The 144,179-nt window shown below is 39.6% G+C and overlaps 1 protein-coding gene across 1 annotated transcript; it reads left to right on the top strand.

Moving 5' to 3' along the window:
• The first annotated feature begins 50,659 nt into the window (after positions 1–50,659).
• LOC122816766 (forkhead box protein J1-B-like) lies at positions 50,660–91,879 on the top strand. Its single transcript, XM_044089783.1, has 3 exons — positions 50,660–50,889; positions 51,682–52,262; positions 89,740–91,879. Exons 2-3 carry the CDS (start codon positions 51,732–51,734, stop codon positions 90,529–90,531), a joined length of 1,323 nt encoding a protein of 440 aa, XP_043945718.1. The 5' UTR covers positions 50,660–50,889; positions 51,682–51,731; the 3' UTR covers positions 90,532–91,879.
• The last annotated feature ends 52,300 nt before the right edge of the window (positions 91,880–144,179 follow it).

The following is a 144,179-nucleotide window of genomic DNA, read 5'->3' as shown; positions in this document are numbered from 1 at the left end:
GAAGTGAAGGATTCAGTGTAGAAAGATGAACATAGGTTATATCACAGCGTGATGGAACAACTAGTCCTCAAAATAAGGAGAAACAAGAGGAGCAGGAGACATCTGAAGAGGATATATGGACATGGAAAATAAAAAGAGATTTAATATGGTGCAGAATTTACGCAAAGGAGAAAGCAAAACTAACCAATGCAAAAAGAGCAGCACCACTGATATTTGAAGATAAATACAGACAAAGACATCCAGATATGGACATTTTTACAATACAAAAAATAAGAAAACAAAGAGGAAAAGAGGAGTAGTAATGGGAAGTTAAAGAAACAGAAGTGCAGAAATTTTAATTCAGATAACACAGCAGGATTGAGCTATGGACTCTCAAATTAAATAGAAATTATTGGAGGGGGAAGCATCTAATCAGTTGACATATGGAGATACTTTGGAGCCTCACACAGGAGCAGCAAGGAAAGACAGGAAACGGTAGCAACTCTGAAACAGTCAATGTCATGGAGTGATAGCCCAGTGAGGTTCCATATAGGTTCCTAGGTGTGTACTGAAAGAATAATGGATGACACAGGGTGAAACTGATGAGTACGTGGTACAAAAGATGTTCTGGAACTTTCTATGGAATGTCTACAGGAAATGGTGAACAATGGATGCACCCTCAGTTTAGAAGAAAATGATCTAAGAGAAGAGTTGTTTGATTTAATAGAGATGGATAGACATATCTAGATCAATGAAGGAAATAGCCAGCAGAAGGTCAATAAAACCCCAAAACTTAGAAGTTTGATAAAACAAATGAACACAGTAACTAGGACTGTCCCTAGAGATTCATGTGATATAACAGAAGTAAATAGAATATATTACTGTGCTGTCAAATTAATAACAGATAAAGTCCTACCACAAGAACACAGGGTAGTAAGGGGAAGGATGAGGAGAAATTGAATGCCATCATGGAAGTATCGAATAGAGAAAACTATAAAGCAATTAAGACAAGAACTGTCACTGCTAGAAGAGTATAGAAGAGGGTACAGGTCAACAAAAATACACAGAAAGATAGACGTGATAAAAGCAATGTGTGATATTATAATGGATCAGAATTTATCATGCACTATTGCAAACAATAAACTAAAAATATCAGCACAGGCAAAAAAACTTAGAAGATACATAGATAAATATAAAGGAAAAGTACAAAATAAGCAGTTTGGGACAAGAATGTGATAAGAAAGGACTTGAGCAAGAGGGAGTGTATAGATATTTGGGAATTGATGAAGGATCAACAATAAAACATGAACAAATGCAAATAAAACTCAGTAAGGAATAGTTTAGAAGGCTTAAATTAATCCTGAAAACAACATTGACATCTAGGGACAAAATTCAAGATATAAACCAATTTGCTATTACTGTCCTAACTTACAGTTTTGGAGTGACTGACTGGCCCCAAAAGGTGTTGGATAGATTAAACAGGGAAACAAGAAGGATGCTTCATGCTCATCAAATGATTTATAAAAATCATTGCATACCAAGATTATATAGTCCACGTTCCAAAGGAGGTATGGGGCTCCTTGAAACTGATTACATGTATATATCTGCAATTGTGGGACTGCATACATATCTGCTGACCTCACAACAAACATAGCAAAAGTTTTGAAACATAAGGAGAATAAATCTAAGATGACTTCCCTGCTTAGTCTAGCAGAAGCATATCAGCATCAAGTGGGAATGGGAATCAAACCAGAAGTAGATAAAAATCAGGCAGCAACTGAATGTGCCAAAAAACAAAAGAAAGAATATAAGGTGAAGGACCATATGAGAAGGCAAGAAATGTGGAAAATGCATAACTATTGTTACAAGTATAGAAAACTCCTGGAAGAACCTCATGTTCATCAGGATCAAATGCAGGAATGGTTAAGGAGAGGCGAATTCAAACCAAAAGATGAAAGGTTAATATTGGCAGCCCAAGACAGTGGGCTATGTACATGTTGGTTTACAAAGTCCATTCAACATGTATGAGAAACAGACAAATGTAGGTTTTGTAAAACAGAATTGGAAACAGTCGCACACCTTGTTGCTGTTTGTGAAATACTAATGGGAGAATATACTGAAAGGCATAGTAATGTGGTAAGACTGTTGCACTGGAGATTGTGCAAACATTATAATATGAAAGTAGCTGAAAAGCACTTGAAACATGAGCCACAAAGCATCATAGAAAATGATGAAGTCTACACCACGTGGGATCACCCATTATCAACAGTTCAAAGGATAGATGCGAGAAAACCAAATATAGTGGCCCATGAAAAGATGACAAAAGTAGCATTGATCATTGAAATCGCTACACCTTCTGGCTGGCATCAAAGATTGAAACAATACTAATTTCATGAACTTTAATCATACTTTGACTTAGAAATGGGGTCCATTTCCATCATGGTATTAGAAACCCAAAAGATTTGGAGAAATTAAAAACTAGATATCTCACACATCCAGTTCATCATATTTATAAAACAACATGTTACCTTTCTGAGTTTAATCCAGAAATGTTCATTACTACACTTTCACCTATTAATTGGAACTTCGTAAAAATTCTTTCCTTAGACAATGCTCTGACTGAATTCAATACAACTTTTATAAATATCCTAACTAGCCTTGCACCTTCTGCAAAGAAGGGACTGAAAACAAATAATACAATTTGGCTATCCAAAAAGAGTAGAATGCTAAAGCAGGATAGAGAAAAACCATGGAAAGAATGGCAACAATATAAAGCACCTGAAATATCTTGAAAACTTCAGAATGTTTTGCAATCATACTCAAAAGCAAATAAATGAAGACAAAAAACTATACTATAATAACTTTTAGAATAATAGTAAACACAACCTTAAAAAAATGTGGACAGCCATTAAAGAAATCTTACATCCTGGCCAAAAATCAACACAAACCCCTCCGCCAATAACTAACCACTTAAAATTGCAATATAGTTCAACTCTTATTTTATAGGTAGTATACCATCTGTAATGAAGGTTTCCTCAACATCTAATCCCAACTCTGCCCAACAGCTACATATCACCACATCCACTTTCACCTTCAAACCTGTGCCCACATCCTATATAAAACTATTCTTAAACAAACTTAAACGTGGTTGGATTTTATTATTTTTATTTTTCACTAGTTTTGGTGTTTTACACTATTTATTAAACTTAAACCATACTCTTCTAAAGCTGATGACCTTCTGAGTACCTAAAAATAGCAGCCAATAGCATTGCCTATCCTGTCACAATCCCTATAAATAGGTCAGTCCAAGAATCCCACATTCCCTGTGTCTGGAAAAAGTCGCACATTATCCTTCTGGATAAAGGACAAAATTCAACAGACATTAATAACTTTAGACCTATAGCAATCTTACCTCCCCTTGGCAAAATACTTGAAAAATGTATTCAAACACAATTGCCAGACTATCTCCTGCAGGAAGAACTCCTATCTCCTACAGAACATGGCTTCTGTTCTTCCCCATAATACTAACATTGCCCTTCTAGCCTATATAGATACTGTTGATAAAGCTAGAGATAATGGCAAATTAGTCTCTGCCTAATTTCTAGACTAGTCTAAAGCCTTCAACACAGTTTATTACAACAAACTTCTTCTTCAAATGTTCTGTCACACCCCACCCTTCTGTGGATCAAAAACTACCTGGTCAATAGGTATCAGTCAGTAAAATGACATTCAATGCTCTCTCTTTACCTACCAGTACCCACCGATGTACCACAAGTGTCTATCCTCAATCCCTTCCTCTTTAACCTTTTCACCAACATCCTCTATACTTCCACACAACAGTCCACACTAATATAATAAGCAGATGATTCCACTCTTATATGCACATCTTACATGATACACCTCCAAAAAATTACTCAGGAAGCTTTAACAGTCACTGAAACATGGCTTCATAACTCACAACTCATGCTGAACCCAAAAAAGTCCAAAGTACTACATTTTCCCTAAATCCCTTGCTCAAGAAAAAACAAAATGTAAAGTCCTGTCTCTTAATAATACAACCATTGAAGTCACTTCTCATACCAAACTGTTAGGGGTGATAGTGGATAATAATCATACATTCGACCTACATATACAAAATTGCATAAGAATAACTCATCAGAAACTAGGGATGTTTTACAGGATCAAAAACTTTCTCACCAGTGCAACTCAAACTACACTTGCCACTACATATCTCCTCTCCACTCTTCTTTATTGCACTCCTATCCTTACTAACCTCCAGGCTTCTCAAAAATTGAAAATTGAACAATGCTATAACAAAGTTACTAAATTTGCAACACATACTCCTTTCACAACCCACCACTGTACAGCGCTGAAAAGCCTAAATTGGTTAGAATGCCTCATCAACTAACATATACACAAGTTCTTACCACCTATAAAATTATTCAGCATTTACTTACCTGTCCAGTGCTAAAAAACATTTTACACAACTATGTTCCCAGTCAGCCATTGCAATCCAGTGACCAAAACTCCTGCCTGTCTACAAACCTAGCAAATCTGCTGGGCATTGTCTGTACTCATACAAGGTTGCTAAGGTCTGGAACTCCTTAACTGCATCCAACAGGTCTATACCCTCCCTCTGATCTTTCAAAACCACTCTGAAAGACTTACTAGCTGAAATCAACCTCTGTTCTTGCTCAAAATCAGGATAATCTATATCTCTAAATGTGAATAAGTACATTTTCTTTCCTTATACCTCCTTACCTTCTTCACTTACATCCTAACTGCTATCCAATTATCTTCCCTGCCTTTCTCTCTAAATATACCATACGGTTGTTTTTCCCTCACTTCATATTGCATTTCCTACTCCTTACCAATTACTTCAGATTCAAGGACCAGTTCTTTTGCCAAACCAGAGGAATAGCTATGGGTGCAGCTATGGCTCCAAGCTTGGCCAATACTGCACTTGGAAACTAGGAATAAGAAAACATCTACACCTCCTCCTACTGCAAACACGTGTATTGTTACTACAGATACATTGATGATATCCTAATCATTTGGAACAGTGATCTCCAAAAACTGGAATAATTTTATGATTACATAGGAAAGACCATCAACTTTCTAAAGTTGACTACATCCAACAGCCAAGTGTCCATCAATTTCCTCAATATTATCATCACACAACCTTCTATAGCAGTGACTTTTTGAATGATCTTTACCAGAAACCCACAAGGGTAAACCTACTACTCCACAGAAACAGTATGCACCACTTTAGAACCAGAAGAAATGTCATCAAGTCCCAAGATCTCATGAAAGCCAGGGTCACAAAGGAACATTCCTCTTTCACTAGAAACATCATCCAACTAGAAAAGGATTTTCTAGCTAGGGGCTACAACAAGATAGCACAATGAAACAATAATAGCCAGGGTCACTAAGGAACTGGAAAAATTTTATGATTACATAGGAAAGACCACTAACTTTCTTAAGTTCATTATGTCCCACAGCCAAAAGTATTTATTTATTTAACATTTATTTACCAGGAAAGTCTAACTGGAACAGAGCCCATTTTCAGCAGAGGCCCAGTGAGAAAAGCACCAGATACATGTCATCAATTTCTTCAATATTAAAATCATAAAACATTCTATAGGAGTGACTTGTCGAATGATATTTACCAGAAAACCACAAAGGTAAACCTACTACTCCAAAGAAGTAGTATGCAACTTTTTAGAACCAAGAGAAATGTCATCAAGTCCCAAGGCTTCAGGATAGCCCGGATCACTAAGGAACTTTCCTCTTTCACTAGAAACATCATCCATCTAGAAAATGATTTTCTAACTAGAGGCTACAACAGAGGCTAATAATGGAAATCGTTGACCCTATCATCAAAAACAAACATAACAATGTAAATCTATTAACTTCAGGAAACACCACCTCACACCACATCCAAAGGATCATCATGGCACAAGCTCTCACTGAACATGAGCGAGTGCATGCATTATGGAACCCCAATGTCTACAGGTTCATTGGGCATGATTGTGTACATTTATTATGGTACTATGCATGCAGACTCAATGGACATGATTGTGTACATGATGCTACACCTTAGCAGCACTCAACATCCACCTGCTGCATACCTCTTAAATTGATATTAGTGATTGCCAGATATTTAAGGTAACTGACAGGCTGCCTTTTTTATGTTCTGCTTCTTACATGGGCATAGCATATGCAGGCCAGCAGGCATCAAACTTGAAAGCTGAAGTCAAAATTGGCAGCTGACCGAACAATCTCCATTGTACCCTCTGCCAGGGGCAAAATGGGGAAACAGAATTATTTATGGCCTGTGCCCTGACATGACTATAGCAAACTATTTGCGTTGGGATCTTTCAGGAGTGAGAAACTGTGACAGGTATTTTGGACAGGAGAGGCCAAATTTCTGACATGCATGACCTGTCCTGGCACTAACCAAGTTGGAGACCAACAAACTAACCAAAAAAACCCCCGAAAGATGGAGACAAAGGACAACAGGCTAAAAATGTTTATTAAGCGCTTTTCATTTAGTAACAATAACCAAACTTCTTCAGGTAACTTACAACGTAATACCAATGTGTTTAAAAATCTTAGGTCATGAATCATGTATTCTAATTTGAACCAATAAAGAAGCAATAAAAGGCAATTACTAATCAGTCTACCTCTCCTTTTACCCTCCATGCTGAATAATGTCATAATTACTTAATTTTTTAAAAAGGTATCTATGCAACACACCTAAATGCTTGTGAAGCATATTTAAAAGCAAATAGCTTTAAAACATGATTAACACCAGTTTATATTACTATAAAACAATGACAATATGTCCCAAACTGTATATGTTCATAGGTTCATAGGTTCATAGGTTGGTACTAGGCTATTGGCCCTAGGGCCTATACAAGCCTAGCCAAACAATTCCTTGGATATTTCTTCCCACAATATTTACTTCCCTGGACCCCTGTCTAGCAGGGTGACTGATGGGATCCCCAGGGTGAATTTCCTATCTCCCATCCAATCGTTAAGGTTCCTTTTGAAAAGGGCCAAGGAAGCACTCTGCTTGACATGTATGGGCAGTCTATTCCAGAGTATGGGGAGTCTCTGGGTCAGAAACCTATCCCTCCAGCATGTTTTGTTCATTGTGATGACAAGATTTAGATCCCTAGAGTGTGTGGCTCTGAGGGATTGGGATTTCCTTAAGTGGAACATGTCCAACAGCTTAGGGTTTGACATGGCCTTGTATGTTAAGCAGAGATTGCCTCTGAGTAGACAATATGCCACAGAGTATAGCTGGAGTTTTTTTTAGATGGTCAGCATAGGGCATCTGCTTTAGGCCTGTGCTTCTTTTAGTGAGGTATTTCTGCGGCCTTTCCAGCTGTTGCAGATGTCTTGTGAGGTACATACCAAACAGGACGTTGTACTCTATAATGGGTCTAATGAGGGAAGAGTACAGTGGGACAATGACCTCCTTTTTTCTGGATGAAAAGCCCTTAGTGATGAGGTGTGCCACATATAAGGATTTCCTGACTGTTGTGGCGATGTGGTTATCGAAGGTGAGACTATCATATGCTAGATTCACGTTATGTAACAAGACTAAGATTTAACAGGCACAAAATTGAACATGCATCATTTATCCCTGTATAATAATACGCATTCAAGCGTATTTGCCAGTAAAGTTCAAGATCATCCAACTTTAGTGAATAGGGGCCACCTCTCCTATCAGGAACTATTTGATCAATAACATGAAATTTAAAAAAATACTCTTTCTTGAATGATTATGAAAAAGGTCTTGCCTATCCGCGTCCACCTCTTTCCCAAGGATGAAATCCTATTGGTGGGTTCCCAGCACATGTTTCGAATATAGGCGGTACTAGGGCAGACAGGGATCCAGCTATGTCAGTTCCTAGTACGAGCTCGCTCAGTCAAAATGATCAAGAGGAAACACCAACCATTAGACAGAGCAAACGTATCCAGGAATAACAACTTAAATAATAATATCAACAATCAGGGAGGGAATTTTCACAATGCCAGAGTGAGTGGTTCCAGTTCGAAGCATCAACACCAGCCTCAACACAGGAACAATTTTCAGAAATGGAACAACCACAGATGGTAACAGTTAGTTCATATAATGACTCATCAGGCAATAACAATAACTATAACATTATCACAAATAGTGCCAGTGATTTTAATATATACAATTTTTCATCTTTTATTGTCAAACTAATTTTAGCTGACATACTAGCCAAAGGGCTTACAGTTATGCCTACAAAGAGGGCAAATTTAGCTAAGACAGTAATGGACATAAAACTTTTTGTAAGGAAAATGAATCTAACGGCACTTTTTGGTAATACCAATGATTCTAAATCTGAGTTTAAAATTTTCAGCACATACAATCCTCCTGTTCTCCTGGTGTTGAATTTATTTGAGTGAATTTGTGAACTGGACATTCGTTCTTTATTGGATGGTGCTAACAAGTTGAAAGTAGCTAACACTAATCAGTGTTATGTGGACAACATCAGTAAGAGTGAATGGCAAGCTCTTAATAGTTTGCGAACAGCTGCAGTGAGGGTAACTAAACCTGATAAGGGGGGGGGGGATTGTTTTTTATGGACTCTAATGATTATGCTGACAGGATGAAACTAATTTTAGAAGGGGATATTTATCAACATGTATCATTTAATGAACTAAATATTGCCTACCAACACATTAAAAGTTGCGTTAATGATTTGCTCATTGAAGCAAAACTTGATGTTCAAATGTATAACTAAATGACAATGTTAGCCCCTAAAATTCCAACCCTTTTCAGCATCATTAAAGTCCATAAAAGCCTAGCCAGCCCATCAATGAGACCACTTGTAGATGGTGCAATTCTATTACATACCCATGTGCCAAGGTAGTAGATGGGATACTAAAAAGGTACATCACATGTGAACCACAAATTTATAAAGACTCTTGGTCATTTTTAGCAAAAATACAAGACTTAGAATTTAATACTAATTACAACTTCTTGACCATCGATGTAAAAGACCATTATTCATTCATTCCTCATGAAGAAGGAATGGAATGGGTATCCCTTCATAGGTTCATAGGTTCATAGGTTCATACTAGGCTATCTGCCCTAGGGCATTTATAAGCCTAGCCAGAATGTGTTTGGCTTTTGCCACCCATTTCAAATTTATTTTGCTATGCCCTTTTTCGAGGTTAGTATACTGTGCCTGTGTCTAACAGTGACACAGAAGTGATACCCGGGGTAAACCTATGATCTCCCATCCACTCATCAAGATTCCTCTTGAAGAGAGTCAATGAGGGACTCTGCCTAACCTGGACTGGGATTTTATTCCAGAGTGAAGGGAGCCTCTGGGTTATGAATCTGTCCCTCCAGCATGTCCTATTTATTTCAGTGCTGAGGTTCAAGTCTCTCGAGCGCGTTGCTCGATGGGATTTGGATTTTCTGAGGTGCAACATGTCCATTAATTCTGGGTTGGACATGGCTTTATACGTCAGGCACAGATCGCCTCTGAACAGGCGGTATGCCACTGAGTAGAGCTGGAGTTTCTTTAACCGGGTAGCATATGGCATCTGTCTGAGCCCTTTGATCCTCTTGGTGAGGTACGTTTGGGGTCTTTCCAGTTGCTGCAGGTGTCTGGTAAGGTACATCCCAAAAGGGGCATTGTACTCAATTATGGGCCTGATGAGGGATGAGTAAAGAGGCACGATGACCTCCCCTGATCTAGATGTGAATCCCTTCATGATTAGGTGGGCTATATAAAATGTTTTTCTAACCACTTTGGTCACGTGGTTGTCAAATGAGAGATTGCTATCAACTTGGGTCCCCAGGTCCCTAATTACTTCTTCTGTACTTAATGGATTACCACCTATGTGGTAATTTGTGGGCACTTTGTTTTGCCAAAGGGGATGACTATACACTTTTTGGCATTTAGCTTGAGGCCATGGCTCTGGCACCAGTTGTCTGTTTCTATGAGGCCCTTTTGGAGGATGCTTGTGTCGGCTGGTGAGTCGATTATGGCGCCCAGTTTGCAGTCATCTGCGAACTTGGTCAGCCACAGTCCTTCCGTGTTGGCCTGTACCTCCGAGAAATATATGCCGAACAAGAGAGGTCCCAGGACTGAGCCTTGTGGACACCACTTGTAACTGGTTTGGAGTCTGACATGGCTCCAGCAATTCTAACCATGTGGGTTCTATCCTTGAGCCAGTTTGCAATCCATCTAGTGACATAGGGGTTTATATTTAAGCTGGTGAGCTTATCTATAATGCCCGAGTGGGGTATTGTATCGAAGGCTTTTGCAAGGTCCAGGTAGGCTGTGTGGACCACCTTCCCCTCGTCAATGGCCTTGGTGACTGTTTCAAAGAAATCAACCAGGTTTAAGAGGCAGGATCTGCCCTTAACAAAGCCGAACTGGGTAGGATCCAGTGTTTGTAGGTCCCCAATATCTTTATTTATGAGGTCCATGATGATCCTTTCCATAGCTTTGCAGACCAAGCTAGTCAGGCTTATGGGGCGATAGTTTCCAGGATCCGTTGAGGCACCACCTTTACGGAGAGGGACCACTGTTGCTGTACGCCACTCTTTGGGCACATATCCTGTAGTAAGGTTGAGATTGAATAGTAGTTTTATGTTTGGGTTTAGCTCTTCTTGGAGTTCATGTAGGACGCAGCCCGGGACACCATCTGGTCCCATTGATGCTGTGTTTTTTGCTTTGGAGAGGGCGGCTCTTACCTGAGCATCTGAGATGTCAGGGGGGCAGCACTCTGCTGGGATAGATATTTGCCCTTTTGGTGGGGAGGGGGGGGAGAAGTTTGCGCTGAACCTGTCAGCTAGGATGTTGGCAATGTCTGTGGGTTCGGTGTATTTTTTGTCATTTTGGACTAATTCTGAGCATATCTGGGAATTACCACCCAGATTCCTAACATAACTAAAGAAAGCCTTGTGATTATCCTTAGTGTCCTGTGCAATTTTTCTCTCAAAGCTGGCCTTAGACAATTTTATGTGTGCCCGTAGTCTAATACTGATCAGTGATGCCTTCCCTTTTTGGGATTTTGCTCTATCATTTAGTAGCTTCCTCCTTCTATTGTATAGTTTGTTTATGGCTGGGGTCCACCAGACAGGACGTCTGCCTTTGGAGGATTGGGTCTTGGTTTTATTTGGGATCGCATGATCCATGCATTCCTGAAGGTGTTCATAGAATGCGTTTATAAAGGATTCTGCGGCCTGGGCCGTATTTTCCACAGGCCCGGGGGCTTTGAAGGATTCCACCTCAGTTTTGAGGAGTGTGAAATTTGCTTTAGAGAAGTTTTTCACTGTGGTTTTCTGGGCAGGGGCTGGGGTCGGGATGTGAATATCCAGAGAGATTAGTTTATGGTCTGATCTTACCAGTGAGGGATACACTTCTGGTCTGGAGCATAGAGTCCCCATGTTGGTGATGATCAGGTCCAGTATGTTTTACCCTCTTGTGGGAGTGGTAACAAGTTGTTCCATAGCATTTGAGTTTATAAATTCTAGGAACCTTTAGGCTAGGGTGTTGGAGCTAGAGTAATGCTCCCAGTCTATGTTTGGGTAGTTGAAGTCACCCAATATAATGGTGTTTGGAGAGACCTTCATATTTTCCAGTGTTCTCAGGAATGCCGAGTGGGGTTTCTGGGTTTGGGAGGGTGGCCTGTAGCAGGCTATAAACTGGAAGGCAGTTTTACCTACTGTTAGTTGCACATGGATAGTCTCTGATGCTTCATGCTTTGCCACCAACCTGGAGGTGTGGGTATCTTTGATGAATATCGATACTCCCCCTCCTTTTGTGGTTCGGTCCAAGTTTTGGGGCCGAAAAACATGATATGAGGTATAACCTGGTAGTGCTGGGGTGCTCTCGGGAGCCCTGAACCAGGTTTCTGTTACTGCACAGATATCGATGTTCTCCATGCTAAGGAGAGTTTCGAGTGAGTGCATCTTGAGGTTTAGACTTCTGGCATTGAGTAGCATTACTCTTAGTTTCTTATCCCTTGTGATACCTATGGAGGTGGGTTTGTCTTTTGAGCCTTGCCTAAAAAAGGCACTATGGGGATAGCAAGAGCCTTTGCCAATATCCGAAAGCCCAGGGGTGACAGGTGCAAGCCGTCCCTAGTGAAGCATCGTGGCTTGTCGAGCATATCATCCCAAGCTGACAGGCATTGGATCCCCTTTGAATGACACCAGTACTTAAGCCAATTGTTGAAATTGATCATCTTGTCTTCATATTGTGGCATCATTCTTGGTGAGCGTAAGATGCTACTCAAGGTCAGGGTCATACCGGCCTGGGCTACATGCTCAGAGAGCTCCTTTATGTCTCTTTTCATGTAGTCCAGGGAGGTACGTCTCAGGTCATTCACACCAGCATGGACAATGACTGAGTCATATTTGTACTTGCCTTGGAGTGACCTGAGTGCTTGTGTTATGTGGCGGATCCTAGCGCCCGACAGGCTGCTCACCGTGACCCTCTCCTTGTTCAGCCTGGTGAGCGGGACGTCAGTGTGCCTGACGATAGAGTCACCTATTACAAGTGTATCAGGTGTGTTGTTTAGTCTTAAGGGCTGTGACTGTTTGGCACACTGGCTTTGTGAGATATGTGTTGCACGTGTTTTGTTTTGGGGTAGCGGCTGCTTGGGTGTCTGCTTTGGAGGTCTCTGCTGCTCGGCAGATCTTTATTTAGAGCCTCCGAGTATGTTTTTGTGTGATTATGTGTTTGGTTTGCTGTCGTGGTTGGTCTATGTGAGACTGGAATTGTAGTGAGTGTGGTTTCCTTCTCCTCCTGACTGGTTATGCCAGTACTGAGTTGAGAGAGCTTAGCCTCCAGTTTGGCTATATGGTTGCATCTCTCACATGTGTTGGAATTTGTTGGGAGGAGGAGAGGGTTGTCTGTGTACATGAGGCAGTTGTAACATTGCCTCAAGATTCCCAGATTCACCAGCTGGACCGGAGAGGAGATTGACAACTGACCTTTGGACATGCTAGAATAATATTGGGAATTCCTTAATAATTGAAAACCAGGGCCAGTGGGGAGTGAGGGTGTAGTGCTTTTAATTTTTAGTGCTGACTTATATAATTGCTTTAGTGAGCAAGTGCCAGGTAACTTAAGTGCAATGTGTTACAGGTAACTTAAATGCAAAAACGACAAACAGTAACTTTCTTTCAAGTGAAACAAGGAAATAAGTACAGTAAGCAATGCAGATATCACTAGTGATCCACAGAAGCGCTGAGAAGCCGCATATTAGGTGGAATTAGCGTTCCAGAGTAATAACAAGCAAACTGACAACACGCACATAAACAAAGCTAGATTCAGCAGGCCTGGATCTAGTCTATGCTACAACAAACAAGGTGTACCAATTTCAGTAAGATACAGTTCAAATATTCAGGCACTATAAACCTTTAACCAGAAATTCCCAGCTCAGAAGGGCAGAGTCCAGCCTCTTCTCCCACAAGAGTGCAGACCACAAACCTTCTTAATGTAAAATAACTGGCCTGAAGCCCAAGTGCTTAAACCAGAACTAATACACTTTAAGAATAACAGACACTGGGCTCTCAATCAGCAGTTCCCAACTTAGAAGGATGAAAGCTACCTGTCCTGCCACCACAGTGCATGCCACAAACCTTCCTAATGTAAAACAACTGGTCTGAAGCCCAAGTGCTTAATCCAAAAGACTTAGAATGATAGCTACACTTTAATCAAGTTACTACCAAGCAGTAATAAATACAATTGAATCGTTAGAGAATGCCTGGATTAGTGCTCAAGTTACACAAACAAAGCTAGATCCAGCAGGCCCGAATCCAGTCTATGCCACAGCAAACAAGGCGCACCAACTTCAGTAAGAAGCAGTTCAGATATGCATGCACTATAAGCCTTCAATCAGAAATTCCCAGCTCAGAAGGGCAGAGTCCAGCCTCTCCTCCCACAAGAGTGCAGACCACGAACCCTCTTAATGTAAAATAACTGGCCTGAAAGCCCAAGTGCTTAAACCAGAATTAATACACTTTTAGAATAACAGACACTGAGCCCTCAATCAGCAGTTCCCAACCTAGAAGGATATAAGCTACCTGTTCTGCCACTACAGTGCAGACCACAAACCCTCTCAGTGCAAAACAACTGGTCCGAAGCCCAAGTGTTTAAACCAAAAGGCTTAGAATGAGTTACACCAAGCAGTACTAAATACAATTGAGTACTTTTAAGATGATGCAAAAGTAAAAAAAAGTAAAAACTAGTGGGACACCACCATCAGACATATTTCTAGTGGAAGTACTTCTTGATATTATTCTCATGAATAATTACATCATGTTCGACAATGAGTATTACCTTCAAAAAATTGGGGTAGCGATGGGTTCCCTGTGTGGGGCGAGTTTCACGAATTTAGTGATGGCCTACTGGGAGGGTGTTTAAGAACAGTCAAGTATTTGAAAGCATCTGCTTTTATACCAGACATCTTGATGATATTTTTATAATATTGAATGGTGATTTTGAAACAGCCTCCCACTTAGTGAACTACTTTAATACTACTACTAATTTCTATCACTTTACCTTCAGTTTTAGTCAAGAAATGATATCTTACTTGGACATTGAACTTAGGACAGTATTAGAGGTAGATATACATCAAAAATTTATAGGAAGACTACGTACTCAAATGCATTCCTCCACTATTCTAGCTGCCACCCGTACCATCAGAAATGGTCAGTGGTTAAAGGCCAACTTGTTAGGGCAGCTAGAATGGTAACTGACGATGAAGACTTTGTCAATGAGTGCAATAATTTAAAAAGCATGTTTTGTAGATGTGCTTACCCTAATGCACTTATATCAAACTTAGTTGATGAAGTCCAAAACAAAAGATTGGGTGGGCTATACAATCCCATCCTTGGATATGAAGAACCCCAAACTAAAATGGTGGGTCTACACTGAGAAATACTAGTATCATACAGAGTACTTCCACTAATATTCCTAATGATACTAAGTTTAAGTTGAGTTTTATTACAACTTTCAGCTTAGACACCCCTATAATTAGTAGTATCGTATACAAAAATTGGAGTTTAGTAATGAATGATACTGCTATTTTAACTAAAATCAGTGAAAGTCCAAAACTGATTTTCAGGAGAGGACATAATCTAACAAGTTTATTAGAAAACAGAATTACTTGCTCAACTCATTCCCCTGGTATGTACAAGTGCAAAATGTGCACATATTGTAAATTTATGGATTTGGGGAGAGTATTTAACATCAGAGTGGCCACATACAAAATCAACAAAAGATATAATTGTAACTCTAAAATGGTAATTTACTCAGCCTAATGTTAACACTGTCCTGCCTATTATATAGGTAAGATGGAACGGACATTCCGAGAATGAGTATACAAACATATTTATGCTATTAACAAGGGCAAGCTGGACAATGCACTTGAAAAGCATGTCACAGTGGAGAAAGAGCATTTTTTTTAAATTTCGCATTATTGATCAAATAGTTCCTGATAGTAGAGGTGGTCCCTATTCACTAACGTTGGATGAGCTTGAACAATGTAAATCTATTATCTTCAGGAAACACCACCTCACACCACATCCAAAGAATCATCATGGCACAAGCTCTCACTGAACATGAGCGAGTGCATGCATTATGGAACCCCAATGTCTACAGGTTCATCGGGCATGATTGTGTACATTTATTATGGTACTATGCATAAAGGCTCAATGGACATGATTGTGTACATGATTCTACGCCTTAGCAGCACTCTACATCCATCTGCTGCATACCTCTTAAATTGATATCAGTGATTGCCAGATATTTAAGGTAACTGACAGGCTGCCTTTTTTTTGTTCTGCTTCTTACATGGGCATAGCATATGCAGGCCAGCAGGCATCAAACTTGAAAGCTGAAGTCAAAATTGGCAGCTGACCAAACAGTCTCCATTGTACCCTCTGCCAGGGGCAAAATGGGGAAACAGAATTATTTATGGCCTGTGCCCTGACATGACTATACCAAACTATTTGGGTTGGGACCTTTCAGGAGTGAGAAACTGTGACAGGTATTTTGGATAGGAGAGGCCAAATTTCTGACATGCATGACCTGTCCTGGCACTAACCAAATTGGAGACCAACAAACTAACCACAAATAACCCCGAAAAATGAAGACAAAGGACAATAGGCTAAAAATGTTTATTAAGCACTTTTCATTTAGTAACAATAACCAAACTTCTTCAGGCAACTTAATACCAATGTGTTTAAAAATCTTAGGTCATGAATCATGTATTCTAATTTGAACCAATAAAGAAGCAATAAAAGGCAATTACTAATCAGTCTACCTCTTTTTTTACCCTCCATGCTGAATAATGTCATAATTGCTTAGTTTTTTAAAAAGGTATCTATTTAACACACCTAAATAAGTGTGAAGCATATTTAAAAGCGAATAGCTTTAAAACATGATTAACACCAGTTTATATTACTATAAAACAATGACAAAATGTCCCAAACTGTATATGTTCATAGGCTCATAGGTTGGTACTAGGCTATCAGCCCTACAAGCCTAGCCAAACAATTCCCTGGATATTTCTTCCCACAATATTTAATTCCTTGGATCCCTGTCTAGCAGGGTGACTGATGTGATCCCTGGGGTGAATTTCCTATCTCCCATCCAATCGTCAAGGTTCCTTTTGAAAAGGGCCAAGGAGGCACTCTGTTTGACATGTATGGGCAGTCTGTTCCAGAGTATGGGGAGTCTCTGGGTCAGGAACCTATCCCTCCAGCATGTTTTGTTCATTGTGATGACAAGGTTTAGATCCCTGGAGCATTTGGCTTTGAGGGATTGGGATTTCTTTAAGTGGAACATGTCCAACAGCTTAGGATTTGACATGGTCTTGTATGTTAAGCAGAGATCGCCTCTGAGTAGACAATATGCCACAGAGTATAGCTGGAGTTTTTTTAGACGGTCAGCATACGGCATCTGCTTTAAGCCTGTGATTCTTTTAGTGAGGTATTTCTGCTGCCTTTCCAGCTGTTGCAGATGTCTTGTGAGGTACATACCAAATGGGGTATTGTACTCTATAATGGGTCTAATGAGGGATGAGTACTGTGGGACAATGACCTCCTTTTTTCTGGATGAAAAGCCCTTAGTGATGAGGTGTGCCACATATAAAGATTTCCTGACTGTTGTGGCGATGTGGTTATCGAAGGTGAGACTATCATATGCTAGATTCACATTATCTAACAAGACTTCTAAGTTTTAACAGGCACAAAATTGAACATGCATCATTTATCCCTGGATAATAATATGCATTCAAGCATATTTGCCAGTAAAGTTCAAGCTCATCCAACTTTAGTGAATAGGGGCCACCTCTCCTATCAAGAACTCTTTGATCAATAACATGAAATTTAAAAAAATGCTCTTTCTTGAATGAGACCGGGTAGACTATGAAAAAGGTCTTGCCTATCCGCGTCCACCTCCTTCCCAAGGATGGAATCCTACTGGTGGATTCCCAGCATATGTTTCGAATGTAGGCGGTACTAGGGCAGACAGGGATCCAGCTATGTCAGTTCCTAGTACGAGCTCGCTCAGTCAAAATGATTAAGAGGAAACACCAACCATTAGAGCAAACGTATCCACAATAATGACTTAAATAAGAATATCAACAATCAGGGAGGGAATTTTCACAATGCCAGAGTGACTAGTTCCAGTTCGAAGCATCAACACCAGCCTCAACACAGGAGCAATTTTCAGAAATGGAACAATCGCAGATGGTAACAGTTAGTTCATATAATGAATCAACAGGCGATAACAATAACTATAACATTATCACAAATAGTGCCAGTGATTTCAATATAAACAATTTTTCATCTTTTATTGTCGAACCAATTTTAGCTGACTTACTAGCCAAAGGGCTTACAGTTGTGCCTACACAGAGAGCAAATTTAGCTAAGACAGTAATGGACATAAAACTTTTTGTAAGGAAAATGAATCTGACGGCACTTTTTGGTAATAATAATGATTCTAAATCTGAGTTTAAAATTTTGAGCACATACAATCCTCCTGTTCTCCTGGTGTTGAATTTATTTGAGCGAATTTGTGAACTGGACATTCGTTCTTTATTGGATGGTGCTAACAAGTTAAAAGTAGCTAACACTAATGAGTGTTATGTGGACAACATTAGTAAGAGTGAATGGCAAGCTCTTAATAGTTTGTGTACAGCTGCAGTGAGGGTAACTAAACCTGATTTGGGGGGGTGGATTAGTTTTCATGGACTCTAATGATTATGCTGACAGGATGAAACAAATTTTAGAAGCGGATACTTATCAACATGTATCACTTAATGAACTAAATATTGCCTACCAACGCATTAAAACTTACGTTAATGATTTGCTCATCGAAGCAAAATTTGATGTTCACATGTATAACTACATGACAATGTTAGCCCCTAAAATTTCAACCCTTTTCAGCATCATTAAAGTCCATAAGAGTCTAGCCAGCCCATCAATGAGACCACTTGTAGATGGCACAATTCTATTACATACCTATGTGCCAAGGTAGTAGATGGGATACTAAAAAGGTACATCACATGTGAAACACAAATTTATAAAGACTCTTGGTCATATTAGGAAAAATACAAGACTTAGAATTTAATACTAATTACAACTTATTGACATTGATGTAAAAGACCATTATTCATTCATTCCTCATGAAGAAGGAATGGAATGGGTATCCCTTATGTTAAAAACTAGTGGGACACCACCATCAGACATATTTCTAGTGGAAGTACTTCTTGATATTATTCTCACAAATAATTACATCATGTTCGACAATGAGTATTACCTTCAAAAAATTGGGGTAGCGATGGGTTCCCTGTGTGGGGCGAGTTTCACAAATTTAGTGATGGCCTACTGGGAGGGTGTTTAAGAACAGTCAAGTATTGGAAAGCATCCGCTTTTATACCAGACATCTTGTTGATATTTTTATAATATTGAATGGTGATTGTGAAACAGCCTCCCACTTAGTGAACTACTTTAATACTACTACTAATTTCTTGCACTTTACGTTCAGTTTTAGTCAAGAAATAATATCCTACTTGGACATTGAACTTAGGACAGTATTAGAGGTAGATATACATCAAACATTTATAGGAAGAGAACATACTCAAATGCATTCCTCCACTATTCTAGCTGCCACCCGTACCATCAGAAATGGTCAGTGGTTAAAGGCCAACTTGTTAGGGCAGCTAGAATGATAACTGACGATGAAGACTTTGTCAATGAGTGCAATAATTTAAAAAGCATGTTTTGTAGACGTGGTTACCCTAATGCACTTATATCAAACTTAGTTGATGAAGTCCAAAACAAAAGATGGGGTGGGCTATACAGTCCCATCCTTGGATATGAAGAACCCCAAACTAAAATGGTGGGTCTACATTGAGAAATACTAGTATCATACAGAGTACTTCCACTAATATTTCTAATGATACTAAGTTTAAGCTGAGTTTTATTACAACTTTCAGCTTAGACACCCCTATAATTAGTAGTATCATATGCAAAAATTGGAGTTTAGTAATGAATGATATTGCTATTTTGAGTAAAATCGATGAAAGTCCAAAACTGATTTTCAGGAGAGGACATAATCTAAAAAGTTTATTAGAAAACAGAATTACTTGCTCAACTCATTCCCCTGGTATGTACAAGTGCGAAATTTGCGCATATTGTAAATTTATGGATTTGGGTAGAGTATTTAACATCAGGGGGGGCCACATACAAAATCAACAAAAGATATAGTTGTAACTCTAAAATGGTAATTTACCTGGCCTAATGTTAACACTGTCCTGCCTATTATATAGGTAAGGCGGAATGGACATTCCGAGAACGAGTATATGAATATATTTATGCTATTAACAAGGGCAAGCTGGACAATGCACTTGCAAAACATGTCACAGTGGAGAAAGAGCATTTTTTTAAATTTCGCATTATTGATCAAATAGTTCCTGATAGTAGAGGTGGCCCCTATTCACTAAAGTTGGATGAGCTTGAACTTTACTGGCAAATACACTTGAATGCGTATTGTTATCCAGGCATAAATTATGCATGTTCAATTTTGTGCCTGTTAAAACTTAGAAGTCTTGTTAGATAATGTGAATCTAGCATATGATAGTTTACATATACAGTTTGGAACATATTGTCATTGTTTTATAGTAATACAAACTGGTGTTAATCATGTTTTAAAGCTATTCACTTTTAAATATGCTTCACAAGCATTTAGGTATGTTGCACAGATACCTTTTGAAAAAATTAAGTAATTATGACATTATTCAGTGTGGAGAGTGAAAGGAGGGTTTGACTGGTTAGTCGTTGCCTTTTATTGCTTCTTTATTGGTTCAAATTAACACATGATTCCTGACCTAAGATTTTTAAACAGATTGGCGTTAAGTTGTAAGTTATCTGAAGAAGTTTGGTTATTGTTACTAAATGAAAAGCGCTTAATAAACATGTTTAGCCTGTTGTCCTTCATCGCCATTTTTCGTTTTTTTTTTTGACTAACCAAGGTGGCTCAGGTTACATCAGCGACTTCTTCATCCACTGAGTGGGCACTACCTTGCTGCTGTGCTATTACTACTATTGCTCTGCATAATAATATAGTAATAGTAAGTAAAGAAAGCAATAATAAAGATGGCTTTGGTCACAGGGTTGGAGGATATTTTTAAAACTGGCAGTCTTTTCAGGAACTAGCTCCAGAGGAGCCGCAGTGGGTATCAAGGTGATAGAACATGACTTGAATCTGTACTGAAAGATTATAGCATGAAGACATTTCCCCAGACAGTACTGTTTCCCCCTCTCCAGCCCTTGCTTGGTGCTTGAGGGTGCATATTGGGCAGGTCAGCACCCCACATCCCTCATTTAGCCAAATTTATGTGCCATGCATTTTTGGTATCTTGCAAAGGGTGGGCCCACTATATGCTTGCAATTGAAAGCACATCTCAGGCAAGCTGGAGACACTACACACCCCATTTATATAGTCCAAGGATGCTATTGGAGTGCACATGTATCTTGTATTGCATTGTAAGTGAGTCTCAGGCACCATGCATCAGTGTCTTACGGTTGAGGGTGTAGACTTTCATCAGATAGTGCATCTTGAATGAGCTATAGATGTTATACATCCCATTGTTTTGGGGCTAGAGTGTAAGCTGTTCAAACATGCATCTCTGAACACATTTCAGATGAGCTGCTACCTATATGATTGGGGTGATAGTCCATAAAATGTACACTTGTATGGATTTGTGTTATTATCTATCCATTGTCAGCAAAAGTTGTTTCAGCCAAATTACTTTGATGCGCTGTCACTCGGTACAAAACCTATCAATCATATTACATGTTCCTCAGGTGTATACCATGGCACATCCGGTGGTGAAGGCATGTATTCTGCATTCTTGCATCTCATAACACATCATGAGCCAGTTATGTGTGTACCAGGAATTCTATCTTCTGTGGGTGAAGGTGTATTTTGTGTGCACCAGTATTTCACTATACTTTCCATTAGAGCACTGTGCATGGCATAAAATAGTGACCTGTTTGTCTTGGTAATGGTTACATCATTCATTTCCTGTGTACAGTTTAGGCCATGAATATGAACTTGGCCAACGATATGCTAACAGAATAATATCAAATCACTTGTGTGTATTGACCAAATAATGGCCTTTCATATTCCACAAAATTCAAACAGTCTAGCGTAGTACAGTTTGGATGTGCATTTTCAGCCAATCAGCATGTTTATGGGGGTGTATGCATACTGCTAGTGTTTGTGATGGTTCTGCTCCACAGTCCTCATGCATGCTTGTATCTGTCCTTGTTATTATGCTTCCTGTAAGGTACAACCTATTGTGGATACATCTGTCACTATGGCACATGGGCAGATACTGTGTTGGTCACATCTGACATGTTACTCTGTAGGAATGACAATACGTGTGCCGTAGTGTTTTGGCAAATGAGACATGCAACACAAGACACTATGTTGTCCCTTTCCAATAAAGAAGGGCTTGATGAAAGTCTAGATGCATTTGTGCACCTGCAATATTTGGCAGTATGAGTTTGCTCGCTGCCTTTATACACATAGTATTGCATAACTAACTGTGCATAACACGGCCATGCGTATATAGACACTTAACTGTATGATTGACAATGGACACTTTACATGTGCTTGTCCAGGATTTGTGATTTACATGTGCCATGCCTTCTTTACATGGCTGTGTGTGGCACTATATATGCACATCCAGGTCTGATGCCCAGTAGTTCTTGATATATCACACAGCTCAGTATATGCTACACAATGTGGCCAGTACTAAGTATTGTGTCCATTTTTGTGACTAAGTGTATATAGATATTGTGGTCTATGGTATGTTGTTTATATCTAGCCTTAGGGTTATCCACTTATCGCAGATGTCAGATTATACCTATTCAATGGCACATGGCAGTTACACTGCCTTATCTGACACAGATATGTAAGGTATAATGTGGATGTCAATATGTGCCTCCTTTTGTTGATATTTTTGTTTAATGATGTGTTGTCAGATCATCAGCAGGACCTGTACCTCCAACAGGAGACACAAAGAAAGGACATGGGATTGTGTTGCAGGAGATGGGAGATTAGACCTGCTCATCAGGAGGTGCACCAGATTTGACACCAGGTGCAGCTCATTGAGGATCCTTCAGAGATTCTGTGCAACATCAGCAGGATGTGAGAGCATTTGAGGAAGAGAAGGCTTTACCTGAGGCTGTGCTGAAGCTGCAATGACATCTGCCCTCTAGCAAGTGTGTGTGTGTGTTTTTTTTTTTGTGATTTTAAATTTGTTAAGCAGGGTAGAGCACAGATCACAAATAACCAACTTCAGTCTCAGCCCTGGTACGGAAGAGAGAGATGCACATTTCAACAAAAAACAAGATTTTACAGAGATTATGTGGCAGTTATATACAATTACTAACAAAACAGGATTGAAGCAGTCTGCACAGTAGTAATATGTAATATTTACAATAAGAACAAAACAAGATGAGTAATACAATGTTCAAAGTGTGATAAGATTAAAAATGAATGTTGATGTAATGAATGGTAGATCAGTTGAACTGGCATGAACCCTGCAAAGCAGATATGAGTACAATTTATTGAAGATAGTGGGAGGAACAAAGGAAAATTAGGTGATGTGGTGTGATAGTGGTAAATAGAATATGGCAAGTTTCTGGAAAAAGGCCTGTGGAATATTGGATAGGATGAAGTGTGTTTAATTTGGGAAGGGATAAAGTCCCATAGCCTAGGGTCAAGTGTGATGAAGCAATGATCTCTGCAGTGGACTTTTATTTTGGGTGGTTGTAATGTAGACATGTTGTAGTACTTGCTTCTAAGGCTGTAGATGAGTGTTTTTCTAATTATGTCGGTTACTAAGGGAGAGAATTATTGGCTATATAGTAGTCTGAATACTTGTGATCCCAACAGAAGTTCAACTCTCTACTTTACTGACAACCAATTTTCCCTTACCAACATTTTGCAGTGATGTTCATGTTTTGAGTAGATTGTAATGAATCTACATATTTTATTGGTGATTGTTTGGATTTGTATAGAGTTTCTTTTTGATGCAGATGAACAAGGGGAAGGCTAGCTTTCTAGCTGGAATAGAAGAACGCTTTCCTCTATAGATATTCTGGTTGATTTGCTAAGAAAACGGAGGGATTTTATTTGTCCAAAACAGTATGAAATTAGCCTTTTTCTTGCATTGTTAAGGTCAAGACAAAAGTTTACAAATGGGTCGATCCAAGGACCAAGGTATTTAAATAAGCTAGTATTTTCTATGGGTGGGATGCTGTAGTCACAGATTTGCAAAAGGTGTGCAGTTTTGTTCAGCTATTGCTTTGTCTCAAAAATCAAGGTTGTAGTGTTGTTGGAGATAAGTAGGTGGCTTTTGTTAGTAATCCTTTTGATTAGTGAAAGGACATCTGACTGGAGAGCATTTTGTAGATTAGTGAGGGTATACTTTGAGTGGAATAGGACCTTGTCATCAGAGTATAGTAATACAGGGAGGAGAGGAAAGTTAACGGGCAATTTATTTATATAGATAGAGAAAGGGGGGCGAGTATAGAGCTTGTGGAGCCTCCTTTTCAAGATAGATGACTGAGGGAAAGAGGAATGCATTTCAGTATAGAAGTACTGTTTGAATAGATAGTTCTGAAACCATGGCAGAAGATATATGTTTCAACAAGGTGCTGAAGAAGAATGATGTGATCCACAAGATCAGCTAAAGATGGCTCCAGTGAGTACACTTTTATCCATGCCTAACAGTTATTCATCAGTGAGGGTTCATAGGCTTGTTTGAGTACTGTGACCTGACCAGAAACTGTTGTTTATGGTTTAGCAGGCTGTATGTATTAATATAGTGGGTCAGCTGTGAGTCAACTATTTCCTTTAGAATCTTTCCTAGTGCATGGAGTCTAGATTTTGGTATGTATTGAGCTGTTTTGATGGAATTTAGTGCTTAGAGACAGAATTTATTATTACAAACAACAAAACTGAAGACAACAAATAATAAAATACAATAACAACAGTGCTCAAAGTAACTGAAAATAATTTTAGAACTGTAGGTCCTTGGTACCAGAATGCCTTCAATGGAGAATTTATTATCTCTACTTTCTAGATGATTAACACTGTATTTTGCATAAGGCATAGATAATCTATACATTGTAGGGGAAATGTAAGGGAGTCCCTACAGTGGTATATGAACCAAGGCTGGAGACCATCTGAAACTGTTGGACTCTTGGTTCTTATTTGTACAAGAAGTTCTATTCTTTAGGTTTCATATGTTTAAAGTAAAATGGCAGAATACTGAGAGGAGGATCAGGTGGATTAGTGGGATCTGTGCCAGTGGTATGTTTGTAAACTCTGACAGAAATTCAGCTGGTGAGAATTAGTTGTCATGTTTTGTTGACTTATTTGAGTTTACCTTTCTTTTAGTTGATTGGCTTATGCCAGATTTGTTTAAGAGAGTTAATTAGGGAGTTTTTTTTTTTTCTTCCTATGTTGACTTTTATGTCTTCTTATAGCTTGTTTTGAGAGGTTTCTGAGTTGAGTGTATTTTTGTCTATTTGTGGGGGATGAACTGGCTTTCCATGTATGTCAGGCATCATTCTGAGGAATAAAAGTGTGATTGTGGATATAGAGGTTTTTCAGTACATTGTTGCTGAAAGCATCCTGGACCACTGTATGAAGTGGCATACGACAGAGCCTCTCTAGTCTGTGGGGGACTGTACTTCATCAGTCCATACATTTCCCCCACTTACCAGGAAAAATGTAACTTGTGAGGGGCATGACACATGGGTTTTCCACACTGGAGGCACCAGAATATTCTCCAGTGCTTGCTGTCAGCAGTTAGTATCGAGGCAGTCACCATGGCTTGTTTGTACTGCTCCACCACCAGTTTCTATTCATGAATCTAAGACTCTGACAGCTCTTGTTTAAGTTTTAGGGCTTCATGAAGAATAATGAATGAGCAGGAAGAAAGACAAAGTGAGGGAACTAGGTAGCCTCTTACCAGTGGGACATGCATAGCAGACAAAGGAGGTCCAGATGGACAGTATGTATATACATTACAAAGTTCACTGAAGTAGTAGTTTAGCCTCCTTTTTTAAAAAGTACATGTGTGTGTGTGTGTATGTATGTATATATATCAAAAATATATTTGCATGTGTGTGTTTCTGTGTTTATAAAAAATATATATATATGGGGGGGGGGCTGCACTCCCATACACTCTGGTAATTAAATATACTAACTCTGAGATCACACAGTCCCTGGGAAAAGGGCATATTCCTGTTCCCCGTTGATTATCCTATCTTGCACAACTGTTGACCATCTGCATTGTTGATCAAAGTGAGTCAACAATACAGAGTTCGATCGTATCGACCCAAAATGTTGAATACGTACTGTCAAAAAAGCAGTCAAGTCGAAAATGACACCTGTAGTTCGATGTTTTCAACAGAGTAGGAGGTGACGTCAGTCACTCATGCTATTCACCTTAACGTACTGTTACTCTCTACAGTCAATGGTACATTTCTTCCACTATTTTGCAAGGGAGCAAGATCCCCTGCATCCCGCTGCCCACACCTCCTGCAAATTATATATACCAACTCTGAGATCGCACTAAAGTGAGGAAATGGGTTAATTCCCTCTTCCTCACTGAACTGCAATTTCCACTCAGAATGCCGAACAGATAATCTAACTACTCAACCCATTGGCTGTAGTGTAGTCAATGTTTTCTTGTTCGGCATTCTGCCCATTGGAAAAGTACCTTTTGAACACATGCTGTTCAACTGCAGACACTTCACATTTTCAATAGCAAACATATATATATATATATATATATATATATATATATATATATATATATATATATATACTGTATATATACATATGGATTCACTGCATAATCTCGAAATACTGAAATATTGAATTTCAGTACCTCGAGACCATTAAACCGAATCCACAAACACAGAAACAACAAAACCCCGAGCCCTAAACTGTGAAATTCAAAACACCGAACAAACCGCACACATTACACTATACATGCACCACAACGCCCATATCACAGCATAAACAAACAAAACTACACACATACACAACTCATACATAAGCATGGGGGCAAGCCACCCTGTACCCCCATGTGGGGGGGCTGAACCCCCCCAACCCCCCCCTATATATATATATATATATATATACTAATTCCGAGATCACACAAACAGGAAACAAAAGCAAACTCACACACGCACATTGTCCAGTCCCTCACACATACACATCAAACATATCAACACAGTCACATACACTGTAACTCCCATTCAAAACCCTTGCAAAACACTCACTTACCTGACATAACACCTAGATCCAACCACGGCACTGCGCACCATCAACACACAATCCCGGACATTACGTAGCGTAAGGCCATAACCGCGAATTTGAGATATTCGAATTCACGGTTATGAACTTTCACTATTCTAAACATTCGGCTTTATAGTTTCAAGATACTGAAATTCGACATTTCAGTATTTCAAGATTATAAAGTGCTCACACACACACACACACACACACATATATATATATATATATATATATATATACACACACACACACACACACACACACACACACACACACACACACACACACACACACACACACACACTGGAGAAAATAATTTCCGCTCCAAACAAAGAACCACAATTAAGAAAGAACAACATTCCACAAATCACAGTGTCGAATCACCTGAACAAATTCAGCAGATTTGACATTAACATCAGACACATCACATGATGTCTGTGTAGGAGGGCACGTAAACTAAACTCCTACACCTAACATCACATTTTTGCAGGGGTGCAAGCCCCTCTGCACCCCCACACCCCCCTGCTAACTATTTATTCCAACTACTTGATCGCACTACAGTGAGGACAGGGATGAATTTCCCAAACCATACTGTACCGTGATCTCTGTACAGTACTTCAAGTTCATATCATCAAATGCACAGTGCATTCACTGATAGGAAATTTTGACACAGAGATGTTCAGCAAGATGAACATTCAAACATCCATGTTTAGACTGTTCCATCTGTGGAGCATCCCCATTGCAATTTTTGTAGTAAACCTATATATATATAATGTTCAGACACAGCACTGAGGGGTCAAATTAAACCAATGCAGTTTATTTAAACAACGCAAAGCCCAAAGACAGAGGTTTCATCCATAAAGGACTTTTTCAATGCAAAATATAAATACACAAACATCTGTCACTGTCAGACTCTTTTTGTGACATGCTATTGTTGTTTGTGAGCACATTTGCTATAGTTACATTGATTCTAATTGCAAATAGTATTCAAAGATGATATCCAGCATGTGGCCTGCACAATAGCCTTACGTCTATTGTGATACAAATATCTTCTATTCTGATTATATTTCCTTGTGTTTGCTTATAAATTCACTGTGTTATCCATTTAAGTTTGGTGTCATCTGTTTGATAAATGAACATAGGTCACATCTGTACCTCTTGACATAAGCTGCCTATTTTAAAGTGCATGACAGTGCTACAAGTTACACATCCATACATGTTGGAGGTAGCTAGTGGGGATATAGTTGCATTTCGGTTCCTTTTTTGCACCTGCTGGTGAATGGGAAATGTGTTGCAATTGTCATGGTGCTCTGCATACAGTGGTTTGTGATTTGTGCACTATGCTACATCATGTTTGTTGTTGATTTGCAGTTTGTTATACACCCTGTGCACCATTGTGCACCACCACAGCACCACTGTAGCAGTGCTGCAACATATACAATTTATAGTTGCCTGGGTGTTTGCCATGCTCTGCATGCCACTATCTTTAAACTGTGCATGGCTACAGATGCATTGTAGTGTTTTGTAGTGCCACATTGATGCATATTGCTTAGTATTGCTTACGAATCTCGCTGTCCATAAGTAACATTGCAAATAGTCTTGATGGAAAATTCTTCCTTTTTGTGACAGAAAAATATAATAACTGGGTTGATAACAGAATAAGCTGCAGAAAGAATACAAAGAGACCTGACCACTGGATGAATGATCCAAGATAAAACAACTTAAATTTAATGAAAAAAATATCAAAGTACTGTGTATTGAAATGAAAAACTCACAAACAAAGCACATGACTGAAGTGGAAGTAATAGCAACAACCAATAAGGAAAGGTTTCAGTGTCATAACGTAGAGGAATAAAGCCCTTACAGCAGCCCAGGAGACCCAGTTTGATTAGCAGCTTGGATGCTTGAAGGTCTGACAAGGGGAAGTTGGGCATACCCATCCTAGGGCTGGGGGTTGCATGCTGACACACCTCATGATTGATCCCTAGTGGAGCTGGGGAAGCTGAGTCACCATGGAAGCAAAACAGTACACAAGCATTTTCCATTGTAAGGATGGACTTAGACATATGCATGCATGCAAAAGGGCAGAGGAAAGTTAGGGCAGTGAAAAAACTGTCCTTGGTGGCAAAATGATTTTGCCTCAAGTGTCACAACCTCATGGTATGGGTTGGAGTTACTCTGGGAGGGGGGGGCTGGTAGACCCAGAGGATGAAGAGAAGCCCAGAGTGTGGCTGATTATCACTTCAAGGAGCAAAACCTAAAGAAAAACAAACAAACAAATAATGAAAAGGATCTGGGCTAGTCGTCACAGATGATGCAAAGTTAAGGAAACAATCAATGTAACTGGGGACTAAGAATGATGGAGGAATAATGGAATGCAAGGAAAGGCATAGCAATTAGAAAACAAAAAGGTATTCTCCATCTTTGTGTGCAATAGTTAAAATCCCTGTCTGGAGTATTTGATATATTTTTGGATATCTTCCCTAAGATTCAGTAAAATCCATGTAGTCTCCATGCAGAGACTACATGGAATATACTCGTGTACACGGCCATGGCTCCCCCTCAACAGCACCGCCTTGCATATTAATCATGGCGCACTGCTGAGGGAGATCACAATAACATGGAAATTGAATCCATGCAAGCAGTAGTGTAGAGGCTGTCCCATACTTGTGGTCAGTCCAGGAAAATCCTGGACAGATGGTAATCACAGGATGATCATTGCAATGTACTCTGCTATTGTATAAATAGTTTTTTAGGGTTTTTTGGTTTTTATTTTTTTTAATTTGCCTGTTTACATGGCTCGGTTCTTAGCGATGCCAAGCTGTGCTTATACATACATAGCATATACCTGCCATATATCTAGAAGTAGAAACTGTATATAATCATTTGTACAATTATTTTTTTGTTGTTTTTTTATTTATTTATTTTTTTAATTGTGCCTGTTTGTGCAGCATGGCATGGTGCTGCACTTATACATAGCAGACATGTGCTATATATCTAAAAATAGAAACCGGATGTAATCAACTGTACAATCATTTTTATTTTTTAGTTTTTTAAAATTTTTTTTTTTAATTGTGCCTGTTTGTGCAGCCCGGTGCTTAGTGTTGCTCAGCTGTGCTTATACATACATAGCAGACACCTGCCACATATCTAAAAATAGAAACTGGATGTAATCAATTGTGTAATACTTTTTTTTTTCTTTTAATGCTTGCTTGAGCGGCGCAGTGCAGTGCTTAGCAATGCTATCAGGCATCTTAGTAGTATATGTGAAGATATACTGGTTTTCTCTACTATCCAAGTGGCTAGATAGGTTGACTTATGATCTATACTGTATTAGGTCTAGGGCACAAGTCCTGGCCAGTCATACCTTTTACATTTATTGCTATGAAAATTTGTGACGTGACTGAAACAACAGTTTAGTTCAAAATAAAAAATTGTTACATTTAGAAAACTTGTGCAATACTAAGCACTGCTTAAACATGGCCAATGGCCTACAATGTTTGTGCATTGCTAAGATTCACTTAAACATGGGTTGTGTGAGTTTACATGATGATCCCTTTTGTTAAACTGCTTTGCTCAATGCTAAGCAATGTGGCGCTTTTTTGAAAGTTACAGTATGATGTGTAAGGATGGGAATGCAGCCTATATTAAGGACAAATAGGTGGGAATTTCACACCATTTATTGGAGTCTCACTTGGCTGTCAGTATGCCTGGTGGTTTTGGAGATGGACCTTGCTTTCAGGTGCAGAGGTGGGGTGTGCAGGTGTCCAGAGTATTTGTTGGACTCCTGGTGAAAGACTATGAACCCCGGCTGCTGCAGGGTGATTAACAGTGTGCAGAATGTTAGTTTGAAGCCTGGGATCAGTTGGCTAGGGATCTTACCAGTGCTACTGGTATCCCCCGCACTGGTGAGCAGTGTTGTCACCACTATGACAACCTGAAGCAAAGGAAAAGGGGAACCTTGGACACCTGAGTCCAAGAGGCTTGGGGTTGGCATACCCCACAGATATGCAAGTATTTTTGCCAGTACTTTAGAAATATACAAGCTGAATATGTGCAAAACTGGTATGCATAATTGTTTGCTTCTCTTTCAACAGCTGCAGACGATCTCTTTCAACAGCTGCAGACGAGAGGGCTCACAATGTTCAGTTCCATGAAAGGCACCGGGCCCGGACGAGGTGTGAGTGTGGTAAGTAGGGAACCATCAAAGTATTAATCTAATGCATAACATACTGTCAAAATAAATTATTTACAGAGTTTGCAGTCATTAACAGTTAGGTATGACATACCTGGGAAATGTAGTATGTTTAGTAATGTGTCTCTGCCTAGCTGAAATGGTAAAGTAAGTTAAAGCACGTAAACACACATTACTGTGTAGTATAGCTTCCAAACATCCATTGATGTTGGGGTCTACCCAGATTAACAGTAACTGCTCTGCTCTGCTTGTTGTGTGAAATATGCTGTAGGTACATGCCAGACTTGAAGCAACATTAATCAATAGATTTTAAACAGAGATGATGCTGTCACATGTACTGTTTTCAAACAAATAAGTGTTCACTATTCTTCTAGTCACTGCATGTGTGCTCTTTTCTGAGTCTAGTCAACTGTAACAAGGAAATGAATAGACATTGAAGAAAAAACTGCCTGATAAATGCAGTGCAATACCCACAGTAAGGTTCAAGCTTGAGTTATGGCCATTTTGTGTCAAATAATGTAATATATTCCTCCCACTCTAGGAACAAGGTACCGTATATGGGTAAGTTAGCTGAAGTTCTGGCCAGATATCCAAGTGTATAAATGCCACATTCTAAGGCACATTATCAATAAAGTTTAAAGCAGGATTGTACTTTGATAAGTAATCTGTTCAAATAAGTGTGCAGTATGGCTGTATTCACAGCACGTGTGTTCTAATCTTACACCTGTCAACTGTAAAAAGGAAATGAATAAAGACTGCAGAAAACATTGTCTGATAAATGTAGTGCAATACCAACAGTAAGGTTCAAACCTGTGTTATAGCCATTTTTAGTCAAATAATGCTGTATATTCCTCCCACTCCAGGAACAAGGTATATGGGTAAGGTAGCTCATGTTCTGGGCAGATATTCATGTGTATAAGTACCAAATTTTAAGGAACAATATCAATAAAGTGTAAAGCAGGATTGTGTCTTGATAAATAATCCTTTCCAAAGGTGCGAAATAGTCCTGTATGCACTGCATGTCTTTTTAATCTGACAGCAGTCAACTGTTAATTTAAGTGAACATTTTCCCTGCATTCACAGCTTGTGGGATCTATTCCCATGGCAGCCAACTAAGAAATCACTGGCTGTCTAGTCTACTTAATGTACATGAACATACCTCTTAACTGTCACAATTATTTTTGGAATGTAATGACTAATGTCCCATATGTCTGATCCTTGATTAGCAGATAAATGACATTACTTAGAATGCAATTTATTGGCAAATCTATTTACAGAACACCTTGGTAGTAATGTATGAGCACAGTATGTACAACAGTTCCCTGTAGTTGTGTATTTGTTAGTACATGGCCCATACTGTCTCATGCTAACAGGTTGAGAGGTATGGATGTGCAATAGCATCTATACAGGAATTGGAGTCATTGTACTCACAACTGACATTGCACACCTGTAGAAGCATGTGTTATTAGTCTGTGTAGTAATATCGCCTGTGAGGTCACTAATGGTATGTTTTTCTCTCTCTCTCCCCACCCCTTATCTTCTTTAATTTACTAATGCTATTTATTATTATGATTTGATATTAATATATTACTTTAAACTAATTGTTATGTTGGCCTTATGGGCTATTTCATACTGGTTTGCTGTTAACAAACTTACTGTTATGTTATTTATTGTTGTATTCTTCATAATATACCTTAATATATATTTTGATTAATCAATATTATCTTCCATTATGTTAATACTAGCATTTGTTTAGTTATTACTTATCTTACCTTATGTTTATATTTAATTTACTACAGTGCAACAAGGTAGGCCTGTTCCAGACGATCCATCTACCTTGGATCCCCCAGTCGTGGCATTGGGGCCCAGCACGTCTGGACACAGCTTGGTGGTGCCCCCTCTGCTGCCCCTGCACTATCTGTGGCATCAGGTAGTTCCGCCCCACAGGCTGGGGCTGGCCCCCCCCTCTGGGAGCAGAGGTGCAGGGGGTGATGTTTGTCATCCATCAAGAGCTGGCAGGTATGGTGCGCAGGATGGTCTGCCAAACTGTTGGTGCACGCCTGCACCAGATGGAGTGTATGTTCACCATACTAGTGGGGCAGCCTAGCCCCAGATGCCAGCCTACACCACTGCCACCACAGGGGCAGTGAAGGAGCAGTGCTGACAGTCCCAGGGATGAGGACTTGAGTAGCACTGCTACCGTGTGGATACTCATGGGACTGGGATTCCACAACACCCTCCCCATCTATGGTGTCCACCCCCCCTCTTGTGTCACATATCAGCTCTGTCTGCTGTCTTGTCTGTCTTGCTTATCTGCAAAAGCTTCCTCACCTTCCCAACTTACCTCCCACACTCATACCTATGCCCTTCTCCAACATTCCAATCTCACCTTAAAAACAGGGCACCTGCCCCCCCCCAAAAAAAAAATCGTCCCATACATAGCTCTCCATTTTGCACACGTGTCCACTGGACACATTTAATTTGATCCAATTGGCTTGACAAGACAGTTATGTTGTCATCACCCCTCTCTAGGGGTGACAGTCCAAATTCAGCTAAAAAATCTGTGAAAGTGTACAGTTGTTGCTGTTGAAGAAATGGATAGCTATGGTTCTTTCCTACACCTGTCCTACACATCCCTACATGCCTGTCATTATGTTTTCCCCCATGCTTGCACCCCTTTTTGCCACTGTCCTATCTCCCCATTTTTCTTTTCTTTAAAGATTTTTTGAGCAATGCAGTGCAGCATACTGCATCATTTAGCAATGCTAAATAGCACTATACTCATATATGCTTTTGGAACAATATTAATCACATTCAAAAAGTACACCTGCACCCTATTTCAAACCCACGACCATTCCACCTGCAGAAAAGGGGAATTATCTTACCAAGCCACACAGCTGCTAACAAATACAGGTGTTTTAAGCAAAACATACTAATGCTGAAGTTCCCCTCATTAAGCATGTTTAAACGGTGCTCCACATCTTGCCACACCGTGCAATTCAGCTAAGAGATTGATGTAAAAATAGTACTGTAATTGGCACTCTAATACACAAATCCATCACTATGAAGGCACACACATAAGCTTAGACATAAGTGAGGCATCTGATAGCAGATAACCCTGCAATTATGTCTATAACATGTCAGAGCACACTTGATGAAACATTAATGGAAAATAGGATTTTAACTGAGACTCTGGTATACAAATACAGCACTCTAAAGCCATACACATAATAATAGATGTAAGTGCGGTATTTAACAGCAGATAACTGTGGAATGGCAACTACAATATGTAAAAATTCACCTGCTGTAACAGTGACTCTAGCTCAGTCTGAAAAATGCATTTGAAACATTACTTTTGGCACAGTCCTGATTCAAGTACAGCTGCGTCTACAAATGAAAATACATGTATGTGGCCATCAATGTTAAAAAGTGTGACATGTATGTCTGTGTCATCACCTATATATCCATCCAAAGTAGTACAGTCAGAATATCTGCATCTAAATAATAGAGGACAAAGGCCTACAGATAAGACCACTCTCATCCACTGTTAGTACAACACTATAAAGTGCAGAAAATGTCAGGTAATGCAGTAGCCTGAATTTCCAAAGGCTGTTGAAGTGTGCACTGAAATTGTGCCCCAGTAATATCATACTGCAGCCCACAATGTGTTGTTAGTGATATTCCAGACAACCACAGCTGCACAAGTAACATACATATATGGAGGTTGAGCTAGATGTAAGGGGTGCCAGCACCCTCTCAACAGGGGACTACCATGACATAACACTAGACTTGTCAGTTGCTCAACTGCATGACATCATGGTTAATATACACCTACCTTTTTTCTAGGACACACCAAGCATTTTGCCTTGCATTGTGTTACTCATACCATTGGCTGGCAGACATACCTGAAACATATACCTTACTTCCCAGTGGGGTGGGTACTCTCAGTCTGGCTCTGCCTATACAAAAAGGCTGCCACAGGTCCCACGTTTACTCTTAAAGCTTGTTGCCCTGCAAAGTGTTCACCCTTTTTGGCATACCTATTGCCTGCAGCATCACTTTCAGCTTCAGCCTGTAGCACACACATCTGTATGTAAATAGGAGGTGCTGCAGACATTCTCTCTGTCATGACATAGTATCTGTCTCCCACTATTTTACAATCCAACATATGAGAAAGGGGTTGTAATCTACATTGAAGCCTTATATCTTGTTCAGTGGTTGCATGGGATTGTCTGATTATACTGCAAATCAGTTGTGTCGGCTGCAATTAGAATTTCAGAAGCACAGACTGGTTCAGAGGCAATCACTTGCTAATAGAGAACCATGTTAAAAAGGCAGACAGCTAGCTAGGGGAAACATTGTGTATGAGAGTTACTTTGTATGGTCGATTCGTTGGCACAACATTTATTTATCTGTACCATTCAACAGAGGAGTACTGTACTCCATCAGACATGTAACCATTTTGTTTCCAACAGGATGCATATGTTTCAGTGTAATTAGGGAGAATGGGGATTACAGCAGTAAGCCTTGCTTAGAACTGTATTGATGACATGTCATTGATCTGCACGTGTTACACCTACAGAGGAACTAGAGTACAATATAGGTAGAATGATAGAATGCTCTTTGTTAATTACGTATACCACTCTCTTGGAAATTTCCTGTTGATAGCAGTAGTAATATTGCACTGCTATTTGTGTGGTACTGTTGGTTTTAAATATTGTAAGGGGGGTTTACACCTACAGACCACAACTTAATGGACTCCTGTGTTGGTTGTGTGATCATACAACAGTATCTGTCATGGCACAAGCAGGAATAGATACCTACTGCTACTATCCTACTCGCATCCACACCCTCACTATGTTTGCATGGTGCTGAATATGAGATGTGTAACCAAGCAGTGACTACTGGTACCCATCTGTTATTGCTGTATCTCTGCATACTATACTCCCACGTATGTGATCCTGACATATGTTCTGATTTTGTTGTCTTACAGGAAATATCTATCCTCGATACCAGGGCCCTTTTACAGAGGCAGAAAATGACACTATCCTGGACGCCCTGTGTCAACACCACCAACTCCTGCTGTCCAGGGGGAGGACAAACAGGGAAGAGTAGGCAGGATTGGGGCTGACCTGGTTTGCAATGTCAATGCAGTTGGTCACCAAAGCAGGATATATGAGGAGGTGCGACACCATGCTACTGATATGATAAACACCGCCGCAGAAGAGCAGCAGATGTGGCCAGGGATCGTGGTGTCACTGGTGGAGGCCTATAGTGGAACAACCACTGTCAGCCACTGAGGAATTCATAGTGAACCTAGGAACATAGGACAGCTCCCAAGCATCCATCATATGGTATGTCTTGGAAATGGGTGCTAATATTTGCACGAGGAGCGTCCATGTATAACCACACCATACTGTAGCATTCAGTGTACATAGTTTTATGTGGGTGGCAGGTGTTTTTATGAGGGGGTGAAGGAGGTTATTTGCAGTTTGAATCTCATGCTCAGATTGTGACCAACATACCAATTAACATTGTATATACTGTAAATCTGAGATATTGGATGTAGTAGCCTGACATAGTGCAATATGGGTTGCTGTTTACATTACCTCTCCCTCAAATTTTCACAAGACCATCAGAAATTAGACTCGGCTGTGCTCCTGCTCCTAGTAAGCATAACATTGTTGTGTTACAGATGTAGAATTAGTGCATTTTATTTTCTAAAGTGTCATCCCAGGCCTGCCAGCTGGATTGATGTACTGTCTGCATGACTGCCAACCTCACAGAGTTTTACCAGTGGAATACGGTTTACAGTCATACCTATGCCTTGTAGTTGTGACCACACTGATAGATCTGCAGTATTTGCAGGACAGTACAGATTGCCTTATGTGTCAACTGTGCAGAGTGTTGACAAATGAGATTCTTGATTACGGAGCTTATTCTTTACAAGCAACTACAGAAGTTATTTTTTTAGAAAATAATGTCCTCAGGTCCTGGTATATGAGGTTGGGGGTTAAACAAGTCTGCAATACTGACATCATTGTATACAGCTTAACATATATAGCAAGAGCATAGTAGTGCATGTATTAATGTACCGCTTTTCCCTTTTTGTCACAGGTGACCAGGGGGATTGGTCTCTGTCACCTTCACAACCTGATGTCAGTGTCTCTTCAGACCCTGATGATGATAGTTGCCAAAGTGAAGCACAGGTGGGGGTTGCAGGGACTGAATCTGTCACAGAGGTTGACATCACTCTTCTGCCCTCATTATCACCGTACACAGTTACACAGTCAGTATGCCTACACATAACCAGCCCCCTGAGGCCACAGGTATTGGACAGTCAGGGGGTGGGGACATTGAACAGGAAAGTGTGACTACTATGTGAGTGTTGATACTAGCCATAACCAAAGAGATGGCGAGGTTCCACACAGGTGGATTGATAGGGGTGCTTGTAGGAGGCCTGCTGTCCTTCCATCACCTGTTGCAGGTGTCTCATCACATGTCACCCAGTATATGTTTAGGGCCATCATGGAGGCACAGCTACTTTCCAAAAGGACCTCCAGACGAATGCTCATGGTTATTGATACAGGGCAGACTGACATCCATGACTGCTTCCACCGTGTTGCTGATACCCTGGATCGGTTGACTGACACAGGGGAAAGACAGTGGTCTGAGAGAGATTGCAAAATATTTCTCTTGAAATGGTCATTGTCTGTGATGAAACATCTGGCTAAGTTAAGCATTGGACTTGTGGACGTAGGTCAGTAACTACATCTGCTGAGAGTCCACATGGCCATGCTCATTCACGCTACCATAGTGGCAGTACATCCAGCACCCAGAGGCGAGTGCACTGTCGACACCAAGATGTGGCAGGCCATGGGCTCATGGTCCTGGTTATTCCCGTGGAGGACATGGGCCCAACAGACAGCAGTCATCCTCAGGTAGTAGCCCCGCTTTTGACCATGGGCATGGAAGTGCCAATGCAACTCCTGGCAGTGCCAGTTCCCGTGTTCGGGGGCAGAGATGGTGAACTGTCAGCTTTGCCATGCATGGTTCAAAGCTGTCCAACATACATTCATGTAGGGCTAGCACTCAGCTTGATTGTGTTAATGCAAACACTCAAACACCACTGTCACAGTCAGGTCACCTGCAGACACACACAGCACATTCTGAAGAAGTCACAGTATTTACAGCAATGTAAAGCACTTAATTTTAGATTAAACTGCTTGTTTTTACATTTTGTGTTTGGTGCCTTCCTTCCTGCAACCAGTTTTCAGTTTTGTACACACAGCACATTCCATTGTCCATCTTGCCTGCTTCCCTTTCTGACTCGCACACACACTTGCCAACCTATTGGGTCAGCCTAGCTTTCCTGTACCACCACACAACACCCTGTGCAAGTGATGATATCTGTGCCACATCCCTGTCATCTTTGTCATTGATGCAGGGAAATGAAGCTATGTGTCGGATGCACAGGGTGACTACATAAATTACTATGCATTTGTTTAATCCATTGTTGCTTTTGACATGCCACTTGTATGATCACTGACAGATACTGTGTGCTGCCAGTTGTAATGAGTAAACCACATTATTTTGTGTACATTAAGTTGGATGATGTTGTAATGGCTGTATATTTACACAATGAACAGTGTCTCATAGAACTGTTTATGTTTCAGGTGCAGGACTGGGTGGGACACACCTATGGTTACACAGCTACAATTAGCCCATAAACGTCAGAGCACAGGATGAAATGTCAGCAGAGAAGCAAAATGTCTTCACAAAGGTAAAGCAGTATAGGTGCATGGCTCCATAGTTTCATAGGTGTATCACAGGCTAACAGGGACAATGGCTTCAGGCAGCTTACTCCTACATCCGTAATCTCTGACATGGTGTGGTACCCTTGATAAGTGTAAGCAGGTTCCTGGGAGATGACACATCTGCAAGCTGTGGTGTAGGAGATGAACCATCTACAACTTCTCTGTGTCCATTACAGACATTTGTCCTAAAGCAGTTATGATTGCCTTGTTCCGTATCCCGTTGTGTAACTTACACATAATGTGCTTTACAGCAGAAGTGTGCTTCACATGGATGGAGAGCCTGTTACATATAGTGTGTAGCGTCAGGGTTACATACCTGTCTTTTTAGCATGTCATATTTATACCACAGTCAAGGTGAAGCTGTGTACAACAGGTACATCTTGTCCTAGTCCTGTCTTGGATGTGCAGGTGGGACACAGTGGGATCTAACACCTCCCTGTATGGCAGCCATACACCTCCCCTCCAAAGCATGTAGGAGACGAATACAGTTATGGCCTTGACGCGGTCTGCATTAGACATGTTATGTACACTGTGTATTGGTTTACTGTGATACCTCTCTGGCTATTACAGGTGTCAGATATGCCTGAGTGTGATGATTGCCACGTACAGTGTAACAATGACATTCTGGGATTTACATGCTATACCTGTCTCTATAAGTTGTGCAACAGTGCATAAAGCCCCACATCTTACTGACCAATGAAAGTGAAAGACTAGCTCACTCTCTGTGTCCATAAGTCCCTGATTAATGGGTCAACTGTTTGAGGTGTGTGAACAATACAATATTTTCCAGGCGGTGGATCACTACTAAAAGTATAGTATTGTGCATGCCTTGGCATGTAGTATGTGTCAATGGCTCTGACAGCACCTGAATGTGTGTGTCAGCCCATCCTGGATAGCTGTTGGTTCTGTGTGGGATTCAGTGACAGCTCCTTATTTGCAGTCATCTGCAAATGTAGTCAGTCTGAGGTCACTGACAGTGGCCATGACTGCAGTAAAGGGAATAGCTAGGAGGGATAGTCCCAGGAATTATGTGTGTGGGTAGTCCACTGGTGACTGGCCTCATTGTTGCACTGGCATACACAATCCTATCTTCCCAGATAATGAGTGTCAGACACCTGGCTATCCAGCGGCTGACATACAAGTTTGTAAATAACCTATACATTGTGTCCATGGTGTCTGATAGCCTAATCTTGTCAAATGCCTTCTCAGGCCATGGTAGGTAGGGTGAGTCTTTTTCCCCTCAGCCATCGCATACTGTAACAATCGATGAGTTGTAATGCTTAGGGTATGCATGACTTGACCTTGAACAAAACACACCGGGTTGGGCCAGTGTCTGCAGGTGTACTACATTGTTAATGATCATTTCCATAATAAGTCTTTTCATGGCTTTAAATGTAACACTACTGAGACATCTGCGGACACTGCTTGTCACTGCATGCTAAGTACTGAACTTAATTCCATCATGGTTTCCAAGAAGGTAGTCATCCAACATGTCTGTGTCTGTAGAGAGCATAGGCAAGCAGTGGGGGAGGGTGATGTCATAAGTACACAATGGGAAAGTTAAGGAGAGTGTGTTTTCACAGTTATTCTGCAGTTGCACATCACTCAAGCAGTGTGTACTGCAATGACACAATTACCTTGTTTGGAATGCTGACAAGAGGAGAGTCATCTGAATTGCTAGTGCATGCTACTACAACTGCTGGTCTTACTGCAACCACTCTCTCCTGGGATACCATGCTCCTACACTTTGTCTCTCATCAAAAGCAAAATGTTAGTACCAAACCCCACATGAGGAGCAGGCCACAGTCTGTTTGCTCATCCACATAGTTGCCCCACGTCATGCAAGGCTATGTAGGCTTGACATACCTTTTTCCAGGTAGATGCCTTGAGTAGCAATCAGAACAATCATTACAATTTGGCATGCATTATACCTTGTATTCCAGGGTTCTTAGGATTTCAGTAGGGTAATGCGTGGATAATGAGTCAGAGCACAGCTGCAATCTCACAATATGATGTTCAATTTCCAGTGACATAGACATCCAAGGTAGCTTGAGCAAGCACCACAGTGGCAGTGATTCTTGTTAGGTGACAATTTCACAGCTGTTCATGTAGCCTGACCTTTAACAGCTTCATGGTGCGTGTCTGAGTTCCATGGGTCTGAAGTGTACTGCAGAGGAGTGACCACTGTTGGCCAAAGTATGTGTACCCACACCTGTCCAATGTATGTCATACTGGACATTTATGTAACCAGAACACGTCTGAGTTCCGACATCATGTCACACAACATCCAGTGTGCTGTCTGGTTGCTTGACAGGCAGTGTAGACTAGCAAGGCCAGAGCAATGACTGCAGAGTTGAACAAGTTTTCTGTGCATGCATGGACATCCACATCTTCACTGTAAGGGGTACCTACAGACTGAGTGTAGCAGCATGACCCTAACTGTGCTGGAGTTGTACATTGTCACATTTGTAGGTATGCTATTGTGACCATGCCTAATCACAAGATTATGGTTAATCCAAGGGCCACATGCCTGGCAAAGCATTGTACTCACTCAACTATGTTATGGCACACTGTCACATGTTGTGTTACATTAGGAGAGCTACATAAAGGTGATAACATGTTGCATTCCAGCATCTGCTAGGCCACTGCCTAATGAAGGTCTGCTGTGACATACATACAAGTAAGACTGTATTGCTAATGGCATTATCACTCACCGCTGTTGAGATGTAGACAGTGTCCCTGCCCCTATACTGATATGCTATACAAACCTTGATTCCATGCTGCCTCACACACCAGTCAGTACATATGACAAAGAGGAGTTTGACAACATGCACAACTCACCACGTACTCTACACCCACATCAGACACAACTACATGTGTGGAGCTCCTTACCAGACACATATGCAAAGAACAGACACCTCAAAAACCCAATTGCAAGCTCAGTACACATACTCATACCTCTGCAGAACACAATACACATAATAAGGCATGAACCACTGCCTCACTGATCAAACACCTGAGGCAAAACACAAACGTTTTTGTGTAAGTAAGGGTAGGAACGTGAGGAGGATTTTATGGGACCTAGACCCATTAGGCCACTAATATACAATGAAACTATGATTCCATACACTGATATAAAATGCTGTAAATTCCACACACACACCTGGCTACAGTGAGAATAGTACCGCTATCAAGTAATATGTACAGAACACTGCACAGCAGACACATTTCAAGTTGGTTGTAATTAGATTAGAACACCTGCCTATCTACTGGCACACCCTACAGATCACAGTACTTAACACATACGCCACACCACAGGTGTGCTATTAATATCTCTTTAGGTAATGTTATGGTAGATGACATCAGCAGGCCTTGTTCTGGTCAGGACTTTGGAGGAGCATGTCACCTGCTACAAACAAAATAATGCAAAACCCCACCTCTTTCTAAGTCAGTGTGGTGATCATATTTATTTAGAGGGAGATGCACACACACACACACACACACACACACACACACACACACACACACACACACACACACACACACACACATACACACACACACACACACACACCAAGTGGGCTGGAGTGAGATTAGAACCCCTACCTACCTATCTAGTCTTACACACTATAGATGACAATATTTACAGCAAGTGCTACAGCTGAAGTCTAATGTTATAATCACAGTTGGTAGTGTTAAGGTATATAACATCAACAGGCTTTGTCGAGGAGTGGGGTTTGGAGGCTGGCAGCACCTGCAAGGGCCAAAACATGCAGGTCCATTGAAATTTGGAAGTCAATGTGAGATTGCCATTTGTTATGCAGGGAGATGGGCACACACACACAAAGTGGGCTGGAGTGAGATTAGAATCCTTACCTATCTAATCTTACACACTACAGATCGCAGCATTTACAGTACATGCCACAGCTGATGTCTGTTCTATATCTGACTGCAGGCAAATACTAGTAGAGTACATAAAGTAGGCTTGTGTTGAATAGCTTGTATGGGCTGCAGAGTGACATTGTTTCTCAACTGTTCTCTATATCTAGTAGCCTAGCATTCAGATAACAGTTTTTTTATCCTAGCATCCTGTGTATCCTGTGTCTACAGTAGCCATTTTGGCCATATGTGGCTGTTTGCATTTGCATGGGCAAGCCTGTGGGCCAAAACAATGTGCCCTGTCAATGTGTGCGTAGACAACATGATATATAACACCATCTGTTCAACTGTTGGTATATGTGTTGTGATATCTAGCAGGCATAGGGAGCTGCAGGGAAGTGCATTATCTACTGTTGAGCCCTTACGTTTGTTTCTTTGAGCAACATTATATATGTGTCATAGTGTAGCTTTAATAACCATTGTCAGGGTATATAGGACAATACAGACATATAAACATATATCTGTAGATAACAGGGACGTAAATATACATGGAGGTATGTGTGTGTTTGTGTGTGTGTGTGTGTGTGTGTGTGTGTGTGTGTGTGTGTGTGTGTGTGTGTGTGTGTGTGTGTGTGAAATATGTATATGTGTAGATGTATGGGGAGAGACAGATATGTATGATGTGTGTATATGTATATATATATGTATATATATATATATATATATATATATATATATCTATGTGTGTGTGTGTATATATATATATATATATATATATATATATATATATATATATATATATATATATATATATATAATTAATGGACATGCTTCACCTCAGGAAAACCAAATCCCTTAGAGCTACACGCTCCAGGGACTTGAACCTCAGCACAGAAATAAATAAGACATGCTGGAGGGACAGATTCATATCCCAGAGGCTCCCCTCACTCTGGAAAAAAATCCCAATCCATATTAGGCAGAGCCCCTCACTGACCCTCTTCAAGAGAAATCTTGACGAGTGGATGGGAGACCGTAAGTTTACCCCTGGGATCTCTTCTGTGTCCCTGCTTGACAGAGGTACAGTAAACTAACCTTAAAAGGGCTACCTTCTGTGACCTACTATACAGAGGCACGGTCAACTAATCTAAAAGGGTGGCGAAAGCCAAACACACTCTGGCTAGGCTTATAAATGTCCTAGGGCAGATAGCCTAGTATCAACCTATGAACCTATATATATATATATATATATATATATATATCTATCTATATGGAGAGTGAGATACTGACAGATATATAAATATATATAAATATTATATATATATATATATATATATATATATATATATATATGGAGAGTGAGATACTGACAGATATATAAATATATATAAATATTATATATATATATATATATATATATATATATATATATATATTAACTAAACAAACACGTCATCTTCTCAAATACAGACAACTACGTAATCTTGCCAAAAAACAGACAATTAAAGACAAAAAATCATTTTATAGCTCAGGCCAGCATAAACATAGATCTAACCCCCGTAAATTCTGGTCTACACTAAATAGCATCCTTTATCCAGGCTCTCCCTCTAACCCTTCCCCCTACCCAAACTCGACTCCGGAGGAAACAGCTACCCTACTAAATTCTCACTTCATCTCCTCCATCCAAAACCTTCTACCCTCTCAGACTAACTCCTACTCCTTACCTGATCCAACACCCAGCCCCAATAACACTTTTTTCTCCTTCCAGCCACTTCCCACTTCTTACATCAAATCTCAACTGCTCAAACTCAAACCCTGCTCTCTCTCTACTGATAAATTACCTCCCACCTTCCTCAAACTTGCAGCTGACTCTATTGCCTACCCTGTGACTATATTAATTAATAGATTCATGCTAGAATCTACTGTTCCTACTCTTTGGAAATCTTTCTACACCACCCCTCTCCATAAGGGAGGCAACTCTACTGATCCTACCAACTATCGACCTATTGCCATTCTATCCCCCTATCTAAGATCCTAGAAAAATGTATCCATACTCAGCTTCTAAACCACCTTCTCAATCACAGCTTACTCACCCCTACTCAACATGGTTTCCGCCCCTATCATAGCACTACTACTGCTCTACTCTCCTTTACCCACACCATTGCAGAATCCCTGGACAATAATAAACCTACTTCCTGTCTCTTTCTAGACCTCTCCAAAGCTTTTGATACTGTATCCCATCTTTTACTTCTATCTAAACTTGCAAACTTTCACCTATCCTCCTCCATCCTCAGCTGGTTCGCTAGCTATCTATCTGGATGCCAACAATCTGTCAAATGGCTCTCCTCATATTCTCCTTTCCTGCCTATCTCTACTGGGGTTCCACAAGGTTCCATCTTAGGCCCCCTTTTATTCAATATCTTCACTAATGACCTCTTCACCTCTTGCAATAATTAATCTTTCATTCAATATGCTGATGACTCCACTATTATTTCTACAGCCGACAACATCTCTGACCTGCACACTCTAACCCAAAAAGCTCTACTCTCCACAGAACAATGGCTTTCAAAAAACTTACTAATCCTAAATCCCAAAAAAAAAAAAACTTTTGCTCTTCCTCCCCCATTCTCTTGCTCAACACAGATCTTCCTTTGTCATTAAATCTTGTAATAATACAGCTATCCATCCTGACACCCACACTAAACTCTTACGGGTTAACATTGACGATGAATTAAAATTCAATCAGCATATACAGCAATGCATAAAGAAAACCCATCACAAACTTGGTCTCCTATATCGGAACAGAAAATACCTCACTCCTGAGGCTAGACTCACCCTTGGACAAGCACTTCTTCTCCCCTCTCTCCTCTATGCTGCCCCAGTTCTCACAAATATTCAAACTACTACCCTGAACAAACTTCAACAAACCTACCACAAAATAGCCAGATTCATTACTAACTGCCCAAACAACACACACCACTGTATTGCCTTAAAGTCCCTACAATGGCTGGAACTCCCACAATTACTTCATCTCTACCAATTTCACATGCTGCACTCTGTGCTGTTTAAACCCTCCTGCTGTCCTTCCCTATCTCTCCTTGTTTCCATCTACACCCCTTCTCGATCTCTCCGCACCTCAAATCAGCAATTGCTTGATGTCTACCACCCTAACAAGTCTGTTGGTAAGCAACTCTACAAGCACTCTGTGGCCCAAGCTTGGAATAAACTTCTCCTGGATATACGCTCAATCTCTCATACTCCACTATTTAAAAAAGAACTGAAGACACATTTACTCAATTCCAGAACCTGTCCCTGCCATGACCCTACTTAGCTCTTCCCTCCTCCCACACTCATATCTCTCTCATTACATCCTACTATCACTCTTGACTTTCCCCATCTGTTCAGCAACTAAGAATTTAATTTTTTCAAAGAAACAAAAAATGTAGTTGTTTATTTTTACATATGTAGATGTTTATTTCTATTGCTTGCTATTATTGTTTGTAATACTTTTTTTTCTTGTTCTGTGATCATATATTGTATTTGCTGGAGCTTTTCTCCTCGGGTCTCCACTGAACATGGGACAATAACCCAGTTGGACTAACCCGGTTAACAAATGTCAATAAATAAATAAATATATATATATATATATATATATATATATATATATATATATATATATATATATATATATATATATATATATATATATGTATGCATTTGTAGACCTATCTATATATATCAAGTCATTTTGAGTAGGGAGCAACAGAATTGCCATCTGCTTAACTAAATCTATGAGTACACTCATTGGAATTTTTGCTTGTTATAAACTGACTCCATCCCACACCTACATGTACTCCAGTCTGGGATTTGTGTGTTGCAAAAAATGATATCTGTCCCTGTTTCTGCACTGCTGCATGTTACTGAATTTGGCTATGACTTTTTTCAGCTGTGTGATGTAATTAATATGTCACAAGGCTTAATAATATTATAACGACACAGACTGACCGTCTGTAAAACAAAAAGTAATTCTACCTGACATCCAAAATAAATGGTTACATCTAGATTAGAACCATGGACACCACTGCATAAGCTAATTGCCCTAGTCCTTTGAGCCACACAAGCTGCTTGATAGACACTGACATTCATCATAAAATCAACTGCATACATACGTATATTATTATTCCTGCACTAAGTAATATATAGAATGTATGATAAGTTTCTGTGTTACTGTCCTGAGACTGCCTGGCATGCTGATTTACCACTGATGAGTTACTGTTACAGCAGTTACAAGAGAACACTGCTGTGTTGGGGGTGGGAGAACACCACCACATGTTCTGCAGGGATACACAGTAGTCTGACTATCATGTCACCCCACTGTCTAACATCTCCCTTGACAGATGTACCAGTAATCTGTTGCAGTAGAACTGCATGACTATTCCATGCATGAGGCCTAGTGACTACTCATAGAAAACAAGGCAGTGGAATGGGTATCTGTAGTCCCATGTGGATGCAATTTCTGTCCAAATAGTCCACTATATTTACTTGCATAATGTACCACATCCATACATACAATGCCATATCATAATAATCCTTACAAGTACTGTGTAGGTTACAGACTTACCTTGCAAATGCAGCAGCTGACACAACCGTAGTTCAGGGCTGCCTCTGTCTGATGCAAGCAGTATGCAGCCAATACATGAGTACTTGAGTAGGTACATGATGTGTGGGTTGCCTGCCTTCCTTTTTAATTTCTGTTTATGAGAGTAAGATGTCAGTCCCTAGGTCTCTAGGTTGTCAGTGAATTTGCTATGCATTGCCTCTTAGCCAAAACCAGGGCATACTGAACACACCTATGTCTGCCTACAGGGACATCAGCAGGGGGTTCCTCCTCCGAGTCTTCCTTGACTGAGGCTGTGGTGACCTAGGCACTGGTGGGGGGCTGTGTATCCCATCCCTTTGCTGATCTTGCTGCAGCTGTTTCCACAGGATCATACTGTATAGCATAGCACATACTGTGAATATAGGTGCACATGTGGCTGGAGAATACTGCAGGGCTCCTCCAGAGCGTCAATATCATAACTTCATAGACGCAAAATGTTGAACGCTCACAAGAGTGAAAATCGCAAAACTAGAATTCGGTATTGTCGGGGGCTGCGCCCCTCACACCCCTCACTAAATATATATTCCAACTCCGAGATCACACTACAGTGAGGAAAGGGCAAACATCCCAATCTTCACTGTACTGCGATCTCAAAAATGGACCCTCGACATTTAGGCACTTTCGGTGTTGTGCCGTTCGACATTTTGATTTTATGATAACATGATATAGTTCCTCACCAGATATATAGATAGATAGATATATATCTATATAGCCTAGTATGAACCTATGAACCTATATATATATATATATATATATATATATGTATATATATATATATATATATATATATATATATATATATATATATATACATTGTGTGTGTATGTAAGTGGTTGCACACTTTTGAAATAACTGTATGTTGAAATATATTTTAATTTGCTGTATTTATACTAAATACTTTAATAAAAAAAAAAGAATAAACAAGTCTTCCCCTAACATACACACATATGTATGCATGCAAACAGAGAACTTCATAGATATTATACAATGCCTCCTCTAAAACGTGCACGCTGATTGGCCAGCCCAACCAGCGTGCCCGTTGTAAATCCCTCAATATACTAACGGAAAAAGGTCCGGTCACCCGGACTTTTTCCATTAGTATAAAACACTGTCTCGCTATGTTAAAAGAGTTTAACATAGCGACAGGTTTAAAAAGCAACGCAGATCTCCGTTGCTTTTTAAAGCTGTCTCGCTATGTTAAACTCCTTTAACATAGCGACACAATAGTAAAGCAACGGAGATCTTGCGATCTCCGTTGCTTTTAACCTGTTCGCTATGTTAAATGGGTTTAACATAGCGAGACAGCTTTAAAATAAGCAACGGAGATCTCCGTTGCTTATTTAAACCTGTTTCGCTATGTTAAACCCATTTAACATAGCGAGACAGTAAAAAGCAACAGAGATCTTGCGTTGTCCGTTGCTTTTGCCCACAGCTCTGATGTACTGCGTAGGCATGCGCAGTACATCAGAACTGCCGCGGAACACCAGACAGCTGCGGAAGGGCAGCAAAGAGGCATTATCCAATGCCATTATTTAAGAAAAGTAATTATTTCTTTTCTTAAATAATGTCATTATATATAATAACCCACTTCTGGGTGTGGGTAATGCTGGATTTACCCACGGTTGTCTTTGTTTGGTCCCTCGGGCTTCGCCCTCGGGACCAAACCACGCCAACCGTGGGTAAATCCAGCATTACCCACACCCAGGCGTGGGTTATTGCTATAATAGTTGCCAAGTATGACAAGGTCACAATTCTTTTTTTGTCATTAATGTGCTCTTTTAGTCAAAGCCATAGACAATTTTCCAGTTTCACTCTTTAAATACTGTAGAGTGGGGTTTGCACCTATTTATTCTCACATTGTGTTAAAAACACTGAAGTCAACATGAAATGAACAAAGTGTAAATCAAGGTCTTAAGATAAACTTGTTCAACAAGTTTCTCTAGATGCTGTCTGTGGAATTACCTGTTTGAATAACTTTTTCCTTAGAACAGCTAATCTCACCTTCTGACTTTTACTTGCTACACTATAAACTGAAATTCTTGTCAGAGTAAATCTTCCAAGGCTTGGGTTTATGCTCTATGTTGCATAATACCCTAGTCAGACTAAATAGTCTCATATGTAAACTGTAGTTTGTCTTGCCTTGGGTTAGTGTTATGTCTCCTTCATTTCTGCTCCCCCACCCACCTTACATGCAACTATTCACACAAAGTTTAGTTGACCTTCACTCAGCTTTTTCTACCACAAACTGCTTTCTTTTATTTTTTGTCCTTTTAATGTACAGCTGTCTGCTTTTCACTAGGTACATTTCTTCTTCATCACAAACTATACTGAGTCTTGTCGTACGTCTTAACATGTTATTGTTCACTTTGATTTGCCACCTCTGATTTTGTCCCACTGTCTCTGTTTTGCCTGGGATGTTCTGAGGGGGAGGTGTCTTTTTCCTAATTGTATGTATTTGACATTTATTTACAGGGAAATTTTGGATGGGTTACAGCTCATTTTCAGCAGAGAAAAGCTCAAAAACAGAAGAATAAATATTTTAGTAACATTTTTAGACAGTACAATCAAAGGAATAATAGTTTCTTTTAAATCAACAAGTGAGGTAGTATAATCAGGGTGGTATTATAAACAAATAAGTACGGAGCAATAACTTCCTGAAATTAGCAAAAGAATATTTCACACAATTTGCAGTTTTACATAGGATGAAATATCTATACATAAAGCTAATACCTTCATTTTGAGTTGTTAAGTTTGAAAGATAAGCACAACTGCCAAGACATTTTTATTTTCAGTTACATCACAGGATGTTTCAGGTATTATAAGGCAATTGCTTTGATAAACCATTACTTGGCAAGTGCTTTCATCTATATAACCGAATGATCTGTTCTTCCAGAATGAAAAAAAAAAATAGTAATATGAACCTTGCTTTTAACCTGAACATTAACATTTATTTTATTTCATTTAATCAATAATGCTGTTTTTGCTTTATCCCAAAGAATTGCAGGGTTTATCAGACATGTACTTGTAGGACAGCCCCCTTATGTGTGAGAAGTCTTCATTCCCATTCCAGACATCACTGGCTGCAGTGTAAGAGGAAACCTAGAAACCAGGAGCCAATCATATGCCAGAGATTTGTTTAAAGAGCAATTACGCTCCCCTCCCCAAACTCTTCAAAAGGTAATGTGACAGTTTTTTTCCACAGCTCCTCACTCTGCACTGAGCTGCATAGTGAAGGAAACCCGTACCTTTTTGGCACATGCATATTTGGAAGAGGAACCCTTGCAGCATCCAAATAAGAGTGTACAATGGGAAAGTGAAGAAACTGAAAAAGGACCTTATTTTCTATCCTTCTAATTGTGAGGAGTGTGTAATTCCAGCTATATTTTTTTTCAGGAGCATTTCCCCTTGGGATACTTCAGCAAGCCACCTTACAACATCAGGCAACAGGTAAAAATCTAACTGATGAACACATTATATGAACAGCATGAAGAAAGAACCATTTTATTCTGAATGGGAGACAGAAAGAGTATTTATTTGTGATCCACATTAAGGACTGTCATAAAGAAAGCACATTGCAGAGGTATATATCTTGTTGATACAGCAATGCTGTTTTCTCTTGGTGAATGTTTCAGAGGGTACCAGCCCTTTGCTGTAATAAAGATTGCACGGAAACGGTGGTAGTAAATTAATTAGTTAAGATGAAATAGTTTCAGACACTATGTCATTCAGAATTTTCCTCTAAATTATTTGAGGGAGCAATTTTAGTCACTTTCTTAGGTCCCAAAAAATTAAGTACAAGTTGGTGCACCTTGACAAATCATCTCTTTGCAACTAGATTCTTTGTGACTACTGAAGACACAGATGTTAGGCAAGTGCACTTTATGGTAAGCACCGTGTCAAACTTTAATATCTTGATTTTAGAAACTTTTGTCATTGGAAAATTCTTAAGGGCTGTAACTATTTTGCTCTGATTTAGAGCTGGAGAGTGATCCACAGAACTTAATAACATTTGCCAGACTCTAGCCTCTATATAGCTGTAGTCAGTTTTGCTATTACTGAGGACATGAGTATAGTGTTGCTACTAATTATCTTAAACTCGTAGCTGGACTAGCTACTGGACCAATATCATATGTGGAGAAGCTCTTTGTGGGGAGTTTGGAATTACCATTGAATATTACATCATTTGTATTGCTGTGCCGAATGTCTAATTTCTTTTTTTCACCTCTTCTTCTTCTGCAGTGGTAGACAAAGGGTGTCCCATTCTTACAGCTGGACTCACTTTGTCAAGAATGCCAGTTTTGACATCACCCGATATAGCAACAATGTTCAAGGAGAAGTGGATGCTGTTACACCCAGAAGACAAGGACAATGTTAATGGAGCTGTGAACTTGGACGATAGTCTGACAAGCTTACAGTGGCTACAGGACTTCTCAATCCTTAGTGCAAACTTAGAAAAACCTGTAACATTTGGCCAACTCCATCATTTCCACCAGACTCACCCAAAACACCTGCAAGGATCAGATGCCCCTGCTAGTCCCCCAGCAGGGGATACAGCAGCTATGGGGATGCCAACAAGTTTGGGAAAGCCAACTTCTGCGGCTACAGCAAGTCCATTTCAGCCTCCAAACAGCCCTCCTGCTAGCCCAGCAGAAGAAATTGACTACAAAACTAATCCTCATGTGAAGCCTCCCTACTCGTATGCAACACTCATATGCATGGCTATGCAAGCAAGTAAAAAGACAAAAATAACACTGTCAGCCATTTACAACTGGATCACTGAAAACTTCTGTTATTACAGACATGCTGATCCCAGCTGGCAGGTAAGTCCAAGAGTTAAAATATTAATGAGCCATTACAGAGGGGTTATTTGATCAAAAACAGGTCTCAGGTTGCAAGGTAAAGTACCACAGAACTGTGAAACAGAATGACAAAACAAAGCCGAATGCATAGTCTATGCATGTGTGAGGGTGGGGGGGGGGGGGGGTTCATAGGAGTACCAGCTGTAATTGCTGGTTATGAAAGAGTGACACTGATGACCAAAAATAAATGAATATGTCTTGTTAACCTGAGGAACAGACATAGGCTGTGCCAGGCATTGCACATGTGCTCCTTCTTGCAATGTATTCTACTGATGAAAGACTGATTACTTAAAGATAGAAGCACTCTATTAATTCATATGCTTTTCATTGAAAGTGGCAAGGACAATGTGCTTCTGTAAATGAGAAACAAATTCAATGGAGACTTTTTCATACACTGTAGAAAGAGATGAGGGCTTGTTGTATATATAAGTAGACATAATGCAGACAGACAGAATATAGGGTTTTGCCTTTCTAAAAACAAATTCATAAAGACAACAGCGATGGTGTAGTTACACAATAAAGTCCACTTTGTGACGCAGATCATGTGCAGTCTTGACTCCCTTATAGTTCAGAGGCAACTGAATGCTTCTGGAATAGAGGGTATTGACAGATCTAGGTGGCTAAGTCCATACAGTTTAGTAACACCGACAGTTACAAATAGGGCAGCTCAGATAGAAACCTCCAAGTCCTGTGATGTATTACTGGTAATAAAATAAGAATGACACAACAGGAGACTTAAACAGTTATTTCACTCATGAGATTTGGTACTGCGAATATCTCCTCCTGTGATTAAAAACTAATTCTGGTGAAAGTTGAGGGAGTGACAGCATTAGAATAACTCGATGAAACCCAGTCTGTATCCAGCAACGTTGTTATATTATTATTATTATTAGTCTGTAGAGTCAAATATATGAAGAGAGTGCAGGAAGCATATATTGCATGTATTTAGGACATCTGGTTAAAACTTGACAAAAAATGGTATCTGAGTCTAAAATGACAATGCCAAGGCTGAAAAGTTAAATATCTTTTTTGGTGTGGAGAAAGCTCCATATACCTATGTACATGGAGCTCTGTTCCTACAGACAGTGAAAATAAGTATCTCCAACATTACTGAATCTTGAAGGAAAGCAGGAGTGTAATAAGATATATATTTTTTGCTTTTATTGCGAAGTACCATTCACCTATCTTGTTTTTGACCAGATGTACAGCTCCTTCTTTATGATGAGTAGCAGATATGTTTTGTTTTTAGCCAAGGTAGAGTAATGATCCACATGCACCAATTTCAGGCTAAGAGCACTGTATGGAAAAATGACTTGCTTTGGGTCACAGAGTAAACAAATGGAAGCTGTGGGAATCAAACCCAGGCCTGCTGCAGGGTATGTGTATATTAATCATAATGTTAAACTTCTGCACTGATATGCCCAATAAGCTTTCATGGCTGCCTGACTTAAAACAAGGCAATTAACCAGCCAGTGTTTTTGAGCCACTCTTGAAAATAGGTGCATCTTCATTTCAAATCAGACATAGGACACTGGCAGCTGCTGTAACACATCACCAACAATACAACCTAGTAATCTTGAGAGGGGATACATCCTAGATCTGAATATGAATGCGAAACTCGGGGCTCGGTCAGTACCTGGGATTGTGCAGATAGCCCTGCTAGAAGGAGGGAGTATTCACAAAATGTACCTCCATGTCTGTAGATTTGTAACCCTTGGAGGGGCAGTGCAGTGGAATGTCATATGGAAGCATACTGTTGTATTAATTAAAACAGCACAGGTCAGATTCCTGGAAAGGGACCTCCTGCTTAAGTGTGGGTCTCACAGTAAATTTAGATTCTGTTAACTTTATGACAAAAAAACAATACTCTCCTGAAGCAGATGTTGCAGAACTGAGTTGTGGCTAGTCACTTTGTGGATGATTCAAAAGAAGCTATTTTATAGCCTTCATTGTCTGGAGTTTTCTCAGTTTTTCTTATATGTAGTCAATGAATAGTGATGAACATTACTCTGAGTTGTAATACACAGCACAGACTGACTTACTTTTTAAAAAGTAGAACAGTATACATTATATAGTTCAACTTACTGCAGCCTCTGGGCAACACATCAGGAGTTCACATACCCAGGTACAGGGAAGTCTAAATACTCATGAACAGCTTGTATATCTGTTCTAACTTGTATTTCATGTTTCTGATGCTTTGGTATTAAAACATTTGTATCACACTAAATCTACAGAATATAGCCCTTTATTTTTCAGCCTTATGAGCTAAAACATTCAGAGTAAGGTCAGCCGTACCTGGCACATGATTTCAAGCTTTAGACATAAACCAAAAAATTGGATCCTCAAAGGCAGAGAATAGTTTAGAGCAGACAGACCCACAGTCTCAAAGATTATGTTAAATGTTGCAAGGTACAGCTTGGCTTTTTGTTTTTCTTATGATTTTGGCAAAAAAGTAGACAGAGACAAACACACTCACACAGACACATACACATACAAACACACACACACACACACACACACACACACACACACACACACACACACACACACACACACACACACACGAGTGCAGTCCAAAGTGTCACAGTTCTTGATGCAGTGCCACCTATTGTCCACCAGGTGGCATATAGGAAATGGAACCTAAGGATTTGTAACAAGGAGAAGGGATTTCTTTTTCCACTAAGGGGCACTTGATGACTCCTATTCTTCTCAGACTGTTGTTTACTGATTGCTCAGTTCCTCTCATTCATCACCACAGCAAAACTGTATCAAAATATTTAGAATAATACATTACAGGGTCATCCAGGGGCCCAAAAAGCAATAGTAGCCCCCCCCCCCCCCCCCAAGGAAAGCTAGCACTAAGGTTTGCCATTGCAACTACTCTGTATAGCTAGTCTAGGGGATAGTTCCAGTTTTGGGCATGCATATGCACTCAAATCAAACAGATATCAAATCTGTACTAATAAATTTGAAGAAATCTTTTATGAATCAACTGGTTATGAAAAGGCATAACGAAACTAAGGATTAAGTTCCACCATAGGTCTAAATATATAACCCTGGAAAACATCAGAGCAGTGTGATGATGACAGCAATTTACTAGAGTAACTGTCCAAGGTGAAAATGTTAGGAGAAATGGCGATGCCTTAAAGTATTAAAAGGAGTAATTAACAAAATCAATTACTTCTGTAATCATAATTTTATTACCAGCACAACAGAGTGCAAAGATGAGCTAGGCACTTCACCAGAAGTTTTGAAATGTTACCTGAGTTTAAGCAGATGGAGGCTAGAAACTGTTGGAAAAGGGTTAAAATTATTTTGTAAAATAAAGAGTAAAAGAAGTGTTTTGTGTGTGTGTGTGTGTGTGTGTGTGTGTGTGTGTGTGTGTGGGTGTGTGTGTGTGTGTGTGTGTGTGTGTGTGTGTGTGTGTGTGTGTGTGGGTGTGCTTGGAAAAACAATGACTGTTGGACTTCATAAGATAGAAAATGGACAGCTTGAATTCTGTGAAATGTTGAGTGTATGTGAAATCCATAAGCACTAGATGAGAGAAAGAAGACGGTAAGCAGGGGCAACACTAACTGGAAAGAGAACTCTGTCAGAATTTTGGATGAAAGTGGCAGAAATGGGAACTGGATGTCACATATAGAATGTGGAGTGTGAGAACAGAAGTTTATAGTTCTTGAATTAATAAATGAAACTGTCTAATCTGTGGTTAGAGCAACAATGTAGCCTTTCCTTATGATTACAGAATCCTAGCATTGCCATAGTGGGAACAGCATCAGCCGATAAGGGGTTACAAATCTTGCTTTTGTTATGGATGCCAAGAATCGGATTTAACTTTTTCATGGATGCTGTTTGTGTGCCATGAATGCCAATCAAGTCAGAGAAAAGGTACTTAATAATTTAAAAGATTGCTGGTTTTACTCCCTTCCAGAATACGGAAGAGGTGAATGAAAGAAGGTTTGGGAAACCTTAGACAAGTGCCAAAATGCCACATTTCTTTACCTTCAGGAGTACAATGAGCCATTAATATTCATTCTCAGCTAACTCAGTTATGCACCATTTCGACATAAACATAATTAGCTTACTTTTAATAATATGAGGGCCTATTAATAACATTCTAGTGAGAAAAATGTCAGAGAAGATCTTGAAAATATATATATATATATATATATATATATATATATATATATATATATATGCTAAAACGGATGTGGTAGTAACAAGGCGGTGACTTATCTGAAAAGGCATAAATAAAGGGAGAAAAACTGTGGAAGGTTAATGCATTCTTGTAATATGGGAAAATTAAAAGCAGTTTCAATGGTTTTGCTATCTATAGGTCATCTACATTTGTGGGAGATTTCGTCTGGTGAAATTTGTTTACTGTAATTAATTATCATTCTGCATGTATTTATCATAGCCAAGAAATGCTCTATGAAACTTATCCTGGATTGTTTTTCCGGGTAGTATGAATTACATTTGTCATTTAACAGTTTTTGTGACAATCTGCATTCATTTTTTTGTCTGTAATTTTATATATGTATTCATAAAGGCACACCCCCTTTTGCACATAGGATCGGGGTGTCACATCAACAGTAACAATCAACTTTAGCCAATGTTCACTCCACCAGGTGGCAAGCCCTGCTGAAGTTGTTCTTTCATACCACGCACAACGTACACATCTATGGCTAAATTTGCATGTCCAGTCCATCTACTGCAGACCTTCGGAATATAAATTTATCTATCTGTCAAACTAGCTCGCTATCTATCTATTTGTAGTGCATTTGTGCTCTTTTTCTTGTTGTGTATTTCTGGTAAAAGTGCACAATGCATATCTGCCTTACATTATTTGCACTATTTTCCTATACATGCATACATTATTGTTATGTGTGTGTTTCACTTTGAGTTGCATGTCATTGCTTTGATAGTGCATACAAATAAAACTGTAGTTGAAGTTAAAGGTCATTAGAATGGGAACTAGAAGGGTCAAGGAGGTTTAATTATCACATCCAACGTAGACATGAAGAACCAGAAACAATGCTGTGGCAGTTATGTCTGCTTCAGAACTGCAGAAGTGATGGCATGATGCAATAATTTCAACACCAGCATGTACCCTTTAAATAAGCAAGTCCATATACTATCAGTGACCAGTACTTATTAAATGTCCCAGAGCAAGTAATTTTATTCTTCAGTCTGTCGTTTTTTCGCTTGAATACATAAAATATTAAAACATTAAAGTTAAATCAATCTGTTCTCATGAGGCTGCATGTCACCATCTCTTCTATATTCAGCCTTTGGATCAGTTTACTAGTTTCAAGCATCAAGCCTAATTTGGGGTCCATGAATGTAGAAACATAATATAAATTATAATGCACTAGAATATTAAAACCCCGGAAATGACTGCAGTGTAAGAAGTAAGATATGAACAACAGCAAAACAAAAGGTAGACCTTTGCATAATTTATATTGTTTTGCAGTCATTGTGATGATTCAGTATGGACAGTATGCAGGGATGGAAGTGTATGATAGGAAAACTGGGTGGATCAGGGCTAGGATGATGGAGGAACTGTATTGTCACAAGACTGAAGGGTAAGACTGAGTGTGTCAGTAATAGAATTAATGTTTGGGATAAAGTAAATGACTAGTGGAGTACCACGGATGGTCCGTCCTGGGCCCAGTACTCTTCAATGTCTTTTTTCAGACATACTTGATAGAGGAGAGAAAGGAAGGGTATCATTTTATTAGATGATGATACAAAGATAAGTTCAGCAGTAGAGGATGTGAGAAAAGTCTGTGGAAGGCTAAGGAAATACCATGTGGACAGAAAGGTGGCATTTAGAGGTCATTGTGTATTTGCAAACTACTGCATTTAGAACACAACACCTTTGGTGTCAAGTGTCAGGTGGATGGAGTGGATCACATGACAACACATCTGGCAAAGAATCGGATGTGCTGATTGCAGTTAGAGTGGACCGATAGGAGTAGACCAAGAGGGCAGTAACAGCTGTACATATAATGCATGGGTGTATTCTAAAAGTGCTAGATTATAGAAGCAAATAACTAATGCTTTTATACTATCAAGGCCTGGACAGGCACACCCTGAATACAGTTTGTAGATCTGGAGCCCACATAAGGAATGGGATATCAGGTTGCTGGAAGAAGTCCAGAAGAAAGACACCAGAAAGGTGTATTGGAATTAAGGGAAAGGATATGACCAGAAACTTAAGGAATTTCAATGTTCTCAGTAAAGGCCAAAAGAGATGGGAGTGGTATGAAACTGGTATATAAGTTAAATGTGGGATTTATGAAGGGGCTATCCTGGACAAGGAGAGTGGATAAACAGCCAACAGCCTGTAGGCAATAACTAGTCTCAGGATGAACCAAAGTACTTCATCACAGAGAAAGTTGTGGACCCATGGAATGGACTACCAAAATGAATGGTGGAGAGGGGATCTAGAGAGGAATTAAAGACAACATGTGACAGGTAGAAAAGGTGAGACAAAGGTAGGAATGAAAGGGAAATAGAATGTTAAGGACACCTGAAAGACAAACTGCACAAACTTGCTGTCTGCCTCCTTCTGACACACAGATGCAATGTGATGTAGTACATAAGGAGAAAATTACCAGTAAAACTGCAGCATTATTCTTCCTGCAGTGGGGTATTCTTTCCTGAAGACCCCACTTGTGCAAACACAATGAAAAAACTGAGGCTGTTTCAAGAAGGGAACAAAATGAAACAAGGTTTGCCTGAGAAGAAATATATACAGAGACTAAAACAGCTCAGTACATATATCCTGGAAGAAATGAAGAGGGACTTAACAGAAATATGAAATATGGAAGTACTTCAGAGGACTTAAAATAATCCAAATGGGCAACATCTATCAGAAGTGTACAAGAACAAGCAGACCTAATTTAAAAATAAAGACAAATTGGGGGTAAGGAAGCAGATTTTCTGCAGAGATGATTCTAGATATCACAGCCTTCCTGATGAAACTCTGAAACGTCATTGGTGCTAGAATTCCAGACTAAATGATATAAACATGAAACAATGAGCGATGGGCAGTACTGGCTAACAAAGCAGTGTTACTTCAGTACTGGGTTTCTGGAAAGTATGGGAGATTACTTTGTAAGACCACCCGTAAGAAAAGATAAAACATTTGCCACATTCTGTTGCACTTATATTCATTGTGCAGTTGCTTGCAGTACCGTTATAACTATAGTTACTTGTTGTACCAGTGACACAGTACAGTTAACTGCCTGTATCTAAATGAGCTACAATGTTACAACATTCACACACACACACACACACACACACACACACACACACACACACACACACACACACACACACACAGCTCCATACCTCTCAAACTGTTAGACCAAGAAATCTGGACAAAACCACAAATAATGGAGGGACAAAGGCCCAAAAATAGTGATACTTTTAAAATATTGTCCTTACAAACTTAGAAAGTTGATAGAATAACATATTTTTGCATGAGCATGAATTTTCTGAAGTATATGAAGTCTGAAAATAAAATGTCTTCCATTATTTTCTGACTTCAGTCCTCAATGATTTACCAATGATTTGTCAGAATAGCACAATTTTAAGAGAAAGAGACCAAAAATACTAGGCAAAAAATCTGGACATTCTGGGAAAATCTGGACAGTTGAGAGGTACGCACAGCTCTCTTGCAGCATAGCTAGTATTTACTTTGGTCATTTTCTGTCTGTATCATTGTGCTTATCCCCATTTTTACAGATGGCTTATGTTGCTACTTACACTGTCAAACTGCTGCTTGTCTATAGCTGTCTGCTGTCTGCTGAGGTGCTGCTGTTCAAGGAGGTCACTCTTCCACTGTATTCGGCATTCACCAGACATATCACTGAGTACAATGTCCCATTTGTTATATACCTAACCAGGCATATTCAACAACTGCAAAGTTCAGAGAGGTTCCTCACTAAAGAAATAAGAGTGGGATCATGGTCAAATGAATCCTTAGACAAGGGAATGGATCAGCCCCCCCCCCCCACAGCCATTCTGGTGTCCCATTATTTGCCTTTCTCACCCCATTTATCATAAACACTGCTCAAAACTGTCAGCATGCATACTATTTTCTTTACTTTTGAAAGGATGGCAGAGATATCGATTTAATTTAAAACTTTTAACTTGAATATTATTTGTTGACCAGGTTAGTCCCACTAGGTTAGTAACATCTTTTCAGGGGATACCCTTGATGGTATTTATACTGCTATGGGAAATTTGGCCAGAACATTGAGGAACTTCTCTCTATTCTTTTTGAATACTCAGATGGATGTAAAAGACCTCAAAGCATCTGCCATTAACAGACAAATGGGGCCTCAGTTTAACATCTCAGCCAAAGGATGACACACTTAGGAGCGCAACACTCCTCCACCCCCCATAAAGTGCATTGCAGTATCAACAGTTAATTTACATGGTGGAGGAGTAGAACCTACAGCCTTCTACAATGAAGCCAAGCATGCTACCTGTTATGCTACTAACACTACTTTGGAATTCTATAGCCATACCTGTAAACTGTCTAGATTTTTGCAGAATATCCAGATTTTGGCTTATATTTTTGGTCTGTTCCTCATAAAATATGTGATTTTCCGGCAAATCACTGAGATGATCTGAGGATTGAAGTTATTAAATAATGACAATCATACCTCTCAACTGTACAGATTTTCGCAGACTTTCCAGATTTTTGCCTCATATTTTTGATCTGTTTCTCATACAGTTGTGGTTTTCTGGGAATTCAATGGAAAATCATTGAGAGCTGAAGTCAAAAAATAATGACAGACAATTGAGTTTTAGACTTCATACCCTTCATAAAATACATGCTATTGCAAAACCTGTTATTCTATCAACTTTCTAACTTTATGACAGCAGTATTTAAAAAGTGTCCCTATTTTTGGCCTTTGTGACCCCCATTATTTATGGCTTTATCCAGATTTCATCCTGTAAGAGGATGAGAGATATGAATGACATACAGTTGAGTTTCAGACTTCAAATCCTTCAGAAAATGTATGTTAAAACAATTCCTATGTTAAAACAATTCCTGTTAACTCTAATAGCTTTTTAAGTATATAGGAGCAATATTTAAAATATGTCCCTACTTTTGGGCCTTTGTCCCCCCATTTTGTTGGGCTTTGTCCAGATTTCTTGCACTAAGAGGTTGAGAGGTATGTCCATAGCACAAACACCTATGAGCATTTGCTAAAGAAAACAGTTGCACATTGAAAGCAGATTTAGCATGAGCAACAGTAAACTTCCTCTTCCCTTGAAACTTGCATTACTTGAAAATCCACCTCTGTATTTTTGAATAGTTTTTCCATTAAGCAGAGAAACAAAATGTATGAACCAATAAAAGACAAATGCCTAAGTCATCAGTCTGGTATTTGGTGTAGAGGATTATGTATTTTGTCTCCTGTAGCCAAGGTACAGGGTTTGAGGCTGAGCTAGCTAATTAACTAACCTGCCATCCCTAACTAGGGCATTACACACAATCCCTGGACTGTGTCTCCTAGTCTAGCAGTAGTAGCTCTTGGGTCTAACCTGTGTTATGTTTGAAGCAGTAGCAGTTCCTCTGGTTTGTTCCAAAAGGATGGAAGCAAGCAATCTGAGAAGTTTCAGTATGTGTTTAAATCTTGTGCATTGTACTAAAGCTGTATGATGCATGCAAAGAGAGTGCATTCTTAAAGAAAAATGTAAAGATAAGTGCAAATTGTTTATTTTAAAAATTAAATGTTGTGGCAACACCCAGCAGGCCCTAGGCAACTGCCTAGGTCCCCTAGTGCTGAATCCGGCTTTGAAAAGAATACAGGGCTTCAGTAACATGCCTTCTACAGACCACATCAAAGCCTTATCCCTGTATTCTGTTTCTTACAGGCTGCTGAGGGGGATCTATGCCTGCCATACAAGGCATTGCTAGATCGCACTCTGATGGACCTCTTGCATATCCACAAAATAAATAGCACCAGAATTACCTGTTTTAAAGACTTAAACCTCAACTGTGATATAAACAGGACCTGCTGGAGAGACACGTATGTATACCAGAGACTACCCCTTGTCTGGAATATGCTCCCTATCCATGTGAAACAGAGTTCCTCTGTAACCCAATTCAAATGCAACTTGAACAATTGTATGGAGAACAGGAAATTCATCCCTGGTTTGGCACCTGTGCCTCTAATGGATACAGGCAGCTTAGCTTGTAAATGGTTCATCTCCCCGGCCCTGCTTTTAAATGTTTCATTTCCCAAGCCCCTGCTTACACTTGCCAAGGGTTCAAGGACTTGACAGAGATTTGGGATGTATGGCTAGGCTTAAAAAGGCCCCAGTGGTTGTAAGTCTAGTAACACAACTATGAACCTATGTTGCGATATGTGGTAGAGCTGCCTGTATCCTACTGTGTGCTGTAGTGTTGGTGTATGTGGAATAACGTAACTGTCAGTAGTGGCACAGCTTTGTTAACACAGCCTGTGCATATAAGTCTCACGGGCTGTTGCTACTAGTGGTACTTCTGTATGTGACAAAGCTGCTGATATGTAGTTGTCTGTTGCATTGCTGTTTGTAATGTAACATACTCTGTCCATGCTATAACAAACAGCCTTTGTGCAGCTGTTCATTGTAGTGGTGCTGCTGTTGTTTTTGCTGTGAAGTTTTGTTTACAGCAGGCCAATGTTGCTGTACTGCCTTGCTGCAGCTGTTACTTGTCTGTAGGTCTAAATGTGGCATAGTTGTCTGTCATTGTGCTGTGGCCATGCTTAATTACTTATGGTACAGGTTCTGAGAATCTTGTGGCTGTATAACAGCTGTGTGTTTTACTTTTGAGTAGCTCTGTATGCTTTGATTATGATTTTTTTATGAGAGTAAATGGTTTGCTTTCTTTACACATTACTTTAAGGAATACTGTCTGAGTAGGATGTACTGTATCCTTATACTGTTGATGTTGTAGAAATAATTAACATTGTGTGAGTAAGGCATAGTATAAAAGTACAGCACATCAATGCACTTCAAAATTATTGTCATTTAATAGAGTATATCCATCCAGCCATCCACAAGCAATTATTCCCATATTTTGCACGTTGAGTCAATGTGACACATCAGCAGTGACAATCATCAAAACCCAAAGTTCACGATGCCAGGCAGCTAGCTCTACTGCAGTTGATCTTTTCTTTATTCTTAATTGTTTTCTTTAATAAAATGATTAAAGATGAATAAATCAAAATACTGAGAGTGCTGATTGCAGTCAGAAATCACAAAAAGATAACCCTGTTAAGTACTTCTTGAAAGCTGTCATTATCTGGTCACACACCACAAGAGGGACACAGCAAAGTGTAAAGAAACTGGAATCTCATGTACTTGTGCAAATGAAGTATGTGCCCCATGAAAAGCATAGCAACCATTAAATTTAATGAAATTCAAAGGACACAGCAAGCCATGTATAAATACATTTGTCAAGCTAAAACTGAATTGCTGTTCCTCTCATTAAAAAAAAAAGCCCAGTAAATTCCACCGGATTATAGACATGACAATGTACATCATTAAAACAGTGACCAGTCTACTAGTTGTCTTAGCTAGCTTGCTTCCCTTTCATTTTTTACAGAGATTCATTTCTTTAATCATATTTTAATCTATGATTTACAGAAAGTATTGAATCTCTGCAAAGTAGAAAGGGAAACAACACAGACAGGAAAGCTCATGCTGTCATTGAAAGCAATAGTAGAGGCCCTTTCTGCTGCTAGAATTTTTAAAACACACTGTATTACAAAAACGTATGGTTTGGTCAGCAATCATTGTTCCAATTTGTTATGCATTCTTGAAATGGATTCCAAGATTCACTTCCTGAGCTTTGCCTTTTTCTGCTGTCAAGGTGAATTTCCTAGAATCCATTTCTCAACCAGATAAAAAAAAAAACTGGTTATGACTGGTGATCTGATCATAATCCTTTAAGTTATAGTACAATAAACTTGATTTAGTGAATTATGTGTGTTTCTTTAATAAGATTATGAGAAATTAATATATTACTGTGGTATCAGTAACATGCATTAGCCCAATATAAGCAACATATTTGCTTAGGTTACTGTATTGCACCTTGTATTATTACATTGGAAAAATGTGCAGCTGCAATTAGTATCTAAATTGTCATCTGTCCTGCTCAGCTGCTCCCCACACAAAACCTGTTTGACCCTCATGTATTATAATCAGCACTGCCTTTACTAACCTCCCTGTTATGACTATCATAGAGGATTTAACAGTATGTACAGTTAAGTAGTGTAAGGGTGTAGATTGCTGGGAAGGTAGATTGTGGGGGCTGGTGTGCTGAGTACAGATGGATTTAGTATGCAGTGAGTGTGACTTGTGGGTTAAAAGATTAATTACACAAAGAGGATGATGTTTTAATGAAACTAATTTATTCACATGTTGCTGTAACATGTCATAGTTCAGGTTTCTGTTATATTTTTGTGCTTTAATTAATGTGCACCTTGTCTTCCTGAGTTTCCTTTGGAAACATTTTCTGTCCAGTCAGAATTCAATGGTTAACAGAAGCAAATTTAATACAGAGAGAGAGAGAGAGAGAGAGAGATAAAAAAACAGACTGAAAGAAATTCAGATAAATAAATATATGGCTAATTAAGCTAGCTGAAAGTGTATTTTTTCAAGTACTCAAGAATCTTGACAGAATTAAAGATTTGTCCTATATTGCACATCATTCCAAGGGGTGGCTGTGATTCTCTGGTAATAAGGGGCTTTCTCCAGAGTAGATTGCTGTATATTGTCAGAAATGTGTAATGTAGTTGGTCATTGATTAGTTTCTGCATCACAGCTCCAGTTCCAGTATTTCAGTCTGATCTCTGGCTATTGTCATTCTGGAGTTCACATATCCCCCTTTTTCCACATGGAGGGTTTCTCCATGTACTCCATTTTCACCCCCCAGAAAAAACACGCTTATTTACTGTGAAATTTCCAAATAGATTGCATTAACTTCACTCTTTGGGCTCAGGTCATAGAAAAGGTCAACTTTGGTTCAGTTAATTTAAGGTACTGACAAATTAGTATAGATTTTGTTTTTATCATATTGTTGCATCATCTACAATCATTAATTTCAGCCTCCCTATATGACCCAATTGACAGACACTTTTCTAATTTTGCGAGTAGATCTTACTGACTGTGGAGTTACCTTCTCTATGTCTTCATATTGCACTCATTCAGTACCCCAGACTAGTGACATATTCATTGATCCACCCACATCCACTGACCCATGACAATAACCAGCACCTATGAACATTGCAGTATCCTACTTATAGCTGCTGTTTTCCCAAGCATCCACTTAAGGTCAGCTGTGCAGCAGAAGACTCCCATGACTTGACCTAGAACTTAATTAACCATTGATTCAATCCATCCTAGTAGCTCCTCTGCTCAGTAAGATCACTGTTCAACTCTGCATCTTCAGTGTTACAGTCAAGGCTCCTTTTCCCTTCATCATCAGAGCTGGCTACAAGTAATTAAATGAAAGTAGCAACTAGGCATGTGCTGTTACTGCCCAACAGCTACGGTTTGTTTGCTTATAATTGTGAGACTGCAAAACATTCATATGTGCTGGACATTGTCATGGGTCATGGAGCTTTTGTTGTCATGGACAAATAATCATCCAGCTTCAGTCATCTCATTCTTAGTCATTAGAAATTTGGGTGCCTGTGTTAATAGCAAGTTCTATTTTGATCATCATGTATCTATTTTAGTTAGAAAATCCTTCTGCTGCCTTGCATATATTATCCTTCATTGTGTATCCTCAAGGTCCAGAGAAGTTACATTCCCAATTTATTCCTCTATTATTAGACCCATAATTGAATATAATGCACCTTTTGACATTTTTATCTCATCAAGTGACTAAACCAATTCAAAAGACATCAGTGTTTTTCTTACAAAAAGATTTAATGTCAAGCATCACTGTAATGAACAGTGTGTGTGTGTGTGTGTGTGTGTGTGTGTGTGTGTGTGTGTGTGTGTGTGTGTGTGTGTGTGTGTATACTGGTCTCCTTTCTCCTTTCCCTGTTTTCTAAGTCATCTATTTTGTTAAGCAGCCATGTATTCTGTTTAAGCAGAAATTGTTTTTGGAATTCTTCCTCTTTGAGTTTCCCTTCAGTGTAATTTAGAGACGTCTCTATATTTGTTATTTTTGTATGGTGTTGCTGTAATTGTTCCTTAAGAGTGTCAGTCTGTTTTTGAGAATTTAATCTGAGGGTTTCTAAGTCTTTTTTATAGCCATCCATCTTCAAAGATAGTTCCTGTAAGGTAGATGTCATCAATTGCAGTTCTTTTTTCAAAGCAGCATCTGGATGAGAATTCCTTGAGTTGTTCATATTCAGTGACTCAATATATCTCTAAGTTACTTGACAGGAAAATTTTTGAATATCTCCACCAAAATTGATATTTATGTAGTTTAGCAGTTTATCTATAGATTTCTGACGTTTTAAACTTGAAAATAATAAAATGTTCCTATATTATTATACTAGTTTATGGAGCTCTCAAAATTTACTGCTCTCAGTTGGCCATCTAGGCTCCGCCCTCAGTCTCCTTTCTGAAGTTGGTATAACTTGTTAAATGTGACATTATATTTTTTCTTGTATTGCCTTAATTATATTTATATGCTAGTTTAATGTGACATTAGAATTTTTTTCTTGTATTGCCTTAATTATATTCATATGCTAGTTTATTAGTTACTATTATCTTAAGTATCTTTGTTAAAAATGCTGATGTGTGAGATGTTGTCATGTGACCTGCTTTATAATTGCTAGTGGTACAGCTGCTTGTGTTGTATTGATATTTTTGTTGTTGGCAGTGTCCTACTTCATTATCAGTACTTCTCCTGACAACTTGTTGTTATTAGGACATCCTGTGTCATTTTATATGGTTTTCACTCTGTTTACAAAGAGTCCAGTAAAATCAGTGCATTTACCTCACTAAGAAATAAATGAACTTAGAATGGAACAGTGACAGTTTATAAAGTGTGTTTTTTTTATGATAGCTTTCTTTCCCTCAGACCTTTACTTAAAATACTATATATATATATATATATATATATATATATATATATATATAAATAAAATTAAAATTAATTATATAAATAAAACAAAATTCTCTAGTATGTGTATATATATATATATATATATATATATATATATATATATATATATATTTATATAAAACTAGAGAATTTTGTCATTTGGTAACAACCTCCGATCATCCTACTTTTTCAGTCATGATCATCACAGAAACAACATACCTGTGGCTTTCCCTCTGTGTATTTGTCCATGCTTATGATCCTGTACCTCTCTCACTTCATTATTTATCATTAAGATTCCCCTGTGGATATCTCGGATTTTCTTTAATCCTTCTTCAGTTTTCAACCCATACCACCTAAATTAGTAAGCTCTTGCAGGAATTATTGACTATAGAAAAAAATGTAGGCATTTCTCAATTTGTGTTGACTGAAACTTCTACAGCTGCCTTTGTTTTGAGCTAGATAGCTGACTTAATAAATTAGAATGTACATCTACACATAAATTATGAAAAATATACAACAATAAGTAAACACCTTAGCACAGTTTGTAATCTTTGATTTTCTTTTGAATATTTCCTTGGATGTGTCTGTCATGTCACAAAAGGTTTATCCAATTAATAACATAGTTTGAAAATGCATGTTTAAGTAAAGTAACTCAAGCAAAGAGATATAGTACTGTATTATGTGTACAATGTAATAGTCATAATGATGGTAAATCAGAGAAAGTAAAAGACAGCTCATGACGCAGTGAGAAACTGAATTGAGAACCCCTGTCTGGATAAAAGGAGTGGGTACAGTAAAATTAATAAATAGGTAAATAAGAAATTATGGAATTTAAAAAAAAGAGAGGTGGTTGTCCTTAGGAGTGGATGCAAACTAAGATGAAGCAGAAAGCACATCAAGAGGTAAAAATATAGCATTCAGTAATAATCACAGGTACCAGCAATGAAAAGAAAGCCCCTAAGGATGCAATTAAACTGTCACTCTTATCTGCAGATACACCTGAGCTGGGATGAGAAGCCATGCCTGTGGGAGCCTTGGAAATAAATGCTCTTTGATGTTTCTCATCCTGAACTGAATCTACCTTCTCCACCTATGCATGGTATCTTCTTATTCGTGCACAATTTTTTTGTGCAGAACATTTTGTCCCTTCTTTCAAAATTACCCTTCGTGATTTTATTACTTCATTATCCAGTCCTGTTATACAAGCTGCTTATTGAGTTTCCTTGGTCTAACTTTGCAGACGTTTTGTGTAAATAGAATCCACATTCACTGAGGTGTGACAGCCTGGTAGTATGCAGTGTTCTGTTGAGTTACAAAGAAGAATTGCATCATGCCATGCTGAACCTCTGAAACACATACACACAGATGCACACACACACACACACACACACACACACACACACACACACACACACACACACACACACACACACACACGCACGCATGCACACATACAGACGCACACACACACATACACACACACATACACATGCATACACACACACACACACACACACACACACACGCACATGTGTGAGTATATAAGTTAACACATACATGCATTCATTCAAATGTTTCGGTCAAGGACAATAGTGCTTTAATATTATTTCATTTTCTGTCCCACCATGTTAAATATATGCTGTTATCCCATGTTGACAGTTGTGTGATCCACTTTCTGCCAGTCAGATGGTTGGAAGGGGTGAATGACCTGGAAGTTTAAAGCTGCTTAACTTCTGGGTCATTGTCTTCCTGTCTGATCACATAACTTTCAGCTTCACTTTTCTGTCACAAAGTCATACAGAATGTCACTGTTACCAACAAACAGTACAACATGTCCACTCTTATTCAAAACCCACAGTATGATTGCAGCTTAGCTTATTATTTTGTGAGCCATAGGTCACAGTAGCCATGACAGAAGCACCTGAGTGTATCTTGGCTTCCATTATCAAGATCTGAAATAAAGTAGACAGTTATTTTGATGTTATAGTTTAGTCTTTCCAGTCAGTCCTTGCTGGATCCTTTCTAAAGCAGAGAGTAAAAGACTGGTATTTTACTTTGTCTGAAGATGACAAGTAAGTTTTCACACTTGCACAACAATCAAGTACTATAGCATACTCAGATGGTCATGCTCATTACTCAAATTTTGTGAATCTATGACCATGCCAAAACTTAGTAGCTAAAAGTTCCGCAATGTTGGACATGCCCAATGCTGAAATATTATGGAACTAATATGGCAAATCTTAATAAATTGAGCTCTGACATGCAATATAATAGTTATAATAACTGCTAGAATCAGGACTTGTGCAGAATTGACTCCCTCCTGACCTAACATTTGATCCTTGGGCTTCACCTACTGTCTCAGACCTGGTCTTCAGGAGAAAATCCCTAGATAACTCCTGCCTCCATTAGAAGTTCCATATCATATAATGTCATATCATATCATATCATATCATAAATCTCTAAATCTCTTAAATATTATAGCTATAATGATAACAGTGGTGATGCCACTTCACCTAGAATACATCCACCCACTTATTCACACTTACAAATGCCCAGCAGATCAGACAGTCTTTGTAATGATGGAACGTATTACACTGTGTAACTGTTAAAGAGTAGGTTACTCTTTTAACAAAAAAACTCCTTTTCTGTGCAGCCTTTTCTTTGTTCTCTCATGTGTACTCTCTAGCATTTATGTGGTACTAAAGTTGCCCAATACCTGCTCTTGTTACTCTCCCCCGGTACAGTACCTTACTGCACAACTGATTCCTCCTTTATTTTAAGTCACTGTAGTGCTTAGGTTCATAGGTTCATAGTTTATTACTAAGCTAATTGCCCTTGTGAGCCAATTTAAGCCTAGCCAATTATCCCCTGTGAGACACAAACCCCGCACCTTGTGTTTGTAAGGCAAACACCTTAGCCATTAAACCACCCTCCCAACCCTTATCTACATACATAAAAGCATTAATTAATTAAGAAAGTTGATAACTTCTTTATATAATAACAACTTGCTATAAATTACATTTCTTTGAATTTTCATAACGGAGAAAAATGGCATATTGTCCTCCCCCCAGCACTGAACACACAACAGATGTGCTCAGTCCTACAAAGTTGATTCTTCCAGTAATCCCAGTACTAGATAATGGTACATCTACCACTGTTAACAATTCACACTATTTTTCTTTATCTTTATGTTGCCCAAAATGTTCTCCCTCCCTCACGAATAACACCTTCAATGTACCAATCCTCCAAGCATAAATCGTCCTACTGTGAAACTTTGGTTTGTACGCATTCCACCAATGTCCAACTCTTGTAACAAAATGAATCTCTCTCTCTCTCTCTCTCACAGTCTCTCTCTCTCTGTCTCTTTCTGTAATAGTGAAGATGTACCAAAAACAGTACTTGCCTTGCTCAGCAATATGTACCTTTCCTATTTTCTGAACCGCTTGCCCTGGTGAAGGTCACAGTGGCAGCATACTGAGCAAGGCAGACAAAATTTCTCTGTCCCTGCAAGGGTCGCCAGCTCATTTAGTGGGATCCCAGGTAAGCTTAGAAATATATTTTTTTCTTTACTTTACTGTTCTATTTTCTAACTAAATCCTGTACATAACCCAAGCTTACATCAGTTTCACCTATTACTTTGCAACATTTTTTATTTCACTTTCCCTTATACTATACCATTCTCTGTTCTCTTACATTATATTACCCAACTGTAAACAGCTGACTGTAAAACAACAAAAATCACATAAATCTTGCACAGTAATTGTTACCCCCTCTCACAGCTTTTATCCTTTGCATGCAACTGCTGTTATACTGCTGTATGTATAGAAATCATACATTGCATAATATTACCCGATCTGCTATTCTTAATACACACAACTGTTATCTTATACTTGTATAAATAACTTATTGAATTTTGTTGTACATTTCTGTAATCAAACTGTTTTGTACATTTCTTGTAACCTAAGTGTATTGTTTAATGTTTTTTTTGGAGCTTTACTCCTGGGCCTCCACTGAATAGGGGTCTTTCTCAGAGCCAGATGGACTATCCTATTAAACAAATGCTAAACTAAATAAATAAATGAAATAAGATAAAAAATCCTTCTTGTGTGCTCTATATCTTCCCCAGGGCATTCTCCCAGTGAGCTGTATCTGCTATAGCTCCCACAGGAAATGCTCAGGAGACTTTCTTTCTAGGTACCCAAACCGTCTCAACTAATTACTCTCAAGATCAAAGATTAGTAGCTGTACTCAAAGGTCCACCTAGACTACTGAATTTTCACTGTATAATGTAAGGTGAGCCTAGGTACCTTGTGTAGGAACATCATTTCTGTTGTCTGTATCTGTCACAGTCAATCACTACTCAAAGTTCATGATCATGACCTTTGCTCTATAACTCAGCTTTTTCTCCTATAAAAACAGCCAGTGCAACACTTGCAGTACTGCTGATGATGACCCATCCAACCACTTGCCGGTCTCCTGATCCCCACTCTTCCCCACTTATAAATATCCCAATATAAACTTCTCCACTTAAGGTAGTTGCTTTTTCCTCTCTGAAAAGAATAATCTGGTCGTTGTGAATGAATTAAAACCTCTAATTTGCAATGTTGATTTTCATCCCAACCATTTCACAATCACAACAAATCATTTCAGTTCAGTGCAGTGCTTGCATCTTTGTTGTTTGCAGATAATACTACTGTCCATTTAATAACACTATACTGCAGTCAATTTTCAGAATGCACTGGAGTAATCTGTTGCTGAATGTAAAGTTGCCTGGATGAAAATCAACTCCATCACCTCAAATTAGACTGCAGAAAATACAATATATCTCCTGTATTTGGTCATAATGCAGACTTAGAGAAATGCTAGAATGTATTTCAAAAGGCCTTCTGTATAATGGCCGCAGCCTGAATATTTTTCAACATTTTAGCACCAGGCTTTCAAAATGACATTGTTAGAGTCTCAGCTGAAAGACTATGACCCTGCCAGTGTACATTCTGTACTTCTGAAAGGCAGTTTACCAGTTCCTACTGTATATGAAAGCTCCCTATCTGAAGTAAGAAAGATGATACGGTGAATGCAAATACTTCAAAAGTAAATTAAACTGTAATTCTAAAAAAACAGTGAATTCTAAAATGTGCTGTTCCACTCTGAAAATCTCTCTGCAGAGAGACTTTGCCCCCACTACAACCTGACATAGGAACTCTACCCACATACCCCTGATATTTATATGTTCTGACACCAACATTTTTGTACCCAGGAGTAGGGGAAAGTCTATATTCCTCCTTGTTACACTAAAGATCACTGCTCTGAGAATCACATTTACAGTCCTCGGCTGATATTTTAGTTTGTAGATGACAAGTAAGTTTTCAACAGGCACCCTTATTAAATCACTTTTTAGCCAGGTTCAGAACTTTTAAACCATTCTGCTCCATGAGGTAGGGTCATAAAATGACCAGAATAAGCAAGCTGAAATCTGTGGTAAAAATGCTGAAAAGGGGACCTTCGTTTTATACAATAAAGGCTCATTACTATTCAAAAATAGCATGCCAATTTGGACAGTCCAATCAGCGTGCCCATTGCTAATTCAGCATATACCAACAGACAGCTGCTGAAGTGTCATTGGGCAGCCATACTTTCTATTTTCACATGCTGGATAACAGCATTGCAAATCTCTTTTTACCAAATTACTGGGTACAAGCAAAATATGAGTTGAATCGGGTTATGTACTGCAAAACTTAAGACAGTTAAGAGGAATGGTTACCATCACTAATATTGATGGTAGTAACTCTAACCAGACTTTCCAACTTTCTACAGTTTTAAAAAGCATCCCTAATTTTCCTCCTATTTTTGAGCTGTCCTTCATGAAATTTCTGATATAATTTTTTGGTGAATGACAGAGAAACTAACTGCAATGTAGATTTTTTTCTCTGTTGCCTCTCCTTGCTCTGTATTGATGTACTCTGCAAGCGTGGTGACATAAGTCCCATACGCATGCGCAATATGTCAGCAAATGGAAGATAACACAGAAAAAGGCAAAAGTGCTGTTATGCAAAGACATTATATATGAAAGGTAAGCAATTCCTTTCTTAAATAATGTCATTGTATAATAGCAATAACCCACTGATGGATATGGGTGTCACAGGATTTATCCATGACTGGCTTTATTTAGTCACGTGGGCTTCACCCCCATGATCAAATCATGCAAACCATGGGTAAATCCTGTGATACCCACATCCATTCATGGGTTATTGCAAAATTATACAATGACCCCCCCCATTAATATTCCAAAACTTGCACACTGATTGGCCAGCATGCCAGTTGTAAATCCCACAATATACGGAAAAAGGTCCAGTCGCCCACTTTTTTCCATTGGTATAAAGTCTCCAAAACCTTTTTTTTTTTAATAAATAAAAAAAAAAGACAAAAATGGAGCAACAGAGACTTTCTTTTCTCCATTGCTTCCGTTTCAAAGCATTGATGTAGTGCGTATGTGTAGGAACGCAAGTCCCATACGCATGCACAGTACATTAACACAAGGAAAGAGTATACCACCACCAGCGGAACAGTAATGCACCATTATACAAAGACATTATTTAAAAAAAGTAAGTATTTTTTCTTAAATAATGTCACTGTATAATGGCAATAACCAACTCCGTGGTTGTGGTATATTGAAATTTACCCACGGTTGGCTTTATTTAATCACTCGGGCTTCGCCTTCATGATTAAAACATGCCAACCATGGGTAAAGCTTCAATATACCACACCATGCCATCGGTTATTGCTTAATTATACAACAGGTTGTTAGGAGTAGTTCAGTGTTATGGCAAGGTTACCCTACAACATCCCTGCTGAAGCTGCTTGCCTCAGCCATGTGACATTCCTAACAGACAGACAAACACCAAATAAATGTGTATTGTAAAGCATGATACTAGAAAGCAGCTAAAACATGCTTACTACAGACAAATTAAAATGTGACACAAAATAATAGCATATCCTTCTTGTGCATATGATGTAACTATAAAAAGCACTCAAATATTTCCCTAATTATCAACCATCATGTAAACAACATATGTAAAAGCTTATTTGAGATTCCCATTACTTACTCAGGATTATTTTAATGACTTTTTTAAATACTGCACATCTGAAATTAAATGTGTACGTTGCCTCTTTTGTAACTAAACAAAGAAACAAACAAACTTGAAAAACAAGCAATCCACCTATGTGATCACTAGGCAGCAGGCAAGTGAGCATGCCTATAATACTAAACACTGCTTACATATGTAAAAAAAAAGCAAAAAAAAAATACTCCTGTAGTCTCTTGGCACCATAAAAATGCACAAGATCAGCAATTCTAAAACAATTAAAAATAAACTTTAGAAGTTTTTCAGTAGTACAACATTAATAAAGCTTTGGAGGGGATATGAATAATAATAGGATTTACTCCCTCCTGTTATGAACTTCTGATCCCCTGGGCATCACCCTTGGTTCAGAGCTGGTCACTCAGAAGTAAATCTCAAAATAAAGCTTACCTCTCCAAATATTATTTTTAAAATGTATAATCCAGTGAACTGAGCCTCATAACTCGGCCAGCTGATATTTTCAGCCAAGATGTTTTAAAATGTCTGTCTCTTTAGAGTACCTCTGGAATGTAATTAAACACAGTTAATGTAGAGGGATGTGAATGTGGTCATTTTCTCATCTTCTCTGCTCCATACTGCTTTATTCCGGAATATAATGAGACTTCTAAATAGCATTGACTAGGAACACTGATTAAAAATGAGTTTCTAGTACACCTTATTTCTTGTTTGTGTGTTGCTGAAAATACAAGCTCCAAAATATTTCAAATCTCTAGTGTTGTACTACACTTGAATCAGAAATTAAGTTAACGGTTTTCTGAAAATGAGTAAACCATCTTCTTATTAAGCCATTTTCAATAATTCAAAACTGGGTCAGTACAAAAATCAAATGGTCCAAACCATACTACCATTTTGCTCAACGCATTTATTTACACCATTGTTACTGAATTTTAGCTAAAGTACAAGCAGATGCATATTACTGGAAAAAAATCTCATTACATCTTATATACAGAAACAGACCTTCCCCTTCAGTGTCAGTCACAGACCCAGAGGAGTAGGTCTTTGGACTGTTACTTGAGTCATCTGCTTGACATCATTTTCTTCTTACCAAACTGTACTTATCATTCTCACCAATTTTTCTGTTATACCCTAAGTTTTTTATCCAATTTGATGTCATTGGAGTTCTCTTAAAGTTACATAACTTGATAGTCAGCATTCCATGTAATAATGTATAATTTGAATATGTAGTACATGAAGAATGCTGATTATGCTCTGAAATCAAGAAGCAGACACTCTTGTTACGCACCTCTCAAGGCTGTTAATCTGCATGCCATTTTGAGTACTGAAGCAGTGGTTCTATTTAATTTATGTAACTTTTTTTCATGCCCACCATCTACAAAGGTCCTGAGCCCTGTTTCACTCAAAGGCTCAGAGTACATTTTAGCTTTTTTTATCTTCTAAATTATTATCTTTTTTGATGTGCATTTTGATGGTCTTTGCCAGTTTCCATGCTCAGCAATGTGACACCAGCTGCTTACAACAAATGAATGCCATCACATTTGCCATTACCTGTTAGATGCCTTTTCAATAATTACATTGGATAAATCTTTCTAGTTTGTGGTTAGTTACCTGGTTCATTATTAATTTCTGTGGAATACTGACACTTTTAGTTACTGCTGTATCAATAGATATGAGCAACTGATGATGTACTGTACACTAGTCCCTGCTTTGAGCATAGGATCATAGGCTCATAGGAGGTTACTAGGGTAACGGCCCCAGGGCCCTTACAAGCCTAGCCAGTTTCAACCCATGTTCCCAAGGATGTCTGGTTCAAGCAGAGACTAAAATCAGTACCTATTGCTCCTGTCCAAGAGGGACACAGGTGGAACTCTTGGGATGAATTTCCAGTTACCCATCCAGTCATCCAAATAACTCTTAAATTGGGCCAATGAGGTACAGTTTCCTGTTCCTTCCCTTGCTGTCCAACTTCAAGTGAATGTTTATACTGGTTTCCTGTGGAAGACACCAAAATATCTTCATATGGCAACTACCCAATTGCTTTCTGTTTCACTGGTTTCTCCTTAATTTGGATGTATGTTGCTCTATCCTGCTGTGGTGCTTTCTGAGTTCTACACTGAATACTTCGCTTTGCAGGTACTTCATAATCTCAATTTCTATTTCTTTAACTTCTCCATTACTAATCTTCTTTTCTACTTTTCCTCTTTGTCTTTTTATTTTTTCTGTTGTAAAGCTTTCCATGTCTGGATTTCTTTGCCTGCATTTCTCTTCAAATATCTTTGGTGCTGCTCTTTTTGTATTGATTAATTTTGCTTTCTTCTTTGCATAGATATTACACCATATTAAATTTCTTTTTCTGTCCCATGTTTATATTTCTTTTTCAGATGTCTCCTGATCTTCCTGTTTCTCCTTACTTTGGGGACTCGTTCCATCATGCTGTGATGTAACGTGTGTTAGACCTTCTACACAAAATTCTTCCCTTTGCAAGCATTCCATAACTTTAGCTTCTACTTTAACTTCTACTTTACTAATCTTTTCTATATTTCCTCTTTGTGATATTTTTTATTGTGAAATTTTCCACATTTGGATGCATTTGCTTCTGTTTCTCTTAGAATATCTTTGGGGATGCCTTTTTTGTATTGATTAATTTGGCTTTTTACTTTGCATAAATATTGCACCATATCAAATCTTTCTTTTTTCCCATGTCCATATTGCTTTTTTATACTTTTCAAAAATCTCTAGGTTTTGTTGTTTATATTTTTGCACTTCCTCAGATGCTTCTTTTTCCAAAAAGATCAAAGTTTCTTGGTCTATATAATCTTTTTCACAAATCTGCTGTATTGATGAACACAAATTTTTATTTGAGGCTTCCGACAGTTTTTCTTGTGGAAGAATTTCTCTCTTAATCTTTTTGTATATCTTGTGTCTGGAAATTCTTGGCTTTTTGTATAATAGTAACAATAGATAACTTCTTTCTTATCCTCAGTGGTCTACTCTATTATCTTTATGGCTCAATCAGTTTTTGTGATTTTTGTGGACTGCTACTTCCATCTACAACAGAGGGCCATCCTCCTCCTGGGCCTGGCCTAGCCCCATTGTAGGAATGTTTCTGGATTTTGAGGATTCTGCGCTGAGTAAATTTATCAATGCTGCCTGAGTGGGGGGATTGTGTCAAAGGTCTTGGCTAAGTCTAGATAGGCCGTATGCACAGATTTGCCCTTGACTAGGCTTTGGTGACTGTCTCGAAGAAGTCCAGCAAGTTTAACAGGCATGATCTCCCCTTGAAAAATCCAAACTGGGTAGGGTCAAGCATTTGGAAATTTTCTATATCTTTGTTAATAATGTCCATGATGTTTTGTTTCATGGCCTGGCAGATAAGACTGGTCAGGCTAATGGGTCTATAGCTCCCAGGGTCTGTGGATACACATCCTTTGTGCAAAGGGATAACAATAACTGTTTTCCATTCCACTGGGACGAAACCAGTGGTTAGGGTGTGATTAAAAAGTATTCCCAATGGTGATGCTAATTAATGTTTTAACCCATGTAGAACACAGCTGGGCTATTGTCTGGTCCCACAGAGGCTTTGTTCTTTTGGTCTTGGAGAGGGAGTTTAAGACCTGTTCCTTGGAGATACTAGGTTGGGGACAGGTGTTAGAGATGCTTTGGGGTATATGTGGTGGGGACAAGGGAGTGAAGTTTTTACTGAACCTGTCAGCCAGCAGGTTTGCTATATCCACAGGTTCTGTATATGTAGTACCATTAACTATGAGTTCAGTGCAAATCTGGGCCTTACCTTTGAGGTTCCAGATGTAACTAAAAATACCTTGTGGTTATCCTTAGTTAGGGAAGTTAATTTGGATTCATAGTTAGCTTTGGACGACTTCACTAGGAGTCTTATTCACTTGTTTAAGTTCAGGAGGGAGTGTTTCAAGTTTTGAGACCATTCCTTCCTACTCTTGGACAGCAATTTATTTCTCCCATTGTATAGCCTATTAATGGTAGTTGTCCACCAGGCAGTTTTGTTTTTTTCTTGAAGATATTGCTTTGGTTCTATCAGGTACGGCACAGTCAATGCAATTATGCAGGCACTCATTTAAAGCATTGGTGTATAACTCAGCATATGTGTCTGTTCCATCAGTGGAGGAGGGGCTATGAAATTATTTATGCTGTCATGTAAGAGGTTGTAATTGGACTTGGAGAAGCTTTTTAGTCTAGCTGTTGGGAGATTATAATTCACTATAGGATGTTTAGCACTTTCTGATCTATGTTTCCTTTCTCTAACTACCACATATATAATTTGTACATTTCATCTTCCTTTTCCCTTCAGCTACAAACATTCATAGATTAGTACTAGGCTAACTGCATTTGTGGGCCATTTTAAACCTAACCAACTACCACATGTAAGAATCAAACCCTGCACCTTATGTCTGTAAGGTAAACACCTTAACTATTATGCCAGCCTTCCATAGCAATGATGTAGTTTTCCCATATAAAGTAAGGGTCTCAGTACGTTCAGAGTCCAAGTGCTGTAAAGATTACTCCACCAGAACTTCACACAGTCATGACAATATTGCAAATTTCTTCCTCAATAAAACAAATCCTTTTCATATTAAAACCAAGAAAAAAACAGTTAGCAGTAGGAAAAAGTCAGCCCACCTCTAGAAAATTTGTTATATTCGTTTATTCACAGGTAATTCCAAGATAAAAAATCAGATTGGGCGCTTTTATCCCCCATATAACAGGGACTTCATCATGATGAAATCTGATTTTTTTTATCTTGGAATTACCTATGAATATAATACATTTTCTAGAGGTGGACTGACTTTTTCCTGCTGCTAACAGTGTTTTTTCTTGGTTTGAGTTGTGGCTGAACACTGTGGTTGTGTTTTTGGTTGCTTTGGTCATTTCATATTAAGATTCTTCAGATTTTACTAGAGTTAGAATGGCAAGGTAAGCTGCAAAACAACAACATATGAAAGTATCTGATCTTGACATCATTGTGGGAACAAGTACTGCTGCCTTCATCTTCATAAGGACAGTTTAACTTACATGCATTACCTCCTTTTCTACTCACAGGTCCTTCTTCCTACTGTCAATTGTAAATACATACTGTACATAACTGTATTTATATTGTTACCCACAAAATTGTTGGTTCTTCTACATGTTTACCGTTATTGTATGATTCCTTCTCTTCATTGTTCTGCTGCTATGTAATGCGGGTAGCTATCCTAGGTACAAGCTGTCAGAGGGCACAATCAGCAGGTGCCAAATGTGAACAGCTGGAAGATTAGCAATAATCAAATAAGCCACAAGGATATCTCAGCTTCATAAATGAATGCCAATACTGTATTTACATTCAGTGTTGAAGCACTGCAGTATGCAGTTTGCAATGCATTAACTGCAGAAAGCTGCTTGTTATATTTAGAGTATGCATGTTGCTACAGTTTTAGAACAGAAGACCTCGAGGGGGTGCTAGTGAACAGAAGACCTCAAGGGGAGGTGGTAGTTCAGGGACGTGACTACACAGGTGCCAGATAACCTAGCTATGAGTCTGTTCCTGGACCGAGACTGAAATTGGTCAGTTGAACATTCTTCTACCCCACTTAAAAATTCCATAAATAAATGAGTGAATAAACAAATAAATAAATAAATACAATCCATGTTCTTCTTGATGGCAGAAAGCACATGCAGAACAAGAGCTATTAAGACTATGAACAGTGAGTGAGAACTGGTACAGGCATATTTATGATCAGTGTATTATTTGCAATGATTGTTGCTTATGTTAATTATGGGAAGCAAAATTTGGCAAAGTGTTCTGGGTATTATGTAACTCACTGAGTATTTCCTAGTATAGTATAAGGGCTTTCTGCATTACTGATGTCTGATAACTCCCCCTCAAGGTTCTACTTTGGTATTAGTTCGGCTGTAAAGAACCTCAGACAGTGCATGCCTTATAAAGTACCCCAGCTGCTCTCTGCTTGTGATTTTTCTCTGCTAGTATATTTCCAGGCTTACTTTCTCCTTACAATTTCTCTTTACGAATATATTCGCTCACTGTTCTTTGCTATTTTGCAGTACTAGAATATGCTGTTTATCTGCTGTTTTGCAAGTTTCAGGACTAAAGTGCACCCCACTTCCTGTTTACCGTTTCCCCATTAATAATACAGTATTTTGTTCTCAGTTTCATATCCCTTATATTCCTTTTGGCATTCCCAGGACTAGATGTATCTTTCTACTCTCTTTATATTTTCATTAATGAAATAACTCAGAAGTTTGATTAGCAGCTCACTAATATTAAATATTACTAAATTTCTACCTTCGACTCCACGTGTTAAATCATCTGCCTGTATTCTGATTGTTGTTTTACTCTGTTTATAGTTTCCATGCATTAGTACTGACTGAATGACAGCCAGCCTTGCATCCATGAAAAGGGGCACAGATGTGACAGCAGTGTGTTTGTCTGGCACATTGCACGTACCTTATAAATATTTCAGGATCACACCCTCCATTCTTAATTAGGTGCTCTCACACCTTGCTTGTTGCCATAATAGTAACTGAAGACAGTAGGTGTAAGCTGATCAGTGTTTTCGTCCATAGAGCCACACAGCTTTTTAAACAGTTACTTATTTGGCAATTACATGACATAAATGAATATTGAGAACTAACTGACAGTATTCAGCTGTTGATTTGTACCAAGCAGGATGTTATAATGTCCTGGGAAATACTACTGCTGGCTTCAATGCTGCTTTGCTTTGGGCTGGCTGGCTGGTGAAAAGTATCTACAACTTTCTGTCACTTTTTTATAACAAAGGATTGTTTCAGGTCAAAATAATTCGAAATTGTTTATAAAATTCGTTTTATTGCTATTTACCCTGGCTTCTTAATTTTTAACATCATTAACTGCAAGGATGGCTTTGCTGTTGCTCATTTCTACAAACCCATTTTTAAAAAAAGCTGCTTTCCAAATTGTTTTATGTATATGGTAAAACAGTAAGTCCTGCTTTCAAGGATGATTTATCTCATAATTTGTGGTGATGTTTACATTAAATAGAGGAAATTTGGCCAGAAAAGTGGGTTACTTCTTCATGGATGTGGGGTATAGTACATAACTGTGTCACCAGACTGGAATGTAGTGATTCATTATTTTATTTTATTTGTTTATTTTTAATTCCAATAAAGAATCCTCTTTACTTCACCAGATATGGTGCCTATGCTGTACAAATAGCTTTCTAATTAGCTTGAAAAATAAAATGACTCCATGTTCTCTTTTGATCAATAATGTGATTAGGTGTGGAACTCAGCCAGTTTACAGTACTACAGCATAGGTGAGTAAATGCCTTTCAGAGAAAGATTAAATGTGCTAAATGGAGGAGTTACCTCCACAAAGAGACCAGTCACCACTGGTGGCCTCCAGGGTTCTGTGCTGGGACCTCTGCTATTCGGCATCTACTTCTCTGAAGTAAAAGCCAGCACCAACGGGCTCTGGCTGACTAGCTTTGCAGATAACTACAAGCTGCAAAGAGGCATTGTATCTCCAAATGACTTAGTTCTCCCGAAGGAAGGTTTGTCCCAAATATAATATTAACTGGTGCTAAAATCTTGGACTGAAATTAAATGCAAAAAAATGCATTTTTGTATCGTAAGGAACTACAACATTAGCAATATGGCCCCCTAAGAGTTGATACAGTTCAGGATTTGGGAACTTATGGCGACAGTGACCTAACTTTTGACCAACATGTGTTCATTGTTGTAAGAAAGTCCTTTTATATACTGCACAGCTTATAAACAAAAGGATTGTGTCTAGATCTAGGGATGTCATTTTCTCTCTTATCTCAACCTTCACTAGGCTAGTCATTGAATGTAATGCCCCCTTTGGCATGTGTCCGACACATGCAACAACTGGAACACCCATAGGTATAGCTTACTAAAAGGATTCACGCCCTAAACAACATGTTCTTCAGGGTCTGACTCAAATCTCTGTCTCTGTACTCTGTATCCTACAGACTGCTAACAAGTGACCTGTGTCTGGTATGCAGACATCCTCGTATCTAATACTGATGGAATTACTGCATATCAGCAAGTCAAATGTCATCAGAAATACTTGGTCTAGGGAGTTAAACCTCTTCAGCAGCTTCAACAGAATGGTTGGGAAGGACAAGTATAGCTTGCAGAGAAAACCGCTGCTCTGGAACAGACCTCCCCATCTACATAAAACAAAGTTCACCCCCATCCATATTCAAGTGCAACTTGGATCTATGGATGGGAAACAGAAAATTTACTCCAGGACTGCCTCCTGTGCTACTATTGGACAGAAGCAGCTCCTAAATGCTTTATCCCATGCATGGGTCTCTTCAAATTATGTATGGTATGATCCCAATTATTTTCATTGGAATGATATATAATTATCAACCATGGGATGGGTAAGGCCAATCTTTACCCAATTGGGATAGGTTAATTTGAGCACAAAAGGGAAATTGTCTATGCTTAAAATGGCCTGCAAGGGCAGCTAACCCAGTACTTACTTATGAACTTATAAATCGATTTAGTATATAGAACTGAAGGCTTAGGAAGGCTTAGTTATGGCATACAAAATATCAAATGATCTGTATTGTTTCAATTACATTGATCTCTTTTCTTTCCCATATTTTTCAATTATATGGATCTGATGTCACCGGAGGAAAGAAAACACATAAAGAATAAATAGCACACTATCCCTATTTCTAGACTGCGGGTTCCTCTTTGCAAGAGTAACCCCCAAACTGCCATATATAAATAAAGAATGATTTTAGCTGCTTCACCTCATTTGAGGCATTCCTATTGCTGTTCAGAATCCTTAGTGCATATCATGCTGAATTTGCATAAAGTATTGCAATACTTTCTTTAGGAAATTTCCTCCCTGGCTTTTTAATTGTATTGACCATTATATTTAAAATTATTGGACCAAGAAAATCTTACATAAGGAGGTGCTTCTAGCCCATCTTTCTGTCATCCCCTATGGAACCATAACTCTGTTGTGTCTTTAGGGATTTATAGCTATGTTACAGTGCAGCATCAGTCACAGCTGAGAAAGCAAAGTCTGGAATGTCAGGAAACATGTCACCACTTACTGACCAGAGGCAGTAAATAAAGAAGAAGTCCCTGCAAGAATAATTAAGACTGGCACTACATTCAATAGGAATGCTTGACATGCAACAATTTCCTAGGCTGCCAATTCCCACCCCTTATTCCTATAATGTACCATACCATTAAAGGAATATAGTTCTGGACCAAGGAAAACATATTTACAGTAATAAAAGTGGAAATAGAGGGAAGGATGCTTTTTGCTGCCATATTTCTTGCCACAGCTGATTACCAACAGGTTTAAGAGATCTGTGGGTGATTACCCACAGCTTTAAGCGATCATGCCTGTTAAACCTGGCGACAGTCACCAGGGCCCTAGACAAGGGGAAATTTATGCATACAGCCTACCTAGACCTAGCCAAGGCATTTGACACTATCCCTCACTCAGGCATCATTGACAAACTCTCCCAGCTAGATATCAACCCTTATATCATAAGGTGGGTTGCAAACTGGCTCACTGATAAAACCCATACAATCAAATAGGGGAATCCACCTCCAACAACATACCCGTAACCAGGGATCTGTCCTGGGACCTCTACCGTTTGGAATCTATTTCTCTGAAGTACAAGCTAAAACCAAGGGACTGTGGCTGACAATGTTTGTTGATGACTGCAAACTGATTGTGGTCATAGAATCTCCAAATGATGTCAACATCCTTCAAGAAGGTCTTACACAAACAAATAACTGATGCCAAATTCATGGCCTCAAACTCAATGCAAAAAATGTATCATCATCCCTTTCACTAAGAGTGATGTTCCTACAAATTACCACATCAATGGCAATACCCTAAGTATGCACTCAGTGGTGAGAGATCTGGGCACTCAGGTTGACAGCAACCTTGCATTTGATCACTATATTTCCACAGTGGTAAGAAAGGCATTCTATATGGCTCATCTCATAAGTAAGGGCATTACCTCAAGAAAAGAAGTTATCACAACCCTGTACTCTTCACTCAGGCCAATAATTGAGTACAATGTCCTTTTTTGTATGTACCTTTCTAAGCACCTGCAGCAATTGGAGAGACCACAAAGGTTCCTCACAAGGAAAATTCAAGGTCTTCAGCAGCTATGCTCTGTGGATCAGCTGAAATCACTGTCACTTTATTCTGTTTTATACAGACTACTCAGAGGCAATCTCTGCCTTGCATATAAGGTGATCTCAGGACCTGCTTTATTGGAAATGCTGCACATCCACAAGTCAAATGGCACATCGGTTACTCACTCTAAGGACCTAAACCTGGTATGTGACATCAATAGAACCTGCGGGAGGTACAGATTTGACTCCCAGAGGTTATCACACCTTTGGAATAGACTCCTTCTTCACATCATATAGAACACCTCATTGGCCCTCTTCAAACGCAATCTGGATGATTGGATGGATAACCATAAATTCACCCCTGGGGGTTATACCTGTATCCCTCTTGGACAGGGGCAGTAGGTGCTAATCATGGTAACAAGGGTAAATTTGGCTAGGCTTGTAAGGGTCCTCGGGCCTTTAGCCTAGTAACTTCCTATGATCCTAAAATCAGTCAGGAAACAGATCCTAGTTTTGTCTTGTTGGGATGCTATTCTGTGAGAATATGACCTTGATCACTGCAGTCCCAGAGGAAGATTTTGACCTAAAGCTCGGATCCAACTTGTACCATTTGGTGAGGGTAATCAGAGATGACCAAGCATCAGCTATGTAACTGATCTCTTGAGACATATTTCAGAAGAATATGGCAGCTGTAGGTTCATATCTGGTGGAATGTGCTTTAGGGTATTCTTGCAGAATTTCCCATATTTCTCATAACAGAAGACAGAATTTGAAAGTCTTTGAATCTAGCATTGTTAGTAACTGCCTGCTTCCATTTTTGAACCCTTTAGCAAAAGAAGCAACTGGCTGATCATCTCTCCTGATCCTTTTGATCCTTTTCTACATATTATGTGACTTGTTCCTTGACACAACTGCCTAGTGTTCACAGTTAATATATTCTTACATTACTATTGTTTTATGTATCCCTCCACCCCCACATAAAGGTTAGCTATCTCAGCTCTCTATAGATTTCTTGCAGTGGACATGTCCAAAGATTACCCCTGCTTAGTACTATGCTCTCACACACACACACACACACACACACACACACACACACACACACACACACACACACACACACACACACACACACACACACAGTTAACATTAGCTGTCCTGACCAAACTTTTTTCCTGATATTGTATTTCCACTCTGTATAACTGGAGAACATTTCTTTTGTACATCCTTAGTGACTAAGTACTCATTATCTTAAGCTGATATGGTTTCCTGAAGTTCACAGTTTATAACATTTATATAGTTTTGTCTTGTTGGGATGCTATTCTGTGAGAATATGACCTTGATCACTGCAGTCCCAGAGGAAGATTTTGACCTAAAGCTCGGATCCAACTTGTACCATTTGGTGAGGGTAATCAGAGATGACCAAGCATCAGCTATGTAACTGATCTCTTGAGACATATTTCAGAAGAATATGGCAGCTGTAGGTTCATATCTGGTGGAATGTGCTTTAGGGTATTCTTGCAGAATTTCCCATATTTCTCATAACAGAAGACAGAATTTGAAAGTCTTTGAATCTAGCATTGTTAGTAACTGCCTGCTTCCATTTTTGAACCCTTTAGCAAAAGAAGCAACTGGCTGATCATCTCTCCTGATCCTTTTGATCCTTTTCTACATATTATGTGACTTGTTCCTTGACACAACTGCCTAGTGTTCACAGTTAATATATTCTTACATTACTATTGTTTTATGTATCCCTCCACCCCCACATAAAGGTTAGCTATCTCAGCTCTCTATAGATTTCTTGCAGTGGACATGTCCAAAGATTACCCCTGCTTAGTACTATGCTCTCACACACACACACACACACACACACACACACACACACACACACACACACACACACACACACACACACACACACACACACAGTTAACATTAGCTGTCCTGACCAAACTTTTTTCCTGATATTGTATTTCCACTCTGTATAACTGGAGAACATTTCTTTTGTACATCCTTAGTGACTAAGTACTCATTATCTTAAGCTGATATGGTTTCCTGAAGTTCACAGTTTATAACATTTATATATCTATAAATTAAGAAATTAAACAATTTACTTCAATGTACTCATTTTTGCACTGTTACCCCCCCCCCCACACACACACACATATATCATGCACATACACAAGGGGTAGTTTGGCAGGGTGATAAAGGCTGCTCCTAATTTTATTATACTTTTATAATGAACTAGCTGAAGGTATACAGAAACCTCCTTTTTTCTTTCTTCTTTTTTTTTTTTTTTTTACCTTCTTTGTATTATGGAAAGCCGTGGTGGCGCAGCGATAGCGTTGTCGCCTCACAGTAAGAAGTTCTCCTGTAAGATTCTCGGCTGGACCGCCTTGTCCTCCCCGCGGTCGAGTGATGTTCGAAAGACGTGCGTAGAATGGGCGTGCCTTCGTTGAAGGTTGGGCATCGAGCTGGCACCTCGGCACCGTAAAAATCTACTCTCAATCATTAGCGGACCGGAGTTCCACTGTGGTGACCCCTAACTGGGAAAATCCAAAAGAAGTACTACTACCTTCTCTGTATTATGCTAACAGAATTCATGTCAGTACATAAAGGGCTGTAACATTATGAACACCAACAGTGAATAAACAAACTAGATGTTACACAAGTAATGACAAACACAAAAACATAAAAAGCAAGCATTTTGGGGGTATTGGCATTGATGTGATGGATTTGTTCGCACATCCTTTTACTTAAATACACCAGCTTCACAATTAAACATTTGTGGGTAAAGGCCAAAGTCCCCTTAAAGAAGATAATATAATTTAGCATTCCATATGTAATATTTTGCCACTGCTAGCAGTAAAGTTGAAATGCACTTGCAATTAAAATTGTGCAAAGTAACAAGCAAAACAACGAGTTAAGATAAGAAAAACCAAATCCTCAAGAAAAGAAAAAACTCCAACACCTATTACAGTACTGCATGTACTCTACAGACACTGATGTCTAAAACAAAGTTAATCTAGATCATGGGAAATAACCACAATCATAACATAGCTAAGTTTACTATCTAGGATAGGATATTTAACATTACAATGTCAACGTTCATGGTTTTGACATTAATGCACCTGAGTAAATAACAGGGTTCCTTACTGAAAAAGGAAGCATACTTTTGTTTCTTGTTTTTTACGCTAGTCCTCCTCTGGCTAAAAAATGTGCATTCCCTGCTGTAATGACCAATCATCCCCCCACCCCCGGCAAGAGTCCTTTGACTCACTCTTTCCATGGGGTGAGGGTTTTATGAACTAGGAGTTTTACTGTCCTTTTGAGAACTGTTAGGGTTTTCCTTTTGCAGTGTAAACTCCCTGTGCCTGGACATTTGCATCTGAGGTGACTGGCATGCAATGGGACTTTGCAATGCATGCCTTGGGTCTGTATTTGCTACGATGTGCTGGACACATAGTGAGACGCACTGTCTCAGCAGAACTGAACATTTCTGCAGTGAATATCCTTTTGCTCAGTTAGACATACATTGTGTTAGCTAAATGTTACTCTTCTGATCTTTCTCTGTTGAGCTACGCATATCACTTTGCATTTTTTAAACTAAATGTGTTTTTTGTCATTTCATATTAGAAGCAGCCCTTTCTACATCTGTAAATGTACTATCTTAGTCAAACATGCTCACTTTGTCCTGTACATTCTCCAGTGAATATGATTTTCCAGCATTGAGCCATCACTGACCTGTCTGTACATAAACTACATTTTATAAATATGCCTTTTCTGCACTGTGAAGTCTGCTAAAATATATCTGAAGATGTGGCTTCATGACAAACTATTCTCTTTATGAAGCTCTACAATGCAATATGTACTATTAGGTCAGTGATTTCTTTTCACATTGTAGAATCCTTGGACATGCAGGCAATACAGCTTCAAGGGAGTGGCCTGTGGACATACACAGACGTACAGATATCATTACAGAAAATTTGTCAGTGAACATGGGAAGGGAGGTCAAACTAATGAGAACTGTTCCCACTTTACAAGGCCTTGTCTGATCATCTTTCCATTAACTGTGGACTGCATGAATAGATCCAAGGAACTGCCATAGTGCATGTGAAATGAAACGGGAATTCACAGCAGACACTGGTTTCAGCAGGTCAGTGCTTTACCACACTAACCATCATGATATGGATGGAAGGAAGCCTAGGCTACACCTCATGGAGGAATTTATTTCCCAGCATGCATAAGTGGCTGTGAAATACAAAATGGCACATGGTGAGGGAGCACAAATACCAAGCACTTCAGTTTTGTATCCAGTGATTTTTAGCCCGTTACTGTGCATAGATTTGCCTTACATTATTAATCCATGCACTGCACACTGCAACAAATTAAATAACCATAGCATTGCATTTTGCCTGATAACACTGTTAACATATTTGAACAGCTTGACTTATATGTGAAGGCTCCCAACAGAAGCTGTATAATTCCTGGGATCTCTTAACAGTTATTTTGCACAGCTACAACATTTTGTGATACTGATCTGTATATGTTTTTCAGTAATAATTGTTTTAGTTGAAAAAGAGACATGGATAGTCACAAATTTACTTTTTAGAGTTTGTTATTTTCAGATAGTACTTATTTCACTGGGAATATGCATTTGCTGAATGCAGTTTCTTTTTTAAGCAAAAACAAGTGAATGAATACATGCATGAATCAACTTAAGAACAGTTCTTTGATCTTAAAAATATATCCTAAGGTCTTTTAATGTCGTACTTAAAAATGAGAAGGCACTACTCCAAGCTGACAAACTCTTTAAATGTTTTTGTATTTTTAGATGGCAGTTAATCCTCCAGAGGATATGTTTGTTTTATAATTTATGCATTCTTGGGTGCATTAACTTACTTCATCTACAATTCAGTGCTTCATAAATGAAATACACTTATGCACCCTGCAATGGACTCAGTATGAGCTATGAGTATTGTAGATGCACACTAGTTTCAGATTTCATCTCTGAACAATTCTTTTATTTAAGTGTAGCAAGCTGATAAAGTATTACTGCATTTTTGTTTAATCAATTGAAGTCATTCATATGTTTGTTTTCCCCTCACAGAACTCCATCAGACACAACTTGTCACTGAATAAATGTTTCATGAAGGTTCCAAGGCAGAAGGATGAGCCAGGTAAAGGTGGTTTCTGGCAAATTGATCCACAGTATGCTGATATGTTCGTTGATGGTGTGTTCAAACGGCGAAGAATGCCTACTACTCATTTTACCACTGTTCGACAGCATAAGGTGTCATCTGTTCCAGAGCCCTCCTATGGGCCATCTACCCATGCATATCATATTTCACATGGAGATGCAACCATTGGCCATGCAGGAAACAGATCACACAGCCAAAGTTTTGTTACATCAGACACTCACCGAACAGCAAACAAGCGTAAACAACCTTTGCCAAAAAGGAATTCAAAGGTTGCCCGTTATTCCAAGTCTCCATTACTAGCATCAGATGACAGGGAGACCGAATCTTTGAAGGGAGATTTTGACTGGGCTTCTGTCTTTGATGATGTCTTTAGTGGAAGCAGTAGCAGCTTTGAAGACCTGGACATCAATGCAGCTCTTGTAACTCTGGGCACAGAGTCTGACGTCGTAACACAAGGGCGGCACAACAGCACCTCTGGAAAGTGGAATCTTACAGTGATGGAGCCTGGTTTCACAGATGTCAACAACCAGGCTCCTTCATTTGAAGACTTCTCTTTCTTTTCTGATGCTCAGCGTCACCCTTGGGAAGACATGAAGGAAGAACTACAAGTGAATCAAGCCCATTTTGAGCAAAGTTTTAATTTTTGTGAAGGATTTTTAAATGAAGTACAGTACTGGGAAAGAGTAGAAGCATTTATGTGACAACATACTTGACTACTTATTCCAGACGGTGTCTTTGGCATTTTGTGACATGCAGTCAGAGGTGAAACTGTTTTGAGGGGTGATTTATGCACTGAAAATCCTGAAAAGGATACTGAAACCCTCCTCACTCTATCTCAATTCATTGAAGTCTCTTATGCAACAGATATTTGGGGAAATTTACATTTACCAAATACTGAAAGATCTTCGGCTCCTCAGGAACATGACAGATAAGCAGACTCTGGCTTCCTGTGGTGGATATAATGATCTCAAGTACATAACTGAACTGTGAAGACTATGGACTCATAAGGCATGATGCTAGGTATCACCTATTTAGGGGAAGAAGGATGCTTTTTGTTCTTTTTCCATTTCAGCACAGAGTGCAGCAGGCAAGGTGTTTGTTGCATTTATATTCAGGGGTTTACAGAGATACAGCTCACTTGGCTTTGCCACATATAAATCATTTTCATAATGCTTAGGTGATTATTATAACTTCAAAAAAGGTGATACCATGTTTGAACTGTTTTTAAAATTGATAATTTTATGTTGGTTTTTAATAAATAAAATGGCCCAAAGCCTCTCAAAGAAGGCTGCACCCATGTTTTATACAAATGTGCATCACATTAGACATTATGTTGCTAAGTACTACCAGACTGAGATTTGATCATTTTTTCCTGTTCAGTGCAGAATAAATGGCAGTGGCATTGCTATTTTGCATATTCCTCCAGATCATCAGAGAGGCAGTCCTTCAACCTTTCTCTTATTTCTCAAATCAGAGATCAAATTCATAAAAGAGCTACTATAGAGGTAACACTGTTGAGATTTTTTTCAGTTTCTCTTCACTGTAATCACTGCTGTCTGCACTGTACCCCACAGAGAGCAACTTGGGGAGTGCCACAAACTGATCCAAGACATTTGACAACACCCTATTTTCTTATGGAGCAGGTATGCCCCAGCTGGGTATATTTTGTTACAATGCTAATAATCACTAATGTCAAAAAAATGTTAGTTACTTTCTCTCACTGAAGATGCCTACTCTTCAAGGGATGTCTTAACAGATAAAAAGGGTCCCTCCACTCCATTTGTTGGCCAATAAGGATAGTGTTTTTTGATGGACAGTCATGATGTATAGACTCCAAGAGGTCACAATCTGGTTGATACTGTGGAGTCCTCATTTTTCTTGAACAACAACAGCGATGGGTATTTTTTAAATGTTTTCTTGTAATAATATTCTAATTTTGAACCAGGAGTTGAGAGCTCATAAGACGCTGTCCGGTTCGATTCTCAGCTAGAGCGTCTTCTGCGTGGTGGGCGTACTTTCGTTGAAGGTTGTACGTCAGGCCTGGCAAACCGGTACGTAAAAATCAACTGCCAATCATTAGCGGACTAGAGTTCCGCTGTGGCGACCCCTAACCGGGAAAAGCCAAAAGACACAAAAGTTGAGAGCTCAGTTGTGTTGGAATTAGCCATTTTGAAGACTTTTCTAGAGAAAGATAAACATGAAAATGGTCCAGTGAAGGTTGTTTCAATTCCTAGTGTGAGGCAGAAGTAAACAAGATGAGCCCAGTTCCTAAAGACTTGATCTCAGTGTAAGTGACCACATACACTGAGAGCAGGTCTTTTGGAATCTGGCTCCCACTGTAAGCCTGTTTACAGGTAGGCCTTACACTGAAGTAAGTCACTTACAATGAGAGCAACTCTTTTGGAATCTCTCCCAATGTCTTTTTTCTCAGATATACCTCATAGCTTCCTGGGCACAAGACACTTTTATGATACAGTCTGATTTTACAGTGAAATGCAAAATAAACAAATTTGTCATGATCAAGCAACATGAATTGCAAACCGCATTCTGACCATGTATATGTATAGTTTTTCATTTGCTTCACCTTTACTACTAACACTGAAGTAAAAAAATGTAGAGACTAAGAATATGTCTGTGTATCTATGATGTATGTATTTTATACTGCAGTATACAGCCTTAAAGATGATTTGCTTAGTAAAAGAGGTGCTGCTGTCGTACAACAGGCATCACATAAGGTTATAGTAACATTATCACACTGACAGTATGCACCAGCAGAATCACAGTAACACTGTATATCAGATGTCACTTTGACACTATGCACCAGGATCAGTGTAACACTCTAAAGCAGATGTCAGACTAACACTATACACTAGGATCAAAGTAACATTCTAAAAAGTGGATGTCACACTTACACTATACACCAGGATTGCAGTTACACTGTACAACTGATGTTATGCTGTCACTGTATACCAGAATCACAGTAACAGTGTACAATATATGCATCAGATATCACAGTTGCACTGTACAACTGATGTCATACTGGCACTATGGAATAGGATCACAGTAACACTGTACAGCAAAAGTCACACTGACATTATGCACCAGGATCACAGTAACATTACATACACCAAATGTCATATGCACACTGTAAATCAAGATCACAGTAATATTGTACATAATATGCACAACTTGTCATACTGACACTGTATACCAGGATTGCAGTAATACTGTACCCCATATACACCAGATGTCACTCTGTACACCAGGATCATAGTAATACTGTACACTATATAAACCACGTCCCACTGGCACTATATACCAGAATCACAGTAACACTGTATACTTTATGCACTAAATATCACTCTAACACTATACAACAGGATCCCAGAAATATTGTAATATATGTACACAAGATGTCAAACTGCAACTATACACCAGGATAGCAGTAACACTGTAGACTATATGTATATAGTTTGTATATATGTGTGTGTGTGTGTGTGTGTGTGTGTCTGTGTGTGTGTGTGTGTGTGTGTGTGTGTGTGTGTGTGTGTGTGTGTGTGTGTGTGTGTGTGTGTGTGTGTGTGTGTGTGTGTGTGTGTGTGTGTGTGTGTGTGTGTGTGTGTGTGCATGTGTGTGTGTGTGTGTATATATATATATATATATATATAAAATTAGATGTCACTCTAACACTCTACAGTAGAATCACAATAACACTGTACATTATGTACACCAGGTGTCACACTAAAACCATACACCACAATAACGTATACGCTGGCATAGTACACCAGTATCACAGAAACACTGATGCTGGCACTGTCTATGAAAACAATAAAACTGTACACTATATTTACTAGATGTCACACTGACACTATACCCCGACATTACAATAAGACTGTATGACAGATGTCACATTGGTACTTTACACCAAGATTCTAGTAGCGCTGTACACACTCTCTCTCTCTCTCTCTAGATATATATATATATATATATATATATATATATATATATATATATATATATATATATATATACATACATACATACATACATCGGGCATCACATTAACACTGTGCACCAGAATTATAGTAACACTATACAGTATGTACAAGAGATGTCACACTGACACTATACCCTATACTATACTGTATATTAGAATCACACTGAAACTGTATATTACAGTGACAGTAACATTGTACAATATACGTCACATTGACACTATACTCCAAGATCACAGTAGCACTGCACACTATACACATCACATGTCACACTGGCACAGTACACTGGATCTCACCACTTTTTCCTGAATTAGCACTTTCTACCAAGCATTACACTCACACTATAAATTGTGTGCTAAGAGTTATCTTGACACTGTGCATTGCACATTGTAGCTGTAAGGTTTGTTTTAAACTGACACTTTATTTTGTATATGAGGTGTTCTGCTGAGACTGCACACTAATTCTGCAGTGGCTTTTTGATGTGGTACACTAGCAAGAACTCTTAAGACTGTATACAGTGTAATGATTATACCACTGATTATGTGTATGGAATTAAACAGACATCATGCTATGAAAAGCCTTATCAATGATTACTAAGCAAGTATTATGGACATTGTTTAACACTTCACACGGTACAATGTCTGAGTACACCCCATGGATGCATTGACAATGTACACATAATGTGTACTCTTCTTGAGTCATATTGTTGCAGGACATAATTTACAATTTAAGTCCTGGCTGAGACCCATATTAGCACTGTTTAACAATGTATTCAGTACACCTTAGTCTTGCTGACGCATGCTGTGACTAATCTAGTCATTTGTCATGCCTGGTTTAACCATTTATTCTATCCAACACATAGCATGATCACTTCTCATCTGGCACTTAGTATTTTCAGACCTCCTGCTCCTGTTTAAGCTTACTGTGTACATGGAGTGACTGGTAGTTGTGTTATTGTTTGGGCTTTATAAAACAGTAGCATTAATGTATGGCAACAATGCTGCCTAATTCATTCTAAATATTATAGGACACTGGAGTAAAATTTAAAGGAAATAAAGTTTCTGGACTTAATTCTGCTGACATTACAATTCGTAAATCAGTGGCTTAGTGACAGCTCTGAAGCTGCAGCTTTAAATGAGGTGTTACTGTCAGAGGACATCATCTGCAGTGTTACTAATGCCCATGCAACTACTTCAGTATCTCTGTGAAGTAGCTTTACTCTTTTAATTCTTCAAAACAAAGGTTACCATAAGTATTTTTTTCTTTAATTTTCATCTGTCACAGTCTTGTACTTGTTGGCTACTGTTTGTAGTCCTGACAGTATACTTCTCCCTGTGGAAGAGTGACTTTATGTGAAGTAGCTTTACTCTTTTAATTCTTCAGAACAAAGGTTACCATAGGAATTTTTTTCTTTAATTTTCATCTGTCACAGTCTTGTACTTGTTGGCTACTGCTTGTAGTCCTGACAGTATACTTCTCCCTGTGGAAGAGTGACTTTATGCCAACCAGAAATCATGCTCTTTCTATTTGTGAATGCTTTCCGTGTTGTGATTTGAACCTATGACAGCACTGCAGTGCTTCTTTTACCTGCATGTCACCAAACATGCACTGCAATCCCTGCCCTTCCTCCACTTTGTTTCTTGATACCAGCTCATGAAAATATTTCAAACCACTGTAGGTGCAGTGACAAGCTGGATGGATGTGTCCCAGTGTAGGCAGAGTCTTATCAGATCTGCATCATTGAAGATGCCCTCCAGTGCTGGATTTAAACTGGTTAATGAAATTCTCTGTATTTCTGGCTGCAAAGTGTCATTTTTTTTGTGTTCTTCTGATGAATCCTTTCAGACTCTGAGTAAATGTAATAGCTTACCATCATATTCAGGTGATGGAGTCTTAGTGTTTTTACCCCTACTTTTGAAACTGAATTTGCTGTTTACAGAGAAAACTGACTTTTAAAAGGCTTCATTTTAATTTCTGTATTTCTATTGTTTTGTCGTGTTATCTTTTTTATTTCACACTCAGTTGTTTAATCTTGGGAGACAATATTAGAGCACTTTAAATTGCTGCAGCATTCACCAGGGCATAAACTAACCTATAGATTTTAAATGGCATGCTTTGCTATACTACTACCCCCCAACACACACACACACACACACACACACACACACACACACACACACACACACACACACACACACACACACACACACACACACAGTTAATTCATGCAAAAATGAAATAAATTATACCACATTTGCATAGTTAATTCATGCAAAAATGAAAGAAATTATACTGAAGAAACAACTACCTGGGTGCTATACCATTGCTAACTTCTGGAAATATAATGTGTAAAACTAGCAACTGATGTGAAACAGTGCTTGCTTTTCTCATTATTTCTCCATATTCTTAGTAGTTCAATTTATTGTTAGTAGATAGTCCACATTTTCATCTGAAATGTTCTCTGTTCACTTCACCATTATATAATGGCCCACGATACAGTGTGAATAAAAAGCGTGTAAAAGAAATAAGTTGGCTGTTGTGAATATTGCAGATCTATGACTAAATATGAAGCCCAATGTCCTATGAAAACATGGAAACCACTTATATTTATAGCTGAAAATCTTTGTGATACTTGAGTTCAGACACAATTTTTGTAATAAAAAAATAAAATAAAATATATGTATATATTTATTGAGTGTTTTGATCTGTGTTTAGTCCATCATTTTTATCCTTTGTCAAATTCATTTATTGAAATGAAGATTCTGATTTCAGTTCAACAACTTACTCCAGCCGAAAGAAGCACAGCATGCTGAAATCCTGCTCCACTGCATGAATTAACCTAACCTTATCTCTACCTTACCTTCATGAATGCCTCAACTAGAATCCGTTCTATTTGATATGCAACACCTCCACAGTGGGAGCTGCTGGGATACAACATTCCCACATGACATAAGCAGAGTGTAGTATACATAAGTGAAATAAGTATCACCCCACGCTACATTACCAAGTGTGGGCCCTTTGTAGGATAATGATGCAGGTCCCTGCCAGCCATACCAATATCCCATTATTTTGGCTGTTTGCCCACAATTACCATAAGCAGTGTTGAAACCTGTAACATACTATTCCCTTCTTCACTTTTATAATTACCACAGAGATTTGGATTTCATTTAAAACATTTACATAAAAACACCAACAGACATTTTCTAAACAAAATGGTCTCTCATTGAAAACAGACTTGGCATGTAAACTTCTCTTTCCCTGAAACTCACATTTAGTGAAAATACATCTGGCAACCCTTTAAACTATAGGCGACATGCTGGGATTCATAATCAAATAGCATATATTTAAGAACTAATTACTGTCTATGTGAAGGCTGCAGAAATTGAAGACTGAGAGAAACAAATCATGTACTGCAGCCCAAAGTCTTACTCAATTGCAATAAGTGGTACACAAACTGTTGTGACCCAACAACACTGCATTTTACACCTTTATGCCTTCAAAAAACAAACTAAATTAAACAGCATTCTCAGTACTTTACCACAAGCTAGTTAAAAGAGGCCTGGCAGCTGGCATAGAGGATTATGGCTCTTGTTTCTCATACTTTAGGTACAGGGTTTGAGTTTGTGTAACAGTTATCTAGACAACCTGTCTAACTGGGGCATAACACACACACAGTTTGTTCCAACCTAACATGTTTAGATACCTGCCTAAAGTAGTAGACTTTCCCTGGCACACATCATCACCTCGTCATCATATCTTGCTTCTGCTTGTTTTAAAACAAAAATGCATCCATCCATGGGACTCAGGGTCTGTGGTCTCCCATTTCAAAACTGCACTCCAGATTCCTGGAAGCTCACATTAACATCACAGCTCTCATTCATTGGCTTCTGATATTGGATGTGTAGACTGGGGGGGGGGGGGGGGCAATTCAATAAACCCTACATAGAGTGATTCTTTGTGTATGAATAGTGTTGTGGCCCAAACATGGACTATGGCTGCCGAGCGATCCAGGAAACGGGGTTGGGACATGCACAAACATGCAGACAGCGTGCAGACACGGAAATTTTCACAGAATGCAAATCACCTCATCTGCAGGTAAAATCCATGCAAATGACGTGATTTTGACATCCAGGAAGCAGAAAGGCATCTGTGTAGGTGTCATGTCTGCAGGAAAAATGTACGCGGTTACTAACCGTGTACTGGACTGTAAAATTAAAACAGGGCCTGTAACAGCCCCCCCAAAAAGCTAGTATATGTGACAGTAGCCATGCAAATGGTGAAATCTATGGCCATTGAGACTAAAAAGTAATGCAACATATCAAAAATTAATCTTTTTTTAATACATATGCCATGTTTAAGTGGCACGTAGCGATGCGCAAACATGTTATTTTTGTAAAAGAAATAATAAAAATGTGTAAAATATGCAATTTAAGGTAGGCAAAGTAATTGCATTTTAGTGCCCAGCATACAGAGTCATACAATAGCAGGTTATAGTGGTAGCTAAGGATTTAGGACTTGATGTAGTGCTGTATCCAGGGTCTAGGTGTATGCAAATGAGCTAGGTTTATTGAATAGCAAAAAGGCCCACTGTGTTCTGTGGGTAATAATCGTGGTAGGGCTAGAAATGTGTTGGAGTAAGCAGAACAGATAGCTGACATCAAAAGGGGGTGTGTTACACCTTCTTTAAGCTGATTGGAGCTTAGCGGTACCTGTTTACGCTTAGCTAAGCACAGCTAAGCAGGGATATGTGTCTGAGGCTGCTAAGCTGTGCTTAGCCCCACGGCGCATGTTTTAGCTGGTTAAAGAAAAGCTAAGCATGCATGTGTACAAGGGAGAGCCCTTTCCACTGAGCAATATTCTCACTAGCTCTGGGGGGGTGACACGTAGTGCCACAGGGCTTAGCAGTGGAAGAAATTTAAAAAAAGGGGGGAAATAGTCTGGGAAAGCCAATCAAGCATAAATGACTGATAAGCCCTGTTCCCCTGCCACTGGCCCAATTCAAACCTCTCAATAATATAGCTGACAGGTGGAATGTATCATAGTCAGCCAATCACACAGGCTGTATCTGCAGCACACCAGTATAAAGTATGCATACGTCCTTCAATCTGATTTTTCCAACATAGTCTGCACCATTGAAGTACACACTTGGGAATTTTAACTGACAAAAGGCTAGGGGCAGCTGCTCCTCTACTACATCTGTATGTATTACAGGTTGAGGAAAGTGATGATGATGATGCTGACAATAGGCCCAGACTGAGGAGAAGAAGAGTGTTCGGGCCCAGGGTAACCTTTCAGGGGCTACATGAGCTGGAGATAGTAGAGCGCTACAGGGAGGACAGGGACATACTACAGGAACTCATCAAGATTTGCTGCCCTCACCTCAGACCCAGAGCCAACAGAGGGGAACCTGCACACATGTTCACAGTATCTGCCATGCAACACAATATGATCCTACGGAAACAGCTACAGCAGGAACATCACAGGGAAGGGACACACAGCCTCCCACCATTGCATTGGTCCCCACAGGCACAGGGAGACCCAGAGGAGAAACCCCCTGAGCCTGTCCCTGTAGGCAGATGTAGGAGTGCCCAGTACACCCTAGCCTTGGCAAAGAGGCAACCCATAGCACCTAGGGACCCAGGGACTGACACCTCACTCTGACTCACATGCACACAGCAAAAAGGATGCCAGCCACATCACACTACCTGTACCTTACCATGTATAGGCTGTGTACTGCGTGCATCTGACAGAGTTAGCCCTGAAACACTGTCCTCTCAACTGCTGCAGGCATGAGGTAAGTCACTCTTCTTAACAACAAATGAATGGGGTAGTAGACTGTGGTAGCATATGTATGGTATTGCTGCATGTATGCAAGGGAATGGAGTGGGCTATCGGGATAGCAGCAGAAAACAGGCAGCTATGTAGGACAACAGTAACTCTCTGCCAAATAGTGGCTGCACCAGAATATGCTGTAGGCCTCAAGCCAGCAAAATCCACTGCACTATGTGAGGGACTTAACAAATATTGGGTTCATAGGACAGATGCATAGATGTCAATGTTGGAGTCCCATACATAGCTCTCAAACTCTTAGAACAAGAAATCTGTACAAAGCCATAAAGAAATGTGGGGCAAAGGCCCCAAAACAGGGGCAGTTGTTAAATATTGCTCTTACAAACATAGAAACTTCATAGAATAACAGGTTTTGAAGTAGCATGAATTCTCTGAAGGGTAAGAAGTCTGAAAATCAAATGTCTGTCATTACTTTCTAACTTCAGTCTTTAATGATTTGCCAGTAATTTTCCAGAAAACCACAAGTTTATGAAAAATGGACGTAAATGTGAGGCAAACATCTTGACATTTGGTGGAAATCTGTACAGTTGAGCAGTATGGTCTCCTACCCCCTGACACACCAGTGTTCCCATAGAACTGCAGTAACAATTATGTTTGTAAGGTAATAGCAGCAGATCATACATTCCCAGAGCTGTCCAAATCAACATGCTAACATGTTTCATTTCCACAATACTCAGGGGTCAATGTGTGGTTAATAGTGTCAGAAAGTAGAGAGCAATGGCTGGTGGCTGTTGTGGCTCACTGGACTAAGTACATTATTGTGAGTGACAGGGTCCATGGTTCAAGACTAGCTGTGCTTACTGTTTTGCATGTCAGCTACACCTATGATAGAGGTTCTACAGGCTGTCAACACATCTATATATGTTACTGCAGGAAAGCTGGACAATGGAGGGACAGTGGGCCACAGATATGGACAGTACACAGCTCTGCGTAACCTAGATGGTGCCTACTAGAACAGCCAGTTCTGACAAGTCAGTGTAGCACCAGGATACAAAGGCTGCCACATAACTGTGTCAGTAGTCACAACAAATCAGTGGGCACCATCCTTACCCCACGAATGTCAGGGTTTCTCAGAATTTCCACACGTATGCCTCCTATATCTATTCTGTTTGTCATAACATTGCATTTGTCTGGCAAACTACTGGCTAAACAATACAGGTTGATATGAAAACATCAATGACAGATGGTTGAGATGCAAACTTCATACCCATAAGTAAATGCAAGCTAATACAAAACCAGTCTACCAACTGTCTATATTTGGAAGAGCAATATTAAGCTGCTGTCCTCATGTCTAGGCCTGTGTCCGACTGTGATATATGGCCCTGTCAAGATGTCTGCCTGTAACAGTTAGACAGGTATGGCCAACATGTAGCCTTAGAAGAACAGTGCAACACAAACTGTCTGAGCACCAGAGCAGATGTATGGGGAACAATGCTGGCAAACCTGCTAAACAGGTACAGTCAGAGGTGTGTAGTCCATAGCCCTTTGTGTGATGTTATGACTTCTACCCCAGTTACACCATAACTGCAACTACATAAGAGCAGCAACTGTGGACAAACTCGGCCACATATAAGGGGAAGGAGGAACCACTGGCCACACAAACATAGAATGTGCAGACTACAACATGTCGTGCAGTAGCATGGGTTCCCCACAGTGTATGGAGTCCGTAGACAAATGTCTGTCAGTGGTTCCTCACATTAATCTCTACTGATCTGCCACTGACATACCAGGATATCACAGTACTGTGCAAAATGCACCTCACATATTATGCAAAACTTGGCTCAGTCCAATACAGTCTGTACCCACCCTAGATATGTCTCAGTTAATAAGGATAGCACACAGCCAGGAGATCCTTCAGGCAGTCTATCTGTGATGCGCTGGACTGTTTACAGAGGCTCATCAGCTAATCGGCTGTAGCACACAAAACCCTGGACCAGAGTACAGGTAGGTCTGGACTGGAGTCCCATTCTTACTATTGATGGTCATGCTGGGCATGCTCCTACACATAGCTACTGTCAGCAAATGGCTGAACCCACATCTGACTACAGAACTGGGATGTACATATATCCATTCTGCATATAGACAACTATGTCCACCTTAACTGTCTATCCCCACCCCCATCAGACATGTTTACCCCCATCTATCCGTATGTGGTACATATAAGTTTTATCTTGATTTGTTGATTGTGATATACATACAGATATATAGGTAACATATACAAATATATCATTTACAGAGAGGCAGACACAAGGGTGAAGAGAGAGACAGACAAACAGACAGAGAGAGAGAGAGACAGAGAGACACCCTGAAAGGCATAGAGTGATGTACTGCAACAGCCACACATACACCAATTTTAACCAGTGGCATGTGCAAATACTATGGTGAGGTCCATTGTGTAATAGTAGGTAGGGAGCGGTTGTAATCTCACATTAGTTGCTGTGTGTGTGTGTTTCTGTATATATTACACATACAGGAGAATACACATCCAGCAGGTCTATGTCTGTCTAATGGCCACCAATATTTCCTAACCATGGAAACTGCAGACATCTGTGCAGTCACACAGACCATGGTTCAAAGCTGCAGAGAGCATCCCGGCCTTACCTGGTCAACCATCCTATCATACATTCAGAAGCCAAAGTGTAGCCAGTAATGCCATGGGACATGGGGTTTCCGTATATATGAGATACATACACACCTCCTTGCTGTGCAGTCAGTAAGATGCACAGGGGACACTGCAGGGGCAGTTCACTATTGCCAGCACACACCTATTTAAATCACAGTTAGCTACTGGCCATCGCATGTGACCAGGAAGCCCATTCTGCCTATATAGACCTTATCAAGAGTATTAGGACTTGAGTCAGTACCCTGATCCTGGGTCAGTTGAATGACCCTAACATACATTGTAAGACGTACCCATGCCAGCACACAAATGGCCAGACAGCCATTAACAGTGGAAGTACAAACACCTTGGTGTGGCCAGTGACTACCCCTACATGAGGTGAAGGTGTATTGTAGTTGACATTACACAATATGGGTTACCACTGCAGCATCCCTACAGTGTCATCCTCCATGGCAAAGCAACCATCATGCGGTCACGTTTGCAGTCACCATCTCCCACACTACCCATGTAGTTAGGGTTAGCCATACATACACCTCCAACATGGAATACATACTCCTGAGGGGGTATACACAGCCTCACAGCCCCCAACTCCTCATTAAAGACTGGCACCAATGTCCGCAGATACACACAAGCGCTATATGTGCATTTGTATAGATGCATGTAGTCAGGTATACCCAACAGGCCTACATAATCCCCTGCTAGGATGTGTACACCTGTCTGGTGGACATCTGCAATACATGCTGTCCATAACAGGAATGACATATTACTGTCTGAGACAAAGTAGGGGAAGTTGCCCATTTTGGAGCAATGTTTCTTTAGCATGTACATGAGAATGGGATCAGTTCTGCAAACCTGCACAACAAACACAGAGCTTATATTGTCTACATCCACTACAGACAGTCATTTCCCCTGCTGGACATATGTCTGCAACAGCCCAGGAAGCACCTGCAGCTGCACACTTGTGGTGCTCAAGGACACCAACTATACCAGTGCTGTTGATATAGCATACTGGCTGCCTGACAGAGTCAGTATAGGCTTTACCCCCTGTCTTCCCCATCAGTACATCAGGATATCCACAGTACCTCCCCTGCCTCCTAAATGTAGGGAACAGGTCACCACTGCCATGTGTAAGTCATGGTATACATCTGTCATGGGAGTCTATCACATCACAGGATGCATCCTACATGACCCCAAGCATAACCTTGCAACACCATAAGGAACTGTATTCAAAGGAGGACTGACTACCGCCTTTGCCCCAGACATTTGATAGACAACCACTGTCACCCCTTTAGACTAAGGTGGGCATCCCCCACTCAGTCACATGATAGACCCAGCAACCTAACTAGACTGTTCTGCAAGGCCATAGCACAGTTTATAGTGAACCCCATTAACAAGGATATTAGCGACCAGCACACACTCCATCATGCACATTTAGGTTTAGTCAAGGAAGGGTCCATGTCTGTTACACTCAGTTGACCTCTATGACACAGTCACCAAAGCCATGGATGGGGGGTTGACAGTCCAAACTGCCTACCTTGACTTGGACAAACTCTGTGACAGTATAACCCATGTGGCCATTATACATATAACTCTCCCAAATATGCATCACACCATATGTTACCATAGGGGTAACACACCGGTGTGCTGACATGACCCACCTATTCCACATAGGGGAATCCACCTCAAGTGGTTGACCCATAACTAGGTGTGTAACCTGTTGTTCCATGTTTGGGCCTCTGTTATGTGTGATGTACACTTCTGAGGTGCATATAACAGCCATTAGCCTATGTCCGACCATGTCTGTGGACGACTGTGTGCTGTGTGCTGTCACTGGATTCCCTAGTGATGTGGACATCTGCCTAGGAGGGTCTCACACAGATACATGATGGTTGCCAGACACATGGCCTCAGGCTGCATACCAGGACATACAGTGTCAACCCCTTTGGGGAGATTGACGTTCCCACATATTATCACTGTACTAACAACATCCTAGGCATGCAATCAGTCATGAGGAAGCTGTGGACACAAGTCTTTGGCAACATGACATTTCAACACAATGTTGATTTTATTGTAAGGTAAACCTTCTACATGGCCCATGTCATACATAAGGGTATGTCGTCAAGGGACATGGGGTATTAACATCCCCATATTCACCCTAATGAGGCCCATTATTGTGTATAATTCCCTGTTCATCATTCACATCACACAGCACATGCAGCAGCTGGGGACATTACAGAGGTTCCCCACTAGGGAATACCAGGGCATCAAACATCTACCATACAACAATAGGCTATAAGGTCTACCCTCTATCCGGTTTCATACATACTCCTCAGGGGTGACCTCAGTGCGGCATGCAAGGCAATCACAGACTCCAAATTGCTCCACTCTGTTAAAACACACACACATATATACACACACACACACACACACACACACACACACACACACACACACACACACACACACACACACACACACACACACACACACACATGCCCTCAACCTGGTGTGTGACATGAACTGGGCATGATGGCAGCTCAGATGTGTGCCCCATACAATCACCCTGCAGTGGAATGGGCACTCTGTCCACATCAGGCAGGGTAGCTATTTGCACCTTTGCAGGCGTAACCTGGATAACTGGATGGTTAACTGCACATACACCCTTGAGATACCACATGTATCCCTGTTGGGTTGGAGCATCAGGTGCTGCTTTGCATACACATGGGCTAACATCTGACCTAGGCATATGGCTGCTCAGGGTCCATAGCCTAGTAACCTCATATGGTACCAGGAATACCAGATATGGCCTGAGTGCTGAGACAGACTGTGTTGTTATGTGTCCACACTCATCACTGCCATTGACGGTTGGGTGCTCCCTATGGGCAACATTACAATATCATGTCATCCAGCTTACATCCGACAAATAGGTAAGTGGTACTACAAGTTCATGTGGACATTCCAGCAACATCTGTGCTACCCAATAACTGAGAGCAATGCATATTTGGTGTAGGGTGTCCTCCTCATAGATGTCTGACATCTACAGTACCCAGATGTTTGCAGAATGTGTACATGTGCCTGATAGATGTAGATCCGCTGCCAGACAATTGTGAATATCTGGACACCAGTTGGACAATACGTGATGGTTGTCCCCAGAGTTTGGGGAATGTCTTTGTGACATGCCAGACCCCAGGGAACACAGTAACAGTACATTAATATCTGGTACTGTATTCATTCCCTTACATTGTATGCTCAATATGTACGCACTGCTGCTGAAGCAGAGCCAGTGTCCCCCACTAATAGTGCATATAACCTGCTGTCCTTCTGCAGGGGGTCACCCGGTATGTTAGCCATAGGTGTCAGGCAATGAGATACAGGTGTGGAGTACACAGTGACCTAGCCAGAGTACATCAGGAATGGTCAGAGACACCTGGACAATTTTTGAACTAATATATGACATTCACATAGTGAGAGGGGCTCACTGACAGTACATGATGTGATATGCCAGCTGTATCCACCAGTACTTACTGTCAGTATTGTACAACAGACAATCCAGTAGCAGTCATATGTGAGCTGAACACTGCTGGGGTGACTCAGGGACCAGAGCTGTCATTTATGTCACTGCAGATAGAGCCATAAGGGATGGCCATAGGTGCTGGACAGCAGACTAACAGCAACATGACAGTCCAAGAAATGTTGTTGAGACCTACTATTTAAATTTCTATTGCCCATGACTGCATCCCCCCATCTGCATTTCATTACATGCTTAGTTCTATGACATACCTGGTATATTGCTGTACTCCTTTGTGAGAAGAAATCCAGTTGTAGTCTCCTAGAGAATTGCTGTCTGTCTTCATGAAGAAAGTGTCAGACCTGTTTACCACAGGCAGCAGCTTGCCTTTTGTAGGTAATGCTCATGAACAGGTGATTGCCTTTACACCACTCTGTGACTCCCACTTGCTAATTGCATCCAGAACTGCTGGGTTGCATTGGCATTAGCCAATGGCATGGAAACATAGTCCTATAATTAAGGCTGTCATGTAGGCTTTGTTCCTTTTCCTAGACAGTGAGGAGGACATTATTGAGGTGTGGGAGCTACAGCATTACAGAGGGTATGTAGAAATACTGTTCACTGTTTGGTTTGATGTGTTATGTCCACGTTTGCATGCTATGTTTGTCATTGTTAACAGAGTTTGTGCTTCTGTAGCACGTTACTGTTTAACAATGTGTGTTGGGCTCAGTAAGGAGACAGGAAGATGTGAGTGTCACACATCCTTTTTATCTGAATGTCCATGCTACTGCTGTTTGTAGGGGGAGACTATGACACATGTCCTTGTCACCTGAACATTCCGCCCCCAAACCTTTATGTATGGTTGTTGTGTGGATACCCTGTTCTAGATGTTTGGGAGGTATGGTATGTCTGTAGCAGGCAGCTGAACATACAGCTGCTTGTGTGGCAGGCCACAACTGCTGCATTCTGGCCAGGAGTCATATTGGGGATTGTGAAGACATTGGGGGACAGAAAGCTGTATATGTCAGTGAGGGAGCAGTGTCAGCTCTTGTGTCACAGGATAGCCAGGGTGATGGTAGTCATTGCAGTCCAGGTGAGGCATATGGCTGTGGTACATATGTTAAGTACTAGTACCATCCAGAGAGTGGTAGGGGAGGTTTATGACACGTATTGATATTTGTGACATATGTCCCACCCTCTAGCCCTTTGACATGCTATTGTGGGTGGCAGTGACTGTGGTAGCAGGAACCAGATCTGCCGGACATTGCAGAGCTCAGTTATTTCTAGGTTGTATTGCCAAGCATGTAGTTGTCATGCAACAGACTGGACTGTGGGCCTGAACTGTGGGTGTCCAGATGTCAGACATGCTAGGAATGTTACAGTTAGAGCTGCTGAGTACTTATTATGGGAGGTGTAGTTGCAAGACATATGTGCATGCATACAGTGTGTTACACAGGATTGGCATGAACATGTGTGTTTGGATGGCTATGACATGTGACACTGACCTGTCTGTCATGCTTTTGTAAAATCAGTCTGCACTGACTTGCCAGTATGTCAGCACACAGAATAGCTTTGATGACAACCATGCCATATGTAGGTGACACAACTGTGGACATTTTGCAACAGTCTGTGCAGTTGTCAGCTGTACCTGATATCGTAGGCCTCCTGTCGATCCATCAACATGTCTTTGGCTGTGTACTGGTTCGGTGTGTGCATCACAGGCCCACGTACACTGTCATTTATCACATTATATGTAATAGTAGTGCCACTGGTACTCAGGATATCTTCATAACAACACCAGTAATTCCTCAGAGTTGAGTTGGCCTACTGGTGTATTGCAGTGAACTGTACTTCTGAGGGTCCTGGGTCCAATACTTGGCAGGGGTGTCCTTTTTTCCCTAATATTACCTGACTGTACTGCATGATATATTTATAAAAGCAGTAGGAATTCCCCACAGCTGAGTTGGCATAGTGGTGTGTTGCTCTGACTGTAGTTCAAAAGGTCCTGGGTTCAATGCATGGTAATAGTGTATTTTTTCCTAATGTTACATGACTGTACTGCAGGATATATTTACAAAAGCAGTAGGAATTCCCCAGAGCTGAGTTGGCCTAGTGGTGTGTTGCTCTGATTGTAGTTCAGAGTGTCCTGGGTTTGAGCCTTGGCAGGGCTGGTTATTTTGTTGCTGGGCAGAACAGTGTCTGAATCAGATAAGATGATTAAAGCACTTTTAAGTAGTTTTAAGTAGGTTTGCGTAATGTGACACAATGCCAAGCAGTGCTTATCCCAGCTTAAACCCGCATTATTTTCAAAAAAAGAAAAGAAAAAAGGAGTGATAGGCAGTGGCAGCTGGTGACTTCAAATCAAAGTGGGGCTGCCGGAGACAGCGGAATGGGTGGGGCCAATGGGAAGGGGTGTGGCCAACTAGAAAGGGGCGTGGTTATGATCAAAACCACAAAAACTGGGACTTTAATTAAATATGCTGCCCTGGGTGCTAAACCATCATTATGAGAGTCCAATCAAGACAAAATAAAGAGGAAAAGAAAAAAAATATTTAAAAAAAAATATTTCAATGCACTGGCTACATGACAGCTTACTTAATATCTAGATGGAAACAAAAAGGTTGTGAGGCATGAGACATTAATTTACATTTTAATTTTAAATACATTACTGGAATGCCACTCAAAATCAAGTATAAAAAAACAAGCAGCCAACAACATGCATTTTCTGAATAATAAGCATAAATCAACAGTATAAAAATATGACAGAAAACCAGAAGATTCTTCAAAATCAAGGACAGATGAAAAGCCATAACTGTACTTGTGTCTACCTTGGATTGGAGGATACTCTGTCTGTACACTTACACTGCATAACTGCTCCATGCCTTGCTTGGACACATCCAAAGTCACTCCATGGGGGAGTGGGGTATAACAAGTATGTCACAATTTGAAATGTCTCTGGCTGATGGTGATGGCCCAGGCACATTTGTCATACTCTCAACCTCACAGCAACAGCATTCTAGTAAAAACAAAAAGTTAAACTTAACTGTCATTAGTGGACACTATGAAAGCCAGCTGACATGACATATTGTGCAGTGCCTTAAGATTTATGCATGTATAATAACTCTAAAGCTGTAAGGATTCCTGGAGCCATGGGCAAGGTCTCCCTTTAGAAAGGTCCATGTGCCAGCAGTACCTATTTGTTTAACAAAATAGATAGTATGGGGAAGAATCTAAGATATGTATTATTCGGAATCAATAATTGATCAGAACCTAAAGTCTGGCATAAAAAGTAGACTATGTTACATCTAAAACAAATCAATAACTCAGAATGCTGAATAAATCTAAACATATCTAACAGAAAAAAGCATAGATAGATACTAACCATCCTTTGTTATGCTCTGGCCTATGACCAACATTTGACAATTCTAATAGAATTGTGGATATGCTGCCAACTTTGCTAATAAAATCCATCATGGTGCTTCTCAACAAATGATCAGCCGCCTGGAATTAAAGCACACATTAAGTCTTTCCCAGTTAAAGACTGCATGTAACATAATACATAAATCTGTCGGATAATGAGCATTTGCAAGTTTAACTGTAATATACAACTCATTTAGACATCTAAAATGACAATGCCAAAATCTAATAGAAAAATACGATCATATAATCTCTTTACAGCATATATATGCCATTTTATATTAAACTACTCCACATGTAAACTACCGCACCACTGATCTGCCTTTTTCTTCTACATTAACCTTATTACCACTTTCCCCTGCACTAACTCCTCCTTACCTCCTCAGTTTTTCCACATCACTATTTAATTCTTATGCTAGAATAATTACACAAAACTCTCACATCATGCTATCATGTCTGTCTTGTAATTCTATCTGACAGTTACTTAAACACTGATGGAACTTCAAGGAACCAGTTAGTACAGCTGAGCCAACAACAAAACCTGTAAAGGCAATATGTACAGGTTAAAGAAGTATTTTGTATACATTTTCAGACCAATAATGGACATTCAGACTCTATTAATGTGAGATTTACATATTTGATATACAATATGCATATGTCATTTTGCATTCTATGTAGAACATTTTATTACCTGCTACTGTGTGATTTCATATGATGGACATTTTTTTTCTCCCTGATAAGACAGCAAGTAATTTGTGATTTGACTCAGAAAAGAACAATTACAAATGAATGAACCCCCAAGAATGTGACCAGCGACTACTTAACAATTTAACTGAACATTAAATGCTGAAATATGTCTCACTTAAAATGTAATGATTTATGATTATTTTTTACAAAGTAGCAAAGGATGAAGCTTCTTAACAGAAACAAATTTGACAAGCTGCTGATTAAATATCTACAGGAGCCAGCATTTACACTTTTCCTAAAAGTCCATAAAATGTAGTGGACTCAGCCCAGCTGCATAGCATATGGAGATAAAGCCCTGACTATGCCACAGAAAATCTGAATTCAGGTAGTGGCTCAGGTACTATAACAGCCTGGCAGGGAAAGGTGGAAATGAATGTCTGTTGTCAGCTTGAGGATTCTAGAAGGAAGGCACCAATTCAGTCTATTATCAGACACTCAGGCAGGAGTGCAGAGACACTCCTATCAGTACTTTGTGCTGCAAGTAAGATGGGAAGTTTAGACATGTACACAAATATGCACATCATACCTTTCAACTGTATAGATTTTTGAAGAATGTCCAGATTTTTGCCTCATATTATTGTTACATTTTTCATAAAATTGTGCTTTTCTGGCAAACTAGTATCAAATCTTTTAAGATTGAAGTTAGAAAAAAATGATATACATTTGAGTTTCAGGCTTCATCCCCTTCAAAAAAATAATGCTAACGGATGCTATTCTATCAACTCTCTAAGTTTCTATGAGTAATATTTAAAAATTGTTCCTGTTTTTGGGCCATTGTCCCACTTTTATGTATGGCTTTGTCCAGATTTCTTGCTCTAAGAGGTTGAGACGTATGATGCACATCCCCCTAGACAGCAGCAATTATGGCATGATAAACCACTGCAGGGCTTGTGAGGTGGTTATTAACCCCCACCTCGAAGAATGATGTCAAATTCCAATGTCAAGCGCTCCAATCCCTTATTGGAATCCAAGATCAGGAAGTTGTCACATGGAAGACTTGGCTCTCACTAAGGGCCAAAGCACTACAGACCCAGTCCTAGGAAGCTGACAAAGTCCCTGTAGCAGTTTGAATCAGCAGTAACCTAGATGGGAAAGGGCTTTGTAGCCTTGTTCTTTTTCTCTCTCATCTTCTTGTCTTTGCAGTACCTCATCTCTAAACAGCCAAGTAATTTCAGGGGGGATAACTCCTACTCTTTATTTCTTTTGTTGACTTGGTAAACACACCAAGCACAATCTTCTTTTCAGCAGCAACCAAGGAGGAACATAGGCATGTGATGGCCTAAGGCTCATACAGAGGTTGAAGGACTCAAACCCTGAAGTGCAGCATTTTTTTCTAGCTTTTGTAACTCACATGCTTAATCCTGAGAACTAAATAGTTCCTTGATCCTTGTGTTGGCAGTATCATACTTCATCATATTTCCTTTTTTCCTCGATAATCTATTTATCTGACACCTTTGTATGTTGACACCCTTCTTTCAGCTACATAAGATACTTTGTTCCTAAAAGTGTGTTGGAACAGCTGCCTTACTGAATGGAGTAGCTTTAGTGCCGGTATGGGCAAAACTTCTGTAGGCCATCAGTCTACTCTTCAGCTGTTACTTCCATACATTTAGCTTAGGCAATCCATGTTGCTTTGCTAATCTGCATGTAACCTTTCAGTAATCCTTTAGCTTGTGGCTATAGTGGAGGTACTTTTCTATGGGTAAAATATTTTAATTCACACCAGTCCTTGAATTATCTTAGAGGGAACCCCTTTGCCAAAAATCAGTCAGTCTATTTTTCTCTGTAATGACATTCATGCTGGGAAGCCATGGTATTTCATTCACCATTGACTAGGGAGGCATTGTTCCTAACTGGGCTGCATGTGCTATCTCAGTACATTTCTCATGGAGTTTGGTATTATTAATATGAAATCTCACATAAACACTTCTCATATTCAGATACTGTTATTTTCCTCATGAAAAATGCATCTTCAGTGTCTCTGTATGTGGATCCTTGCTCTTAATTTCATATTAACTACTATTGTTAATATATATTTTTAATAAGTCCCCATTTAGTTAACATCTCAGCAACAGCACATATAATTCATATCTGTACAGTCTAGCCTTATAATGCTTCCTATTCTACACAATTCAAAAAAAATGAGTGGTGCACCATCACCACACTTTATATATAACTGTAATAAAATATTAATCATACTGAATTAGGGTTATCACCTTTTGAAATGCCCAAAATGCGATACTTTTATGGAAATGTGAAAGTTTTGCAAGACAAACCATACACCCTAGTGATGTAAAGGACTGGACTTCACATTTTTTTTATGAAAATATCTTGTAACATTTGAGCTGCATATGTTGTTTCTGTACTTTTCCGTTAAACCCCTACCACACGTTTTTGGTCCCTGTTTGGCATGTTTCGACTTATTTAGCAGTGAAATGTATACATCTTTCAGACTCATGGACTGAATTCACTTAGCCATCCATGCATCACTCTTACATGGGGCCGATCAGTTTCTCAGATGTAAGCTTCTGTCATACTAGCCAAAGATTGCTTTGGCATTGATGGCCGTCCCACATTCAGAAATACCATCGACCCTGCAGTTTGTTTTTCACAGACCATGCGGTCTTACTTGTTTTCAACTGTCCTCCCCTTTGAAATGCATCTCTGTAGGTGATTTCTTGTTCTTGATCTAGGTCACTGTCACCCCCTGAAACCCCCTTCCAAAAGAGCAATGTGCACAAAAACGCCGGAAAAGGAAGGGTAAGACTACAAGGTCTGTGGAAAACAAAGTGTAGCCCAAAACCAGGAGAAAGAAATCACCCAGACACTATGTAGTAGGAAGGGGAGGACAGTGGAAAACAAGACCGCAAGGTCTGTGAAAAACAAAGCGCAGTGCTGATCCGAAGCCAGGGGGAATGGCTTGTGACTGTTTTATATTTAGACCTTTTAGTTAAATTTGAGCTGTAACCGAATTAACTTTTTTCGGTTTGCCATACTCCCACTGTCTCCAAATATATCAAATTTAAAAAAGTAGTTCTCTATGTAACTTGAAGCTTTGCTTTGAACGACTCTACAAGGATCTCCCTCACTGAGTATACTTGTGAGTCTTTAATTCCCACATGTAGATGTCTTTATTATTGGGGAAACCATTGATGTTATGTGATCCGATCTCGCCTACATTCTGAATGATGGGTTCGGAGCCGATACCTCGGCTCCGACTCGGCACGCTTATGCTATAGAGCAAGGCCTCTTATTGGCTGAGCTTTCTTTATCCCAGGATGCACCACCACTAATCCCCCAGATCTCGTTTGCCGCTTACAGAGCTTGGACGTGGTCTCAACATTGGCTGGGCTAAGTACTATATTAATAGTATCTTTTCCTGTCAGAAATTTTCTTTTTTTCAACCCAAAAGCTGTTTTAACGGCTATTATTTGTGTATGAGTGTGTTTCTTGGTGATTTATTGATTTTTACTTAAAATTTCCTGTCAGAGAAGATTCCTTTCAGTCAGAGGGGCCTTCCCTGTTCTAACTACTTTATTGGTTGTGTGTGGGTCAAGTACCCATTTGAGTTAGAGGGTCTTGACCCTCCTTGCTTTCTTTCTTTTTTCTTACTGTGTAAAAAAAAAAAAAAGGGAAAAGTTTCTCTTTTCAGTATTTATATATTTTTTGGCATATTTGTTGTACCTGTGTCCTAAGCTGTTTAAAGTTTACTGTTGTTTCTGTTTTTACAACTATGTCTAAGGAACATAAACCATCCGGTTTTAAGAAGTGCATGAGGTGTGTGTTTAAAATGTCCATTACGGACGACCACTCCTCGTGCGTCTATTGTCTTGGCGCCAAACATCTCCAAGAATCCTGCAGTGTGTGCCATGCGTTTTCCTCTCAAGTCCTCCAGGAGAGGAAAAACAAATTAATCCTTAGAGGATTAATCAAGCCTTCTTTCGAGGAGGCTTTATCTTCCTCTCCTTCTTCTAAGAAGAGGAAAGCGTCGGCTCCGACCAGTCAGTCGGAGCCGACGGCTAAGAAAGGCAAGCAGACTTCTCCATCGGCTCCACGGACTTCGGAGCCGAGGTCGGAACGGTCTGCCTCAATGCCTCCTACCTCGACCCCTCTGGCTTCGGAGCCGAGGTCTGGAGCATCGAGAGGCGGGTCATCCTCATTGGCTCCACTGATATTGGAGCCGATAAGGGTCATCGGCTCAGACACTTCCCCCTCGGAGCCGAAGTCTTTATCGGAGCCGAGAGAAATTTCGGTGAAGGCTTCCTCGGAGCCGATAATAGTGGAATCCTTTCGGAGCCGGTCCCCAGGCCCTTCGGAGCCGATGGAGAAATCGGTTCGGGCCCGATCGGTATCCTCGAGATCTTCCAGGATGTCTGATTCGGACATCGACAGGATACTCCTTCGACTCTTCCAGTCTCCGGTGTTCCAAAAGATGGTTTTGGCTCCAGCCCATTTGGCTTCGGAGCCGATGGTCCACTCCCTTACAGTTCTTCCTTCTCCAACAGCTTCGGCACCATTGGAGCGGGTGTTGGTGGAACCAGTGGAGGTGTTAGGGTCAGACCCGACCCTTGCTCTGACTCCGGCTCCTGGGTCGGAGTTCAGTGCACGGACGTCTTCCTTCGGCCCTAGGGGAGAGGCTTCGGGATTGATGCCTTCGGTCCCAAGTCTTCCTCTTGGTGCGTCGGTGGCGGGAGTACCGTATACTGTCGTGGCCATGGAGGGGGGACCTTCCCAGGATTCTGGTGGTCCCGCCTTCAGGGCTATAAGGAGTGCTCTAGCCAAATCTTCTTTGGCCACCTCCACAGTTTCCCCGGCTCCTTCCCTACTCTTGGAGACTGGGTTGTTGGCAGTTCCCCTGTCAGCAGACAGCGGAGCCCCTGGGCCTCAGGTTACCCCCGCTGGGGTTTCTCCCCCTCCTGGAGGTCCTTCTGAAGCCTCTTCGGATGAACCTCCCAGGAAGAAAATGTGCAAGAGGAAGCACGTTGACTCCCCTGACGAGTCTTTGACATCTGACACCGATCTCGATGATGCAGAGGGGTCCCCCAAGTCGTCCTCGGATGATGTCTCCTTTGCAGACATCCTTGAAGCCCTAAAACAATGAGGCGGCTGGCAGTCCAAACCTCCCTCTGCTGATGAGTTGGTGTTCCTGAAGGCCTTCGGGGCACAGCCCTCCACCTCCTGGGTGTCTCCGCCCTTCGACGAGCTCTTGGATTTGATCTGTCGAAGGGCGTGGGAACACCCGGACTCTGTGGAACCGGTGCCCGCTCGTCCAAACAAATTTCTTTCAGCACCCCCAGATAGAGAGTTCCTCACGAAAGGTGTGGCTGTGGATGCTATGGTGGTGGAATCTGCTACACAGCAGGATGTAGCAGAGGCTTCTATGTCCGTCCATCCTCCTAATAAGGAGTCTAGGAGCATGGATCGGTACGGCAAGCGCACCCTTAGTTCAGCAGCCTTTACTTTGAGGTCTCTGAGCTACCTAATGCACTTTACGAGATTCCAGAGGGATCTGATTAAGGAGCTATCCGATACCCTCTTAGGTAACCTGCCTGAGGAGCTGGCCCAGACGGTTGGATCTCAGCTGGCTACGATGTCATCCATCTCAAACTCGTCCATGAGGCTCATCTCGTATGCGGCCGAGGGGGCGAGTAGAGCGGCAGGTACAGGCATTGCACTACGGAGGCAAGCCTGGCTTCACCTGTGTCATTTTGCGGAGGCCTTCAAGTCTTCATTCGCCGACACCCCATTTGATGGGTCCTCCCTGCTTGGGCCCAAGGTGAAAGACACACTTACCCGCTGTGAACAGGAGGGTAAGACTCTGACTGCCGTAGGGGCACGATTTTCCACTCCCTTTCGGCCTTATTCCAAGGCTAAAAGAGGAGGGAAGATGTGGTTCCGGAGATCGCAGAAGTCTTACTCCTCTCAGCAGGAAGATTCCCCCTCCAGAGGCAGAGGAGGGGGAAATTCATCAGGAAGACGCCGTCCCAGAGGCAGCAGAGGCCCCCGCAACACTGGAGACCGCGAGTCCTTTCATGGCTCCTCAACTTTTCATAGTCCCTGAGGGATTGCCCGGCTGTGCTGCTCCGGAGCCAGTCGGGGGTCGTTTTTCGAAGCACCTAAAGGCCTGGGAAAGGATCACTCAGGACCGATTGGTGCTTAGAATTATCGCCGGAGGTTACACCATCCCATTCTGTTGTCCCCCCCCTCAGTCCAAAAGAATCCCGGACCCGCCACCCAGTCAACGGGATACCGCTGCCTTAGAAATTTCAAAACTGCTGCAAAAAGGAGCCATCCAACCGGTCCCCGCAGACCAGATCGGATTAGGGACTTACTCAAGATTCTTTTTAGTGCCAAAAAAGACTGGGGACTTGAGGCCCATTTTGGACCTAAGCAACCTAAACCGTTCAGTCAAGAAGTCCAAGTTCCGAATGGTCACTTTACAAACCATTCTCCCGTTGTTGGAGAAAGGTGTTTGGATGTGCTCCATAGACCTCAAGGATGCGTATTACCATATCAAAATACATCAAACGTCCAGGAGACACTTGCGCTTCAGCCTAGGAAGCAGTCATTTTCAGTTTCGTGCGCTGCCCTTTGGTCTCACCACAGCCCCCAGGGTGTTCACCAAATGCTTGGCAGTAGTGACTGCTCACTTGAGGAGTCTAGGATTCCAGGTGTTTCCGTACCTAGACGACTGGCTTCTAACTGCCACCTCAAAGCATCTACTTCTACAGAGCCTGCAGGCCACAACATCACTGGGCAATTCCCTAGGAATCACCTTCAATTGGCCAAAGTCTGTGTTACGGCCATCTCAAAGGATAAAATTCATAGGGGCAGAGATAGATTCAAACCAGATGTGGGTCTATCTACCTGCAGACAGAATTCAGATCATACAAAGTCAGGTTCGAGCCCTACTCCCCAAGTCCAAAGCCCCAGCCAGAATGGTCTTGCAACTATTGGGATCGATGTCTGCCACAGTTCTGCTAGTTCCCTTGGCAAGATTACACATGAGAATCCTCCAGTGGCTTCTCTCAACTCAATGGTCCTTTCAGGAACTCCCTCTCAATCATCTAATATGGATCACAGAATCTTGCAGATGAGACCTTCGCTGGTGGCTAGTGTCTTCCAATTTGGATCAGGGACGACCCTTTGCTCTTCCTCCTCCGGCAGCCACGTTGACCACGGACGCCTCCCAGACGGGGTGGGGGGGGCATTCCCTGGGCAGGTCAGTCCAGGGCAAATGGCATCCGGAAGAGACCTCTCTCCACATCAACATCCTAGAGATGAGAGCAGTACTCCTGTCCCTTCAAGCCCTTCACTGTTACCTCCCTCAGGGCGTAATTGCTGTTCACACGGACAACATGTCAGTTGTCTGGTACCTGAACAAGCAGGGAGGGACCAGATCCTATCCTCTTTGCAGAGAAGCGATGAGGGTCTGGGAATGGGCAATCTCAACCAATCGCTTCCTAGTGGCAACTCACATACCGGGCAAATCCAATGTCGTAGCCGACAGGTTGAGCAGGACCATTCTCTCTCCTCACGAGTGGTCTCTGAACATAACTATTACAAGACAGATTTTCAGCGAATGGGGAGTTCTTTGTTGCGACCTCTTCATGACTCCTCTGAATGCGAAGTGCAAGGATTTTTTCTCCCTATCCCCGGCTCCGAGGAAGAGCCCTATGGACGCGTTAGTCCATCCTTGGCCCACCGGCCTGCTTTATGCCTTCCCTCCAGTTCCACTACTACCCAAGGTAATTCAGAAGGCTTCTCTCTTAGGGAGCAAGATGATCTTAATTGCTCCTTACTGGCCTCATCAAGTCTGGTTTCCCTATCTTCGGAAACATGCTGTGGAAGGTCCATGGTTCCTGGACCAGATCCCAGACCTACTGACTCATCAGTCAGGACTACTACACCAGTCCCTACACACATTAAGATTGACGGCCTGGCTCCTCCTCTTCCAACCATAGTCAGGAGACATGCACTAGACCCAGAGGTAGTGCGCATATTGTCTTCAGCCCACAAGTCGACTACGAAGAAACTTTATTCTAGCAAATGGAAAAGATTTGCTATATGGGCTCAACTCCGGGCCTGGACCCCATTTCAACTCCCGTAGCAGAAGTACTCAAGTTCCTAACCTCTCTTTTCAACCAAGGCTCTTCTGTTTCTACCATCAAAGTACAATTGGCAGCAATTTCTAACTTTCATGAATCCATAGACCCACCTTTAATGAGCAACAGGTTGTGTAAGACCTTCTTGAAAGGTGCTGCTCTATTAAGACCTCCAGTTTCTCATCCTGCACCTCCATGGGATCTGGATATAGTATTACGTGCCTTAATTTCTTCCCCCTTTGAACCGGCAGCTACCTGTGATTTAAAGTTTCTATCATGGAAGACAGCTTTCCTAGTGGCAATTACTTCAGCCAGAAGGGTTTCAGAACTTCAAGCTTTGTCAGTAAAACCTCCGTACTTGGTTTTTCATCCAGACAGAGTTTCCCTCAGACCGAATCCTTCTTTTATTCCTAAAGTCTGCTCTACTTTATGCTTACAACAGTCATTAGAGCTCCCAGTGTTTTTCCCAAAATACTCCAATGAAGCAGAATTTATTTTCCACACACTAGATGTCCATAGGCAGTTACGTTTTTATTTGGATAGGACCAAACAGTCAAGGAATACAGATCAGTTGTTTGTGTCCTTTGCAGAAAACAAATTGGGCAACGCAGTCACAAAGGTCACTATTGCCAAATGGATCAGGGACTGTATTACTCAAGCTTATATTTTTTCTAACGAGGACCTTTCCACCTCTGTCAAGGCTCATTCTACAAGGGCTATGGCTACTTCGGTAGCATTTCATTCTAAGCTTGCTATTGGTGACATTTGTGCTGCGGCTACATGGTCTTCCCGCATACTTTCATTTCTCACTACAAATTAGATGTGGCATCTAGAGGACGAGCTTCATTTGGTTCCACAGTGCTCAGGAGTGTTTTCCAATGAGCCACCCGGGATTTAGGTGCTAGGGACGCTGTCCCATCATTCAGAATGTAGGCGAGATCAGATCACATAACATCTTTTAGTTATGTACTCACCATAACTTCAGATGTTTGGGATCCATCTCGCCTACATTCCTAATAACCCACCCTCCTTCCCCCTTCCTTGGAGATCAGAGGATATCAGAAGGTCCGAATCCTGTTGTTTCATCTTGAAACATCTAACAATGTTATATAAACAAGCTGTGCATGTGTGCATGAATGCGGACAAACAAGATCTGGGGGATTAGTGGTGGTGCATCCTGGGATAAAGAAAGCTCAGCCAATAAGAGGCCTCGCTCTATAGCATAAGTGTGCCGAGTCGGAGCCGAGGTATCGGCTCCGAACCCATCATTCAGAATGTAGGCGAGATGGATCCCAAACATCTGAAGTTATGGTGAGTACATAACTAAAAGTTACGCATCTTTAAAATGTGCGCAGCAGACAGGGCAGCCTTTGGAAATATTTCATTGTGTTTGTGCGAACAAGTGTTTAGATCGGCCCTTTACGGGGTGTAGCCTCAAACAAATCAGAGGAGGACTACAAAACTGTTATTCGCACTTTCTGGTTTTCATCTAAAATTGACTTGTGGTATTTAATTCCCTGTCTTCTTACACTCTCCAGGTATTCGTGCGTGTTGGAGTTGGGGTGGTATCCAGCTGCGAAGTACATGTGTTAGGGGTTGTCTTTAGGCTGGAAACTACTGATATAACCTGGTGAGATTGTTCTGGTTAGCTTTTTTTCAGTGTATGGGGGAATTTGTTTGGAATAAACGTTTTGTTTTTTCTAAAAAAAAAAAAAAAAAAACTGGAGATAGCGAGCAAATCGCCTCTGTGATTACCGTAAGTAATACATTAACGGCTGATAATTAAGAGCAAAGAAAAAGGTTGAAGTTACTTTTATATATGTAAAGCTTGCTTGAAGCAAGTACTTGACACAATCAAGTGTCTTTTTCCAAGTACTGGCTTGGACACGCCAATCTGGGGCCGAAAACGCGTGGTAGGGGTTTAACGGAAAAGTACCGTTGTTTCATATAGTATTTAGTTGTTTGATATGTATAATATCTGTTTTATGCAGCTACTAAAGGAAACCTATGAAATGTTTTTTGGTCTAAAAATCTCAATTCAACTGTCCAGATGGGGACTGTTCTTCATAACATAACAGGTGGTAACCCTATATTGACCATAATGTATATGGAAATTCACATTTAATAATATTAAATGTATTATATATTATATTATTTATTACATTACCTTTATAACATATCAATGAGACTAAAACCTTCTTACAAACAAGCCCAGAGTACAATATAAACTCAAAGTTTATTATAAAACAATAAAACAATAAAATAAGCACAAAAATTCACTTCATATTTTTCTGCATGAATATCTCACATTTGTCCTACATTAAACCACCACTATCTATCCAAATAGCAGGCATCACTCTGTTAGCAATTTCAGTGGGAGCAGGAACTGGTCTGACACTGCTGGTTTTATATGAATGTTTTGGATTTCTCCATTTAAGGTGTGTATGCTACGATTTGCTTCCTGTTTTTAATTAATTTATATATATGTTTTGTTTTGTTTTTCAACTTGTTTTAGTTTAAATTTCTGTTTTAACTTAATTTTTTCTCCTTGAAATTTTAAAAGGTTTTGATTAGGGCTAGTAAGCAAAGATCTGTTTTCCATTCTCTGAAAGCAAAGGGATTAATCTTGATGATTTCTGGCGGGAGATGAGGAAATGACATTTTTTCACTTACAGATGATTTGAACTTTCTGTATGTGATAACGATGACACTTGACAAAGAGTGCATTCAACATCTTTTCCAACCTGAACACACTTTCAGAAAACTGTCTGCTCAAAAAAATGTGCCAGATAGATAGATAGACAGATATAGATATAGGTAAATATAAAGACCATCATAGGCATCTTAAATTCAGTGTCCCCTAGAAGGAAAAACACCAAAACCACTGCAACTCACAGACTTAAATCAGGAGTAAAGGAAATAATTATAAAAAGAGACAAAGCCTGTGAAGCATGGAAAAACACTCCACTTGCTTTCCAAAAGTATAACAGCCCTAAAGAATTCTGAAATTCTATATACAATCTTCTCAAACCAAGTAAAAATTCTTCAAACATCCCTTTACTACAATAATCTGTTTACAACTTTAAGTTGTGGAACATAAAATAAGATGAAAGTCCTCTGGTCTAGCTTTTAAAACTGTAGCAAACCTCTGCAAATACAGTTTACAGCTTATATGACACAAGACGTGCAGAAGTGCTTTTTACCGCAAAAACAGTACAAACACGACATGAAAATAAATGATAATATTTTACTATTGACCCATCAGCGTCTGCCTGCATGGCTCCTAATATCTTGCACTCAGGACGACTACCCCTTCTGCTTCACACTGGCTATGCCTTTTCTGAAATGTACTTCATTGCTACAAACCTGTTTTTAAAAACGTTTTGTGTACTATTGCACACTGTGTATATTGTGAGTACCTGCTAGAGGGCTTTGTAAATATGTCTGACTCATATCTGGTATGTTCTATCTGTGTTATCTGGGGCTTTTCTCCCTGGACCTCCGCTGAAAATGGGCATATATCCAGTTGGACTATCCTGGTCAACAAATGTAAAATAAATAAATAAATAAATAAATAAAAATAAATCTGAACTATGCCCCCAGAGCCAGACACAACCCTTAATTCTTTTGACACCCATCCTGTGTCCATCATAAAATTTTAAGTACACTAAAGGGTACATCCCTAGCATCTCACAATATTCCTTCAAAATACTTTAAGTTGCTGCTAAAGCCATTGCCTATCCTGAAAAAACACACGAATGCAAATGAAAATAAAATAAAAATAAAAGTCGCCAAAGAGCACGAACAAAGGGCTTTTATTTCCAAGGAACACACTTGAGCACTTTCATCTTAAAATAAAGACTTCTTCAAAGTGTCAGAAAGCTAAAACCACTACAATATATATATACACACCCAGAAGCAATATCCCAATTAAGAATACAATGAATCAACTACCATGGTGACACTAAAACACTAATCAAACTGTGCTTTAACACTAAACTAACTAAGACATAGTGCTGAACATAATAATGACGCTTAAATAAACAAGGATAAAACTGGCCAAAACATGAATAAAGATACAAACAAGTATAATAAAAACAGGGACTCTTGCCTTGTGATAAAATAATAAGATACAGATAATTAAACCTTAGCAGGTCTAATCTTATTAAGATGAAAGTGCTCAGGTGTGTTCTTTGGAAATAAAAGCCATTGCCTATCCAGTCAACATTTTCATTAATGGGTCTATACAAGAACAAGATGCCCCCATCTTGTGGAAGCAATCATATGTTACACCTATGCACAAAGATAGACAAGATTAGACCCACTCAGTTATTCTAGCTACCCTTTCTAGGTTTCTTGAAAAATGCATAAACAAGCAACTACTGGCTTACCTCACAAAAAATAATTTGCTTTCTTCAACTCAGCATACATTCTATCCTGGGTACTCCTCCTCTTCTACCATTCTAGCTATCTTGAATATAAAATACACACACACATGAAACATAACCTCTTTACAGCTGCAATCTTCTTAGATCTCTCAAAAGCTTTGTATACTATGTCTTATGAAATCTTATTTCAGAGACTCAATGACTTAAACCTTAACCACTATGTACTACATTGCTTCAAAAGTTACTTATCTGGATGTATACAGTCAGTTAACTGGAAAGTCACATATTCTCCAGTCCCTACTAACACAACAAGTGTGCTCCAAGGTTCCAGCCTTAGGCCCCTTTAGTTCAATATCTTCATTGACAATATGCATGCACTTCTGGAGAATGGACACAATATTCAATATACAGTAGACTCTACCTTTATTTTTATTTTCTGCAAACACATCTTACAGATTTCAAGAACATAATAAACTCTTATTAATAAGATAAAAATGGCTTACAGAAGAGACGATACTAATGCAAAAAAAAAAAAAAAAAAAAAAAGATTATGCTCTTCAGCCTTAGCAATAATACCAAACCCACTCCAACCATCTGTATAACCTCTAAAAATAAAACTTATCATAGAACAAGTACAACAAACAAACCTATTAGAAGTTACCATTAAAATAAACTACAATTTGACCACCATCCTGTACATTATTTATCGAATGTTATCTAAAAACTTAAAGAAAAAACACTGTCTGAAAACTGGGTGCACTATACAAAGTCAAACTATACTTAACCTCAAAATACTCAGCTACAACTAGCTCAGACATTACTAATCCCTACTCTCCTTTATGCATCAGTCATTCTCATCAGTATTTTAAAAATAAATCTCCTTTATAAATTAAATAAATATTATAACAAAATAGTTAAATTTGCCATAAACATGCAAGTTCTGCAAGCAGTATCAAAGCTAAAAATACTGCATCAGTGAGTCCCGACCATATCCCAGGATACATCTTAAGTAGCATAAATCATGATTTAGCCACCTCCCTAATAACACTGTTCAGCCTCAGCCTCAATAAATGTTTTCTGCCAAATGAATGGAGAACAGCTGCAGTCATTCCCCTGCATAAGGGTGGACCATCCACAGACCCAGGCAATTACAGTCCTACAAGTCTGACCAATCTCACATGTAAAGCCATGGAAAGATTTATCATGGAACTAATCTATACAGACACAGGGAACCTCCAAACATTGGACTCATCTCAGTTTGGATTCATTGAGGGCAGGTCATGCTTACTCAACCTGGTGGACTTCTTTGAAATGGTCACCAAAGCAATGGATGAAGAGATCAGTCCCCAGTGGAGTCCTCAAGGTTCTGTGCTGGGACCTCTCCTGTTGGGCGTCTACTTTTCTGAAGTAAAAGATAATACAAAAGGGCAATGGCTGACTAAGCTTGCAGATGACTGCAAGCTAGAAACAGTCATTAAAGGAGAACTGCACCCACAGACTAAAAAAAAACATGTTTTTTTTCATAATGGTTTGGTGTTTCCTACATTTTAACACCACTCTGGGACTATTTACAGGTTTTTAAATATTTGTATATGTAATTTCTGAGTCTGACCACATTGGGTCTGGCATCTTGAAGTAATTCTGATTATTTAGTCTGCCTCTAGGTTCCCACAATGCAGTGCTTGTCTGTAAAAAGTTACATAATGCAGGCCTCTTTCTTCCTAAAGCTCCTGTCACTGCATTGATTTTACGTGCATTCACTGCTGTCTTTCAGTCAGTTTTAAGTAACATTTCATGCCATTTAATGACTACTTAAAACACAAACAGTGCAAATGCCACAGAACAGACTTTCAAAGTGCTTTTTACTGCTGCTTATTTTTAGAATGGCTAAATTGCATTCTTTTGTGAAGCCTGAATTGTACTACTTTGACTCATCTCTCATCTCCTTTCACACCTAACTTCCCTAGCTGTCAAAGTCCTAATGGTAATTTAAGCAGTTACCTGCTATGATTGACAACTCACAGCAGGAGACTTGACTCGTACTGTTTCCTTGTTCCAGTGTTTACTTTCTGTATGGGCAGGGGAAGGACCAGGGAGCTGTGACATCACATCATGCGTGGGTTTTTAGGACGGCCATGGTGATGTCAGTTTGGGGAGTGAATTGACCAGGAAACTACCTGTATTCATTGGCCTTGATGACATCAATGAACATTGGAGACTGCAGCAAGCTTTTCCAGGGCAGGATAAAAGTTTTTTGAAACTGAAACCACCATAGTACAGTAAGATACTGTTTTAGTGGACAGAAACAGTCAATTTAAAATATTTTAAATGCTGTATTGTTGTTTATTCATAGTAGGGACAGTAAATGGGGAGAAAAAGGACAGAGAAGTTGAGCATTTAATAACAGAATCATGCTGATGTCCTTTAAATCCCCAAATGACTTATCAATCCTGCAGGAAGGTTCCATATAAATCACTGGTGCTAAAATAATAGACTGAAACTAAATGCCAAGAAACGCATTATTGTATCCTTTGGGAAGCCATCTACCCTTGGGAACTACCACATTGACAATACACCCCTATGAGTTGACCCAGTTGTTCAGGATTTAGGAACTTATGAGGACAGTGACCTAACATTCGACCAACATGTGTCCACTGTTATAAAGAAGTCCTTTTATACTGCACAGCTTATAAACAAAGGGATTATGTCTAGATCTATGGATGTTTTTTTCCTCCTTTACGCGACTCTCATTAGGCCAGTACTTGAGTATAATGCCTCCTTTGTCATGTATCCATCCGGACAAATGGAACAACTGAAATGTCCACAGATATACCTTACTAAAAGGACACAAGGCCTAAACAACATATCCTATATAGACTAACTCAAAGCCCTGTCACTATACTACATATCTGACTGCTAGAGGTGACCTGTGTCTGCCATACAAGGCAACCACCTACCCATTATTGATGGATTTACTGCATATCAGCAAGTTAAATGGCATCAAAAAATACTCAGTCTAGGGATTTAAACCTCTTCTGCAACATCAATAGAATGGCTTGGAAGGACACGTATATTTCGCAAAGAATGCCACTGCTGTGGGACAGACTCCTCATCCACATAAAACAATGTTCATCTCTGTCCATTTTCAAGTGCAACTTAGATCTATGGATGGGAAACATAAAATTTACTACAGAACTATCTCCCCTCCATACTACTAATGGACAAAGGCATCTCCTAGATGGTTTATCCCATGCATAGGTACTCTCAAATTATCAGTGGTACAATCCTAATTATTTTTACTTAGGATAATATATAATTATCGACCATGGGATGGTTAAGGCCAGTCTAGCATCAAAATGAATAGGATAATTCAATCACCAAAAGGCGAAAATGACTAGGCTTAAAATGGCACTCAAGGGCAGCTAGCCTAGTACTTACCTATGAACCTATAAGTAAAACACACAATCAGATGGGAATGTCAGATACAGTTAGTTATGGAGAATAACATATCCTTCACACAAACTGTCTACATCTGTACCATTTGGTTCATGCCATTGCACATCATAATAATACTAATACTATGTGAGTAGCTGGACACAGATTGTTACCACAAAAGCTTCATCACCAACCCACACTTCATGATCCGAATAAATATAATGACCCTTGCGCTATACATGCCATAATAATTTGACATACTAATAAACTTACAGATATTTGCACTCAGCTTTCGCGAATATCAAAATTCTAGTAAAATTCATTACACTTGTCGGACATCATAAGTATGTTAAATTGTAAATGATTGCATATTTTCCATGTTATCTGTGAGTTTTATAACAGTGTGTTACTTAGGACATGATGGCATATTTTCCATGTTATCACTGAGTTCTATAAATGTAATGCTGCAGGAGTGCATGTGTGGTCACTTGTGCAGCTGCACATGTTCAGTGCATTGGGCAATGGTATTATGGGCTAACAGCCATTTCATGCTATAGGAAAATGTGGTCATGCAGTTAGGTTTGGGGCAACTGGTCTTTGAAAAAGTCAAATATATCTGATTGCATGTACCCCAATATCTCTACCCGTATGAACAGAGTACAAACTAATAGTCGGTACAAAGAACAGTGCGTAACAAGGTACAGTACTGTGATGTGTCATATAGCTGAGGAGGTTATTATACAGGTCAAGCAAGAGTCAAAATGTTAAGTAAGTATTAAATGCAGAGAAAGGGAGGAACAGGAAAGGAAGACTTCTTTAGACAAAAAAGAGAAGAGTAAAAATGAGCAAAGTGAGTGTTTTTAGGCATAAAAGGAAAAGGAAATTAAAGAAAAGCAGCAATGCTACAGATGAGTCAAGGGATATTGATCAGGTTCTAATATGGAACTCATACCCCTCAACTCTTAGAGCAAGAAATCTAGAGAGAGCCATAAATAAAAGTGGGACAAAGGCCCATAAATAGGGACAATTTTTAAATATTGCTCTTACAAACTTAGAAAGTTGATAGAATAACAAGTTTTGTATTAGCAAGAATTTTCTGAAGGATATGAAATCTGAAACTCAAATGTCTGTCATTATTTTCTGACTTCGGTCTTCAATGATTTATCACAAATTTGCCAGAAAACCACAATTTTATGAAAAACGGACCAAAAATACGAGGCCAAAGTCTGGACATTCTGTAAACATCTGTACAGTTGAGAGGTATGTAGGGAAGAAAAATAGGAAGAGGAAGACCATCATCATCATCATCATCTACCCCTTTTCCCAATTTCTACATGGGGTCAGGGTGTCATGTCAGCTGTCATCATCTCTCTCTCTCTCTCTCTCTCTCTCTCTCTATTTAGTGCCACTCTCCTACCTTCTATGATAGTCATGCCTGATGTCTCAGGTATTCTCTCAAACAATCCATACATCTCTTTGCTAGACACCCTCATCTTCTCTTGCTTTCTTAATGCCTGTCCAAAATCTTCTTCACCAGATTGTCTTATGCTTTTCTGCACATGTGCCCAAAACACCATAATCTGTCTCTTTGACCTTCTCTGCAATTGGAACTACTTTGGTTTCTGTTCTGATGTCCTAATTTCTTTATCTGTCTACAGTGTGCATCCTACAGCCATTTCAGGCACTTTATCTCCATCACTTCTAGTTTCCTTAGCTGCTCTGCCTTTACTACCCAGGTTTCTGTACCATACAGTAGGTTAGTCACACCATTGTTTTGTACACCTTATTTTTTCAGCTTCTTTGGCATTCTCCTATCATACACCTTCCTGACATTCTGTGCCACTTGACTGCAGCCCCTCTGATTCTAGCTTTGATCTCTTTATTCAGACTTCCCTTCTCCTCAACTAACCCTCCCAGACACTTGACGCCATTAACCTGTTCCGCTATTTTCCCTTCTATCTCAATTCTCAGCTTCCTCTGATTTTCCCTCATTTTCTGCCATTACAACTGTCTTATCCATACTCAGATTCATCTCATGTGCCTCCAGTTTTGCATTCCATTCCCCTATCATTTGCTGAAGTTCTTGGTCAGGGTTTGCCTGTAATGCCAAAAGAAGAGGAATATAAAGATATAAAAGTATTACTAGCAGGGTAGGATCAGGGCTGAAGAATAAAGAAGAGAGGAGACAGTAATGGGAGAATGAGTACTGGATCATTGATTTATTGATGCAAGAGCAAGGAGTGAGGAACTAATTGCAGTGGCAAAATGAACAAAGGAGACTAGGTTAGGTACTAGAAGGGATATGTGGAAGAAAAGAAAGGAAAAGAACAAAACATAAAAAATATTACAAACGTATGAAAGTTGCAGTGGTCTAACTTCATGGCATAGAAAGATGGAACCCTAACTCTGACCAGACAACCTGAAATTCAATTAGTGGATCAGGCTCTGGTGGGTCTGGGTAGGGAGGGTTAGGAAGGAGTAGTAAACATTGGCTCACCCATTTGAGGAGGGGGATCCTTGCTTGGAATTCAGCAATCTCTAGGTGATAAGGTAGTGTTTTAAGGGTCTATATTATTTTGTGGAATGGTTATTCAGTGAATAGCCACTCATTGAACACCTATTCAGCAAAGCTGCTCTTCATCAAACAGCAAATTTTAACTAGGGCAAACTGGCGGTTGGCAACCATGTGGAATTTGCCCTTTTTCCCACTGTAGTGTGATCTCGGAGTTGGTGTATGTAGTTAAGGAGGGTGTGGGTGTGCAGCCCCCCCATATCCAGTGTTGTGGGGGGTGTAGTCCTCCACCTTGGCAGGTTTTAATTTTTTTTTTTTTTTGTGGTCACTCCATTGGCCAACCACTTGTTTGCCCTACTTAAAATTTGCTGTTCGATGAAGACCGGTTTGCTGAATAGGCGTTCGACGAATGGTTATTCACTGAATAGCCATTTGATGATGTACTATAAACCCATGCTGTAACCACTGAGTTCAGCATAGACTGAGGTATAGAGCTAATTGACATTAGTATGATAATGTTTGTGACATTAAGAAGCTCCATCCAGTAAGGGCATAACAAAAAAATCCTTGGTGTATAAGGACAGCATATTTGATATTGACAAGTTGCTCTACTCTACGTTTTTAGTTCTGCTTCCCAACCCCCTGACACTGGATGCATCCTCAGCCATATTGGGGATATTTCTGGTAAAACAAGCCTAGACTGAATGGAGAAACACTGAATAACTGATGGTAATCAGGAACGTATCTGAAGAAAAAGTATTTCAGTGATTTGTGTGAATATGGGAAGGGAGAATAAGGAAATTGGAGAAGAGAAACCTAGAAGAGGAAAGACTAAATAAGCCATTGTTATGGAAAGACAGCAGTGACAGGAATACTATTTAAAGGAAAATTACTTTACAATGAGGTTGCTTAAAGAAAAAGAAAGGGATGGTGTAGCAAATGCAGAAGGAATATATAATATTGGCAGGTAAAGTGTGTATGTAATAAAAAGACCTTGCCTAAAATGACTTGTCTAGTGTTGGAGAATTTAGACCAGAGAAAAGACAAAGGAGATAGTTTGTAGTGAAAATGGACAATGGATATTAAAAGAGCAAGAACAAAATGATTTCTGAAACTAAGACTTATGTAGGCATACAGTAGCTCTATGGGGGTCTATATTAGAACATCAACGTTTCACAACTTTGAATGTTCTAATATTGACCCCTATTCAGCAAATGCTGAAAATAGTGAAGCTGCTGAACACCGAATTTCTTTTTAGGGAAGGAATTCGGTTGGCCATTCCTGTGGCTTCGTTATGTTCAGCACTGTAGTGGAAAGTTACGGGTCGGGATCAGGTAAGTATGCGATTGTGTGGATGTGAGGGTTAGGGCGCGGGGTAGGTGAATTAGGGTTAGGGTGCAGGTCAGGTAAGTGTGCGATTGTGTGGACGTGAAGGTTAGGGCAGGGTAGGTGAGTTAGGGTTAGGGCGCGGGTGTGGTGACTGTGCTATAGTGACGGACCTTAGGGTTAGGGTTTGGGTTAAGGTAAGTGGATAGCTAGTGGTGTGTGTACAGTTTAGTGTAGGGTTAGATGTAGGATTTTAGGTGTATGTGTGTGGATTGCTGTTTGTTTGGTGTGTTTGTGTTTGTGTGTTGGAACAGCAAATTTTTTCCCTTGGAAAAAATTCACTGTTCTGCATGTTCGATGTTGTCAGCATTCACGGAATAGGGGTCGATATTAGAACATTCGACGTTTTAAAAAGTTGATGTTCTAATATAGACCCATTCTATGGATACTAGCCAAGTGCGTGTACAATTAATGTATTAGACAATATAATTAGATAAGAAATCCTGAACTATGGAAGTCAATGATCATTATCTAATGTGATAAGCAGGACAGTCATAGGTACCTCTACGAATAATACTGCTGAAGGAGAAAAAAAAACACTTTGCAGCAGAAATAATTTCTTGCTTCACATCACAGTAACCTGAAAAGGTAGTAGAAAAGTTAAACAGAGCAATAAGGAGAATGCACTGGTGTAGAACAGCTAAGTCAGAATATAAGTGGACAGCACTGGATTGATAATTAGCATCTGATGCAAAGTAGAAAGCAAAGAGAAGCACTGAGTTCAACTGGGTTTGCTGAAGGCAAGACCTGACTTGCAATAAAGAAATGTGGGGCATCAGAAATGCTCTTCAGTCTACTGAGTAAATGATCTGAAAACTATTCTAAAAGTGTATCTATTAAGTGGTGTTAAAGAAGGCATTTTGAAATGTAAGTATAGTGGTTCTACTAACAGACATAACTTTTCTACAGTATCATAGAGAAAGCTTTACCACAACAGTGTAGATGTAGTTTGATCTAAGATGGGAAAGACGGAAAGACTGAAAGGGTGAAAGCATATAATGTCAAGGGATGAAAAGGGCTGCCTGCTTTGAGCACAGTCATTTAATTATTGAAATGTGTGGGGATGCAGTGATGGGCCACATACTAGATTCATAGTCTCCCTACATGAAAACCAGCTACATTAGTATGCACTTTAGTACAGGTACCAATGAGAAACACCTGAGAGGTGAGCATGGTTCACTCATACTTAGAATCGATAATAGTTTTCAGAAATGCCCCCATGTATGCAGCTCAATCAGCTCAGGTGGGTTGGTCGATCAGAAAAGATGTTGCATTATCACAACCTAAAATCTAGCAACAAAGAACTGCCAATTATAACTGAAAAAAAACTGCAGGTTTGTCTCTAAACTTGTGTAACTATCACGAGATAAAAACAAAAGAAAAACACAAGGAGAGTGGAAGCACTATATCTTTCAAATAAAACTTTAATCCACTGGTTAAGCGCTTTCAGCCTGAAAACATAGGTCTTCATCAGAACAAACATTTGAAATAATGATCCCATTATATAGGGTAATAGATACACCTTGAACCAATCAAATCTTAATTTTAATTAAACCTTGTTCAAAATGGTAATAATTCAAATAATTGCCATATAACCAACAAACAAATGATAAAAAATTCCATAAAACACTTTACAATACATAAATACTGTGTGCCTTAATAGTAATAAATACTATTTGCATGTGGTATACATGGCAAAATGTTCTGTTTTTCATTTTATATTGGAAAGACTAATAGGCAGTTAAAAAACAGAATTTACGCATGTCCTCCCCGCGGTTGGGAAGCGTTCAAAAGACAAGCGTGCATAAATGGGTGTTCCTTCGTTAAAGGTTGGGCATCGAGCTGGCACCTCAGCATTTCGTAAAAATCTACTGCCAATCATTAGCGGACTGGAGTTCCGCTGTGGCGACCCCTTACCGGGAAAAAGCCGAAAGACAAACAAACAATTATGCCGTAAAAAAGAAGAAATTGATAATGCCCTTTATAAGAACACTTTAACCTGTGCAGGTAGCAAGGATAGTATTACATTTCTTTTTTCAGTCATATATCATGTTCCAGCTGATTTTAATGGGGACAGGGATGGGGAACTTGATTTTAGGGAATTTAAATGGCAGATTCTTTTGCATGCCTGTAGGGTACCAGGCCTCAATAATGGAGTCATTTACAAAGTAGTATTAAAAAGAAAGGCCTATTACAACAAATGCAAATAGTATTTGTTACTATTAAGACACACAGTATTTATGTATTGTAAAGTGTTTTATGGAATTTTTTTTATTATTTGTTTGTTGGTTGTATGGCAATTATTCAAATTATTACCATTTTGAATGAGGTTTAATTAAAATTAAGATTTGATTGGTTCAAGATGTATCTATTACATAGTGCTTCCACTCTCCTTGTGTTTTTTTTGTTTTTGTTTTTACTGCCAATTAAAATGTTATAGTAAAGACTGAACTGTTCAAATATACAAGGAGATGTACTCAAACCTGAATGTATATGTGGTTCCTCACCTTAGACTATGGTAATGTCTAGAAAGGGGACACACATAAAGCAAACTCCTAGGAAACTGGCCTCCTGTGTTACCCAGCATGTTAGAGAAGCTGGAGTTAATTTTCACTAAATCTAAATTTATGTCACCATATCACATATCCAAAGAGTATAAACAGAGAATGTAAGCAATGAAACTAGATTTCCTAATTATGCCTGTCATTAAATCTGTTATAGTTAATACTAATGGATTACAAATTAATGTTATCTAATAAAACTCTGATTTACTGATACATTAATTAATTGATTTACAATCATTTATTGATTGATAGAATGATTTAGTCAAGATACCTGAAGCAAATGAAATCATCTGGAACAAGGTAAATGGAAGCACAGATGTAGAAATAGGAAAGGGGAGTTATATAGTGCAGCTGCAATTCAAAAAAAAAAGAGATATGCTGGAAAGAATGGTTGATGTTGGTAGCTGAAGAATAAATGTGATAAAAGAAGACTAGGATAGATGGAGACATTCCAGGTTTATGGAGAGTAAAAGTGGAATTAATGGAAAAGTTATAACCGGAAGAGGGAGATGATACAGAAGACAGGGACAGTTAAAATCATCTGAAGCTAAGGTATATTTTGCAGTCTTGACAAAATATGAATGCATATTTGATACACAAGTAAGACAGCTTAGCTAGGAAAAGGCGAATAGGAAAACCATGAAGACACACGTTAAGTGCATACAACAGTCTAGCCAAGAAAATATCAAACTTGAAATCAGATTAATATGGGTAAGAAGCAAGGCGATGAAATAATACTATATGATATATTGCAAAAAAAGTAATTATTCATTTAACAGACTTTATACTCAAGTACAATAAAAAAGAGTTGTGTTGCTTGAGGAAAACAGCATTAACTCCATTTCCTATGTACAAGCATGTGCAACACAGCATCAAATTCAAGATCACTGACCCCCCCACACACACACACAATCATATGACAAGTAGCCACAATGGCTTACTTAGTTTAGGATCCACAGATTCACAGCAGTGAGGCAGATGTCTTTAGAGCACAACTTACATCTACATTGAATAGGTTATCATTTTTCTAAGCGTAGCTCAGTCAACTCAGAGGAGGCAATTAATTAAAAAGGCTGCATAACCTAAAATCTTGCACAATGTGCCACCATCTATGGAAGGAACACAGAGAAAGGAAATTTTATGGAAAGTGCCCCCCCCCCCATATTACTCTAGAAGTAGGAAGATGGAATCACGGTATTAATATATTATATTGTATAGCCAGTGAGGAATAGTTCTGCAAAACCTCTCTGTGAATCATCTGCAGACTTGTAAGAAAGGAGATGAAAACTATTAACAGTACTTTGCTGCATCTTTTCCCTTTATGTATTTATTATTTTCCGTTTTTCTTAGTATGTGTAAAATTTCCCCTTAATGTACTGGGATTCTCATTTCCTACTACTGTGAGTTTTACCTCTTTCTGTTTTGAATTACAACCAAATACATGCATGTCTTTCAGCAATCTCAGTGAAACTTAGTGCCGTCTCTTTGGTTCCGTGTCTGACCTATCACTCCTTGTGTAGCTGAATTCCTATTTTTCTTTCTCTTCCTCCTTTAAGTACTTTGGAATTCTTCAAAAACCTGCACATAAACTTTCAACTTGACATGCCACAGTTTCTGTTATTCAGCCTTCCAGAAACTTAATACCTGAAAGCACCCAAAAAAAATTATATATTCTTACATGCAGACTTCTGCTGTACTTACTTCATGTCAGCTTCTTTCACGAGGGCAACACTGTTAGAACAACATACACTGCAGCCATTAATTGTAGCTTTAAAAGCTGTCGTCTTCTTTCCATAATTTGTATGCCTTATATAGCTTAACAGATATCTTAAGGGGCTTCCAGCTTCTCCATCAGACATAGTGATTTCCATAAACTATACAATCCAGTTTTGGTGATCCTCCCAGTCCCTGTTACAAGTCAATTACCTTTAACTCCTCCTTCATAGATACCATTGCCAATATTACTACTACCACCTTTTCCCAACCTCTTCCTCAAAACTCTCTTCCTACAAACTCCCCCCCTGCAGCCTCCTCCTCAGCTTTCTAATCATGAAAATGCTCACATTACCATACATACCACAGACTATGCTACCCCAAGCATCAACACCTCTGCTTCACAATCCTCCCAACACCCCTCCTACCCAGAATTAAATCGCTCTCCCATTTCCACTACACTTATCAAAATACTCCTTCTAAAACTAAAACCTTGCTCCAATTCAGCCGATAAAATCCCAGGTAAATTTCTTAAAATCACTGTTGATGCAGTGGCCTACCCTATTAGCATTCTGATTAATAGATCAGTCCAGGAATCCTATGTCCCTAGTCTGTGGAAAAAAAAGTAATCATTCTTCCTCTTCACAAAGGTGGCCCCTCAACCGACATCTCCAGCTTTCGACCAATTGCTATATTTTTCCCTATCTCTAAAATTCTTGAAAAATGTGTACAAAAACAACTATCAGGCTATCTCCTGAAAAACAACATCCTCTCCCCAACTCAACATGGCTCCCACCCAGGTCATAGTACCTCTACTGCACTAATTCCTTCTTGGATAGACTTAACAAAGCTAGAAACTCATGTTGCTTAATGTCTGCTCTCTTCTTAGATCTAACTAAGGCATTTGATACAATCTCTCATTCCATCCTTCTCTCTGAGCTCAACAGAATAGGACTATCTCTCCAATCTCTCAACTGGTTTAAAATCTCTCTCTTCAACAGACAAAATGCAGTCAAATGGCAAATTTCCATTTTTTCCTTTCCTTCATAATCCCATAGGTGTCCCCCAAGGTTCAATTTTAGGTCTACTTCTCTTCAATATCTTTATTAACAACCTCAACCAAGCCACGTTACCTGGCTCCTTAGTCCAATATGCAGATGACTCCACTATAGTCTGTACTGCACCCACCTTAAATACACTTCAGCAAAACACTCAAACAGCTTTTTCCTCTGTGGAAATATGGCTTCATAATAATTACCTTTGTTTAAATCCAAAAAAAAAAAAAAAAAACTCATGATTTTCACACCCAAGAGACAATCATCAATAAACAAACCTGACATCAACATATTCTCCCTTAACTCTACAAAAATCGATCTAGTAACCCACACCAAACTATTAGGAGTAATAATTGATGAAAACCTAAAATGTGATCTGCATAGCCAAAACAATAATAGTAAGACCCATAAAAAGTTAGGATTACTCTATAGACATAAGTTCCTCTCCTTCCATACTAAACAAATGCTTGCAATATCATACCTACTCCCATCTCTAACTTATGGTGCACCTCTGCTTACCAACGTGCAATGTTCCATGCAATATACATTAGAAACCTACTATAATAAGATAGCTAAATTCACTACAAACAGCCACCATAACACCCATCACTGCATTGCCCTGAAAAAACTGCACTGGTTAGAACTTCCCAACTATCTATCACTCATCCAGCTTTCAGTTGCTCACAAACTTATCTATAAACCACAATACTGTCCTGCATTGACCTCTCTTCTCACCCCTTATATTCCTTTGAGGTCCTTGCGATCTGAACAACAACAGCTGCTCTAAGTTCTTAAACCTAAATTATCTGCTGGACAGTTAAAATGGAACATGTTGCTTACAAACATCTGCCTAATACAAAACCTTAGTAATTTTAAAACTACCCTTCAAAACCATCTTCTCTTTAACTGGATCGGCAAAAGCTCAGCTTCTTATTCCGATATTAATATACTCTTTCCCTGTCTATCCATCTTTCCCTGTGTATACTTCTGAAGTCACCATACCAATCCTTCATGTTCCTACTGAATCCTATAAAACAACCTGTATTTTCCCTTCATCCCATCTTATACAGCATTTCTACCCACCCAGCTGTACACACAATTTAACCTTACTCACTATACTCATTTCTTGGTCTGCATGCTTACACCAATAAGCTTCCTATCTGTAATTCACATTAAAAATGAGACCTGCCTAACATCGGTAATTAGTCTTTTGGCCTGTACTTAACCTCATTTCATTGTTGAAGTGTCAACTTCTCCTTTACTTACAATGTTTAATACTTACGTAATTCATATTTTTTTATCCTGTACTAATGTTTTGTTATTGTTGCAAATCTCATTTCTATAACTTATTATTGTATCAATCCTCTTTTGATTTAAATGTTTATTTGTAATGTATGATTTTTTACTCTCATTTTATTGAAATGTTTATTTGTAATGTATGCTTTACTTTTTTAATCCTGGAGCTTTTCTCCCCGGGCCTCCACTGAAAATGGGCTTTTACTGACCCAGTGGACCTTCCTGATAATCAAATGCCAATAGATAAGTAACTAAATAAACTACATGTAGCCATGTTAAGTGTATAACATTTGATGATTTTGTCCACTCTACATCGAGCAAATCAACCTAACACACTGAAACCAACAAGACATATCACCCCTTATAGGGGCTGTATACCTTTTCTGAAGCAGGAGCAAGTCCTAGATCACCTTCTTTCCTACTTCTGCCCTGTACTTACCTCTCTTTCCTTCTTTCCTACCCCTGCCCTCTACTTACCTCTCAAACACTTCTTCCTTCATATGTGGCATCTCTGTCAGTGTTTGTTGCTTTACTACCTTTTCATTAATTTAATTATTCTGTCTTCCAGTCTCCTGGGTTTGCTCATTTCCATGTATATGTGTCTTGTTGTATTCCCTTTCTGCACACCTTACCCTGGTACTTGAGTGAGTATTCTGAGGCTGAAGGTCTCTTTAGCTTCTTTTCAGCCTCTTTTTCTCTTTACTTTCTTTGACTGCTTCTTATTTTTTATTTATGTTGGTTTACCATCATTGCATACCACTGGGTTAATGCATATTTGCTTGTTTTTATGGGAAACAATGTTGTTTTAATGTCTGATTATGGCTGCCTTCAATTTGGGCACAGTTTGATATTTTACCGTTTATGTTATATATCCTCCTGAAGAATGTTTATCACTTATTTATTCTTTGATAACCATGTGATTGAACTGGTAAAGGATGCTTTTCAGCCACTAGCCAGGCCAATGGCACAATATTAAAACAAAAGCACAAAACAATGCACAGATACAAAGCACTCATGAATAATAAAATAATTGTTTTTGGGGAATGATATTATGAAAGTACAATTCAGTAACAGAGAAATAGCAAGAGTATACAAATTTATACATAGTGTGTGACCACGTACATTAAGTAATTATGGATCAGCTTGAATGCAATGGAAAGTAAGGTAGTATGCCATAAAACGTGATGGTCCAGGTAAGGAAGACAAAAGTTAGTCTGCATGTCTGAAACAGAAAATATGCATTTCATACATAGTTCACCAAATTAGTTCTCATAAAGAAATTATATCAGAGGATTTTGCATAATCAAAACCGATCAACCTTAACTACAATGTACATGTATATTATTTCAGGCAAATGATTACCATTGTATTGTTTTATGCTGTACAATATGGCTTTTGAACTTTGATGTCCCAGACGTACTGTATTCTGGTTCTCCATTTGTTAAATTAACTCTGCCAGTACCAATGAAAGAGATGTGTCTCTTACACGAGGCCTGCCACAACTTGTTTGATTGACTGGAATGGAATGTTTATTTTTCTTTCATGCGTACTGAAAAATCAGTTAAATAATTAAACAAAAGCCCTGGATCATGTTTCTAATACTATCATGTGACAGTTCAGATCGTGTGCACACACCATTTCTCACTCATTTCTTCATCCACTTCCTCCCAAGTATCCTATTTATTACTAAGATTTTTTACCAGCGATATAAAGCTTACTTCAGCCAAGTACAATAAATAAAAACAGGCATTAGTGGAAACATAACATGCAAGCAGATTCAGCAAACAGACTGGAAGTAAAATCATTATTGAAACCAAGTACTAACTGTATACACTGACAAAACAGCAGCAAAATGAAAGCAGGCAATCCAGGTGCATTTATACCCAGGTTCATTGCTTGTACCAAGTAATTTGACTGCTTACCAGCTTTGCTGTAGGGGTCAGACGCATTCAGTAAAGCAGCTGGCAAACAACACAGGGAAGGTAATTTGCTCCTGGAATGGGTTTCTGTCAGAACTCTGTTAAATGTGCTTTGTTATCTCTTTCATGGTGTACTTGTCATCAATGCAGTATTAAAGCGAGTTACCGACACCTGCAAATTCAAAATTCCTGATGCGTGGAAAGGACACCCAACCATTGTTTCCCTCCCTTATAGACCATCACACTATCATTTGTTGCTATGCTGTTCCTTGATATGGATGTTACAATAATATATGATTTCAACTTTTATGTTTTGTGATTTCAGACACCTTAAACTAAGGGTGCTCTTCTTTTTAAAGGTGTTACTTACAACTAACACAGAATCAAAATGACATGACAAAATGCCCTTTCCTACTAAATCAGCTTTTTGTGCTGACACAGGAATAGTTTGTACATACACCATTTTGTATTCTAAGTACAAAAAACAAAGGAGAATACTTAAAGGGCATTAAACAAATTTCAGTATAAAATGCAATAAAACAAGGTAAACTGGTATTTCCCATAAATGCAGAAGTAGCTTTAGTTTAGTTTTTTTAGATACATTAGCTAAAGACCAGGTCAGACATGTTTGTAATACATTGAATTTAAAAGGTAACACATAGTGGACAATATCTGGTTCTCTGGAGGCTCAGAAAAAGGATGGAAAGGAATTAGTAAGCTCCTGTGGGAGTGTGTCCTTTCCAGATAAGGCTTATCTCTGTTTCTCTCATAGCCTGTCTGCTTCAGTGCCAAGTACTGATGGCCCTGTTCTAATAGTTAATTTATCAAATTGTAAACCAGGAAAGCTTTATATCTGACACTGGGCTTGTGCAAACTGAAACAAAAGATCAGGACCGTTCATCATGTGTACGGACACTTGTTTCTGAAGATACACAACACCAAACAGCCTGCCACGTTATTGAAAAAGGTGCCCCGTTTATTCTCTCTGCAGTGCACTTGCAGCTATGTTTTTGCATGTGAATTTCACAGTAACAAGTGATGGAGAACTCTTAATCTGCAGCCTGTAATCCAGTACTGCTAAATGCCTTTGATGTAACAGCATACAATTTATGGGGGGATTAATTTAAATGATTTTATTCATTTGTTAATTGGGTAATCCCAGTAGATTAATTTTTTATAGGATGACCCAGAAATACTCCCTGGTTGCATAACTTGCTCATTATCCTATAACATAAATTACTAAGTGTTTTCAGGGGACTAGGTGTGTCATGGTATGTAGGATGGGCACAGATTAGGGAGGATTTGGTATGTCATAGTATGCAGGATGGGCATGGATTAGGTGTGTCATAGTACACAGGATGGACATGGATTAGGCAGGATTAGATGTGTCATAGTATGCAGGATGGACATGGATTAGGCAAGATTAGGTGTGTCATAGTATGCAGGGTGGACATGGATTAGGCAGGATTAGGTGTGTCATAGTATGCAGGATGGGCATGGATTAGGCAAGATTAGGTGTGTCATGGTATGCAGGATGGGCATGGGTTAGGCAGCATTAGGTGTGTCATAGTATGCAGGATGGGTATGGATTAGGCAGGATTAGGTGTGTCATAGTACACACAATGGGCATGTATTAGGCAAGATTAGGTGTATCATAGTACATGTGATGGACATAGAATAGGCAGTATTAGGTGTGTCATAGTATGCAGGATGGACATGGATTAGGCATGATTTGGTTTGTCATAGTATGCAGGATGGGTATGGATTAGGCTTCACACCTGTACAAATTTAACTTGCTGGCTCCATAAGCTTTTATCCTTGAAATTACAGACATTTTTTTCATGAAAGTTTTACTTCCTGATGGTTCCACTGAGAAAGAGGAATTCCAATCAACAATTAATGACAGCCATTAGGGATACCAGCTCAAAGAAAGAGTGTCTCCTACTAGCTCCAACCCTTCCAAGGTCAAGTAGGTTACATCTATGTTTTTTTTTTCTATGCACAGAAATATATGCGATATATTAGGCGTGTTTGCTCACTCCCAAGGTCATCTTGTCTCAGCCCTGCTCAATGCAGCTCGTTTACTGTTACCCAAGATCTAGTCATGTGAATCTCTTGACATATGCTCTGACGTATTACTGCAGTTCATGGAGATAAGAATAGCTCAGTCTAATTTGCTTACAAAATGTGTAAATGAGTCAGTTTTTACATGAATAACTTTAATACTACCATATTTAGTTACTATCAGTTGAGTTGGGCGGCAAGGGTTGTGGGGCAGCATGAAGATTAACTAGTTCAGATAAAATAGCAATGAAGTTATAAAATAATCTGCAAGCAGTATATACTCATTTAATACAGCAGTTATTAATAGGAAAATTGTGTTTCCATTGATTTGATTGCCAGATGCAGCTAATTCATGTGAATAGTGATGGTGAGTGTCATTTATCAATGGGAATCAGCAGTAATGAAAAATGTATGGGGAGGAACTACTTATGGCAATGTAAACGACAAATGCTTGCAAAAGCTATTTTTTCCTGTTTGGCATTTACAGAGAAAAATACACAGACAAATAGTACATTATTTGAATGCACTGCATTTCAGTCAATGTATTGTGCTGTCAGGATACATGCTACTTTACTATGACATTTGAGACTTTGAATTATGAATCCAAAACCATGACAGTGTACATGCAGAGAAGTGAAAGGTGAATATTGTTTCCTAGTCTGTTAGGAACGGAATGACATGATAGTGCCATGATAAGGGTTGTTGTACTATGCATGTGTTGATGATGCAATACAACTTAATAAAATATTATTTTAACATTAAGGGTAATGTTTGTCTTGCATTATGTGTATATAAATATGGGTGCTGTGTCACCAAAAATGTTTTTGTAGACAGATCTTTGATTTATTTGAGATGGAAGCAGGCATATTTTCATTGTCGTGTTCTTTGGAGATGAGTGGATCAAGCTTTAATGTATTACTATATCTGCACCCCAGACTCATCCAGGCATCCGAAACTGGCTTTCAGCATGCCAAATACCCGCTCAATGACAATACAACTTTGGAACAAGGCTATACTATAATTATCTTCATTCGCCCCACTTGGATTTCTGAATGGTGTCATGAGCCATGGCTCCAGTGGATATCCTGCATCACCTGAAAAAAAAATAGAAAAGGGGTTAGAGATAAAACAAAGGAAAAGTTAATACTAAGCAATACATTTTACAATGAATAGCTACCTAAATGATAAAAAAAATGTCTGTAACAAGATTTCAAGCAGATATGTTTTTTTTTAAATAATGCAAGTCCTTTTCTGTTGAGTTATTCTGTACTTTCCTGTCAAAATTCTCAGTTATCAACAGTACAACTAACAGCAGCTGCTTCATGGCTGCCATCCTAATAGAACCAAGACACTGTTCATTCTTGAAACTCTGTTTTGGTGATATTGCTCACGTTTACTGTTTTTCTTGTACAGTAAGCAATGGTTCACCAATTAATGGTCATCCAGCTAGGAAATATTCTGTCTGTGATTTGCCACTCTCCAGAAAATTGCAGAGAATACTTAAAGGACAGATTTTTTATTACAACAGAAATATGAGTTTTATTTCATGGAGCTCAAAATAAAAGCCTGACTTCACTAATATATGCTACGTCTGTCATCTAACAGAAAACATTTGAACACTATCTTAACAAAAAAAGGTGTTGAATAAACTAAAGCCCCAGAAGACATTGTTTCTAGTCCACATCAGGGGAAGACAAAGGTGCGATTGTGGTAATGAACAGTTTGTACTGATTGTTTACCCCTTTATGTTAAGGGCCTGGGTTATCAGCTGTGATATCTCCTTCTCACTACTACCACAGCTTTTTAAGATGAGGAAAATCCTTCTGAACTGTATTTTCATGTGTTAGGCATAGTACCACTGGTATAGGGTATAATACTTTCCTTAAAATTGCATTGGATTTCTACCTGGTCAATGAAATTTCATTTATTGTCCTTATATAAATAAATAAATAAATAAATATATATATATATATATATATATATATATATATATATATATATATACACACATACAAATACTTGTACACATATATGTATATAAATATATATATATATATATATATATATATATATATATATATATATATATATATATATATACATATACAAAAACACACAAAAACACACACAAACACATAGCACATTACTTTTTTGTCTAGGTCTTTTGCCTACAGACATACTGAAGTTTTTTTAGGATAGTCATGCTACCAGATTCCAATAACCACCTCAGTTCCTTACCATCCACTATCACAATCCATTTAATTAATATTTAAGTTCATAGGTTCATACTAGGCTATCTGCCCTAGGGCATTTATAAGCCTAGCCAGAGTGTGTTTGGCTTTCGCCACCCATTTTAAATTAATTTTGCTATGCCCTTTTTCAAGGTTAGTATACTATGCCTCTGTCTAACAGTGACACAGAAGTGATACCCGGGGTAAACCTACGATCTCCCATCCACTCATCAAGATTCCTCTTGAAGAGAGTCAATGAGGGACTCTGCCTAACCTGGACTGGGATTTTATTCCAGAGTGAAGGGAGCCTCTGGGTTATGAATCTGTCCCTCCAGCATGTCCTATTTATTTCAGTGCTGAGGTTCAAGTCTATCAAGCGCATAGCTCGATGGGATTTGGATTTTCTGAGGTGCAGCATGTCCATTAATTCCGGGTTGGACATGGCTTTATACGTCAGGCACAGATCGCCTCTGAGCAGGCGGTATGCCACTGAGTAGAGCTGGAGTTTCTTTAACCAGGCAGCATATGGCATCTGTTTGAGCCCTTTGATCCTCTTGGTGAGGTACTTTTGGGGTCTTTCCAGTTGCTGCAGGTGTCTGGTAAGGTACATCCCAAAAGAGGCATTGTACTCAATTATGGGCCTGATGAGGGATGAGTAAAGAGGCACGATGACCTCCCCTGATCTAGATGTGAATCCCTTCATGATTAGGTGGGCTATATAAAATGTTTTTCTAACCACTTTGGCCACGTGGTTGTCAAATGAGAGACTGCTATCAACTTGGGTCCCCAGGTCCCTAATTACTTCTTCTGTACTTAATGGATTACCACCTGTGTGGTAATTTGTTGGCACTTTGTTTTTGCCAAAGGGGATGACTATGCACTTTTTGGCGTTTAGCTTGAGGCCATGGCTCTGGCACCAGTTGCCTGTTTCTATGAGGCCCTTTTGGAGGATGCTTGTGTCGGCTGGAGAGTCGATTATGGCGCCCAGTTTGCAGTCATCTGCGAACTTGGTCAGCCACAGTCCTTCCACGTTGGCCTGTACCTCTGAGAAATATATGCTGAACAAGACAGGTCCTAGGACTGAGCCTTGTGGGACGCCACTTGTAACTGGTTTGGAGTCTGACATGGCTCCAGCAATTCTAACCATGTGGGTTCTGTCCTTGAGCCAGTTTGCAACCCATCTAGTGACATAGGGGTTTATGTTTAAGCTGGTGAGCTTATTTATAATGCCCGAGTGGGGTATTGTATCAAAGGCTTTTGCGAGGTCCAGGTAGGCTGTGTGGACCACCTTCCCCTCATCAATGGCCTTGGTGACTGTTTCAAAGAAATCAACCAGGTTTAAGAGGCAGGACCTGCCCTTAACAAAGCCGAACTGGGTAGGATCCAGTGTCTGTAGGTCCCCAATATCTTTATTTATGAGGTCCATGATGATCCTTTCCATAGCTTTGCAGACCAAACTAGTCAGGCTTATGGGGCGATAGTTCCCAGGATCCATTGAGGCACCACCTTTGTCGAGAGGGACCACTGTTGCTGTACGCCACTCT

Source organism: Protopterus annectens, chromosome 12.part0 (genome assembly GCF_019279795.1).
Source record: "Protopterus annectens isolate FY-2018-M chromosome 12.part0, PAN1.0, whole genome shotgun sequence".
In the NCBI taxonomy this organism is placed as follows: Eukaryota; Metazoa; Chordata; order Ceratodontiformes; family Protopteridae; genus Protopterus; species Protopterus annectens.
Note: the sequence above shows the minus strand (reverse complement) of the source record. Positions and strands in the feature narration are given on the sequence as shown.

Excerpts from the sequence above, each read along its gene's own strand:
- LOC122816766 (XM_044089783.1), top strand. The coding sequence starts at position 51,732 with ATGCCAGTTTTGACATCACCCGATATAGCAACAATGTTCAAGGAGAAG. Across the intron at positions 52,263-89,739 it reads ATGCTGATCCCAGCTGGCAG|AACTCCATCAGACACAACTT; the intron begins GTAAGTCCAAGA and ends TTCCCCTCACAG.